The 120,368-nt window shown below is 37.1% G+C and overlaps 1 protein-coding gene across 4 annotated transcripts; it reads right to left on the bottom strand.

Annotated features, from left to right (window-relative positions):
- Window positions 1-28,956: 28,956 nt before the first annotated feature.
- Window positions 28,957-117,593, bottom strand: SLC25A12 (solute carrier family 25 member 12). Of its 4 annotated transcripts, none has more exons than XM_057744761.1 (18): window positions 117,467-117,593; window positions 116,476-116,529; window positions 97,253-97,395; window positions 88,288-88,403; window positions 80,098-80,237; window positions 70,204-70,350; window positions 67,910-68,048; window positions 67,134-67,227; window positions 65,419-65,503; window positions 54,937-55,018; window positions 53,503-53,661; window positions 50,423-50,475; window positions 50,097-50,177; window positions 36,182-36,322; window positions 34,221-34,359; window positions 31,523-31,681; window positions 31,323-31,413; window positions 28,957-30,067 (listed from the first exon to the last, which is right to left on the bottom strand). In XM_057744761.1, exons 1-18 carry the CDS (start codon window positions 117,476-117,478, stop codon window positions 29,869-29,871), a joined length of 2,034 nt encoding a protein of 677 aa, XP_057600744.1. In that variant the 5' UTR covers window positions 117,479-117,593; the 3' UTR covers window positions 28,957-29,868. The 4 variants fall into 4 exon arrangements, with proteins under 4 accessions (XP_057600744.1, XP_057600745.1, XP_057600746.1 ...); XM_057744762.1 differs by lacking the exon at window positions 117,467-117,593 and adding an exon at window positions 116,608-116,626; XM_057744763.1 differs by lacking the exon at window positions 97,253-97,395 and having other exon boundaries at window positions 117,467-117,481.
- Window positions 117,594-120,368: the final 2,775 nt, after the last annotated feature.

Genomic DNA, 120,368 nt, shown 5'->3' with positions numbered 1-120,368 from the left:
CTTTTTGTCCTTCTAAAGTTTAACTGTCATTTATTCAACAGCATGAACTAGGAAGGCAGAATAGATATCAGATTTTGAACATTTTTGTTTGGCTTGATTTTCTTAATCTAACAAAGATCTGTTGGGAAGTAAATTTTCAAGTAATTTATTCTGAACTATGAGTATTATATAGTGTGAGGAGTAACTGACCTGGAATATTAGACCCAAACGCTGATTCTAGCTCTGGCACTCAAGAGAAGTGTGATTTTTAGCCAGCCAAGTCTTTCCATCTGACTTTGTACCTAGGAATTAAATTAGGATTAAATGATTTCTAAATTTCCTTCCAGCTCTAAAATTATTGATTGTAATTACTTCAGACAGTTCTCTATTTTTATATATCAAGTTTTCATAAGTTGACACTCCATAATTGCCTATTATATACCAAAGATTTTTTTTCATATTAGCAGGCAGATAAATAAGTTATCTCGTGGTAGTGATGTCTGTGAGTCAAAAATTCAATTTGAGCAGGGTCACACGGTCTTAGTATAGAATTCATGTAATCACTAAAACTTATTGTATTCTTGCCCTCCATTTGTATAAATGACTAGAAAAAGAGAAAACATAATTATGATTAAGGTTGGAAATCACGAGATATGGCAAATCCAGCTGCTCATTGGACTCAGGGTAATGTATCCAGTTGTGAAAGAATAACATTGGTAAGTGTTTGTAAAATACTTCTCACCAAAGTTTTTGCCTTTTGGAAGTAACTTTGCTTCCCCTCCCCCAAAATGCAGTGTGGACCCTTATCTTTGCCCATTTAACTTTAGCCAACATTTTTAGGAACACGTGAATTTAATGTGAGGAATTGCATTTTAAAAGTTGACTGTGTAATAGCAAAAAAGAAAGTACTGAGGCTATCAATATTGATATGAAATCTTTTTTTTTTTTTTTAAGATTTATTTTATTTTTGGCCATGTCGGGTCTTAGTTGTGGTGTGTGAACTCTTTGTTGCAGTGTGCGGGCTTCTCTCTAGTTGTGACATGCAGGTTTTCTCTTCTCTAGTTGTGGCACATGGGTTCCAGAGTGCGTGAACTCTGTAGTTTGCAGCATGCAGACTCTTTAGTTGAGGCGCACAAGCTCAGTAGTTGTGGCACCCAGGCTTAGTTGCCCTGTGGCACGTGGAATCAGAGTTCCCTGACCAGGGATCAAACCCGACTACCCTGCATTGTAAGGCAGATTATTTATTTATTTATTTATTTATTTATTTATTGGCCGTGTTGGGTCTTCGTTGTTGCACACGGGCTTTCTCTAGGTGCAGAGTGTGGGGGCTGCTCTTCATTGTGGTGCACAGGCTTCTCACTGTGATGGCTTCTCTTATTGCAGAGCACAGACTCTAGGTGTGCGGGCTTCAGTAGTTGTGGCATGTGGACTCAATAGTTGTTGCTCGTGGGCTGTAGAGTGCAGGCTCAATAGTTGTGGCACACAGGCTTAGTTGCTCCGCAGCATGTGGGATCTTCCTGGCCCAGGGCTCAAACCCATGCCCCCTGCACTGGCAGGCAGATTCTTAACCACTGCGCCACCAGGGCAGTCCGTGTAAGGCAGATTCTTTACCACTGGACCACCAAGGAAGTCCCAACATGAAATCTTCTGACAGATTAAGCTGACTAGAAAAGTGTCACAGCCCTTCACTCTTTTAGAAATGAAAACCTTATAATTTAAAAAAAATCCACTTATGGAAATTGTACCTTATTTGTTACCAGTTATACTTTTTTTCTGAGTAGGAAACAAGCCATACCTTTCTAGCTAATTTCTTATTTTGTGTTTATTGTTTGGTTATTTTCTTTTTGAATGAGAAAAAGATTATTGGTTACCCTTGTTTGTGTAGAGGAGGAACACTCAGTTTTGCGGACAATAATTAACTTGCAGTAAACCTCAGAAATAATCACTTTTTGGCATCATTTAAACCAAAAATATAGAAATTCATTGGTAGGAGCCATCTTCCAGGTTATAGATCCAGTTCCCTACAAAGTTTAGAAGATCTCTAGATATAAAATATTGTGACAGTGATGCTGAGATATTGCATGTTGAAGGAATGGATGACTTAAAATTGAGGAGGAGGAACTAAAGGAAAGTAGTGTTAGGAATGATCCTAGTCTTCCAGTATTGTAAGAATGTTGATTCATTCTGTTTGGTACTAGTACTGACAGACTGTAACCTCTTCCACTTAAACCACATGGAAAGGAAGGGGCTTGAATGAGTGAATGAAAATCTGGTGTGAAGCATACGATTTTTCATTCTGCCGGGCAATGCTTATTAAATGTCTTTCCCACAATCCTGGTATTTCAGCATTGACCTTGTGATATTTTATAATTAGAAAAAGCTGTACAATTAAGTACATTGAAGAGAATGGAGCTCCAATTACAGCTCCAGCTGCTCAGTGACTGTGAGAACCAAGTTGTTTCAAACCTGACATAGCACCCAAGGTGGTGGTATTATAGCCTGAATCTTGGGTATATGTCTAGGTAAAAAGCCATAGGCTTTGCCTCATTTGATGGTTTAGTGATGGGATTTCCGTTGAGATTATTCCCCCACCCCACAAGATAGAGGCAAGAAACGGGTTCTTGCTTTCCTGCTATTATTTTGCTGGTTGCTAGGCAACTAGGGACCCTTACAGGTTTGGGAAAAATACCTGGGAATCTTTTTTTTTTTTTTTTAATATTTATTTATTTGGTTGCACCGGGTCTTAGTTGTGGCAGGTAGGCTCCTTAGTTATGGCATGTGAATTCTTAGTTGCGGCATGCATGTGGGATCTAGTTCCCTGACCAGGGATCGAGCCTGGGCCCTCAGCATTGGGAGCACCGTCTTAACCACTGTGCCACCAGGGAAGTCAAAATAAGATTCCCAGGGGAATCTTATTTTTGACTCATTAAAAAATGCTAGGAAATTATTAGAGATCTGGTTTACAGACTCTGGGGGCCTCTAGTGCTACCAAAGAACAGGAAAGTTGCCCCAAAGGCAAGAAGAAAAGAACAGCCACGTTCATTATTTCTTTTGAAGTAGAGGATTAACATTAACATTCTTTTAACCAATCAGTTTTAATGCCCTAAGAAGGTAATGATTTGCTTGCACTTAATATAATTTTTAAATTCTTCTCACATATAAGAAACATATTTTAGAGAAAGATCCTACAATCCTAACCAGAATGCCAACTGGAAGACTTTGAATAGTTATCACATTGTGATGCTTTTCTTAGTAGGCTGGTGCTCTCAGACCTTTTGTTGGAATTTAGATGTACAGGTTCTTTTTCTGCCTGCCATGGTCACAATCTCCAAACTTTGTAAAGTTCAGATGGATTTCTGGTATTTAAGTTTTCGGTATGTAGCTTCCAGCCACTGATAGTTTGAACATAGCCAATCAGCAATCTTTTACAAACTTTTCTAAAATTACAGAATTTTGTGTTGTTAGTTTCATAGCAGGAATCTCAGTTTTGGCTTCTTAATATTCCATTACCAGTTCCCAGTCAGAGGATGGAACAGCTTGCACTCAGGTAAGCTTTCAGAAAGGTCTGTTTCACTTTGTGAGGTCATTTATTCAGGTCTGTGGTAATGTGTTATGCTGCCTCTCTTGTCATGTACTTGATTTGGTTGGAAAGCTGTGGGGCAGTGATTGTGTAGGGTGTAGAACACACCTATGTGGTGCTGAACATGCCGAGACCTGACTCTGTAATTCTGGAAATCAGTGTACCACCAAGGCTTTGATGGCAAGTAATGTTATCTTTTGTGAATTTTTGTACTAGATTTTTTTTTAAACTTTTTTCTGAACAAATAGAAATGCTTTGGAACAAAATCTCTTACACTTAAAGGTGGCTTGGTATATGAAAGTAAAGAATACTGGGCTCAAAAGTCCTAAGTTCTATTTCTGATACTCTCCATTACCAGCAATATCACCTGGGACAAGGATCAGTATTCTCATCTGTTAAGTGATGAAAATATTTGCTTTCTGTGAAGGTTACATGAGATATTATATATGTGAAGCTTGTAAATTATGAAGTACCACACAAACAAGGGATTCTTTTTTTTTTTTTTTTAAGAATATAAGAATGGAGAGAGACCATTTTATGTAGCCATCTGTGTAATGTAACAAGAGCTGATCTTCTAAGGATTAGGTACCTGGCTTGGTGTTCAAGAAAAAAAAATTTTTAATTCTAAGTAATCACAATTTGAACCCTGAGATGTTTAGGAGTAGCAGTGGACTAAGGGAGAAATATTAATTGTCCTTAATGATACTTTTCCTAGGAGTACTTTCTCTTATTGCATTCTATAGTAGAATTGCAAATTATGCTAGTAGGAAAAAATGACCCACTCAGTTTCCAGCCCATACTCAGCTCTTGGTCTTATGTTACATACATGGACTGCAATATCTGAAGCCTTAGAAAAGAGGAGGTGGAACCCCTTTTTCAAATCAATGAGAAAACAAACTTGATCCATCTACAGAGTAGCAGAACTGGAATCAGTCACACAGAAATCTGGGGAACAATATTTATGCAACTGTTACAACTTATGAAGTACCTGTCAGTCTTCCCTAGGGTCAGTCCCCTTGGAATAACATGGGCTCATTGTAGGAAGATGGTCACTAGAAAGAGGAGCTTCAGTCCTTGAGGACCTTGTGTGTGGCTTCCAGGCTTAGAGGAAGCCCTAAAATTAGTCCTACAGGAATAGCTTTTATCTAACTCATATCTAGATTAGCATATCTCTGCTTATCTCATTGTATCCAAAATATGATTTCCAGAAATAAGTCAAAACCTGACTTGTTAATGAATACTAGTTGAGCAAGAAACTTGGTAAAATGCCTAGGCGCTTCTTAATGGGCCTCATTTCCAATAATGTTTGATACAGTCGTGAATTTGTCAGTACATTGAGGGTCATTAGATGGATGTGGAGGACCCTTCATCTTCCACAGGCAAAAGAAATGGCCTTAGCCTTTCTGAAACTCAGGAGCTTAAGTAGAATTTGTATCAATTGAGAAAAAGGACTTTTGTATTTTGTGCTGAAAATCAGATGAGTACACTGTGATTCATAAAAGACTACCCCTGAGTTTTTCTGCTCCTTATTTTAGGCAAGTCCTTCATTTCTCTAGACCTTCATCCTTCATCCTGTAATATCAGTGTTACATGAGAATAACTAGAATAATTCATCCACATAGATCAAAAGTCTTAAAAGGCTAATTGAATATCAAGATATTGTGCTTTAGTTGGAATTATATCAACCGAGAGGAAACAACTGACTACTAAGTCCTAATGTTTGGTTGACAGATAAACCCCTTCAAAACATGGGATCCTGAGATTTGTATTTCTAGTTCAAAGTATCTTAGCGTCAATGTGTTGAAACTCAGTTAACTGTACCTTTGAGCAAATGGCTTCATCTCTGTAAGCTTATTTCCACATCTGTCACTTCACAGGGCTGTTACGAAAATAACCCAGAGTATATGTGAAGATGAAGCACTGTACAAATACAAGGCATTGCTGTAATGGGAGGTGATGATAACTTTGAACAGGTTCGCTAACTGCTCTTCCATAGCTCCTCCATGTTTATAGGCTCTGTCTCTTGGCTGTTAGAGGTTAAAAACAAGCTTTTACAAATTCAGAGATCTCTGCTGACACTTCTGCTTTACCACAAAAGGCTTGACCAGGGAGGATTAATCTTAGCTCTGCTCCCCCCGCCGCCCCCACTTCCCCTACTGAGAAAGACCACAAAACCAGTAGGAAATAAGTTTCAAAGAAATAGAATTGGGACAATCTACTCAAAGATTTTGTACCAACACTTTATACTTAACGGAAGTGTATGTCTCTTGTTTCCAAAGTTAGTTTCCTCTGCCTTATAAACTCTGGCCTTAGTACGTTCTGCCCATGTATTAATAACATTTATTAAGCATTTTCTACATGATTCACACACACACACACACACACACACACACACACACACACACACACTCTCATCCTAACTCCCCTATAATGTGGGATTAATAACTTAAAAGACAGAAACTAATTTGAACCAATTTCTGTGATGTAAATACTTCCACCATGGCCAATACCAGACTACCAATGTGATGTCACTGAACATGGAGTTGGGAAGATAAACATATAATGGGCTCTCACTGAGCTGGTGCAAGCCAGGTGCAGCACATTGTCACTGTACTTAGGGACATTAACTGACTCACAATCTAGGAACTAAACCCAGGCAGTCTGAGTTGTGTTCTTAATCACTATACTACAATGCCTTTTATGATCTTAGTCAACAAGTCAGTTTTTGACTCAGATAAACCTACATAGAGTGCCACAGGCATAAAAGACCATTAAGTATTGTAACTCTGTAAGAAAGAGAGGAATTAGGATTAGTCTTCTGGCTTCCAGGACCCTACAAAGTGATTCTAGCACTTTCTATTATTGTTCTGGTTGACTCAAATTTCAAGAAGAAACAGATTAGATATGGGAATGTAAGTGTTCACAGGCTAAAGAAGATGGTGGTAGCTGTCACTTACCTACAACTAATCAGGACTCCCTTGTGACATCTCTATTAATAAGGACTCTGCCTGAAACCCACTTAGCAATCACTACCTTTCTCCTTCCTCGGTCCTCCCCTAACAATTGCAGGCCCTGAGGTGATAGGTCAAAATATTTTAATGTTATAAAATCAAGCTAACAAGTTTTTATGTTCACAACAACATGCACAGACAGCTTGGATTTTAGAATTTTCAGACTTCTCAGAGTTCCATGTGAGAAGGCGGCAGCCAGAAGAAAGCCAGCCCACAGCCCATTCCTCCCCTTCTCTTCCACCCCTCCATCTCTTGCCAGCCACTAAGGAACATTTGTAGATTCTTCAGCCTACGTGCCTAAGTTTTGTCCCCCTGCAAATAGCCACCTATTGGCCACCCTTAGATATAAGGGTGCATTTGGGGGGAAATGGGCCTGGTTGAAGAGGCTTATGCAGGCCCTGTAAGCTGAGCTGTTCAGCAGGAAATTTGAGTCCCAGGTGCCTTGAGCATGACCTAGAATGGAACTAAATGGGCTCCAGGTGGTCATATCCTATTGGCCCTGTAGATGGGGACACAGCTACAGGAGGACCTAGGCATAGAATTCTTGATTAGGAAAAGGCAGTGCTGGGCCTTTTCCTAAAGTCAACAAAGTAGGTTTTTAAAATTTTGTTTTTATTGTGGTATAATTAACATATAATGTGTAAGTTTAAGGTATACAATGTGTTGATTTGATATGTTTATATATTGCAGTATATAAATAGGTGTAGCATGATAGAGGTGTAGCATTAGCTACATGTTGTCACAAATGGCAAGATTTCCTTGTTTCTCATGGCTGAATAATACTGCATTGTGTGTGTATAAAACTATATATATATATATATATATGTTATCCATTCATCTGTTGATGAACATTTATGTTGTTTCCATATCTTGGCTATTGTGAATGGTGCAGTAAACATAGGAGCATATATGTCTCTTCAATATCCTATTTTCCTTTCTCTGGATATATACCCAGAAGTGGAATTGCTAGGTTGTATGGTAGTTCTATTTTTATTTTTTTGAGGAATTGTTATTCTGTTTTCTATAGTGGCTGTACCAATTTACATTCCCATCAACAGCATACAAGGGTTCCTTTGTCCTCACATGCTCACAACACTTTTGTCTTCTTGATGATACCCATTCTAACAGGTATGAGGTTTTGATTTGCAATTCCCTGATGATTAGTGATGCTGAGCATCTTGTTAGGTACCTGCCGGCTGTCTGAATGTCTTTTTTGGAAAAATGTGTATTTGGTTCTTACATCCACCTTTTAATCAGATTCTTTGAGTTTTTGTTATTAAGTTGTATGATTTCTTTATATATTTTGGATATTAATCTCTGATATATGGTTTGCAAATATTGTCTCCCATTCCATGTTGTCTTTTTTTTTTTTTTTTTTTTGATTAGTTATTTTGCTGTTCAGAAGCTTTTTAGTTTGTAGTCTCAGGTGTTGATTTTTCTTTCAGTGCCGCATCCAAAATATCATTGCACAGATCAGTATCAAGAAGCTTCTTCTGTATGTTTTTTGTAGGAGTTTCATGGAATCAGGTCTTATACTTAAGTCTTTAATCCATTTCAAGTTAATTTTTGTGAGTTGTGTAAGATAGGGGTCCAATTTCATTTTTCTCTATGTGGTTATCCAGTTTTCCCAACACCATTTGTTGAAGAGACTGTCCTTTCCCCATTGAATGTTCTTGGCTCCCTTGTCAAATATTAGTTGACTGTTTATGCAGGGGCTTATTTCTGGGCTGTCTATTCTGTTCCATTAGTCTATGTGTCTGTTTTTATGCCAGTACCGTACTGTTTTAATTACTATAGCTTTGTAGTATAGTTTGAAATCAGGAAGTGAAATGCTTCTGGCTTTTTTCTTTCTTGGGATTGCTTTGGCTATCTGGGGTCTTTCTGATCCCATGTGAATATTAGGATTATTTTTTTCTATTTCTGTGAAAAATGCCATGGGAATTTTGATAGGGATTATGTTGAATCTATAGATGGCTTTGGGTAATATGGACATTTTAACTATGCTTCCAATTTGCGAACACAGGATATTTTTCCATTTGTGACTTCTTCAGTTTCTTTCATCAAAGTCTTGTAGTTTTCATTGTACAGATCTTTCACTTCCTTTGTTAAATTTATTCCTAAATGTTTTATTGTTTTTGATGCTGTTATAAATGGGATAATTTTCTTTATTTCTTTTCAGCTGTTTTGTTATTGGTATATATAAATGTGGCTGATTCTGTATGTTGATTTTATATACATATATCCTGCAACTTTGAGCCTGTGTGTCCTTTAAGCTGAAGTGAGTCTCTTGTAGGCAGCATATAGTTGATCTTTTTTTTCAATCTATCTAGCTACTTTATACCTCTTCACTGGTGAATTCAATCCACTTATATTTAGAGTTATTGATATGTAAAGGCTTACCAATGCCATTTTATTCATTGCTTTCTGGTTGTTTTGTATGTCCACTAATAGCTTAATGGGCATTCCTTTGTAGGTTACAATCTTTTTTTCCTGGCTGCTTTTAGAATTCTCTGATTTTTTTTTGACAGGTTCATTATAATATGTCTTTAAGAAGGTCTTTTTGCATTGAGATCATAGGGTAACCTTTTATCTTCATGAACTTGGATATCCAAATCTATCCCCAGGTTTCTGCTCAACTATTATTTCTTTAAATAAATTTTCTCTCTTCTCTCTCTCTACTCCTTCTAGAACACTGATTATTCATATATTTGTTCTTTTGATGGAATCCTAAAGATATCATTGGCTTTCTTTACACTTTTTCATTCATTTTTCTTTGTTCTGCTCTCCAGGTCACCTATCCTGTCTTCCATTTGCTTCACTCTGCTGCAGATGCTCTCTTCTGCATTTTTCATTTCTTTCATTGAATTTCTCCAGCTCCAGAATTTAATTTTTTTATAATATCTATACCTTGGATAAATATGTCAACTTGTTCATGTACTTCCTTCCCTGTTTCGTTGAATTGTCTGAGTTTTCTTGTAATTGAATGTCTTCAGAACAGCTATTTTAAATTCTTTATCAGCCAGATCACAAAAGTCCATACCTTTGAGCTCAGTAATTATTCTTTTGGTGATATGTTTTCTTAATTTTTCATGTTCCTTATTTGGCATTGCTGCTTTCACATCTGAAGTAGCTGACATCTTAATTCTTTACTGATTAGCTTCAGATGGGGTATACTGTTCTTTGGGGCTGTTATATCTGGACATTTCTTTGCCTCTGTATAGGAATACCTGCTGCTCTTTTCTTGCACTCTCTTGTGGCAGAATTCTTAAGCTTTTGTGTCTTCTCTGGTTCTTACCACTCACCAGACTGGCTACAGGAAATCTCTTTTGTTTTCCGGAAGGTGGCACTATAGCTCAAGTTTGTGGTTTCTCCCTTGCCCACCTATCTTGGTCTTTTTTTCTGATAGTGTTCACTGGACTTGCTCTTGCAACTGCACCCCAAGAGTGCATAAGGAGCTGGCCTTAGAATGGGTGAGGTATGAGTTTAGCACCTGGGGTATTGGGGATGCCTGTGGATCCAGTAGGGTGATCCTTGGGTGAGGCATTCCCAAGGGCTTGTGGGTAGACTTCCTGCTAAAGTCCTGAATGCTGCCAGCAGAAACTGCATTCCTTTAATGCCTTTTGACATTCTTATCTATTTCCTGATAACCCCCTAGTCATAGAGGTCCTGCCTTAGTACTTTGGGTACTGCTGGAGAGAAATGGGTTTCTCCAGCTGTGTCTTACATCACTGGGATAGCTGGGCACTCACTCACTTCTCCCCTTTTTCCCAGCAGAGGTTGCCACTACTGGATAGTTCAGCCCCCTGCAGTGTTGCCTTGGAGGTGGGGGACAGCAGTGGGAAAGTTCCTCTTATTGTCAACCAAATGTGGGAGGGGGACGGGGGTGGATATTTTCCTTCTCTGATGGTGGGCTGAAATCTCCTCTTGGGAAGTCTGGATTTCTGCAGATTTTCTCCTGACCATGTGTATCTGCCAAGGTCAGTGCTCTCCAGGGTTTTTTTTTCTGACTGGGACAAGATAGATTTTTTCTGGTTTGGGACAGTTTTGCTTATTCCACAGCCCGTTACTGGATTAACAGGTTGGTGAGACTCCTTCAGGGTCCCCTGAAATATGGTGCTTGTTCCCACAACAGTGCTTACGGTTATGGATGGACGTCTAATTCATTGTTCAAAATGGAGGGACAGAAAGGAGGACTGTCTTACCCCGCCATGATGCTGACCAACTGAGTAGTTTTTAAGATAGTTCTGTTGTCTCTAATCTTTCAATGCAAATAAAATTGGTTATTACTGAATACTATTTTATGACCCCTGAGACTATTCACTGCTAGGATTTGCTTTTGAGTGTTAATAGGTTCATCACAAAATTGTGCATACTATAAAAGGCAGAGAAAACAGCTGATATTTCAGTAATTCCTTGTAAATAATACTTTCCATAAATGGCTAGTAGTACAGCACATTTTATATATAACTGTAAGAACAGTCCAGGAGCCACTGCGGCAATAGTTCTTCAAGAAAATTAACTGGAACAGGACTTCCTAGGTGGTGCAGTGGGTAAGAATCCACCTGCCGGTGCAGGGGACACGGGTTTGATCCCTGCCCCAGGAAGATACCACATGCCGCAGAGCAACTAAGCCTGTGCACCACAACTGTTGAGCCCATGTGCCGCAACTACTGAAGCCCATGCGCCTAGAGCCCGTGCTCTGCAATGAGTGGCCACCACAATGAGAAGCCTGCGCACCACAACAAAGAGTAGCCCCTGCTTGCCGCAACTAGAGAAAGCCTGTGTGCAGCAACAAAGACCCAACACAGCCAATAAAGTAAATAAATAAATAACTTTAAAAAATTAACTGGAACAAAAAGAAGACTACAAAAGTTTGTTCTGTTGCTTAACATGGTAATAGTGAGATTGGATCAAGATGGCAGGTGGAAACAGAAGCATTTACTGTCTCTCGCAATCCTAAATTCCATAAGGTGCTAGAGTAAAAGAAAAATAAGAAAATCTGCTGCAGTGCTGAAAAATGAGAGGGCTAGCAATGGAATTGAAATTTTGAGAAATGGCAAAAAAAGAATAGATGGGATCAAAGCTATAGGCAAATAACATGAGAGACAATCACAACACAAAACAGGGAGACTACTGTAAAGGGAGGAACGTGCTAGAACCCAGAATCAGCAGAGGCAAGCATCCAGGTGCCCATGGATGCTGGGCAGGGTGATTCATGAGGGAGCTGACTGAGAATAGCTAGGCAAGTCCCATCCCCCAATCATGGGCCAAGTTGGGGGCTGATGGGGTGTCTATACACAGCCCATAACATAACAGTGGTTGAAGCCACTGGAGCTGGAGAAGTAGGGCAGTGCCCCCCAGGTACTTGCTTACCCTCAAGAGGAAAAAAGCCTATAGCCAGAATCAAAATACAGCTATGTCCTTACTTGGCAGCACAGCCTACCTCTCCCATCACCGGCTTTGATAAGCAGAACAACATCTACAAAGAGAGGCTCTCAAATACAAAAATCAGCAACTAAATAAGCAACAAAACAAATTACAAGTATGAATCACCAAGATACTTCAAGAAATTCCCAAAGAAAAACTTCAAAAAAACAAAAATCCACAGAAGAAAGAAGACAATAAATAAGTGTATTTGATATCCCCAGGGCACAGAAGATATCATAGCCATTAAATAAAAACAAAAATAAAACAGGCTGAACAGCAGAGGGATATAGCTTAAGAGCAAAGCTGTGAGCAGGATGATCATAAAGGCAAGACTCTCGTTACTCAACCTAGAAGTACAGATGGAGAAAGTATCAAGGGAAGCTGAAAGATACAGGGATAGGTCCAAATATTCCAATATATAACTAAACAGAAAGGAGATAAAAGAATGTAGAGAGAGAGAGAGCAGAATGGATTTTTTTTGGGGGGGGGGGTCTGGAAAGTCTTAGGATTAAAAGGGTTCATCTCCATACAGCACAGAACCAGATGAATTTTTTAAAGGCAAAATTTCAAAATAACAATGATTAATAAATCCTAAAAGCTGCCAGGCACCAACAGGTTATGTACACTATTGTCATCAGGCCTCTCTGATAATAATGTATGATAACAAAACAAATTACTTTGAACCAAGAATTCCAGACTGCCAGTTTCCAGTCCTGCAGGTAAGAAGCTTATACATTGCCAGTGCATCATAACAGCAAGCATAAAGCTAACAAACTTGAAAACAACTCCTCCTAGATCTGTAAGGTAAGGTCACAGGGCAAAGCACTGTCTCCAAAATTGGAGAGACCGACAGGCATATACAGAAAATCACAACATACTGGAGCAGTAACCTCTTTGGGAACCAGTGCAAGGGTAGGGAAACTTGAACCATTATTGACAAGTTGCTGGAGGTGCAGTGTGGACAACTCTGAGTTTAAAACTCCAGGGTAACTCAGTCAGGCAGGGAGTAGGGTGGGGACACTATTGTTTGTGAGTTTTACATCCTGAGTCTCTAACCAGTTTCTCACAGTGAATGTATGAGAATAATTCCGTTGTGTTTCAGGAGGAAGAGAAACGAACCATTGTGAGATACACCAGAGCATTCTACTTTATTTAATGTCTATCCTGAGGAGAAGCTATTTGAACAGAGCCAAACTGACCTGGGGGGAGAGAAGTAGCCAACTCCCACTCTAGCCATCCTGTCCCACCTAAGGGGGGTGGGTTGCAGGACTGAGAAACACGTGTAATTCACATTCCAGAGGCATAGGCTCACTGAAAGACTGAGATCTAATCATAGGGATATAGAACACTTCTCCCAGACCTCACCACCACATTACCAAAGGCCTATTTACATTAATTCTTTTTACCTGGTTCATCATGCCCATTTGTCAGGAAAAAATTACAGGCACACTAAAAGTCAAGGCACAGGGAAGACATAGCAAACATCAAAATTATGTATTATGGCACACATATCATATGGCAGATGTGGCAGGGATGTTGGAATTTATCAGACTGAGAATGTAAAACTGATATGTTAAGGGCTCTATTGAGACAGCATGGAAGAACAAATGGTTGACAGCAAAGAGAAAGTCTAAGAAATAAATGCTAGAGCTAAAAACACTATAACAAATGAATAATGCCTTTGATGGACTTAGAAGTAGACTGGACATGGCTGAGGAAAGAATTTATGATCTTGAGGGTATCTCATTAGAAATCGCCAAGACTGAAAAGCAAAAAGAAAAAAGACTGAAAACAACAACAACAAAACCTAAGAACTGTGGGACAACTGCAAAAGGTGTAATGTGTATAATGGGAATACCAGAAGGAGAAGAAAGAAGGTAACAAAACAAATATTTGAAACAATGAATGAGAATTTTCCTCAAATTCATATCAGACACCAAACCACAAATCCAGTAAGCTTAGAGAACATCAAGTAGGATAAATGTTAAGCAAACAAACAAAAAAACACCCCACACCTAGGCATATAGTATTAAAACTACAGATCAAAGATAGGAAAAACCCTGAAAGAAGCCAGAGGAAATAAAATTCATAAATTCAATAAATTCAATTCATTTATCCTCAGAAACCATGAAAGCAAGAGGAGAGAGGAGTGAAATATTTAAAGTGTTGACAGGAAAAACACACTAACCTAGAATTTGATAGCCTGTGAAATTACCCTTCAAAAGTGAAGGGAGGAGGAGTTTCAAAATGTTGGAGTAGGAACACCCTGAGCTCACCTCCTCTCATGGACACACTAAAATTACAACTATTTACAGAACAACTATCAATGAAAAAGAACAGAACCTACCAGAAAAGATCTTCTACAACTAAAGATATAAAGAAGGAAACACAAGAGAGGAAGGGTGGAGTCATGGTAGTCAAGACACATACTCCCGGGTGGGTGACCCAGAAACAGGAGAATAATTATAACTGCAGAGGTTCTCCATCAGCAAGGCTCTGAGCCCCACATGAGCTCCCCCAGCCCAGGGGTTCCGCACCAGAAAGCTGAAACCCCAGAACATTTGGCTTTGAAGGCTAGTGGGGCTTTACTTTCAGGAGACCCAGAAGGCTGTGTGAAATAGAGACTCCATTCTTAAAGGGCACACACACAATCACACACACTTCAGAACCCCGGGCAGAAGCAGTCATTTGAAAGAAGCCTGGTTCAGACCTACCCATTGATCTTGGAGAGGAAGGTGGCAGTCTTCCTCTATGTCATCCTGGGGACATAGATCAAGGGATCAATCCAAGAAGAACATAAAACAATTGTAAATATATATGTACCCAAAATAGCATCACCTAAATACATAAAGCAAATATTAACAGACAAAGGGAGAAATTTATAGTAACACAATAATGGTAGGGAACTTTAACACTCTACTTACATCAATGGACAGATCATCCAGACAGAAATCAATATAGAAACACTGGCCTTAAATGCCACATTAGACTAGATGGACTTAATAGATATATAGAACATTCCATCTAAAAGCAACAGAATACACATTCAAGCGCACATGGAACATTCTCCAGGACAGATTGATTCCATGCTAGGCCGCAAAACAAGCCTCAGTAAGTTTTAGACAATTGAAATCATATCAAGCATCTTTTCCAACCACAATGCTATGAGACTAGAAATCAATTATGAGGGAAAAACAAAACTAAAAACAAACGTGGAGGCTAGACAATGTGCAACTAAACAACCAATGGATCACTGAAGAAATCAAAGAAGAAATAAAAATATACCTGAAGACAAGTGAAAACGAAAAAATACAATGATCCAAAACCTGTGGGACACGAGAAAAACAGTTCTAAGGAAAGTTTATAGTGATACAAACTTACCTCAAATAACTTAACCTTATACCTAAAGGAACTAGAAAAAAGGAGAACAAAACCCAAAATTAATGGAAGGAAATCATAAAGGCCAGGACAGATATAAATGAAATAGATATTTAAAAGTTAAAAAAGATCAATGAAACTAAGAGCTGATTCTTTGAAAAGATAAACAAAATGGATAAACCTTTAGCCACATTAAATAAAAAAAGAGGGGGAGAGGAGGAGCAAACCAATAAAATCAGAAATGAAAAAGAAGTTACAACCAACACCACATAATACAAAGAATCATAAGAGATTACTATGAGCAATTATATGCCAAAAAAATGGACAACCTAGAAGGGATGGACAAATTCCTAGAAGTGTATAACCTCCCAAGACCAAACCAGGAAGAAATAGAAAATATGAAGAGAGCAATTACAGTAATGAAATTGAATCAGTAATTAAAAACAAACAAACAGGGACTTCCCAGGTGCTCCAGCAGTAAACAATCCACATTGCAATGCAGGGGACACAGGTTCGATCCCTGGTTGCGGAACTAATATCACACATGCTGTGGTGCAATCCAAGCCTGTGCGCCACAACTAATGAGCTTGTGCACCTCAACTAGAGAGCCTGTGTGCCTCAACCTACAGAGCCCATGTGCTCTGGAACCTGGTGCACCACAACTAGAGAGAAGCCTGTGTGCAACAACAAAAGATCCCTCATGCCTCAACAAAAATCTTGCTTGCCACAACTGAGACCTGACGCAGCCAAAAATATGTTCTCAAACTATGCCCAAAAAATTGTAAAGGAAGGAACACTTAGGAATTCATTCTATGAGGCCAGCATCACCCTAATACCAAAACCAGATAAAAAATACACCAAAAAAGAAAAAAGAAAATTACAGGCCAATATAACTGATGAATATAGATGCAAAAATCCTCAACAAAATATTAGCAAATGGAATCCAACAATACATTAAAAGGATCAGATCCCATGATCAAGTGGGGTCTAACCCAGGGATGCAAAGACAGTTCAATATCTGCAAACCAATATGATACACCACATCAACAAACTGAAGAATAAAAACCATATGATCATCTCAATAGATGCATAAAAAGCTTTTGACAAAATTCAACTTCCCTTTATAATATAAACTCCAGAAAGTGGGTATAGAGGTAACATACCTCAACATTACATAAAGGACGTATATGACAGGCCCACAGATAACATCATACTCAATGGTGAAAAGCTGAAAGCATTCCCTCTAAGATCAGGAGCAAGACAGGGATGCCCACGCTCACCATTCTTACTCAACATGGTAATGGAAGTCCTAGCCACAGCAACTGGACAAGGAAAAGAAATAAAGGAAATGCAATCGGAAAGGGAAACGTAGAACTGACACTCTTTGCAGATGACATGGTATTACACATAGAAAATCCTGAAGACACTGCCAAAAAACTATTAGAGCTCATCAATGAATTCAGTAAAGTTGTAGGATATAAAATTAATATACAGAAATCTGTTGCATTTCTATACACTAACAACAAACTATCAGAAAGAGAAATTAAGGAAACAATCCCATAACAACAAAAAGAATAAAATACCTAGCAATAAAACTACATAAGGAGGTAAGAGACCTGTAGAAAACAGTAAGACACTGATGAAAGAAATTGAAGATGACACAAATAGAAAGATAAACCATGTTCTTGGAAGAATTAATATTGTGAAAATGACCATACTACCCAAGGCAATCTGCAGATTCAGTGCAATCCATGTCAAAATACTAATGGCATTGTTCACAGAACTAGAAAAAATAATCTTAAAATTTGTATAGAAACAGAAAAAAGACCCTGAGTAGACAAAACAATTTTGAGAAAGAAGAACAAAGCTGGAGGAATCATGCTTCCTGACTTCAGACTATACTACAAAACTACAGTAATCAAAACAGTATGATACTGGCACAAAAACAGACACATAGATCAATGGAACAGAATAGAGCGCTCAGAAATAAACCCATGCACTTATCGTCAATTAATCAACAACAAAGGAGGCAAAAATATACAATGGGGAAAAGACAGCCTCTTCAATAAGTGCTACTGGGAAAACTGGACAGCTACATGTAAAAGAATGAAATGGAACATTTTCTTACATCATACACAAAAATAAACTCAAAAGGGATTAAAGACCTAATCATAAGACCCAAACCCATAAAACTGCTAGAAGACATAGGCAAAACATACTTTGACATAAATCATAGCAATATTTTTTTGGATCTGTCTCCTAAGGCAAAGGAAACAAAAGCAAAAATAAACCAAATGGGTCTTAATTAAACAACACATATTGACTGGAGACATATTAATACGTCTTTTGTTACTCAAACGTTATTGACCAGAAACATACTGATACGTTTGTAGAGAGTGATACAGCTAACATCACTGTGCGAAGTTGTTAGAGCTTAAAATTCATCAAGACTTCACTATTGCCATTTGTAACAACATGGATGGACCTGGAGGGTATTAATGCTTATTGAAATAAGTTAGAGAAAGAAAATACTGTATGTTATCAGTCATATGCAGAACCTAAAAAATAAACTATTTAATATAACAGAAAAGAAGCAGACTCACAGATATACAGAGAACAAACTAGTGGTAACCAGTGGGAAGGGGAAGAAAGGGGTAGGGGATTAAGAGGCACAAACTAATAAGCTACAAGGACATATGCTACAGCACAAGGAATATAGCCAATATTTTATAAGTATAAATGGTGTTTAGTCTATACAAGTTTTGAATCATATATCTGAAACTAATATAATATTGTAAATCAACTATACCTCAATAAAATTTTTCAAATAGTGTGCTAAAAAAAGTGAAGGAAAAATAAAGTTTTTCTCACACACACAAAAATTGAGGTAATTTGTTGTCAGTAGAATGCTTTGCCAAAGAAGTTTTAAAAGTTCTCTAGAGAGAAAAAAAAAAGTGATATATGTCAAACTGATCTACAGAAAGAAAGTACATCTGAGAAAGAAGTGAAAAATCTTTATTTTTCTTATTTATTTTTTTCTATTTATTCTTAATTGATCTAATAGATAAGTTTGTTCAAAATAATAATGGCAACACTATTCAGGTTATGTATATATAACAAACACATAGATATACATGCTATGCATGCTTATGTACAAGTGAAATGAATGACAGCAATGATACCAGGAACAAGAGGGAGGAATTAGGATTATTTATCATAAAATACTCTCACTAGACTAGCTGTAAATTCATATTGCAAACTCTAGGGCAACAACTAAAAAAGTTTAAAAAAAAAGTTTTTTTTTAAAGAAAGAAAAAGAAGTATAACTGAAATTCTAAGAAAGGAGAGAAAATGGAATCATACAAAATACTCAAGTAAAGCCAAAAAAAAAAAGGCAGAAAAAAGAGTGGATGGAGAATGAAAATAGGAATAAAAAGAGCAAGAATTAGAAAACAGTAACAAATATGGTAGATATTAATCCAAGTAAATCAATACTCACTTCAAGCATCAGTGGTCTAAATGCACCAATGAAAAGAAAGTTTGTCACAGTGGATCAAAAAATAAAACCCAACTATATGAAAACTACTTTAATATAAAATAAGAAGAAAGAACCCCACTTTAAATATTAAGATATGTATGGATTAAAAGTAAATGGGTGGAGGGGATTCCCTGGCAGTCCAGTGGTTAGTATTCTGCACTTTCACTGCCAAGGGCACAGTTCAATCTCTGGTCAGGGAACTAACATCCTGCAAGATGCACGGTGCAGCCAAAAAAAAAAAAAAAAAAGTGAGTGGAGAGAAATATACCATACTAACACTAATCAAAAGAAAGCAGCTATTTATTAATTTCAAACAGAGCAGACTTCAAAGCAAGGAAAGTTAGGGATCGAGAAGTGTATTACATAATGATAAAGGGGTCAATTCTCCAAAAAGACATAATAATCATGAATATGTATGCATCTAATAATAGAGCATCAAACTATGTGAGGCAAAACCTGATAGAACTGCAAGGAGAAAAGATGAATCAATCATCATAGTTGGAAACTTCAACACCCCTCAGAAGTGGACAGATCCAGCAGGCAGAAAACCAGTGAGGATACAGTTAAACTCAACAGCACTGTCAATCAACTGGATATAATCAACATCTATAAACTGCTTCATCCAACAGAAACAGAATACACATTGTTCTCAAGCTCACATTGAACATTCACCAAGATAGACCACACTCTGGGCTATAACACATATGTTAACAAATTTTAATGAATAGAAATCACATAATGCCTGCCCTCAAATCATGATATAATTGGGACTTCCCTGGTGGTCCAGTGGTAAGAATCCATCCTGCAATGAAGGGGACACGGGTTCGATCCCTGGTCAGGGAACTAAGATCCCACACACTATGGGGCATCTAAGCCTGCTTGCTACAACTACTGAGCCCGCACGCACCTCAATTAGAGAGCCCGAGTGCTGCAAACTACTACAGAGCCCACACACCCTGGAGCCCTCATGCCACAACTAGAGAAGAGAAAACCCATACACCACAACTAGGGAGAACCCCGTGTGCCACAACTACAGAGAAACCCACACGCTGCAACAAAAGATCCCATATGCTACAGCAAAGATCCTGTGTGCTGCAACTAAGACTTGACACAGCCAAAAATAATAATTAATTAATTAAATACTTTTAAAAAATGATGTAACTGAACTAGAAATTGATAACAGAAAGCCAAATGGAAAATCCCATAACTCATGGAAATTAAACAACATAATTCAAGTGACACATGAGCCAAAGAAGAAGTCTCAAGAGAAATTTTTTAATATTTTGAATTAAAACACAACTTATCAAAATTTGTGGGATGCAGCAAAGCAGTGTTCAGAGGGAAATTTATAGCAGAGTGAATATATTAGAAAGGAAGAAAGCTCTAAAATTAATCATCTAAGTTTCTACCTTAGAAAATTAGAAAAACAAAAGCAAATTAAATTCAAAGTAAGCATCGGAAAAGAATAAAAAGTAGAGCAGAAATTAAAAGCAGGAAATTAGTAGGGGAAAAAAAAATCAATGAAGCCAAAAGCTGTTTCTTGAAAAAGATCAATAAAATTGGCAAGTTTCTAGCCAGGCTAAGAAAGAAAGAAAAATTATTAATTACTAATAATAGAGATGAAAGAAGGAACATCACTACAGATCCCAAGGACATTAAAAGGACAATAAAGGAATACTGTGAACAACTCTGTGCCCACATACTTGATGATGGCCCCTAGATGAAACAGACTAATTCCTTGAGAGACACAATTTGCCAAAACTCACAAAAAAAGAAATAAGATCATTTGAATGGGGTTATAGCAAAGAAATTGAATCAATAATTAATAACCCTCCAAAAAAGAAAGCACCAGGCCTGAAAGGGTTCACTTGCAAATTCTATCAAACATTTAAGGAAGAAATTATACTAATTCTCTACAATCTCTTTCAGAAGAAGGAATATTTCCTACCTCATTCTATGAGGACAGCATTACTCTAATAACAAAGCCAGACAAAGACATTACATGAAAACTATAGACCAACATCTCTTTTAAATATAGATGCAAAAATCCTCAATAAAAAATTAGGAAGTGAAATTTAACAATATATAAAAAGAATTATACACCACAACAAACTGGAATTTATCCAAGGCAAAACTGGTTCAACATCTGAAAATCAATGTAATCCATCACATCAACAAGCTAAAAAAGAAAAATCACATGATCACATCAATAGATACAGAAAAAGCATTTGAAAAGAATCTAAGATTCATGGTAAAAATTCAATAAACTAGGAAGAGAGGGGAACTTCCTCACCTTGATTAAAAAAAAATCTACAAAAAACCTACACTAACATTTGAAATAAAAAACACAATACCATTTATATTAGCACTCCAAAATGAAATATTTAGGCATAAATCTAAGAAAATATGTATAAGATCTACATAAGGAAAACTACAAAACTGCTGAACAAAATCAAAGAACTAAATAAATAGATATCCCACATTCATGGATAAGAAGACTCTGTTATCAAGATGTCAATTCTTCTCACCTTGATTGATAGATTCAATGCAATCCCAATCAAAATCCCAGTAAGTTATTTTGTGGACACTGTGAAACTGATTCTAAAGTTTATATGGAAAGGCAGAAGAATAACAGCCAACACAGTACTGAAGAAGAACAAAGTCAGAGGACTGACATTACCTGACTTCAAGACTTACTATAAAGTTATAGTAATCAAGACTGTGTGGTATTGGCAAAAGAACAAACAGGTCAATGGAAAAGAATACACAGCCCAGAAACAGACCCACATAAGTATAGTCAATTAGATCTTTGACAAAGGAGCAAAAGCAATGGAGCAAAGATAGTCTTTTTAACAAATGGTGCTGCAACAATTGAAGATCCACATGCAAAAAAATGAATCTAGGCAGAGACCTTATAGTCTTCACAAAAATGAACTCAAAATAGATCATAGACCTAAACATAAAACACACAACTATAAAACTCCTAGAAGGTAACACAGGAGAAAACCTAGGTGACCTTAGGTAAGGTGGTGACTTTTTAGATATACCACCAGAAACACAATCCATGAAAGAAACAATTGAGGACTTCCCTGGTGGCACAGTGGTTGAGAATCCACCCACCAATGCAGGAGACATGGGTTCAACCCCTGGTCTAGGAAGATCCCACATGCCTTGGAGCTAAGCCTGTGTGCCACAACTACTGAGCCTGTGCTCTAGAGCCCATGAGCCACAACAACTGCGCCTGCGTGCCACAACAACTGCGCCTGCGTGCCACAACAACTGAACCCCGTGTGCCTAGAGCCTGTGCTCCACAAGAGAAGCCATCACGTTGCAACAAAGAGTATCCTCCACTCGCCACAACTAGAGAAAGCCTGTGCGCAGCAATGAAGACCCAACACAGCAAAAAAAAAAAAAAAAAAAAAAGGAAATAATTGATGTTAGTAAATTAGACTTTATTAAAATTAAAAACTTCTGCTCTCTGAAAGGGAATGTCAAGAGAAAGAGAAGACAAGCCACAGAATGGGAAAAGATATTTGCAGAAGCCACAGCTGACAAAGGACTATTATCCAAAATATACAAAGAACTCTTAAAACTCAATAAGAAAACAATCCTATTAAAAATTGGGCCAAAGACCTCAATAAACACCTCACCAAAGAAGATATACAGATGGCAAATAAGCATATGAAAAGATGTTCCACACCACGTGTCATCAGGAGAATGCAAATTAAAACAACGAGATACTACTACATACCTATTAGAATGGCCAAAATCTGGAACACTGACAACACCAAATACTGATGAGAGTGTGGGGCAAAAATAATTCTCATTCATTACTGGTAGGAATACAAAATGGTACAGCCACTTTGGAAGACAGTTTAGTGTACAAAACTAAACATACTCTGGTTACCATTTGATCCAGCAATAATGCTCCTTGGTATTTACTCAAAGGAGCTGAAAACTTATGTCCATACAAAAACCTACACATGGATGTTTATAGCAGCTTAATTCATAATTGCCAAAACTTGAAGGTGACCAAGATGTCCTTTAGAAAGTGAAGGGATCAATAAATTGTGGTATATCCAGACAGTGAAATATTATTCAGTGCCCCCCCCCCCCAAAAGAGTGCTCAAGCCACAAAAAGACAGGGAGAAACCTTAATTGCATATTACTAAGTGAATGAAGCCAATCTGACACACCATATGATTCCAACTATTTGACATTCTGGAAAAGGCAAAACTATGGAAACAAAAACATCAGGTATTGAGGGGAGGGACATATGAATAGGTGGAGCAAAAAGGTCTTTTAGGGCAATGAAAATAACCTGTATGGTACCATAATGGTAGATGCATGTCATTATATACATTTGTCCAAACTCAAGAATGTACATCAAGAGTGAAACCTAACATAAACTATGGACTTTGGGTGATAAAGACGTGTCAATGTAGGTTCACATCAAGTGTAACAAAGGTACCACTCTGGTGGGGGATGCTGATAATGTGGGAGGATGTGCATGTGTGGGAACGGGGGGTACATGGGAAATCTCTATACCCCCTCTTAATTTTGCTGTGAATCTAAAACTGCTCTCGGAAAAAAAATGTTTTTTAAAAGCTGTAAAAAATGAAGAAAGGAATTAAAATGGCAAACTACAACATATCTATTTTACACAAAAGAAAGCAGTAAAGGAGGAAGACAGGAAACACGGCAACAAAAAGAACTGAGATATAGGAAACAAAACCCGACTATCAAAACTAATAAGTGAGGTTCAGCCAGGTTGTAGGATATAAGATCAATAGAGAAAAATCAGTTATATTTCTATATACTAACAGTGAACAATTTGAAAATAAACTTAAGAAAACAATTCCATTCATTAAAACATAAACAATAAAATCCTTAGGAATACATTTAACAAAAGAAGTACCAGACCTGTTTACTGAAAACTATAAAACATGGCTGAAATTTTAAAAGATCTAAATAAGCAGAGGTAGATTCCAAGTTTATGAATTGAAAGACAAGATTGTTAAGAGGGCAATTCACCCCAAACTGATTTATAGATTCAACAAAATCCATATCAGAATACCAACTGGCTTTTCTGAAGAAAACTGATAAGCTAATCTAAAATTTATATGGAAGTGCAAAAGATCCAGCCAAAACAATTCTGAAAAATAAAAAAAGCTGAAGCATTTACATTTTCCTATTTTAAAATTTAATATGAAGCTATAGTAATCAAGGCAGTGTGGTGCTGGCATAAGCACAGTCATATAGATGAAAGGAACAGAACTGAGAATCTAGAAATAAACTCTTATATGTATGGTCAATTCATTTTTGACAAAAGCATCAAAGCAATTCATTGGGGAAAGGAAAGTCTTTCCAACAAGTGGTGCTGAGACAATTAGACAGCTTCATGCAAAAAGATAAATTTAGACCGTTCACACTATACACAAAAATTAGCTCAAAATAGATCACAGATCTAAATGTAAGAGCTGAAGATAAAATTTTCAAAGAAAACATAGGAGAAAATCTTGATGACTTTGGGTTTAGACAGAGTTTTTAGATGATACCAAAAGCATGATCCATAAAAGTTAAAAACTGATAAGTTAGACTTCATCAAAACAAAAATTCTGTGTTTCAAAAGACACCGTTAACAAAATAGACCGGGAGAAAATACTTGCAAATCTGACACAGGACTCCTATTCAGAGTGTATAAAGAACCCTTAAAACTCAAAAGGACAAATCCCAATTTAAAAATAGGTTAAAGACTTAAACACAAATATCTACAAGCACATGAAAAGATACCCAACATCTTCGGTCACTGGGGAAATGCAAATTAAAACCAAAATGTAGTATCACTTTATACCCATTGAATAACTATAAGATAGACAATAAAGTGTTGGTGAGATGTGGAAAAACTGTAAATTCATAATTATTGGAATATATAAAGTAGAAATATAAACTGATATATTTTACTTCGGGGGAGGTGATGGAAATATATTAAAATTGGATTATGGTGGTGGTTACACAGCTGTGTAAAGAATACCTCAGCAGAGCTGTTAAAAAGAAAAATCAACTTTACCACTCACTTCCCGTTTACAGTATTGGAACAAGTTAGAGAATACCACAGGGAAACAATCAGATGTAAAATGTGTGACATTATGTAAGACAAACGACTTACAATGTTAAGGACAAACAAGCAGCAGATTATTTCAGAATTAAAGACTAAAGGGACACAGCAACCAAGAATAACGCATCAATCTTAGAATCTGCATTGGAAAAATAAAGACATTTCTGGAGTCACTGGGGAAGTTTGAATTTTGACTGAATATTAGATGATACTATGAAAGTATTGTTGAATTTTTATGTGTGATAATGGTATTTGGTTGCAGTATGTCCTCGTTCTTAGGCAATATATGCTGAAATATTTCGGGATGAAGTACCATGATGTCTGCAACATACTTTCAAATGGTTCAGCAAAAATAAATGTGTATTTATAAGGACAAAGCAAATATGGAAAAATGTAAATAAGTGAACCTAGATGAAAGGTATTTGAAAAGTTCATTTTACCTCTTCAAACTTTTCTGTAGGTTAAAAATTTTTTTTAATAAAAAGTGGAAAAAACCTCTCTTCATGCATACTTGGAATGACATTTTAAAAATATGTGTGTATATACATGTATACATGTATGTATATATAATAGCATCTAAATATATGACACATAGGAATGAATATATATATATATTTACACACACAATGTACATGATCTCTTTGGTGATTATAAAATTTTATTAAGACATTAAAAAGACTAAATAAGAGATTCAACATGTTCATGGATCAGAAGGCCCAATAAAATGACATTAATTCTCTCCAAAAGGCCTATAGAATCATGGCAACTTCAATCAAAATCTCAACGTGTTTGGTTTGTTTTTTCAGTTTTGGGGAGGAAGCTGACATGCTGTTTCTAAAATGGACGTGGAAGAACAAAGCACCAAGAAGAGCCACAAGCTCTTGAAGAACAAGGTGAAAGGACTTGCTATACTATACATCAAAACCTTTTTGAAAGATGAAGAGAGTGAAGAGTAATGAAGAGAGTGTATACGGCATAGGAAAGGAACAATAAAACAGAATTAAAAGTCCATAAATACGGGGATATGTGTATAAAAACGGTTGATTGAACTTGGTGTACCCCCCAAAAAATAATAAATAAATAAATAAAATTTAAAAAAAAAGTCCATAAATAAATCTTTGCATATATCAACCCTTAATATATAACAGAGAAGGCTGACAGTAGGAAAACAGTAGGAAAAGGAAGGTTTTTTCAACAAACGGTGTTGGGACAACAGACTAACCTTCAAAGAAGCAAAAACAAAAACCAAACAAAAAATTACCTCACACCACATGCCAAAGACAGTTCCAAGTAGGATGAAACCTCAGTAAGATAGGCAAAACTATAAAGCATTTAAGAAGAAAATATCAGCCATATTCATAACCTAGAGAGAGAATAAATTTTAAAGTGAAATATAAAACATGCTACCTATAAGGGAAATGATGTATTTGAACATATTAAAATTTAAATGTTACTCAAAATGTTGTGAAAAGATAAGCCACAAACTAGGAAAAGATTTTGCAACATGACTCATAAAGAAGTAGTATCCAGAATACATAAAGAATCCCCTGCAAATTATTAAGAAAAATGGATAACAGACTTCCACACATATTTCACTCACCAAAGACGAAATCCAAAGATCCAATAAACTTATAGGCACTCTCACATGCTATCAGTTGGAAAGTAAATTAGTAAAATCTTTTTGAAGAACAATGTGGTGATATATATGAACATATGAAAGGTGTCCAGCGTCAACTGCTATAAGGAAAATGCTAATTAAAACCACAAGATAACATTATGCACTCAACAGATTGGTAAAAATTAAAGAGCCAATACACTCTTGAAGGAATGTAAATCAGTATGAGCATCTCTGAGAAACAGTTTGGCATGATCTAGCTGAGTTAAATCTAATAAACCCTGTGCCTCTGTAGTTCTGCTCTTAGGTATATATCCTTTAAATGCATACTCCAAAACACACAAAGAGCAGCACTGTGTGCAATATCCCCAAACTGGAAATAACCCAGATGTCCACAGTAAAATGGCAAAATATAATATATTCATACAATGGAATAAGCAAATCATAACTTATACATTGGATTGGCCAAAAAGTTCGTTTGGGTTTTTCCATAAGATGTTACAGAAAAACCCAAACAAATTTTTTGGCCAACCCAACAGCAAATTATGGGGATGAATCTTACAATGTTTACAAAAGGAAACAAGTCTCAAAAGTATACAGTATAATTTGATTCACATAAATTTCAAAAACAGGAACTAAATAGGGTGTTTAGGAATGTATATGTGGGATGTGGGCGGTAAAACTATAAAGAAAAGCAAAGAAATGAAGAGCCGGGATGGTGTTAAAGAGGACAGCAAGGGTTGTGATGCGAGGATCCTATGGGGGAACTTCTGAGGTCTTAGAAATATTCTCTTTCTTGACCTGGATAGTTACATGGGCGTTCACTTTATGACTATCTGTTTAAAAAACATCTGTATGTGTGTGTGTGTGTGTGTGTGTGTACACAGACACACATAGATGTTTCATGTACTTTCTGTATATCCCATAAGATTACACAAATAGTTAATAAATATGAAGACATTTGACCTCACTAGTAATTAGTAAAATGAAAGCTAAACCACCTATCATGATTTGCCTAAAATGTAAAAGATTGACAATATCCATTTCTGCTGAGGTTGCAAAGAAATAGGCGTTCTGCATATGCTGTCAGAAGGAAAGTAAATTAGTAAAGCCTTTTTGAAGAACAATGTGACAATATATATAAAAATGTAAAACATATATCTTATGAAGTACCAATTCCAATTTTAAATATCCATCCTAATGAAATACTAGCACATGTACTCAAAATACATGTACAAAGATATTTACTGTTCACTACAGCATTGCTTGCAATAGTGAAAAAAATGAATAAATGTCAATAAGGGAGTATTTGTGAAAAATATTATAACCCATACACTGGAATACTACACAGCTATTAAAAATTCAGATAAATCTTTAAGAACTGATATGGAAAGATCTTAAAGACTTTAAGTGAACAAAAGTCACAGAATAACACATACATAGCATAATCCTGTTTTTAAAACATAAATATGTACATATATTTATACATATATATATATGTATGAATGAAAAACAGACTACAAATTTATACTCTAACCTGTTAGCAGTGATTACCTCTGGGGCAGGGAGGGTGAAGAGGGCACTTCCACATCTTACTCTCTCTATATGTATTTATTTTTTTCCTGACTCTTTGATAAGAACATATCCATGAACTTCTTGCTTATTTTTAACAGGTGGTAACAGTAAAACAACTGTATTGCTATTTATTCCATTCCAATGAGAACAACTGAATACATTTGGAAATAACTTGCTTTCAAAGCTAATTCTTTTGTTCCTGGAGGGCCTCGAGAGAGCCTATAGCATGTTACAGGGCTGTCAGCCATCAACTGATGAACCATGTGTAGGATATTAAGTGACTTGGTCCCTCTCCAGACTCACCCTTTGAAAATATTTGCATACATTCTCATATCCCGGCTCACTGGCAATAGCAATAATGTTTTCCCAAAGCACTCTGCTAAAGTAAATAAATTCTGATGCTACACATCAAATCACAACCAGAGCAAAGTGTAGATGTAGCTGTCAAGATGCATGTTTAGATCTAAATTAGTAATCACACACTTGGTGAGTGACTTTTGGAATAAGCAGTTTGTATCTGGATTCATAAGGAAGAGCCTAGACCCCACTAAATCACGAGATAGAGCTTTTCTCTTTCTTCACCCCTCTCACTCCACCATAGTCCTTTCCAAATCAAACAATTTCCTACAAAAGTGGGAAAGGGGGAAACCTAATTATTAGTTATTGAGAATACATAGTGAATCAAAATAAAAAGCACCATCAGTACATTTATGAAGGAAAATCCAACTCCATGCATACATTTTGGTGTGCATTTTATTTTTGATTGGAATCATATCCATATGAATGAAAATTGCCAAAGTTATTCTTTTACTCTTTTGAAAGCTAGGCCCTTGCCTTGCTGTGTCAGAGGAAGGCAAAACTAAGCTGGTAATGCTGGAGACATCCCTGTTTCCATATGCACACTGACAGGAGAGAAGCTGTCTCCTTTAGGAAATGCCTTTTGATTGATGAATAGAGGAGAATCTATACACACGTGAAATACAAATGGAAACACATCAGCACACGCAAGTCATTAGCCTGGTCCTCCGGCATCCACTGGCATGCATCTGTTCCAAAGGGTCTCTTATTCAACGGTGTCAGCATTTGCTCTCGTAATGCCTCTTATCAGCAAATACCTTTTTATTCCAGAATGGAAAACAAGCCAGGAATTAAATACATCCAATATTGATGCTTTATTTCCATAAGTCACCAATAAGAGAATGAATTTAATTTTAATACATTTATTTTCGTGTGATTCTTAATAAAACACTTTCAAAACATTCTGTACATTTCAAGCCACTCAGAACTGCATTACATTCTACAAATGTGATTTGTTGGGATGAAGTGCCAAGATGTCTCTGTACAAAGATGTACAATATGTACAGTCACTGTAAGTGCAAGCTGTGCAAAGCGGTCTAGAACACTAACTCATGCCAAGGCTTAGAAAACATTGCAACACATAAAACTAAAGCTTCCAACTGCATTGTATTCTTTTTTTCCTGGGCAAATGACTAATTTATAAACAAATATATGTATATGTCATATAGAAAGAAGAGTTTGACTCCCCAACTCAGTCAGCACCATGCAGCTGACTGGATACATTATGGGGCTGCTCTCCTAGGCCTTGCCCTCTAGGGCACCATCTTGCCACACTCAATGGTTGTCTCATCACTGAGCTGCTGCCGCCACCTTTGGCTGAACCACAGCAACACTAGGAGGTTTAAATTTGGGGAGATAAAGGCCAAATTTGTTTTCAATGCCAGCAAAAGTAGCTGTGGCGAGTCTGTATCCACCGATGTGATCAGGATTGGCAGGAGGAAGGTCTGCGATGCGTGACTTAGGTGTTGGTTCTGAGCCAGAGGGTTTGCTGTTGATAGGAAAAGCCAACAGTTAGCGTGCTGAAGACTGATGAAGATGGCGCACAACTGAACACTTTCAGGCTGGCCCAACGTGCCACGAAACGTCTGTCCAGCTAGTTCCTTGTCATTTATGCTGCATTAGTCATGATTTATCGCTGCTTTGAAAGCAACACGTTCATAATTTGATTCAGAAGAAAAATGGCCTCAATTTCATATATATAAATAGATCTACAGAATAGAGGCCAGAAAAAAATACACTTAAATATTATCACTCTGGGAAGTAGGATTATGGATAATTTTTTCTATTTTTCTGTTTTCCCAATTTTTTACACTAAGCATAAATTAATCATAGAAAATTTACATCTCTTATTTTGACATAATTTTAAAAGCTCACTTTTTTGGTAACATTATTTAAAGAGAAATAGATATAATTCTTAATTTTCCAGAATGTAAAAGTATAGAAAAGCCTGAAATTATGAGATTGCTGTCCTTACTTTCTTTGTGTAAGTCGCTCTACTTCTTGGTTCAACAGCTAATTCCCTACTTGGCTTCTGAGCAGGAAAGGGGTTCATAGGTTTATGAGGTAAAGACTCAGATGCAGAATTTGATCTTCTGCTGAAAAGCTGGTAGTTTCTTGCTTCGCGTACAACCTTCCCCTCCCAGCAAATTCAACTTATTCCTCTTGTCCGCAACATAAGCTTCAAGTACCAAGCTTCAAAAGGCCCAATTTCTGGCCTAAATCTTACTAGTGATTATGTTCATGGGCATAACCTCTCTTTGAAACTTTTTATTTTATACAATAAATTAGCTCTAAGAACGTCTATACCTATCTAATGATAAATTATGGTGAATAATGAAATCTTGGAGGTGTGAAAGGGCTTGACTGAGTCTTAGAAAGTTTACAAAAGTGTAACTAATACAAATTGATATTACTTCTGGTGAAAAGGTCATATATAATAAAATCCAAATAAGGACCTAAACCTATGAAGCTCAGTATCTGCTTACACTAAAAAGAAAATCTTTCTCATTACACTTGTATTTGCTGCCTCCCTAAACCTTCCCCAGGTAGCTGCTTAATACTGTGTACGATGCTACCCTGTCAAGGTCTTACTCCTCTAACACTGAAGCTTCTTAAGCCCATTGTTTTCTGCAGGATCCTCTGTCCTGTCAGTTTCTGTTCCAAAAATGCCTTTGTAGGCTGAACAAAGACCTGTTTTGGGTTTTGGTGCTTTCTTTATAAGAGAGTTGAAAAGCTGCACTTACAGGCCTCCAAAATCAATGTAAAACCACCGCTGGAGAAGTTCATAGGTGACCAAAGTGACACCAAACTGGGGAGAGGATCGAAACACTCGAGCTGAAAGAGAGGGGGGCAGTTAACAGCAGAGTGACCGTGGCAAAGACGACTCACGAGTAATGGGAGCAGGACCCCAGTGCCAGCCTTTCCGCATGGCCCCAGCCCCTACCTGCAGTCCCTTTCCAAAATGCTGAGGGCCCTTCTTCCCGGAGTATCTTCCTGAAACAGTCGATGACGCCACTGTATGTCGTTTGGCCAGCGCGGGCGGCCACCTGCAGTCTTGTCTTGATGACATCAGCAGGGGTCACCAGAGAAGCGGCAGGCACACCTTTCAGGAGGAAGGCACATTTAATTCATGCAAAGTACCCTACAAAGGACAGAAATACTGCTAACAACTAACAGTACCATTAGCAACTTTAACTGCTTTAACTCAAAGCTTCTTAAATAGATACCTGGGCACTAACGGAAAAAGGATATATAAGCCTATTAGCTGCTTCAGTGGGGCCAGGGCAAAACTCCTTTTTTCTTTCTGAATTAGGAAAATCACTCTATATTGCATGATCCCAAAGAACTGTGAGAGGAAAAATTACAGCAATGTTACTAGGACAATCCCCAAGTGCTCTCCTTTAGGTTTCAATTATTTTACCTCCCTTCTTTAATAAGATACAGTATTTTCACGTATAATAAAAAAAATGAGGATAGTGTCAACTTAATGAGCTGTTAAATATATCTGACACCAAACTGAGTGTTTTTTTTTGCTGATTCCTGTCACTTTACTGTGCAAGGTGAATATCAATGCTCATATCCACTCACCCGTTTGAGGGGCTAACTTGAGAGTTGACTACGACTCCTTTCAGACGCGCTTACATGACAGAAGTCATTACAACTGAAGCAGAGGAGGCCAGGCAACCAGTTAAGGAACAGTAGGGGAACTGATCATCAAAAGGCCTTGTCATCCATCCCCTGTGCCCCAGCTCCCTGGGGCCATGTTGAGATTGATCAGCAGCAGGACACACAAGATGGATTTCACAACCACACCTTTCACTTATAAAACAAAACAGGGAACAAAGGAGCAAGATAGTCTTCCTCAGGGGGAAGAAATTCAATTTGGCCTGAATACCACGGAATCATCACTAGGCAGATGGAGCTGGCGGACTCTGGGGGGTGGGGGGTTCCGTTAGAGACGATGCAAACATCCTCCCCCAATAGCCCTATACCTTATTCAGATGAAACGAGGTAAACTGCCGCCTTTGGAATGTTCTGAATCCTGAATGTTCTCAGTGCCTGCCAGCAAAGCTTTACAGGTAAAAATTAGAAAAATTCATCTCTCATTCTGAAAACTGACATCAAATGTCTGTGGACAAGAAGCTGGTGCTGATAGTTCCATGAAAATATTTACTTGGTTCCATCAACCACTGGCAAAATGCCTGTCCATGATTAGACTATTCTTTGCTGCTGACTGGATAGCAGAGAGAAAAAACTGGAGGGAAAATTTGCTGGCCGTCACTTAAAATGGGGAGGCTTTGGTGAGCACCTGAAAGGAGTTGGATGAATACTCTGTGCCAAGACTGAGCAGGTAGCTTTACTAGCTTTCAAATTATAACTGCAATTGACTGCCCCAAATGAGGGCTCAGTGCTCCCTGGGAGAGTTTCTTAATCATCCTAAGTCATTCCCTATCATCATACAGGAGAAGAATAACATGTCTACCCAACACCCCTGGAACCAAGGGTTCCTGCCACACACCACACTCCAGGGAGTGCTCAGGCTGTCCTGCTGTGCTTAGCCAGCGAACCAGAGGACAGGCACCCAGAGAGAGCCACACAGCAGTGCCAGGAGCCCAGGTGATAAGAGCCACCCTGAGCGCCTGGGGACAGCACTGGGTTTGTGTTCGTTCACCTTGCCCGTTTCTCTCCCTGACCCGCTGTAATGAGGAGCAAACACGCGCCCTTTCCTTCTCTGTCACGTCTGAGGGCTGGTGCAGTGACGGATGCCTGGTCCTCCCCTTCTATCCCAAGTCAGCCCCCGCACAACTCAAGAGGAAGGCTGGAGCGTGAGATCAGGAGGAAGCGTCTTAGTACCTTCCCGCATTTGTTAGGCTCCTCTTTCAGATGGGATCTCTTCTGTGCCTAATTTGTAATCTTAGACCAGATGCAGGTTTTCATTTGTTCTGTTGACATTTATTATTACTATGCTGGACATGTAGGGAATGAAATCCCTGCCCTCAAGGAGCTCCCAGCCCAGTACAGAGGCTAAAATTTACGCAAACAATCATCAATAAAAGACAAAAGGTGTTAAGGGATGGAGAAGAGACGCCAACAGAATGCAGGGTGGTGTGCTGGGGAAGTATGGCTTACTTTGGTCTGATGAGGACGATGGTAGAAGGAACAGGAAGAGCTTCCTGAAGCAAATTCAATTTTGAGCCAAATCGTGTTGATTCCAATATACAGAATTAGAAAGTGAGGGCATGCTAGACCTGTGTGTCAGGATGAGGTACAACAAAGCAACTGATCTGATGAAGAACTTTTCCACCTTAATGCTTAGCTTGGCTGCACCCAAGGTTTCAGAGGCAGAGGAGGCTAAGAAACACGTTACTGATGAAAGCCCAATTGAGATGGGCAGAGCTAATTTGGCTCCGAGTTGCTAAGCTGCATTAAGCTGTTTATCCACATTATGCAAATGTAATTAACTCTCATCAGAATTATAGCACACCCCGCGAAGGAGAAAAAGCGATCATATTTAAACTAAGTCAGATGCAAACAATAACCTTTCCAGAAATAAAGGGGGAAAGCACCTAGAGATTGTGTATTTCTTAAAGAAAATGGGGGGGGGGGGATTCTTTTGGTTTAAAAAAAAAAATTGTAGTTACCTGCCATGGCTCCAGCTGCAAGGAGATTTATACCTCCCACATGTCCGTTTTCATCAGCCAGAAGTAGTTTGCAGTGAGCATAAACAGGAAAATAGATTGCAGAGAAGGGAATGTCTCGGAGGAAACATGCTTTGGCACCCTGTCACACAGTGAGGAAATAGTGCAAAACAGTTGTGTAAACAAGGTGTGAATGCCCTCAAGGGATCCAGGGTGACAAGCCTGAGATATGTCCCTCAAACAGCATTGGGACTGATGTGGAAGGGAAACGGGAGAACCAGCTGGACACAGGGAAATAGACACATGACTCAAAGTCTGAGAAAGGCTGGTGGACCCGTGAGTCCTAGAGTTAGTTAACTGGGTAACGATGGTATTCTGACAGCTAAGAATTTCCTGGCATTTCCAGTACAGATTCAGATTTGAAGGTTAATAAAAATTCAGTGCTCAAACCTCTAGGCTGCTTGTTCTGTTTGGCTTTGGAGAGTGCCAGGGGAGGGAGTGTGGGTGGGGAGAGACTTAGAAACCCAGCATTAACAGCTGATTTCAAAGCAACCAGCAAAGGCAGCCCCCAAAACTAACGTTACCAATTCAACCCACCTCTGCTTAGAGTCCCTGAAATACCAGGTAAGAAGCTATGGACAAGAGCAGTGCAAAACGAAGGTGACTATTCTAGGGAAGGGAAAAAAGAAACCACCAATCTTCCCTCCTCATTCCTCATGTCCTAAATAGCAGAGGACGGGGGAAATCCAGACAAAATATTTTAGCAGGAAATTTCCCTGGGAGTAGAAATCCAGCCAGGGACAGCTTGTCTCAGTGACTGAAGGTGCAATGAACACCTTCCTCAGCCTACACTATACTACTGCCCAGGCTTTAGCTAGCCAGGCAAAAACTCCATCTTTGATATTTGCTTCCCTGATGGCTGTGTTTTTAAAAGACAAACTCAAAAATAAAAAAAAAAAATTCTTGGGACCCTCCGAAGGATGATACAGAGAGAAACAATTTTAATAAAATCAGCTTTCAAAGGGAATTCCAAAAAGGATGGAAGCTGGGGACGGAAGGGAGAGAAAACGTACAAAACTCTCTCAGGATAAGCATCATTGGTTTACTGTCGCCTAAAAGCCTTGTAGCTGTGTGATTCTAATCTAGAGAATTTCTAATTTCCAATTTGCAGCTACAGAAGCCAATTTACACATTTCTACAGTGATGGATCTATAAATAAATCAGATGCTGTGGAAACACAGTCGTCTATTAAAGGTAAATTTATGTATTCCCCCCTTACACTAGGCAAAAGAATAGAAAGAAATACTCTTCCTTGTTTAAGAAAAATAATAGCTTCTGCTCCATTACATCTGATCTGCAATGATGGGAGTAAGTATACCTGCAGGGAAGGAATCTGTTGACTGGCATTTTGCTAAAGTACAGTACACTCTGGTTTGGTTTGGTTTGGTTTGGTTTTTTAAATGGAATTCATTATTGACAAATCCCACCACTTAACTTCTTAAAGACCTGCATCCTACCGAACTCGACTACTGTTTCACTGTGGTCAAATTATTAAGACAAAGAGAAGCTCCTACTGGGAAGATAACAATAGAGATGACTCAGACTCGAAATAAACATGAGACTATTTTGAAGTCCTAAACCAGCCCAAAAAGAACACCGAAGAAACTTTTCCCAAACCCACCGTCAAATAGAAGGCTGTGAGCCTGAAGCCAGCGGGTCTGCAGTGCTGGCCTCCCTGCTGGCAGCTTCATAAAAGCCTGAAGACGACAACAGCAGAGCGTGTTTGTATATCCCACTGCCTCTAATAGAAGTGTCCTGGTTTTTTCTTTCTGTTTGATTTTCTACTCCAGGGACTACCCTGCTGGACAAGATTGCTTTTCCATTTGTGGGGGTGAAGTCTGGTTTCCACATTTTTTTCACATTTCTATCGAGTACATTACAACCTCTCTACTGAGATAACCCACCTTGTATAGACCAAAGAGTCCCAGGTCCCGGAGCACATTCAGGGCACTGACCCTGGGTCCTGTGGTGATCTCTCCAGCTACCTGCAGGCGAATCTTTACTATCTCCAGAGGGTTAGTAAAGATGACCTGAGAGCCGCCAGCCTGCAGGCAAGAAAGGAGAGACAAAGCAGATTTCCAAATCAGAGCCTGACCAGCATCACAGCCAAGAAAAATCTGGAGACGCCTCCACACTGTACCACTTTACACCTCCCTCTTTACAGGGGAATGAGGGTCTGCTGCTTTGGCCAATGCTGGAAGGGCTCACAGGGATGGCCCCAAATTCTGTCTCAAGCCAATCTATGTCTAGCTTTGTTTCTATTTGAAATGTCAAGAGTGTTTCCCAGACCAGTCTTTCCAGGGTCAACCCAGCCATATCCAAGCAAAACTAATACACTCATTTGGAAAACACAAGTGAGGCCAGATGTGGCAGCAGGAGCGCCAACGAAAGGGAAAGAGATGGTAGAAGACTGATTGGTATCTTTTACCAAGCTGGGGCTACAATTCAGATCTACAATAGTTTCTTTCCCCTTCTTAGCAAGCATTCCCCTTAGCTCAGCCACCTGCTTCTGCTTCCTTGGACTGCAGAGCAATTAACACAGAGATGTTTTTGCCCCACAGAGGTGCCTTAAGTCAAAGGGGAAAAGTCTCCTCTAGTTCAAATTCTAAAATGTATTATTCGGAACAAAACTCTGAGACAGCTCTACAATTACACCCACACAAAAGAAGATAAATTGGAAGGACAACTGCAGTATCATTTTAAGACCAAACCAGAAACACTGTTCAAAGACAGAGCAGGGAAATGGAACAGCTAGTTACCATGAGCACAAGAGAGGGCAAATCAAAGCCACAGTCCACACTCTCTAGTGGTGGGTGACTGAAAGAGATACTTGAATTTGGATAATGAAAGTGTATTTGCATCTGAAATCTGTTAACTAGTAGAGGGGGGAAAATGCTTAACAAAACTGCTATTAACTCTTTTTTTGGTTTATGTGAGAAAGAAAAAAATGTGTTTGTGTGTGTGTATGTACATATGGATATATAAAAATAAATAAAAATTTAAAAATATAAATATATATACAGCTCCATTCATGAAGTGAAAAAAATCTCATTTGCACATCTTCATCTCAAGTGTAGCTGTTTACATTATATAATCAGAACCACATTTGTATAATCATAATTACATTATATAATCATAACTTCACTGTAATAGCATGTCACATGTGAAAAACATAACTCCTTGGGCAGTGTAATTCCACAGGTACGGAAGGACTGCAAACAACACCCATAAAACTCACGAGCAACATTCAATGTCACTTCAATACTCTACCTTCACCCATATTCCTATTCACTTTTCTAAAACCCACAGCCCTCCCAGACCCCCTTTCCAAGGGGCAGCAATAAGTCCCAGCCCATTCTCCTAACTGGCCAGGGAACATATACCAACTAAATATTCTTGTTCCAATCCTGATCCTTTATTCCTATCAACATCCACAACTGCCAACAGCGACACAAGATTCCTTTTCTCTTTGTGGGAAGCTTATTGTCCTGGATTCCTCAGGGCCCTAATCCTCTTTTTGTCCACCAAGCACTGAGGGTGCAGCAATTTGCTGTCTCTCTCTGGATTTCCCACAACTCCCAACTTGACACAATCCAGACCACTGGCACACAGGTCTCTGAACGAAGACTGACCCAATTTTACATGTTGGTTTGCCTGTGTTTCTCTCTCTTTTAATCTGTTGCTCTGCAGGCAGGAAGAAGGATTTCAGTGTTTCAATCTAAGCAAACAATACTTTCAAAAGGATTGCTGGGTGAAAAATTATGTTAAAATGATAATCCAGGTAACTGCTCCCGTAGCTAGCATTAAAGACCAAACCAACTGAAAAAGTTTACTACTTCCTTGAAATCTCTTGTTTAAATAATGGTTGCAAAGACTGTCTTTGGGAAAATGCGCTTTACATTCTAAAGTAAAGCAGATTAAATTAAAAAAGAACAAGTTTTTGTTATAATCCCTCAAATCTGCCACCACCAGACGATGTCAACCCCTGGGTGCTCCTCGTTAAACATGGAAATTCTGTTTAAATAAATACAAAGTTCTTTCATGCTTTTAATCATTAGTAAATTACCCTACAGAGCACAAATATTCCAACTAGCTCCCACCCACAACTCCCTCCTCCTCCTCCCACTCTCATGGACCCTTCTGGAAATAACTGCCAGTTTACTGAGGTTTGTATTTCTTTAACAACTCCTCAAATTCCTTTCTATATGTACATGTAATAGGCTTTCAATTAAAACAGTACAACTAAAAGAAGGAAACACAAACACATTAACCATTGTATGCTTTGAAGGTCTGTTACCCACCAATGCATTGGACACAACCCCAAAACTAAACATACATATGTGAATTACGACAAGTGAGTGTGTAAACAATGAAACAATGACACCATGAGCAAGGCACACACCTATGAGTTTGTTTCACACCTATGTGTGTACTCTACTATAACTGAAGGAGAAAATGTCTACCAATTTCATTGTCTGTATATGCTTTACAAATTAATAATCATTTTAAGAACTTTATGATAGACCTAGGAATATGGAGAGAAATAATATCCAGATGAAATGCAACAAGACCCTGTGGGGCCCTCCTGGGCACAAGTCCTCTCTGTGTCCCCTGTTTCTAGTTTGTAGGAAATAGGCTTCATTCAGCCTCCTGGACCTTCCCTGAGTTCCAAAGGGCAGATTCAAACAGTTGCTTTTCAGGGAAGGGAAGGAATGCAGAAACAAATTCGGAGCAGTCAAGAAACCATAGTGCAGACATGGGGCAGGGTCCTGGTTCCTCCTGAAGGGATATATGTCACAAAATACTTTGAGTTCTTCTGCAGCAACTAAGGCCCCCACCCAGCCGGAGGATGGTAACCTCAGGTTGAGCACAAGATTCCTGGAGCACCACCTGGTTACCTATCACCAACCAATCAGAAGCAAGTCTGCACAAAGTGGAAGATAAGGAAGACTGCGACCCCCTCCCCAAATGAGTCTCCCTTTTAAAACGTTCACGGTTGAGCAGAATCCTTGACGTTGGTTTTTGGACACGAGACCACCTTCTGCCCAGACTGACAGTCTCCTGAATAAAGCAACATTTCCTTTTCCAACCAACACTTGCCTCCCAAGTACTGGCTTTCAAGAGGCAAGCAGCCAAAACTGAGTCTGGTAACACAGAAACACTGAATAATAAAGACTGCTATCTAATTTGTCTAAAATTTTGGATAGTTTATAACACTTAAAGGAAAACATACAAGTCTAACATGCACGGTCCTTTTTTAAACTCTGAGGTTAACCACCCTCACACATATTAAACTGGGAACAAGGGGAAGATCTGCAATTAATTCAATCACTCTGGTAAGAAATTTAGTGACGAAGAACAAGGATTATGATGTTATCCCATCCTTAACTGTTTCCGCTCTGAGAAACAAACACACCAGGAAAATATCATTTCTCCTCTATTTTAAGACTCCACTGATTATAAGCGATATCATGAATTTAATAATGGCTTTTCACAGGGAAAAAACACTACTTACAGTAAATATAATCATTGAATATACAGAATTTCAGAAGTGTTAAACTGTGAAATAAAAATACAGTAACTTTTCAATAAAAAAGTATCTGTATTTTTACAAACATGCTACTGTTTGCTATTTTAAAGAGCAACAAAATTAAACAGAAAAAAAAAACCTTAAATGCCCAATAAGTAAATAGTTAAGTAGAAATAATTATATGCTCTTAATCAGGCAATAAGATTAGGTAATAAAATCATGCCAAGTGCCATAAACAGAACATAAAGTATTTGATACCCATTGATCACAAATATGTCAAGGGACTTCCCTAGTGGCACAGTGGTTAAGAATCCACCTGCCAATGCAGGGGACATGGGTTCAATCCCTGGTCCAGGAAGATCCCACATGCCATGAAGCAACTAAGCCCATGCACCACAACTACTGAGCCTACACTCTAGAGCCCACGAGCCACAATTACTGAATCCGCGCACCACAACTACTGAAGCCCGAGCACCTAGAGCCCATGCTCTGCAACAAGAGAAGCCACCACACTGAGAAGCCTGCACACAGCAATGAAGAGTAGGTCCTGCTCTCTGTGTGCAGCAACTAAGGCCCAATGCAGCCAAAAACAAATAAAATTTAAAAATAAATAAATAGTCTATGAATTAAGAATAAAATCCCAGTGGGAAAAAAAATTGAAAATTTATGTTAGTTTATCAAAACTAGAATAGCTTAGAGATGAAAACATTGGTTGCTCCCCTGAAAGGAGAAATAAATAGCTTGGAGAAAGAAATCTGCAAAGCATGCCATTATATCTTTCTTTCTTTTTTTTTTTTTAATAAATTTATTTATTTATTTATTTTATTTATTTATTGGCTGTGTTGGGTCTTCGTTGCTGCACACGGGCTTTCTCTAGTTGCTGCGAGCAGGGGCTGCTCTTCATTGTGGTGTGCAGGCTTCTCATTGCGGTGGCTTCTCTTGTTGTGGAGCACAGGCCCTAGGCGCGTGAGCTTCAATAGTTGCAGCACATGTGCTCAATAGCTGTGGCTCACGGGCTCTAGAGCACAGGCTCAACAGTTGTGGCGCACGGGCTTAGTTGCTCCATGGCATGTGGAATCTTCCCAGAGCAGGGCTCGAACCCGTGTCCCCTGTATTGGCAGGTGGATTCTTAACCACTGCGACACCTAGGAAGTCCACCATTATGTCTTTCAAATTCTGAATCATATGAATGGATTAACTACTCAAAAACAGAGAAACAACCTCCCCACTACCACCACAAATAAGAAACAGAACTGGTCTTAGAAACAATGGCTCCTTTTATAGACTAGGTCCTCTCTCACACATTCTTCCCATGGTAAACTTGGTAATTCATACACTTTAACTGCATTTTTTAAAACTAGTTAGCACTAGCTATCTTGGATCCAAAACTTTTAAAAGGCTTATCAACATACCCATATATGAACATCAAAAAAATCTAACCAATTAAAGCTAGTGCTTTGAAATAATAGACACCAAGATAAATAAAATTTCAGGTTAAACCATGATGATACATAGCTATGTGGTCTTAAATGAACAGTCTAATTTGACATCTTGCCTCTTGTACTTATGTTAGCTAGCATACCATTCCATACAAAACCTTTGGTGAATTTTTTCACTCACCAAATCACCAAAATTAACTCCTAGCCTCCAATTACTAAATTTCCCTCTTTAAACTTGAACTTGTTGCTTATTTTTTTAAAGAGATGTAAGCACTAATATTAAAACTGACTTAGATGCTTCCATTTTTCAGTATTAAGTTGTCATTTCTTTGTCCCAGAACTGAATTACAAATGACACAATAAGAGGGAACAAATCTCATTTTGAATGAGGCTTACCTACATACAACAGAAAATAGAAAGAATGGAAAAATCTCCATATAATCTTGTGTCGAATAATTTTTTTTTTATGAGAAAATAAGCCAACTAAAGCTGACAGCTTAAGTTAGGAGAAAAGGACGTAATATTGAGATGTCACTACACTTTTGATGTGCCTGAGGCCAAGGGGCTGCACACAGGATTGGGCCTGTTCATTCTCCTGCCCACACAATCCTACCCAGGGGCAAAGTCCACAAAGAGGCTGGGGACCTAGCCCTGCTTGTGCCAAGTCCTCTGTTTCCTTACCTCTTTGATCTACTATCTCTTATAGTTTAAAACTATTTCCCTCCAACCACAAAATGTCCAACCTGAACAATTCATTATAAAGTCTTCCCTTCCAAAGACCGATGAAAATCTAACTTCAATTTAAGGCCACACCAGCTCCCTCAACAGATGTACAAAATACGCGCATTTAAAATAACCAGAAAATAAAAGTCACAGAATTAGTTGTCACTAGGACTCAAGCGGAATGGGAAGAGACAGAGGCTCTGTCTCACAATACCATCAACCAAACATTCTTATTTTGCAAAGCAATGGGGAAAGCTATGGCCCTTTGTAAAATAGTCTAGGACAGTGATAGTTTAAAAGGAAGAAAATGTAATTTGCTCATTGCTGAGTGAAGATATATGCCAGGGTGTTCGGATATGAAGAGATTAAATTACACATACCTCTACCTAGGATAAAGGAAGAATCAAAATCTCTGTGTACCCACCACTTTGACATAAATATATATGGATGTTTCATGTGTGTGCATATGTATGTGCATTCATGCAAGCATGCAAGCACAGAGTTGAGACCACGCTGGTTCCTGGGGACAGGAGGTGGAGAAACTATTTCCAAACAGCTCTTTACAGAGACGTGCAAGCTTAGCTTGCCAAGAAAGACATGGCTTAGAGAGCTGGCTAGCTACCAACTGCAGCTCCAGGATTAGTAAATGCTCCAGCTAAGAAATGGACCTCTTTCTGCACCTATGTGGGCATGGATACGGGGGGCTGTGTGTGCCCATATGCACACATGGACCAAAGGGAGGAAGACAGAAGAGTAGTAAGATTCCAAGTTTGGAAGGCTGTTGACCTATATGGTCGTTAACTTTGTAACCTTAGATAGGTCATAACCTTTCCATTCCTTGGTTTTCTAATATGACAACAGAGATTCCAACAACTGTCCTATCTACCTCACAGAGTTCTTGTGCACTCACTAAGGTGAGAGCGCTATGCAGACTGAAAGCAAGATACCAAGGGAAGGGATGTGTTCTCCAGAAGGTATGTTCATACAGGGCTACGCAAACACCTGCAGCATAACGGGGTTACACCAGTCCTTTGTTGAGCAATAAATACACTATGAGTTTATGACTTGTATCCGTTCAGCAGTATCTACTCTCGGAAAGAGGTAATGGGATCAGTCAGGTAAGTGCTCTGGCTGGAGCCTAACAACATAAAAACAGATATTTACCAGAGAGATGATTAGAAAAGACATATAAGTCAGTCCCTTTAGACTTTTAAACTTTCTGCTTTGTTGACTCAGAAAGACGTTAAATTTTTTCCCACTTAGGTTAATGAATGTGTCTAAGAAATTCTACATAATCTTTTTCTTTTATAAAACCTCCACAGAGACCATTAAGATAATTAATAGGCCAGTCACAGAGTGGGAAAAATATTCATAACACATATGTCTGACAAAGGACTGTATCCATGATGTATAAAGAACTCCTACAAATCAATAATAAAATATGAATAACGCAATAAAAATAGGCAGAAGACTGGAACAGATACTTCACCAAAAAAGATATATGAATAGCCAATAAACACATGAAAGGATGCTCAGTATCGTTAGGCATCAGGGAAATGCAAATTAAAACCACAACAAGATATCATTTCACACCAAGCGGAATGACTAAAACAAAAAGACTAAAAATATCAAACGTTGTTGAGGATGTGGAGTAACTGGAATATTTGTACACTGCTGATGAGACTGAAAATGGTCCATCCATTTCAAAGAACCGATTGGCAGTTTCTTTTAAACTGAACGTACATCTACCCTAGTCTACTCTTAGTCACCCAAGAAAAATGAAAACATATGTCAACAAAAATATCTGTACAAGAATGTTTATATCAACCTTATTTATAACAGATAAAAACTGGAAACAACCCAAATGTCCATCAATAGAAGAATGGACAAATTGTAGTTAATACATACCATGGAATAATACTCAGTAAAATTAAAAACAAAAAACAAACAAAAATGATACTGATATCTACACAATAACAAGGATGACTCTTGAAAACATATTGTTAAGCAAAAGAGCCCAACCATAAAAGACTGCATTTTGTACAAGTCTGTTGATATGAAATCCAAGAAGAAACAAAAACTGTTGACAGGAATCGGATCTTTGGCTGCCTGGGGCAGGGGAGGAATGACTGACTGGAGAGAGGCATGAAGTAATTAGCTGGGGTGAAATATTCTTTATCTCACTCTTGAGTGGTGATTCCATGGGTGTATACAATTGTTAAAACTCATTAACATCTAAGATCTTTTTTATACATTAATTATACCTAAATAACACACATACGTATATATATTCAGATATATGCTAAATTTTTATTATATATATCCATATAATATTTTTAAAAAAAGAAACAAAAGCCACTACAAAGTTGAATGGACTCATCTAGACTTATTTTGCCACATGGAGAAGGCCTTGATTTGATTCCCTAAGAGAGCAATATAGAACAAAAGGACTTGATCTTAAAATCAAAATGCTTGGGCATACATGAAAACTGCAGCACGTATGAGATGTGTGATTTGGGGTGAGAGTTAGCCTTTCTGAGCTTCTGTTCCTCATCTACCCATTTTATAGGAGGTGATAACAGTGCATATTAAAATACTCTGAAAAATTCTAAGTTGACATTAAAGTAACATTCCTGCACACAACAGATACCATAATTAAACACAATTATATTTATGTCTGATATAGACATGTAATATATGCATGTATACATATATGTATATATTTATACATATATAAAGAGAGACTTTCTAATAGAAAAATAAAAACATATGGCCTGACAATAATGGCTTACTTGTGAGAACAATGAGAAAAATTATTTGAAACCTGTTGTTACATATACATTACTCACATTCATCCACAATGGATATTCACTGAGTAACTGTATACACATGCATACACTCTTACCCCATCCCCACCTAAAGAAGGGTGGAGAAATTGTTAAATCTAAAGTTCAAGTTACACAAAGGGAGTCCAACTCGAGGATGGAAGATGCCTTAGAGGACTGGGGCAGGGAGGGTGGGGGGGACTCGAGGGGGGGGCGTCAAGGAAGGGAGGGAATACGGGGATATGTGTATAAATACAGTTGATTGAACCTGGTGTACCCCCCAAAAAAAAAAATTAAATTAAATTAAAAAAAAAATAAATCTAATACATTCTTCTTCCAAGGAAAAAAAAAAAAAAAAAAAGTTACAGATACACCACCAAAAAACCTTATGCTACCACATCTGAATCATAAACTCTGAACTAGTAAGTCTTTTTTGAGAAGACTTTAATATACATATAAAACAGGTTTGGTTCATGTTCACAACGAAGATTTAAAACTTGAAAATGCACATTCTGTTTATAATTATATTTCCGAAGCTCCACTGGGATTTTCTGCTGCCCTCAGAACGTGAGAGCTGCTTGCATTTCCAATCAGGAAGTCAGTCAACAAAACTTCCATCTGGTTTAAAAAATAATGTGTGTGCATGCATGTGTGTGTGTGTGTGTGTGTGTGTGTGTGTACATGCACACAAACATGTCTATAAAAGCACTGGGAGGAAATATACCGAAATGTTGACAATGAAAAATAAAACTTTCATTTGGTAATATCTCTGCTCAAAGCAAAACACTGGAAAAAATTAAGGTTAAAAATTTGCGTGAAAGATCAAAGACCTAAATGTAAGATCTAAAACTATAAGACCCTTGGAAGAAAATAGAGGTATAAATCTTCATGATCTCGGACTAGGCAATGAGTTCTTAGATATGACACGAAAAGCACAAACAACAAAAGAAAATTATAGATAAGTTGGACTTCATTAAAATCAAAGTCCAATTCTTCAAAGGACAGTCAAGAAAGTGAAAAATATTTGCAAATCATGTACCTGATAAGGTACAATAAATATACAAAGAATTCTTATAATTCAATAATAAAAGACAAACAACCCAACTAAAAATTGGCAAATATTCTGAATATTGTTCTCCAAAGACATACAAATGCCAGTACATTTATGAAAAGATGCTCAACTCTGTGAGTCCTTAGATCACAGTAAGATACCACTTCATACCCACTAGCTTGGCTATAATGAATGTGGAGAAATCAGAACCCTCATACATTGCTCACAAGATTGTAAAATGGTGAGGTCACTTTGGAAAACAGGCTGGCAGTACCTCAAAACACTAATCAGAGTTACCATATGACCCACCAATTCCACTCTTAGGTATATACACAAGAGAAATAAAAACATACGGCCACAAAACTTTTTACATGAATGTTCAGAGCAGCATTATTCATAATAGCCAAAAGGTGGAAACAACCCATATGTTCAACAACTGATGAAATGATAAACAAAATGTGGTATTATGTGTATAATGAAATATTATTCAGCAATAAAAAGGCCTGAAATACTGATATATACTACAACACGAATGAACCTCGAACACATTCTGCTAAGTGAAAGAAGCCAGACATTAAAAGGCCACATAGTGTCTGATTCCATTTAAATGAAATGTCCAGAAATGGTGAGTCTCTAGAGACAGAAAGTTTACTAGTAGTTGCCTAAGGCTACACGGGGAGACGGCAGGAAAATTGGAAGGCAACAGCTAAAGGGTACTAGGTTTCTTTTAGGGATAAGACTGTTCTAAAACTGACTATGGTGATAGTTGCACAGCTCTGTGGATATACTAAAAACTGCTGAATTGTACACTTGAAGTGTGGGGAATTGTATCGTATGTGAATTCTATCTCAATAAAGCTGTTATTTTATTTTTTATTTTTTTTCATTTTATTTATTTATTTATTATATTTTTGGGGGGTACACCAAGTTCAATCATCTGTTTTTATACACATATCCCCGTATTAAGCTGTTATTTAAAAATTTTTTATTTTAAAATTTTGTTATGCTTGAAACATAGCAAGCATTCAATGAATGAAAGAATGAATGAAAGACTGAATGAAGGGAAACATAAACCAAATATGAAAAAAAATAGATTTAGAGACAGAAATGGTTTGAATCTCAATTTTTGCATTTACTAACTGTTTGATTTCACTGAGCTTTTAGTTTCTTCAACTCTAGCTGGGAATAATGAGATAATGCCTATAAAGTGTTCAGTCCAGTGCAAGAGGCTCAAGCAATGGTAGCTATTAAAACGAATTATAATCATAAGCACGTATTTTCTTTGGTGACATGTAGAAATGAAACAAATCACAATAAGGAATTCTACTTTCAAATTACCATAGTGGAATATGATTAGATTTAAGACTAAGTCTTATCTGGTCAGAACTACCCTTTTTCTATGAGACATAAACATATCCTAAGTCTGGTTCCTTGCGCAGGAAGAAACTAAATCCTTCTCAGCCTTGACAGCTTATTGGATGAGAAAAAATAAACAGAAGAAAGAATGAATGAAACATACCAAATATGAGTTAATAGAGATCTGGAGATAAAAGTGGTTTGACTCTCAACTCTGCCATTCACTGAGTGTTAGATCTCTCTCAGGTTTTATTTTCTTCAGCTCCAATTGTGAATAATAATGAGAGAATGCCTACAAAATGTTCAGCCCAGTAAGAAAAGTCCCTAGCACTCATTAGCATTCTAGCAGATTAGAGTTACAGTAAAAGCAAAAATTAGCATCAACTGCACGCTTTCAGTGCCGACGCTGCCAGCGCGGCACAGCCAAAAAATAAATTAAATTAAATTAAATTTGGGGGTTTTACTGCTAAAGAAAAAATCAGCATCACTGATAATAGTAATATTTCAGTTAAGTTGAGTGGTAGGTTCATGGATGCTCATTTTATTATAACTTTTTATCTATATAATGTGTTCTCTGTATATATCTAATATTGCATACTTTTAGAAACAGATCACAAAACACAAACAAACAACAGAAAAACATGTTATGCTTAAGGACCGGATATTTTCATTTCATTTCAAGGTCACCTCCTGACCTAGTTAGTGCACATCATTCTTCCTAAAGGACAGCACAGTCATTTTTAGAGCAGTAGAATTTCCCTCCCATATGTAGGGAACTCAAGGCCCTGGTCCTAGCCGATCCTTCTGCTAGGGAAAAAACCTACAAAGTCAATACTAACTGTTCAGTTTGAGCCATTTCTTCTGAATTAAGCTGCATTAGGTTAACACATTAGGTACATCTTTAAAACTGAGTGACGTCTGGAAGAACAGCTGCACTCCTCTCATCTGGTGGCACTGACAGCATTCAGCCAAACACCCGTGGGCCGCTCCACATTCTAGGACTGCCCGCACCTGGGACCCTGAGGCTTCTCGGGATCAGGCTCACAGGCAGGCCCTCTTCCTAGCGTTCATCTGCTGGCTGCTTACCATGTTTCATTCAGCAAAAAGAATATTCCTGTATTTCACAGTGCCTCATATTCTATCAATAGAGACTCATCCTTTTTGTTTAAGGCTTTTATTCTCTATTGAAATATGCAGACTTTTGGCAGAAGTAGCAGATTGTGCTTGAACAATCATTTATACTGTAGTGTGATCGAATTCATCAGTAGAAACTGGATCATCGTACGTTTTGTTTCCTCCCTGAAACGAAGAGATTTGGAGGGAAGAGGGCAGCAGAAAGTGTTTGCGGTGAAGAACTGCAGACAACCTAATCATTCTCCTAGAGCCCAACCTGACTATTTTTCATGCTGCCAATTTCCAGGTAGACAAATCCATCAAAGCTTCCAGAAATGAGTCATGATTAAGAAAGAGATTTAGACTGTCAGCACAACCCTCAAGGCACCCCAGACTTCAAGAGAAATTCCCAAAGTTCAAACCTAGAAACAGGGTCAATACCCAGGAAGAACAAAGGAACCAAATACCTGATTATAATTTAACCACGTAGGTCACATGTCAGACAAGGGAACAAGTCAGTTTCATGGGCAAAAACCTCTGGCTATCACACATGGAAACATAACGAGCTACACGGAACACAGAGAGCATGACGGGAGATTTCTGACAAATGTATACATGCGTTGTGGCAAAGCTGAATTAGGAAATTTCTTAACCAAATTAAAACTGAAACCACTGAGAAAAAGAATATTTCTGATTTGCAATGGTTCTTTCATTAGAAGAAAAACAATTACAGCATCTAATTAGGATAAAGGAAGAGGAGAAACAGTAAGAACTAAGCGGAGATCTTAGTCTATGTCCATTATTTGTTCCCCATGAAAAAAGGAGAGTTAGCCAAAGACATGAGTTTTCTTCCTGAGAATGCACTTGGGCGTGTGTGCAGGTATAGAGCAAATGCACATAAATACACACGCACGCACACACACGGGAGTGCACCCAAGCTACCTCTTCTGTAAGAACTTCGGTTGCAGAAAGGTGAGGACCCAGGTATGTGCCAGGCTGACAAATATCACGAAGGAGAATCCAGAGCAGCTTCTCTCTCTGACCCTCAGGGAATCTTCTCTGAATTAAAAGCTGCAAAGGTCACTGACCTCATCACCTCAGGTTCCACAAGCAACTGAGGAGGGTTTAGCCAAGAGTGTCAGCCAAGTCAACTGGAAGTCATTAAGGGGTTCAGGGACAAAATGGACTAAACAAATCTTTAAAAAATCATGTCCTATCAAATGTGAAAGGAAACACCACAAATAAAGTTAGTTGAGCTGCAAACTTAGATTTGAGAATTGGTCTAAATCCAATGTCATGCTCACACTTTAAAGACAGAATCTCTGTTCAGAATTTTTAACAGCTTCAACATAGTTATGGTTGTTTGCTCTGGTCCCTAAAAGAAGGAAAATTACAATTATACCACAATGGCTTACTCAGTCTTATATCTAAAATATAAGGGCCCAATTAATCAGTCATCTCACGCTTAAAGTTCCAGTCAATATATAGTAATTCTACCCACTACTCTGTTTTCTGTGATATTTAAAAAGAAGCAGAAGAAGTGTAAAAGGTAATGCTTTAGGAGCTTCTAAGAGACTGAGCTGACAAAAATACTACTTCTTTTCTGCCTTAAAACCAGTGAGATTATGCAATGAAATTCTAAAAATCATTCCATATGATCACTGAAAAAAATCTGCTTAGAATCCCTTGCATTCAGGGAAGCTGTCACTCAGATAGTATAACCAGTATGCACAAATGCTAAGGAACATATTTGCCATGAGAAATTAGCAGTATTAATACTTACACAACCTCCAGCAAGGATTTCTGCTAAAAGTGGAATGGAGCCATCTCTCCTGGTAAATTTGTCCCGGACAAAATCATTGACCTAATGAGAACGACAACATCAATTAAGCAGAATTCCCAATCATTGCCTTTAGTGGTACATTATTGATTTTCCAAATCAGCAAACTATTTGTGTCATATAAAATTTGAAATTAGCAAATATCTACATATAAATTTAAAATCTTACAAATGCCTTGACAGTGTGCTAGTCTTAACAGCATCAGTTTTAATTTTTGGCTTAATGATAATCTAAACAGATGACATAAATTCAGTGAGAAAGAAACTTACAGTCAGTTTGATGGCTTTTTCTGGAGCAACCCCTATAAGCTGTGGTATCAGACCTAGGTAAACAGAGAGAATTGTTAGTGGTATAGATGTACTAGACATGAGTACACAAGCCCAACAAGGTGCTTTTCCCCATACTATTTACCCATCAAACATTTTAGGGTTTTCATTAAAATGGGAAAAATAGGTTAGCCTAAAAACTATGCATATGTATATAATAATTATTTATGTCAAATAAAATGTATACTTTCCTGAGGCTATAAATCCTTTTCTTAAGCATGCTTCCTTTAAAGCCTAGTTATCTAACACCTCCCAAAAAGTATGAGGAAGGAATGGAACCCATAGATCTTTATTCCCAGAACACTGCCAATAGCAAAGAAACCAGATTCCCTCCCTTTACAACCAACAACGTACTAACATTCACAGATGCTTTAGAGAAACCAATGTTGTATGCTTGGAAAAGCTCTGCAAAGTGTCCTGTTAAGTAGATCCAGATTTTGCCACAAATGATGCTACCTATGTAATAGCACACAGTGGCTTGGCTATTACAGAAAACCAACTCCCATAATTTTCTCTTTAGAGAAACCCAGAATTCAGTACTCATTTATTTAAAAGAGAGCCAAAACTGCAAAGAAACATGCAGCTTTAAGGACCATGTAATGGGCATCTTCTACAAGCAAGAACAGCCCATTGTTAGCCTATTTACTAATACATGTCAAACTTAAGACCGTTCAAAAGAATTCTCCTAAAACAAAGGAAATCATTATTCTTAGAAAGTTAAATTTTCCGGGCTGGCTGAAAAAGAAAAAATACATAAACAATTCAACATCTGTAGCTATTCATAGGGCTTAACTTTCTAAAGCACACAGATTATCCAAATCGTTAAAATACATTTTTTACATACATTTTTCAAAGATGCTAACAATAAACATATTATATCCTTTAAATCACCCAGCCTAGGGGAAGTTATGTACACGTCTGCATGCTCACTGCTGATCTTAAGCCCACTTTGAGGCACTGCTGAGTGATTTTCTACGAGCTGAGAGCCAGCAAGTAATCGTACATACAGGCTACTGTCAGTCAGACTGAATCATCAGTGACAAACACAAACCTGCACACACGTTTAATGGTCAGCAGACTGACTTAAAAGAATAAATCAGCAGATGGCAGTCTTAACTTTCTAACTCTCGTGATTATCAGGCCCTATTACTTTTAATCTGACGCACATACAAACATGTCAGCATGTGTATTTGTTTTACTACTTGCCTCAATAAGGCTCATGGAATTTTAATAAAGTACTGATTTATGTCATTTTATCATTGTTGCCTATAAAGAAATTTAGGCTAATCTGTCAACAATTTTGTCAATCATCTGACAAAATAATGGACCACTTCGAAGCAATATATGACAATCTCAGCAATCACAGTGTTCATATACAGGACTCCTAGAATCTCCCCCCAATACAAGTCTCTCATTTACAGGACTGATTTTATCAGCTCACATCCTCAACCCCTCCACCCCCAACCCCCAACTTGCTATACTGAACCCATTTAATTAACCTGACATCTCTCCCAAATGAAATCTTCTGTAAGCATCCATCCATTGAGAAGGCTAAACTGTGCAGTGTATATCTAGGCTCCTTCCTTTTAAAGTATACCAAGGAGGAAGAAAGAGTCTTACTCAGCAAAGAAAGATCAGAGACGTCAAAGAAGAAAACCACCTTAGCGCCACTTAACCCTCAGATTCCCTATTAAATAAAACCTAGATATCAGTGTTTACTATAGTCTAAAACAAGCACTCCCATGCACAGATCTGCATCCTAAACAATGCATACCTCTTCCCATGGACTAAATGTTGTGCAGCTAGAATTTAGACAGGCTAGAGTTCTGAATATCTGAATAACATTTATCACATTCTTTCTCAGGAGCAGGGTATGCAGCCTACTTTGATTCCAGAACCACTCTCTTCTCCTGTTCTACACACAATGCCAAAAATGAACATCCTCATGACCCTCTCCAAGTGTATTAAAACTACATTTTCACTTGAGTTTCTGCACAGAACGGCACTCAGAGGTGTTTTTCCTCCTGTCCATGAGTATAAAGCTTTGTTCAGGCCTAGTCTTCTTTTTTTCTGAGGAAGAGGTTCTAAGCCAAACAGTTCAACAGAGCTCAGAATGAGCTCAGTATTAATGAGACTGTGTGTGCAAACAAACAAGTACAGTAAATTACATAAATGCCCTGGACGCGAGCATGTAGAGAGTTTTTCAAAGAATTCCAAGTGGCGCCCAAATGGATTAAAAAATTAATCTCCCTCCCAAAGGAAACTCTAAATTCTAATATGAAAACATGTACATGAAAGTCTCCCTCTCCTAAGAGAACAAGTTCCTACAAAGCCGACGGGGGTGGGGAGAATTCTGCACGGGGCTTGCTGCCTCTGACGCCAACAGCACTGCAGCTTAGAGTTGGCGGTAACATTCCCTGCAAAAGAAAATCTCTCTGCTTCCACGCAGTGCCTCTGAGCTACAGGGAGAAAAGGAGCAAGAGTGAGACTTGGAGCAAAAAGGTTTTCTTTTCTTTTTTTTAAATTTCAGATGACTCACTGGAAAAGACTTACGAATGGTCTTCTTGGAAGAGACAAAAACATGCGATATTTCTTTCAGCTGAAACAAGTGGATAGAGGGTAAACTCAGCTTCGAGTGGCAGCCTGGCTTCTATTTCACAGAGGAGAGATGTACTTCTCCTCTCTAATTCTTTGAAAAAAGCTCTCTCTTTCTTAGCTGTCATCCTTGTATTCCACCTACAGACATGTGCCTTAGTTTGTAAGAGCACGGTGACCAGAGACCCATGTTGGGACAAACGCAGGCTTTGGATTGCAGGAAGAAGAAATAAAGACCTTATTTGCAGACTAATATTGCTTGTTACCAGCAAGAATGTAAAAAGGGAAATGAGCAAGGCTAAAATAAGAGAAAAACAGCCCTAGTCTAACTGAACAGGCTACACACTGATTTTCATAATGAATGAGTCCAAATCTGCTGCTGGTAAGATATACTCACTAACTTCAGCAGCTGAGATTTGCTTACTCACCCCGGTAGAGACCAAAGAAGCCCTCATAACGCAAGACTTTCTTAAAACAGTCGAAGCTGTTTTTGTACATCAGCTCCCCCACAACAGAGCCGCTGCCACGCTGATTCTGCATGCGGGTCTTCACCAGATCTATAGGATATACTGCAGTGGCTCCCACAGCTACAAATAAAACAATTTTTAGGCTTAAAAGACAGCACAATTAAATGGAGAATCTGTAAGGACAACAAATCTCATCTCAAAGGACTAGAAAATAGAACACAGTATATATGTTCACAAAAGAGATTTTATGTCATTTTTCTTTCTCCCATACACGGCTGAAGGCTCACAGGCTAGCAACCACTGGGGTCCATAAATACAGCCGCTTCAGAGGACAACTGTAGTGGATTTTCAAGTCATCACCAACCTTAGATAATCAACACTCAATTTTATAGAACAACATTAAGCTATTATGTGTAACATTTCTTTCTATTTTCCATTAAGCGGCTACATATGATATCGGTTACCTCTTAACATATATATCTACACATAGGTGGCTGCAATTTTAAAATTTAGTTTACTACAGCAGTTTAGTAAATTAACCTTAGTTACAATTGTGATATTGGAACCAAATCTCAACAGGGCCCTCTCGCTACTGACAGAATTCAGTTTATTTAAAAAAGCCCAGGCTTTAGAATTTCCCAGGGACTGAAAAATTTATAAAATAAATTAGAGTATTTTCAACTGCTGAAAACCAAAACATGCTTTGCAACTTCTAAAACTGAGACTGAAAAGAAAAAATAATAGTTTCATCAGTTCAGGCTTGTTTTGAAAAATCATATGTATTTTAATCACACCACTAGGTTCTTCTCCATAAAGCAATTTCAGATTTTACACATTTTCTGTGGAGAGATTTAAGCAAAAAAAAACCCTCTCAAATTTTGCCCAGGAGCAGGGAAGAGAGAGATTCATTGTAGCAAATAACCTACAAGTCTAGATATTCTTCAACCAGTAAAAGATGAGAGAGAAGGGGGAAAAAAAAAAGACAGAAAAGCAAAAGCAATCACTTGGAGAGGTTATTTTATTTTATAAGGTTCTGGGATTTGTACCCCAAATCTTGATTGTCTACCTGCTCTCACTCCTAACACTAGAAACACAGTCTTCTTCTCTGTTTGTTCGTACTGGCTTTAACCAGCATCACTGAGGGGAGTGCAGCACACATCCAAGACTTTCACATGATCACAGAGGTTTTGTCCTGAAGACAGACTGGAGCCAGAGGGGCCATGGCCATGCTATGACACGTCCTCTGATCATAGGTGAAAACAGAGAACACTTCAGAAAGCCCTGCAGTCATGACCCTGGGGAACAATGAACTGCACCTCTGCCGATCTGCCCCCATCTAGTGAGATAATATTACACGAACACAAGCTTGAAACAACATAGAGACGTGTCACTCACCTCCAGCAACTGAGCCCAGAGTGAATCTGTAAGCAGACTCGGCAATCTGGAGCCAGACTGGCCTGCCTAAACCGTGAGATTGCTGTGGGGAAGAAGAAAACATGTAAAAAATTTTGGAAACGCGTACAGCAAATGAAAAAAGCTATAATTTGGCTATGTTAAGATTTTGAAATAGATACTTCTATTATTAGCATTTTAAAAATGTATCTGGCCAAATAAACACAGTAGTCTTTCCCCCTCATTTTTCACAAGCCTATTAATGCCTCATTTATCTGCCTCTATTAGGGAATACACTATCATTCTACAGAAGTGAATCTTTCAGGTAAGTAAATATTTCAGGTATAAAATCTTTTCGCCCTTCTTTACTTTAACTAACTTCAAATTTTAAAATCTTGCTAAAATGTGCAAAAACTATCTTGATTCCTAAATCAGAGAATACTGATCATAATTTACCACCTCTAATGACTAAAGGTCAATATATTCATATGTCCATCAATTGCTGCATCGAGATCTAACAGCTGTTTGTGATATCTTCCCATGCTTGACAACTATTACTTCTTTTACCAACAGCCTCCTAGTTTGATTTTGCCACTTCTCATCTATCAGGGCTGGAAAAATCACATAACTAGAATTGTTAGGATTATATGTAAAAGCAAGGTCAAGGACTTCTCTTTTGGGCTAAAGTGAAAAACTTTAATAGCTGCTATTTCAAGGGTTCAGAGACTTTGCCCCCTTGTTTCTGGCTTTGAAGCTCAACCACTGAGGTAATCAATAGATAAGTATAGTATTTCTCACCTATGCTACTAAGCATTTGCTCTCTTAGACCTACGTATTCCTCAACTCTGCCTATGCAAAGGAAACACCTGAGGGACCTTAAAAGAATATATTCCTGAGGCCTGGGGCTTATAAATTTTTAAAAGGCTTCAAATCATTCTGCTATGTAGTTAGGTTGAGAACCACTGTCCTAAACACATTTGTAGTTCTAACATAAAATCTGTGTTGAAAATAAAGCAAATGGGAGAATCCTATTGTGATTCAGAATGTTATTTCACTGGTATCCCCCAGCGTGAAGGACCGGAAGTAATTTGTCTGTTTTAGTGTGTCAGTCTTGTTCTCTAATATTTTCATTATGAAAATATCAGTTACATGTATAAATGGTCTGAAATGAAGGAACAAAATACTACTTTATCATAAGGAAACTTGAAAAATATCAATTTGAATGAGCTTTTAAAACACAGCATAATAAAAAAGTTTAGATACTTTCACTAGAATAATTTTAGAATAATTTAATGGAGAGGGACTCCAGGCCTAAAATTTAAAGGAAAGAAAAAGTAAGCTAGTCTACTCTTATTTGCTTTCATTTGTACAATCTCCTCAAAGTTCAATTCAACAAGCTAAATATGGCAAAACCAGATATTTATAAACAATCTGGGAAGCAGCCTATAGAAAGATTTTATCTGTCTTCTTGTTTTGTAAATTTTGCACCACAGTAAGCATCATTTCTGTTTTCACAAAAGCATCTGATGTCTAAATATTTAATGTTTGACTGTGATCTCTGTAGGCAGAGATCTTTGAAAGCTTGTTACGCTTGCCATAATGTTGTGGTTCAATAAATTTTATAGTAAGAAGGAAATAAGTAATGTTTGATGAAAAGTCAATATGAAACCCCTGGAAAATCTGGCAATTAGACAAACACCGTTATTTCAAATAAAATATTTTATAAATGTCAACTGTCCCAATATACCAACTTTATTATAATGCAATTAGGTGAAAGCGTACATCTACTACATCCAAAACTGAATTTAATACATGGAAGAAACCATCATAAAAAAGGTGAGGGACTTCCCTAGTGGCCCGGTGGATAAGACTCCATGCTCCCAATGCAGGGGGCCCAGGTTCGATCCCTGGTGGGGGAACTAGATCCCACATGCATGCCAAAACTGAGAGTTCGCATGTCACAACTAACGAGCTGGTGAGCCGCAACGAAGGAGCCCACCTGCTACAACCAAATAAATAAATATTTTTTAAAAAAAGGTGAAAAATTGCACATAGGACATAATCATAATTTTGCAGAGGATACATTTTTCCTAGCAAGTTAGCCCAAGCAACTGCATAGCTATATACAGATAAATCCATTATGCATATAACTATATGCATATAAATCCATTATGTTTGATTTTATATGCCATAACAAAAGTAACAATTTTTTAAAAAATTTTATTTATTTATTATTTGGGGGGGGGGGTACACCAAGTTCAATCAACTGTTTTTATACACATATCCCCGTATTCCCTCCCTTCCTTGACTCCCCCCCACAAAAGTAACAATTTAATATTGATATTTTATTTGAAATTTAATAAGGGAAAGAGTAGAATATTTTAACAGAACCTTGAGTATAAGCCTAATTTTGATTCATTCACAGAGCAAAAAATATGCCATTCAAAAAGCTAATTATTTTTTGTTTCATTTATTACTATAATACTAATTTTAGACTATTCAGAGATTTGCTGTCCTCCAAAAGGTGAAAGTACTTTACCGAGCACTCAGGACTGGTGCCCTAATGCAGCCCTCAGGGGTCCAATGTTTTTCAATCTTCTGTAAATAAGTTCCCTTGTGAGACCATCAGAAGGATGCTTACTCTCAGCAACTTCTATCCACAGTGAGACCACACTGTACTATTTTGTCGGTCAGTCTACTATATGTACAAAGGTAGGATGGCCACGCTATGGACAGGACAGGTGACCTGACAAAGGTCTTGCTGTGGAATGGGGAATAAGCAGAGCAATGGCCCTTGTCACTCCCCTGCATTCTCCATCATTCCTTAAGTCAATAGTTTCCAACAACTGTTTATGATTGAACACTCCTTCCAGGCAAAGATTTTAAGCACTTAACCCCAATACATGATCTCATTTTTAAATTATATGTGTTTTACTGTACTAATTATATATATAAAAATCTAATATATATTATTAAATTACACATAATATACCTCTAAAGATACAAAAACAGAAATTATAAAAAATGAGATGAAACAAAATGATTTTTAAAATTTTATTTTTCATTTATTAACGCAAAACCCTTCTCAGTATCACTTTAAAGTATTATATTAACTGAATACGCTTCAGTGAGTTTTTCAAATATTGACTGAACACAATGAGGCTAACCAGTTAATTCTAATATTCTGTTTCAAAGACAATTCAGTTGAAAACAAACACAATCTGTATCTTTGAGGTAAAGATGATATTCGACATCACATATTTTAAAGAAATTCAAGTTAAGGCATTTTAGCTTAGATTTTAAAATCTTTCATAACCAGTGTGGCTATTATACTACCTATATAGCATATATGTTTTTAACTTCTAAAAATGCACACATAAAACCTTTTTCCCAAACTGGAGCTTCTCAGTCACAAAACTGGGTGAAAATAAATCTCGATTCTCATAGATTATGAATTATTTTCAATCATGACTCCTTGCAAAGTAATATATTAAATTTAAAACTCATTGACTAAAAAGGGCCATGATCCCAAATATGCATCAAGTATTGGGGAGGGGCAAGATACGGGTATGGGCCATATGATATCACTGATATGTGGAGTCCAAAATAACGACACAGGGACTTCCCTGGTGGTCCGGTGGCTCAGACTCTGCACTTCCACTGCGTGGGGCATGGGTTCAATCCCCAGTCGGGGAAATAAGAGTCCGCAGGCCACGTGCCATAGCAAAAAAACAAAAAACAAAAAAACAAAAACCTGACACAAATGAACATTATTACAAAACAAAAACACACTCAACAGATATAGAGAACAGACTTGTGGTTGCAAAGGGAGGCGGGGGGAGGCGGGGGGTAGGATTGGGAGTTTTGGATTAGCAGATGCAAACTATTATATATAGGATGTATAAACGACGAGGTCCTACTGTATAGCACAGGGAACTATATCCAATATCCTGTGATAAACCATAATGGAAAAGAATATGAAAAAGTATATATATATGTATAACTGAGTCACTTTATTGTACAGCAGAAATTAAACACAGCATTGTAAATCAACTATGTCAATAAAATTTTTTAAAAACATAAAAAAAAAGGAGGTAAGTGATTAACAGACACAAACTACTATGTATAAAATAAATAAGCAACAAGGATATATTGTACAGCACAGGGAAATAGTCATTATTTTATAATAATTTTAAATGGAGTATAATCTATAAAAATACTGAATCACTGTTATACACCTGAAATTAATGTAATATTGTAAATCACCTATACCTCAATTAAAGAAAGAATCAAGTAACCACTAATTCCCTTATTCAAATAAAAGGTTTCTCCTGTGTTCAATCACATATATTCTTTGTATGCTCTTCCTTTAAAGAATGTTTATAAGCCCTACAAAATCCTATGAAAACTGTAGGATTATGCTGTCTTTAATTCGTAGCTAAAAACATCTCTAAATACCCAAATGTCTTTTGAAAGAAATGTCGCCTCTGCCCTTATTAAATAGTATTTATTTAAAAAAAAATACAATATACGGTTACTAATTCTTTTTTAGGCTTAGCTATAAGTTATGGTTCACTTATATTCAGGTATGTAAATTAATGTAATTAATGCTATGGCTTTCGCTTCATGAATATTCATAAGTAGAATGCTACTGTAGCTGTCATCTCTATTAATGACTGTGTACGGAATTTTATAGCATTTAGGCTGAAAGAAAATCTGAGCACTAAGAAGATCGCTGACCGTGAGCAAATGGGCCAAAGGAAAAGGCACTCTTTTCCTTAAGGTTATGACTATGATCATGAAGGTGATAGTTAACAAGATTAATTAAATGTTTTTCAAAGCAGAGCTGAGAATCTTAAATGATTTAAGCCTGCTCCCTAAGCGTATGTGTGCGACAGGAAAGGAGAAAACGGCTTGAGATCTCATTTGGAGAGGAGAAAGTTCTTTTACTTTGCTGTTGAATGCACCTCATCCTATCAATGAGCATTAGATGAGGCAAGACCATGTTAGTTAACAAGTCAAGCACCCTGCCCAAAGCAAGCTGCTTGAGAACTGCCTCTTCCAAATGGCACACTATGGACAGACAGAAGAAAAGGAAGGAAAAGCTGAAGTCTTTTATACTGAGCATGGATTGTTGGGGGAGAGGGGAAGGCTAGACTTTACATCAACTAAAATGTATGACTGTAACAGCAAAATAAGGTTACAGAAAACAAAATTCTTTTGTCTGCAAATCACGTCTAAGAATTTAATACGCCTGAATTTGAATTAAATACTCTTGGCCTCACAAAACAAGATTAAAATTCAAAGCTGTGACATCTACTTTTTTTTCAGTAAGAGGTGAGGTTAACCATTGTTACAAACTGTAACGTCTTTAATTCTAATACTTTACATGAGGTAAGTGACTAATAAATACATAAATAAAACTAGTATAGAAACACAATCTCCTCCTTTTTGAGAACAGACTCCCATTTATGGTAAAACTATCACAAGATGACAGAGGTTAAAAGTTTCAAGAAAGAAAAAGAAAGGAATTAGTAAGTGGACTGTAACGCTTTCTCTTTACTCATGAATCCAAAGTTCTAAAGAAGGTCCCTTAGATGCAAAATACACAAAGAAACAAACTCCTATGTCTAAGAAATGCTATACATGTAACAGAGAAAAATCATTCTAATGTTCTGATAGAACCCAAGCCAGCTTATATTCCAAAAGTTCTTTGTGTGAGTGGCCTGTAGCTTGAACATAATTTCCCATAGAAACAAAACTCATAAAAAAAAAGGTATGCATATGCCAAGCAGGTCCATCATAGATAATTTACCACATACAGCTGAAAAAGTAATTATGTGATATAGAGTAAAGAAAAAAAAGAAGTTGTCTACCCATTCTCACATTGGGCTGGAACTGGTCTTTAACCTCCAAAGCTTTTCATGTTCCAAAAATGTCACATCCTCTTCTCTCTGCAACCCACCTCCTTTTATTTACCTCATTTTACCCAAATGAAAATTTCCATTTTTCTCGTCGGTCATCTCTATACCACAACATATTTAACCATTCTACTATTGATACGTATCGCAAATAATGCTGCTATAAACACTGCTGCATGTTGCTTTTAATCAACATGCACGTACTTATTCCTGTTAGGGACTACACCCGGGAGAGGAACTGGCAGGTCACAGCATATGTGTCTCTTTAACTGCAGCTGATGTTCCCAAATAGGTTCCAAAGTTGTGATGATGCCAGAAGTTTATGACAGTTCTCATTCCTCCACCTCCTAAACAACACTTGCTATTGTCAGAATGTAGTTTTGGCCAATCTGGATAGTATAAAATAGCATCTAATTGTAGTTTTAATGTGTATTTTTTCTGTTTACTAATGATGCTGAACTAACTTACTTTCCTTCCCTCCTTCCTCCCTCCCTGCCTCCCTCCCTGCCTCCCTTCCTTTCCCTTCCCCATTTGGATATCTCTATCTCTTCCTTTTGTGTAGGCTCTCTTTTCACCCTTTCAGTGATATGTTTTAATGAACAAAAGTTCTTAAATTTAATGACGTTCAACTTACTGATTGTTTTCATCATGACAGGCATTTTGTGCCCTGTTTGTGAAATCTTTGCTAATCTCTTGATTATGAATATAATCTCTTATGTTATCTTCTCTGAGCTTTTATCTTTCAAGTTTAGAACATCCCAACTGGAATGGATTTTTGAGTACAGTATGGGGTGGGAACTTTTTTCTATATTATATCCATCAATCAAAATTAAAAAAAAAATACAGTGTAGAATTTCAGCCAGCACAAAAATTTAAAAAGTGAAACATTTCAGGCAATAAAGAAGAAAATACAGAAGATATAATTCTTCCTCACTTCCCATCCCCTTCCACCTAAGGAAAGGAGATGAGGGTGGATGTTGTGTCATATCTGTATTTGAGCCCAACCTGGAGTTTCCTCAGATAGCCTTCTCATATTTAACAACAACAATAACAGCAACAACAATAATAGCAGTTAACATTTATTGCATGCTCAGTAGCTGTAAGTGCATTATTTCATGTAATTCTCACAATAACCCTATGAGATGGATACTGTCTCTTCTTAATAAATGAGGAAACTGAGAAAGGAAAGATGTTACATAATCACTTCCCAAGTTCTTAACCTCTGCCTCTCTCATAACTATTTCTAAACTCACAGATTTTCCATCATGCACATGTGTTTTCATAACAACTTTCACAGGTTGAGATAACAATAAAACATGCCATCCTTCCTATTTTTTATCTAAGTTTCAAGTAAATTCCTATACGGGAACACTCTACATACAAAATGTAAATAATTATGTATTCCTAGTATGGTAGTACAGGAAAAATTACAAGAGGATCAAAAATGTCTTCTGGAAGTGACATGGAAATAATTATGGTTAGCAGTACTGTAATTCTGTGGCTTAGAGAATTTTAAAAAACGAGTCACTAAAATTGTAGTCTATATGGTTGCCTTAGAATGCCTCATAAATCTAAAATATGCTAACTGAAAAAACCTTTTTCTAGACTGAAAACTGCAGAAAGTTTATTACTTTGTTTGCTATAATAACTTAGGGATATTTTTATATTATTCTACTTGGGTCCTAGCCTATGTTCCTTACAAAGATTTTAATGCTACAAGGAAAAAGGAAGATACATTAAAATCTTTGAAAAAGAAAAAAATCTGTTGATTCACATAATTTTTACAGAATGCAAGAATTTAATGGATACGTAGAAATATCTGCAGGTACTAATTTTGCTAAAGGAGAAACTGAGGCCCACAGAAACCTGTACCACATGCCAAGGACAGTAAAAGTCAGAATTACAATGGATATAACTAGAGATATTAATTTGAATCCCTCTTAAATAATCTTCATAAATCTATTTCTATGCAATTAGAATTATTTATGACTTCTTTGAGTTTTATTTTCCCAAGTGTTGTTTTTACAATACTTTACAGGAAAAAAAACAGATTTAAAATCTTCATTTTTATTTCTCTATTCCTAACCCTCAGCAATAAGACTACCCAATCTAGCTGATATATGAAAGGAAAAATAATACGGGCTCTCAGCTTCCTCCTTTGAGACCAATGTAAGAACACCCAGGATCGCTACCTGCTCTCTGGAGACGGCATATCCCTGTGCCATCCTACTAGTTAGGGAAAAGGCAGAGAAGGCACTCTACCACCATCCTGGATGCCAATCAGAGACAGAGGGAAAGAAGAGACAGTGGTGGTTTTTATCACTGCCCATTTTCTAAGTATCCGAAAAGAGCTTTGAGGCCATCTATGCCAGCATAAAAGCATCAGCATTGCCACTGACGGCAGGCAAATCACCTTCCAATCTGTCTTCAAAAAAATTTCAGACAGTAGCAGAATTACATCACCTTCCTAAGGAATCAGAAATATGAGCAATGCAGACTTAGGGCGCCAAAGATTACAAAAGCAACTTTCATTTACGGCCTCCAGGAAAATCGCTAGGGGCAAGAAAGGTGGGTAAAACAAAAAAAGAGCAGCAGAAAGGCTGAGAAAGGAGGAAATGAGTTGTGTTTTTTAATTCATTACATAGTTTTTAATAAGCTAAATGCGATATTCCCCAGTTACAAATATTAAGGACACCCTAAGGAAAGTTCTATTAATAGACATGTAGGGACTTCCCTGGTGGCACAGTAGTTAAGAATCCGCCTGCCAGTGCAGGAGACACAGGTTTGATCCCCAGGCTGGGAAGACTCCCACAGGCTGCAGAGCAGCTAAGACCATGCACCACAACTACTGAGCTTGTGCTCTACAGCCCGCAAGCCACAACTACTGAAGCCCGTGCGCCTAGAGCCTGTGATCCTCAATAAGAGAAGCCACCACGAGAAGCCCACACACGGCAACGAAGAGTTGCCCCCACTTGCCACAACTAGAGAAAGCCTGTGCGCAGCAATGAAGACCCAATGTAGCCAATAAATAAATAAAATTGGAAATAAAAAATAGACACAAAACTAAGAACTATCTCCTTTTGAAATGCAACTTTTCAAACTTCAAGAACAAATAAATGTATATTCCAAAATACAAAAATTAAATTCAGTAAGAGTTCTTTAATTTAAATATTTCAATACATCTCAAATTTTAAATACTTTTATTAAATTTTATTATAAATCAATGAAATGGAATAAATCCATCTATTTTTTTAAAGGATCTGAGAACCGGTAATGAAAAGAAACTTTGATTGCAGCAGATAAAACTTTTTTGCTACTAAAGAAGCTAAACAGTGGGTTACAGGTATATTTTAACTTACAGGAAGCTTTATTACACACCAAGCAAAGCATTAACATAAAATGTAAATATAAAAGCAATTATTTTCCATTTTCAATTTACTTACCTGACTACAAAAGTTCTTGTTTATTATACAAAGTAAAACTGGAAAATTCTAATTAGTTTCAGAGGCAGAATCATCATTCCATGGAGCTCAAGTAGAAGAAAAATTTGCTACTGAAACTCCCCACAGTGAACCACACTTTTAGACCTAAATCATTTACTAGCACACCTGGCTATTCACCAATGTGGTAGCAGTAAAGAAAAAGCAGACTTGGGCTCTTTCCATGGCAGGCCCATGCAGCTTTTTTCTCTCTCTCCTTGTCTCCTGTCTTCATCCCCTTTCCCCATACCCTCCCCATGTCTCCTAGCCTCATAGGGCACCACAGTCTCCTAAAGAATCATGAGGGACACAGGCCTCATGTCTATTAGACAAAGACTAGCTCTCCTATAACCCTCATGACCAGCCCCCCAAAACTATGTGACCACTGCTACAACTGAGGCTTCCTCCAACTGCTCCAGAAGCAGGGCTTCAGTTTCAAAAAGATTTTTAAAAAACTGCTCCATTTCACTCTTCAAGGTAATATCACAGGGTTTATTTTCCTACCAAGACAGTATTTTTGAAACCAGAAATGAGTGCTTAACTTTACAGGACTCAGAGCTATTGTTTTTAATCACCCAAACAAAAAACTAATACTATCAAAAATGCAATAATAATCAAGGTTTTCTTTCTGGTTCATTAATTTTCCTGTGTTATCGCTGTAATCTACAAGACACAGTCTCAGTGAAAGATTTATTTCAGTAGAGGAGTGTTTTATATTTTAAAAACCCTATAAATATCAGTTTAATGATACAAAATGAACTCAACACTAATCTTTAAATGTCACTAGGTAAATGAAAGGAAAAAACTGCCACTCCAAGAGGGAGGGAAGCCAAGCCCATGTATGTCTGCACTCTTATTTCCCTCATCTTAATAAGCTAAAAGAAGAAAACCACAAACATAAATCTAGTTGCTCCATAAAATACTCCACGAGGGTGGGGGTAAATGTTCTATAAAGGTGATCTTTGAGCTAACTAAAGCCTTTCTGCAAAGCAGTTTTTAATTTTCATAGATTCAGAAGCTTGAGGCTGTCATGTACAAACGACTTCAGCATTTTTGAAGGTGATTCTGTTTGAGACTCCTCCTACCTGTCTCTGAAGTTCTGCCAGGTTGTAAGGTAAGGCCCCTTCAGCCAATGGGGCAATTCTCTCAATATCTGCCAAAGTCAAGCGCCTAAGGGCAAAAAAACGGCAAAGAACTCTTAGACACCAGCAAACTCATACTAAGATCATCTTTCTACAGAAAAAAAGAGGGTAAAAAAGAACTATGGTTTAAAAATAGTATTCCTCTATCCACAAAGATCCTTTTAGTGAGAAAAAAACCACCACCACCAACAACAAAAACTTCAGACCCTGCTTGCCACACAAAAAGCAAAAGACTCTAAAGAAATAATGCAGAGTACACAAATTTAATGACTCCAAAAATAGATAATAAAATTAAAGAAATAATTCTTGCCAGAAGCAAAGTATAAACAGTGACAGTTCATACACACTAAATATATTCCTTTAGCATACATACTTAATGCATAAGTGCCAAGTCTCTTGAGAAGGATAAAAACAAAAGCGATAAATACCGGCTGCCTTTAAGGGGAAAAGGGAGAAGGGCAGAAGGGAGATGTTTTTACAGCATGCTCTTTTAAACTCTTAGCATACTGAACCACGTGAGTGCACTACTATTTCCAAAAAATTTTACTTTAAAACGAGTACATTCCACGAACCGGCTAGTAGGTCACATTGGATCCGGTTTTGAGAAGCACTTTTTGAAAGCATTTATTATCAAGAACGAGGTTCAATACCTTTACTAAAAATGTGAATTCTAGATGGATGAGATACAGCCTGATACTTCATGTCAATCACCAAAGACGGGCTGGTTTATCCAGTATCATGGCCAGCTCAACAATTCATCATGTAACATGAAGACAATGAATCATCTGCATACACTCAACTCTATGAGTTTTCAGTTCTATGGTTAAAACCCATTTTTTCAGACATGGCTACACTTAAGTAACTACTAAAGGTGACTAATAAAATCTGATCACTTAGTAGATCATAAGTCCCCTATTCCACAGGTCCTACTAGGTGCCCACAGAAAAGGGTTTTTAATCTAGATTTGCATGAGACTTTGCAAATTAAATCCTCTCCATGTGCTTTGGGTTTTTTTCAATCTATAAAATAAAAGCACAAAACATCTGAGCTTAACTATGATGACAACCCTGATGATAATGTCACAGGCGTAACTCAAGAAAATGATACTCTCCAACACAAAATGGTATATACTGTTTAGTAAAACGCCCATTCACAATGAATCAAAAAGATTATAAGAGTCCTGAACATGTACTTCAATTTATTTTACAAATTTAGGCAAATGTTAACACATCTCTCAAAACTCCTAACACATCTCTCTAGAGAGTCCAGATTAAATCAATTTTTCTGTCCTCTTACTTCTCACTTCCCTCTCCCTCTCCTGTTATTTTTCTTCCTTTCCCATCTCCCTCTCTCACACCCTTCAGCTCCTTACTCCCTTTCTTTTTAGCTCTCTCTCCATTTCTCCCCTCCCTTTTTCCTCCCTTCCTTTCTCTCTTTTTCTCCTCTTGTCCTCTTTCTCTTTCCCTCCCTCCATCTGCCCCTACCTTTAGTCTGTCTTCATCTACCTCTCCCTCCTTCCCTGTTTCTCATATCTGCCTGCCTTTCTTGAAATTTATATACTGAATAAACTATTGTTTAAATGAACTGAAAGAACACCACTGCTTCATGTTAAAATAACTGTCCTGAAAAATGTCCTGAAGAATTATTGGAATAGTTACCCTGTAGCATTATATAAGTCTGAAAGCTGGTACAGGATATCAATTTCTAGGGGGGTGACTTGTCCATAGCGTATGGCACTCTGGGCAAATTCCTCTGGAAGAAAAAGAAAATATTTTAAAATCTTAAAAGATTCTTAACATCTAACAAACTTCGACCTTAACCAACTATTATCTGAAAGCTAAAAACATTTTAGTATTATTTTAAAAATCTAAAACTGAATTTCAATATCTAAGTTCAACTGTACAGAAATTAACTACAAAAGTATTAAAGCTGGCAAAAGATAAAATGTTAAGATGATGAAACAATAAAAGCAGATAGAGAAAAAGTAACTTCAGAGATAAAACAATCTCTTTAGGATCCTCTCTCGTGTCTTGTTTATTCGATTTGGTCTCCAGAGTTACAAGATAAAAGAATTGGCTCTTCTCCAGTCACCTAAAATACCCCACTACAATTCAGCAAAAGGAGTGGGCTTGCCCATCTTTCTGTGGCAACTCCTTCCTCATACAAACAAGCCGCTGCCACTGACCTGTTTGACAGACTGGGCCAAGGTTCTTTTCAAAACTGTCAAAGCCACTTTTCCATTCCTGACCTCAGCATCCCCTTAAATCCACCTGGATTTTTGGAGACCATTATGGCCCAAGTGAAGCATACAGATATGGTAACATACTTTCTAGATCTAGCTTCAGAGTAGTAAACTTAGATCAACCCCATTCCCTAGATAAAGAAAACTGAAAATGCTGAGATTCGAATCAATGTATATTTTAAAAAATCTTACCCTTTGTGACTTCAACATCTTTCCTTGTGCCAGCTAGAGTGCTATATATCTTATGAACAAGCTCCATGTTATTCAGTAAGGAGTTAAACGCATTGAAGTACGAGAAGCTAACCTGGTGTGAGATACTTCCTCCAGCTGCCTAGGAAATGACAACACAGAAAGTTAAACAAACAAAACCAAAAAAAAACATTTATGGACACTGAACTTTTCTCAAAGAAGATCCAAAGGAGTCTTCATTACTAAAATGATTAACAACCATTCCATAAATACAAGGAAGGTATTGTGCTGAAACACTGTCAGTGTATTTCATGCCCTCAGGCAAGTCTATGTATAAATTTAGGTGTTAGGGAAGAAAGCAACATCTGGAAGTTGGACTTCGTGGTTCATCTACCTATAAGGTCAGAAACAACAAATATAATTATCACAGATCAAAACCAATGATTATTTAAACAGGATTTTCAAGACCTTCAACTATGGAACTCCTGATAGTTCTGGATAATCCAAACCTCAACGTACAACATAAGGAGCATTTTTTTAAACTTGTTTTTTTTTCACACACATATACAAAAACCAGTGGTAACTTTAAATTTTAAGACTATTTCACTATATCAACTTTCCTAATCTTTTCTTTCTTAAGCTCATTGTTATAATTAAGATATAGAACAGTCTGTGCTAGGCTCTGAATCTATTCACAAAAGGTATAACTACCAAAAGCTCCAAAAGATGTAGAGAAAATCTAGGGATATAAATTATGTCTTTAGTAGAACAGCACCAAAGAGACTCTCTCATGCCTGGGGAAGGTGAGGGACAATATGGCCTTCATTACCTCTGCAGGGTGAGGAGGTAATTTCTCCCTCTATCCAACACTTGGACATAAACTCAAAAGCAAATCTTTTTCATAGTTTGCAAAAGCCTAATTTCTAAGCCAAGAGTCAGAGGAACCCAGATGATTAAAAACATTCTCTATTAAAAACTCAAAAGAAATACTTATGGAAATACCAGTATGACAATCTTCGTCATAAAGGTCTACATTAAGGACAGTATAGGTAATGACGGGCATATGTTCGCACCCTCAATATCCCTCACACACGTGCATTAACCCAAACATATATGATATTTGTATTAGCCTGAATTTGGATACCAGAGACCCAAAAGCCAGACTCAAATTATTTAACATATTCCTCCAGAAACTGAGATAGCATTTGGTAAACTGGCTATAACAGGTCTATCTAACCCAACTGGAAAAGATTAAATGGGGTCCCTCACCCCAAGGCACTGAGTCCTTCTCTCTAGGATTTTCTTTCCTTCTTCCCTTCTTCTCTCCCGTTCTTTTTCTTTCTTTCCTTCCTTCCTTCATTTTTTGGCTGGGGTACGAGGTGAGGGTAGGGGAGTGGGAGATGGGTGTCAAGGAGGTGAAATGTGTAGGGGAAAGTGACATGCTCCATGTTCAAATTCACTGAAGAAAAAGAACAGAAGTTGATCTTTCTACCCCTGGTCTAAATCATGGATAATGATCTTCAGCTGAAACAACAAAAGCACACATTGGCTTCCCTCCATTTAAAACAAGCAGCAGGCAAAAACTTATACATAAGTACAACCCATGAACAAGAAAACTGATAAGTGAGGACAGTTTCACCATTCTTTGTGAGGAAGTGGATGACATCAGTTTGCTATTGGTCCAGATGATTACTTTAGAGAGATTAGCAGTTTAGAGAACAAAAAACTGTCTGGTCCACGCAGACTGAATGCACAGGTGAAGGGGCAGAGAGAGGCGTGAGCCACAGAGGCTGACGCCCACATATTTCCTCCATACCTTCTGCCACAGCCAGGGTTATTAAAACAGTGTGGAGGCCAGTGATGATCCCTCTAGCAAACAGCACCCTGCAGGCAACAAAGGAAGGAGCCATCCTTATAGCAAGGCTTTGGGAGCCTGGTGGAATGGAAAGAGGCCAAACGTGAAGGCAGTAGTGTCTGACAGAAGTACTGCCCACTGGAAAAATTAATTGCACACCCTTGTCTACAAACTCCCTTGTTTTCTTTAGGTGGACTCTGTTAACGGAAATAAACAATTTGGGAATATATGAGAGCAAGATGGTGGCGTTGAGAAAAGCTATACTCTGGGGAAAGACGACTCACTATCGCCCCCCACCTCCCTTTACACACACGTTTACCTACTACCAACCAAGCATAAAGTTGGAAGAGATGAGAGTCAGATTGGCCCAGGGATGCAAGCCAGGGTAATGGTTTCAAAGGTTTAAGGGAACAGAAAGTTGAAGTGGTTGCTTTTTACTTACTGAAACTAAGTTCTCCTCCACGAAGGGAGTCAGCATGTGAGACCGAATGGTAACCATAATGTCACTGAAATCCAGACCAGAAATCATGCCACTTTTGCTTTTGTCTTTCAGTGCAAAGGCTTGTCTTGCATGTTCCAACTGTAGTTCCTGGAGGGAAAGTTAGAAATAAGGCCTTAGCTGACTACAGCACATCCCAAGTGCATGTTTTAGAAAGGAAGGATAGATATGCTTCCCCTACACGCATCTACTACAAAAATGAGCAATATGCAGCTGTGAACGTACAAACCTCTTCACTTCTCTTTTTTTTTTTTTTAGTTCAGAAAGTTTTTATTATATCCCCCTCCAGTTTTCCCTATTGTTACCATCTTGGGTTACTATGATACATTTCTTTTTTTTTTTTTTGGCTCTCTACTAAGCCATTTTTAGGGATTAAATTTTTTTTGGGGGGGGTACACCAAGTTCAATCATCTGTTTTTATACACTCTTCACTTCTTTTTAAAAAGCATGTTTTTCTGAAAATGTACTACATGTTACTCCTCAGGAAAAAAATGAATCACAGAATGTCAATAAAGAAAAGGGAGAGAAAAAAACCTTTGTTTACTTGAAAAGTTTTCATCACTGAAAACAGAGTACCTTTTCAGTGCTTTAAGTTCTACCTTTAAAATAAGTAACTCTGCTGCTTGAAGGCATTCCTGTCGTCCAAGAGAACTTTCTGAATTACAGTTGGCTCTCCATATCCGAGGGTTCCATATCCATGGATTCAACTAACCACAGCTTGAATTCTAACGTGGAAATTATGAATAACAAACTGCATAAATAGTGTTCAGCTATCACTCTGTGTGGCTCTGAGTGATACTCATAAACTGTAGAACAATCCAGAATATCTCTGAACTTTTAAATTATTGGGCAGCCAAATTCTGTAATAGCACTTAAAAAAAAAGAAAAGGTGCCAGTAACACCCTAAGGACTATATAAAAGTCAAAACTTAGAGCATTTCTACCCTGAGGACATATGACATAATCCAAATAAATCTGTTATCACAGCATAATAATGGTACTATTAGATGTCATTTCACACCATTTGCAACTCTGGAAATAATATTCCTATCTAAATATATAAATATTACTCACAGATAAAACTAAATATTGTAATTTGCATTACCATTCATTTATAAAAGCCTACAAATCAATGTTGCTTTACCCTTTTCTGACATTTAAAATAGCTTTTGATAGAAGTTTCACCATTTTACTAATTATATTTTTCTCTCTCTCAATAGTAATTCAAAGACATTAAAATTGCCTTAGTAGGTGTTTGTCTCATAATTCATTCAGTTATACATTTGTTTTATGTGGCTTTCTGTATTTGCATGATATTTAACAAAAAAAAAGCTTTTAAAATGTTTTTCTTAGCAGGTTGATAGTCTAGAGACAGGTACATCAAAACCTACTAAATCTTTCAATAATATTAACTTTTAAAAAATTTAATAACATTGTGGAAAACATCTAAACATTTTAACATCCATCATCACACACCTAAATACTTGAATTTGAAATATTTATAAATATTCATATACTCTGTTGGTCTTGAAAAGACCAATAAAAGTAGAGAAACTAAAAGTCAATGGGTAAAAATGTATGAAAGATAGAGTACGAAATAAACAACCAGCATTATTTGACAAAGTTTCCTTTTCCACCCCCTTCTACTTTTTGAAAATTCCAACTTAAGGTATAATTGACAAATAAAATTATAATACATTTAAAGTGTACAATGTGATGATTTGATATATGTATATATATTGTGCAAGGACTCCCACCACTGAGTTAATTAGCACATCCATCACCTCACATATTTATCTTTTTTTTTTCTTATGAGGACACTTAAGTTCTACTCTCTTAGCAAATTTCCATTATACAATACAGTATTATCGTCAGCATGTTAGACATTAGATCTTCAGGCCTTATTTAACTTATAACAAAGTCTGTACCCTTTTTCCAGCCTCTTCCTATTTCTCCCACCCCCTTGCCACTGGTAACCATTATTCTACTCAGTTTCTACGAGAACAACCTTTTTTTTTTTTTTTTTAATTCTACATATGAGTGATACCATGGAGTATTTGTCTTTCTGTGTCTGGCTTATTTCACTTAGCATAATGCCCTCCAAGATCATCCATGTTGTTGCAAATGACAGAATTTCCTTTTTTAAAGTTGAATGATATTCCATTGTATGAATGTGGGATAATATATGTATATACATACATATACACATACATACGCACACACACAATTTCTTTATCCATTCTTTTGTCAGTGGACACTTAGGTTGTTTCTATACCTTGGCTACTGTGATAATGCTGCAATAAACACAGGAGTACAGATAATTTCTTTGAAATGATGATTTTATTTCCTTTGGATATATACTCAGAAGTAGGACTGCTGTATCACAGTAGCTCTATTTTAACTTCTTGAGGAACTTCCATACTGTTTTCCACAGTGGCTGTACCAGTTTACTTTCCCATCAACAGTGTACATCGGTTCCCTTTCCTCCACATCCTTGACATTTGTTGCCCCTGGTCTTTTTTTTTTAATTAATTAATTAATTAACTTATTTATTTATTTTTGGCTGCATTGGGTCTTAGTTGCGGCTCGCAGGATCTTCATTGGGGTGCGCTGGCTTCTCTCTAGTTGTAGCGCACAGACTTAGTTGCCCCGTTGGCATGTGGGATCTTAGTTCCTTGACCAGGGATAGAACCCAAGTCCCCTGCACTGGAAGGTGGGTTTTTTAACCAATGGACCACCAGGGAAGTCCCGTCTCTGGTCTTTTTAATAACAGACATCCTAACAAATATGAGGCGATATTTCATTGCGGTTTTAATTTGCATTTCCCTGATGATTAGCAATGTTAAGCAACTTTTCATGTGCCTGTTGGCCATTTGTATGTCCTCTTTGGAAAAATGTCTATTCTGGTCCCTTGCCCATTTCTTAATTGCATTTTGGGGGGCAGTTTGTTTTGGTTTGCTACTGAGTTGAATGAGTTTCTTGTATATTTTAGATATTAACCCCTTATCAGATATGTAGTTTGCAAATATTTTCTCCTACTAAATGGCTTGCCTTTTCATTCTGTTGATGGTTTCTTCTGCTGTGCAGCTTTTCAGTTTGATGTAGTCCTGCTTGTTTATTTTTGCTTTTGTTTATTTTGTTTATTTTTTAATTTGGTGTCAAATTCAAAAAGTCATTGCCAAGATTGATGTCAAGGAGCTTACTCTCTCTGTTTTCTTCTAGGAGTTTAAAGTTTCAGGTCTTATGTTCAAAGTTTTTAAACCATTTTGAGTTGATTTTTGTGTATGGTTTAAGACAGAAGTCCAGTTTCATTCTTTTGCATGTAGCTGTCCAGTTTTCCTGAAACCATTTATTAAAGAGACTACCCTTTCTCCATTGTGTATTCTTGGCTCTTTTGTCAAAAATCAATTGACCATATATGCATGGGTGTAATTCTGGGCTCTCTATTCTGTTCCATTGATCTATGTGTCTGTGTTATGACAATATCATACCATTTTGAATACTATACCTTCGCAATATAGTTTGAATTCAGGAAGTGTGATGCCTCCAGCCCTGTTCTTTCTCAAGATTACTTTGGCTATTTGAGGTTTTTTTGTGGTTCCATACAAACTTGAGAATTGTTTTTTCTATTTCTGTGAAAAACGCCACTGGAAGTTTGACAGGGATTGCATTGAATCCACAGAATGCTTTGGGTAGTATGGACATTTTAACAGTATTAATTCTCCCAATCCATGAACATGAAATATCTTTCCATTTATTTATGTCTTCTTCAATTTCTTTCATCAATGTCTTATAGTTTTCAGTTCACAGATCTTTTACTTCCTTAAATTTATTCCTGTTTTCTTCTTTTTAATATTATTGTAAATGAGACTGTTTTCTTAATTTCTCTTTCCAATAGTTTGTCGTTAGTGTAATGAAATGCAACTCATTTTTGTATACTGACTTTATATCCAACAATTTTACTGAAGTCATTTATTACTTCTAACAGTATTTTGTGTAAGCGTAAAGTCTTTAAGGTTTTCATATATTATGTCCTCTACAAGCAAGGACAATTTAAATTTTTCTCTTTCCAACTTGGATGCCTTTTATTTCTTTTTCTTATCTAATTGCTCTGGCTAGGACTTCCATTACTTTTTTTTTTTTTTAATTTAATTGGCTGTGTTGGGTCTTTTTTGCTGTGTGCTGCTTTCTTTAGTTGCGGTGAGTGGGGGCTACTCTTCGTTGTGGTGCGCAGGCTTCTCATTGCTGTGGCTTCTCTTGTTGCAGAGCACGGGCTCTAGACACGTGGGCTTCAGTAGTTGCAGCACATGGGCTCAACAGTTGTGGCTCATGGGCTCTAAAGCGCAGGCTCAACAGTTGTGGCACACAGGCTTAGCTGCTCCACGGCATGTGGGATCTTCCTGGAGCAGAGATCGAACCCATGTGCCCTGCATTGGCAAGCGGATTCTCAACCACTGAACCACCTAGGAAGCCCTCCATTACTTTTTGAATAACAGTGGCAACAGTGGCCATCCTTGACTTGTTCCTGATCTTAGAGAAAAACCTTTCAGCTTTTCACTATTAAGTATGATGTTAGTTGTGGACTTGTCATCTACAGCCTTTATTATGCTGAGGTATATTCCATCTACTCCTAATTTAAGAGTTCTTTTTATCATGAAAGGATCTTGAATTTTGTCAAATGCTTTTTCTGCAGCTATATCTATTGAGATGTTCACGATTTTTATCCTTCATTTTGTTAATGTGGTGTATTAGCATATGTTGAGCCATCCTTACATCTCAGGAATTAAATCCCACTTGATTATGATATATGATCCTTTTGATGTACTATTGAATTCAGTTTGCTAATATTTTGTTGACAATATTTGCATCTATCTTCATCAGGGATACTGACCTGTAATTTTCTGGTAGTGCCCTTGTCTGGCTTTGGTATCAGGGTAATATTCATCTTGTACAATGAATGTGGAAGAAGTATACCCTCCAATTTTTTGGAAGAATTTGAGAAGGACTGGTATTAATTCCTCTTAAAATGTTTAGTAGTATCCATCAGTGAAGCCATCTGGTCCTGGACTTTTCTTTATTGAGAGGTTTTTGTTTACTAATTCAATCTCCTTGCTAATAACTCATTTCTTCAGATTTTCCATTTCTTCATGATTCAGTCTTGGTAGGTTGTATGTATCTAGGAGTTTATCCATTTCTTCTAGGTTATCTCATTTGTTGGTGTATAACTGTTTATAGTAGTTTCTTATGATCTTTATCAGTTCTAATGTCTCCTCTTTCATTTCTGATTTCATTTGAGTTTTTTCTTAATCTAGCTAAATGTCAGTTTTGTTTATTTTTTAAAAAAAACTCATTATTGGTTTCACTGATCTTTTCTACTGTCTTTCTAGTCTCTATTTCATTTATGTCTGCTTTGATCTTTGTTATTTCCTTCTACTGACTTTGGGCTTAGTTTATTCTCTTTCAAGTTCCTTGAGGTATAAAAGGTGGATTGTCTGAGATTTTTCTTTTTTCTTAATGTAGATGTTTATCACTATAACCTTCCCTTTAAGAATTGCTTTTGCTACATCCTGTAAGTTTTGGCATGTTGTGTTTCCATTTTCATTTGCCTCAAGATATTTTTTGATTTTCCTTTTGATTCTTTTTATGAACCATTGGTTATTTAGGAGCATGTTGTTCAATCTCAAATTTGTAAATTTTCTCCTCCTCTACTTTAGTCATTCTCCCTAACCCACTCCATCTTTCTATCACCTCAGCTCCAAACATATCACCCTTCACAAGAACTAGGAATTTTTTATCTTTATTTTAGCCTTAAACTATGGTTGAAAGTGTTCCCCAAGGAAAAGATATTCTTGAGCAGCACCAGAAGCAGACACAGGTTCACTCTATCTTACATAGGTTTTCTCTTCTTCACTCCTTGTTTTCCTATTTATGCCTTTGTTATGTCTTTGTCTTCTCCATGCACACGTCTTAGCCTCTCAGAAATATTCACTGGCAACCATGGGCACGATTAAGCCTTATTAATGACACTCAGTACTGAAGAAAATGTGCATCTTTAATTAAAGACAAAGCAGAATCCTCATTGCAAGAGTAATGCAAGAGTAATATTAGAAGAAAAGATCTTCTATTTTCTATTAGGTCAACAGTTGAAGGACTCTTTTGTATCTTTTAAAGATATATATTTGAAGTATCACATATGAAACTACAGAGTGTATAGGATTGGCTTCCAAATGCTCCAGTGGGGAGTATAGATTAAAAAAAAGACTGGCCAACATTTAATAATTGTTGAAGCTAGTTGATGGGTACATGGGGATTCATTATACTATTCTATTTTTTAATACATTTGAAGTCTTTCAAAATAAAAAGTTAAAAAAATTAAAATTAAGGACTTCAAAAAAGAAGCAACCATAGGGGAAAAAAGTTCTGCATATAAAGCTCTGTTTATGTAGTATAATCAAAACATCAGGGTAGAATGGATACTGTGATCACCTTAATGAAAAAAACAATACTCTGGACTCATAAAAGATAAAAATAAAGATATTCTAAAGAGAGAAAAATACTTTAATAAATAAAAGACAAAATAAAATAAATCTGCTTCTAGACTGAAAGGGTGCGAAGGGGAACTGAGGGAAAGGGTAAATAAAGGAAGTTATGCTAAAGCTAAAGACCTTGTGTTCTTGGAAATGCATCTCACCTAACTACGAGATGAAAACAGCAGAGCTTTAGAAATACTGTGGCTTTGGATGAGACTGAACTAGTACATTTAGCTCTGCTGTCTTTCAAAACTCTACTCTTCACTCAAAATCACAGTAAAGAATGAAAAACAAAACAAAACAGAAACTCAAGGACAAAGAGAATAGAAAAGAAGAAAGCAACTATTTTTTTAAGATTAAAGAGCAAAAGAGCAAATGACAACTGGCTTAGCAGGCCCAAGAAAACCAGAAGTGAGGAAAGCAAAAAAAAAAAAAACAATCCAAAGTACATGACAGAATCTGCCAGACTTGGTAATTGGCTGTACTAGTACCCCTAGCAGTGATGGTGAAGGTGGAGCTGAGAACATGAGGCTTAGATGGAAGCCTGTTTATAAAGCAGTTAGTAACCTGCCATACTCCACAACAGCCAGGCCTCTGGCCCTTTCCCAACCCTGGCAGACAACTAGGTGAGTTTAACAGAGGATATCTAGACTAAGGTAGACCAGGCACAGATGAAAAGAGGTAATTAAATGAAAGTCCATCTCCATACTGAATGTTGAGACCTCTAACCCCTTTTGTCTTACTCAGAACCAGTTTACCAAAAGCCAGATCTAATACTCAAGATGGGAGGCCAAATGATTATTCTGATTCCAAAATAAAAGACCTGAACATACAGACATTAGAGGGTTCCCAATAAAACAGCCCAGCCAGAGAACTTTACAGTAAGGTCCAGTTAATAAATCCTGCCATGAACCCAAAGCTCCCAATAAGCCTCAATCTTAATTTTAATATGAGCAGAGGACCAAGAACCATCAGACATAGGAGAAAAGCTATTAACATGAAAAAGAGAGACCTAAACAAAGAAACAGAAACTTGAAGGAAACAGACACTTTGCAGGGAAAAGAAAATTAAAAAACAAACAAACCCATCTCTAATATGTTTGAAGAACTGAGAGAAAATATTACATCCATGAAAGAACAGTATGTTATTTTTTTTTTCTGGCACACGGGCTTAGTTGCTCCGTGGCATGTGGGATCTTTCTGGAGCAGGGATCGAACCTGTGTCCCCTGCATTGGCAGGCGGATTCTTAACCACTGCGCCACCTAGGAAGCCCCAGTATGTTATTTTTAAAAGGTATATTTAGAAAACCAAAAAGAACTCCTGAAAATTAGAAATATAACAAAAATAAAAAAACAATAGAAGGTTCAGAAGGCAAACAGGAGAGAAAAGAAAACTAAAGGATCATACATTTATTATATTTACTAGTTCTAGACAGGAAAAAAATATAAGAAAAGTAATAAAAATATTTTCAAGAATTGAAGTACATAAGCTTTCAAATTAAAAGAGCCCCTGAATGCCCAGCACAAAGAATAAAAGTAAACTCACATCAAGGAATATCATGAAATTCCAAAACACTGAAAAGAAAAAAATCATAAAACCCTCCAGAAAAAAAAACTTTCAAAACAGAATCAAGAATTAGAATGGTATTGGTCTGCTCAGTGGCAACACTGGAAGCTAGAAAACAAAAGAGATATATTTTCAAATTAGGAGGAAAATAAATTCCTACCAAAATTCTATACCCAGCCAAACTAAAGGTAATGATAGAGCAGAGGTTTTCAGATATCAAAAGTGTCAAAAAAAATCTTTTACTTTGGGGCTTCCCAGGTGGCGCAGTGGTTGAGAATCCGCCTGCCAATGCAGAGGACACGGGTTCGATCCCCACTCCAGGAAGATCCCACATGCCACGGAGCAACTAAGCCCGTGCGCAAAAAAAAAAAAAAAATCTTTTACTTTCCTTAGGAACCCCCCACAGTAAGTATTCTACCAAAAAGAGGAAGCAAACTGTAATAAAGGAAGAGATGAAATCCAGAAGACGGGAGATTCAACATATCAGAGAAGCAAATGGACTCCCTAGGATGAAGGTGAAGGGAAATCACAAGCTGACAGCTATGTAATAAGCACAAAGTCCAGTATCAGAAAGTTCCAGGAAAATGGGGTAGGGGCTGTGGAAAACAGTCTGGCAGTTCCTCAAAAAGTTAAAATTACCATATGACCTAGTAATCTCACACCTTAGGGATATACTCAAAAGATTTGAAAACAGGTATTCAAACAAATACATGTACACCAATGTCCATAGCAGCACTATTCATAACAGCCAAAGGGCAACCCATCAGCTAATGAATGGATAGACAAAATATGATATATTCATACAATGGAACATTATTCAGCCATAAAAAAGGAATGAAGTACTAATGTATGCTACACACAGATAATCCTTGAAAACACTATGCTAAGAAAAAGCCAGACACAAAAATTCATATTGTATAATTCCATTGACATGAAATATCCAGAAAAGGTAAATCCACAGAGACAGAAAGTAAATTGGTGGTTTCAGGAGCTTAACTGCTTAATTGGTGCAGGGTTTTCTTTTGGGGAAATGAAAAAGTTTTGGAATTAGAGCTGGTGGTTGCACAACACTGTGAAGGTACTAAATGACACTACATTGTGCACTTCCACATGGTTAGTTTTGTGTGAAGTGAATTTTATCTCAAATTTTTAAAAAATAAAGCTCCTGGAGTGCTCCAAGAGGATGAAACCAACTGAACACCTACTCTGTCTTAAACATATTAAAATGAGATTTTAGTAACTGAGGCAAAGTTTGAGACTGAATTAGCATTAAGAGTGAAAAAATAAAAATTAGAATCTCTAAGAAAAGTCATCATTTGAGCCACTCACAGTGTTTACAAAATTGTTGTCAATCAAATATGATTACTGATCTAAGCAGAATCCTGACATAATTATATGGAGGGTGGAGACAGAAAATGTCCAAGTCTGTGATAGAGAGGGAAAAGGTGAAAGAGCTAGCTTCTAATCTTCCATAGTTAAAATTAAATTAAAAATACCTAAAAGTGAAAAATTAAAATGTAGAAATGCCAGCACATGTTTATTATTTAAATCTATGAAAGCAAACACTGAAAGAAAGAATTACAAAAATTTAAATAAGTTGCCTCTGGGAGTGGAAATGAAAAATGGGGGTGAAATGCCACAGAGGATTGCTATTTTTTGTAATAAACCTAATAAAGCTAAAAGGGAAAGAGGTGGAGGAGGAATGGTATATATTTCCACTGGTTATGAAAAACTAAGCTCACCTGAAGAAACTGTGTGAATTCTGTGTAGTTAAGATGCTTCTTCCGATTATGCCCAAAATGCAGCCGGATAAACTCACAGTCCCAGTTAAAAGGGATATGATGATGAATAGTAGTCTGTCCAAAAATTTCTTTGACATTTTCTTGAAAGGGAAAACAAAAATAAATAAGTTATATCTGGAATAAGTAGTTTAGTCCACTGCAATGTTCCTACAGAAAGAAATTAAGAGAAATTTTAAAAGTCAATATTATCTGCTTCTATTAAGATTAGCTGCAAAATTTTTTGTGCTCAGAAACCCATGCACAGGAACACAATTGATACAAAATATAATTTTACAGTTAAGATTGTGTACCATTACATATAAGGCCATGAGATTCTTAATTTCTCTTGATTTAATTTTAATTAGGAAGTGATTTATATCTTGCACTATAAATGGCTGCTACTTTACATTCCAGTATAAAATCAATAGTGTTTTCCCGGTTCCTCAACGAGTCGAATTAAGCCCTTTATCAGAAGCATGAATACCTAAATTACAGTATAATGCAATATTTGTCATACTAAGTATGGCTTGATTGAGGCTTGATTATTACATTCACACTAGCCTGAATATGTCTATTGAAGATAGGTATAAGAAATACTACCCAAAGCATATCATTAGCTCAGCAGCAAGCACCTTATTAAAAGCTTCTGATATTGTCAAAAATATGGTCTTGACACAAAGCTTCAAAATCCCCATAAAAACCATGATTATTAGTCTCAGCTATTAAAATATTTTAAGATAAGTGAAATTAGTGATTCACTTTTAAATAAAGGACTAAACACAGTATACTAACTTTTAGATAGGAACCAGTCACACTGTGTAATATACAACCAAAACCCTCTGACAGCCTGTCTTCATGCACTAACAATGTCATTCACTTTCTTACACAGCTCTACACTTACTATAAAAGTCAATTCACAAATGACTGGTACTTTAACAAACACAGACTGGATAGACTAATTTAGAAGCTCATGCCAAAAAAAAAAAAATTCATTAACAAAGAAAGCAGGAAGCCTGTTTTACTGATGTCTTAAGAACAAAATTATTTTCAAATTTAAGCCAATTATATTAGTGAAAGGATTTTACTATCTATAACTATCAATTATACTAAAGAATTAGTAAATACAAGCTTAATGTTTTATAATCTCCAACTATGCTATTTTATCTAATTTCTGCAAGTTCTTTGAATAAGATATAAATCTCATATTGTAAATGGTTTAATGGATTCCCTTTAGTTTTAATATACTTTTTCTTTGTTTGTTTGTTTTGATAAAAGCATTGCTCTGTTAGGAGAGTGGGAGGAAGTGTAAGAATCCTGAACTGGAAATCCTACCATTCTGGGCTCAACGTGACAGCTCTGAACAGGTCACAATGATCAGTCAGTTGGAAGGTGGCATTGGATGTCACTGGGGAGATGGGATTCTCATCTTTTCTTTCAAATGGAATGTAGCGTTTACTTCTGGCCTAAATAGCAACAGTATTTCAGAGTTTTCAAATCATGTCAATTATTTTCATCTTCCATAGACACAAATAAAATATATGAGTTTTTGTTTCTGAAACCAAAGACTCAATGCAGTAGCAAGTCACGGGATCCTAATCAACACCAAGGATTACCCTTAAATCTATATGAAGCTTCAACAAGTTGTAAAATGTTAAAGTTTACAAAATAAATAAAATAATAAGGATGGCAAAAAACTATTTAGAGTTAAAAATATCATGACCGTTTAGCAAAGATTTTTTAGTATCTTCCTAATTTAATTAATTAGCTGCTTCTCTTTCCAAATTAATTAATTTGATTTTTTATTTTAAGTGTTAAACTAAGGGAATATGAAGAAATTAATGGAAAGCATATTAGGATAATTTAAATTACTACATATATTTAAGTAACATTAAGATAAATTATTAAAGGGAATAAGTTATTTTAAAATCTTTATTTTGAAGGTCACAACTCCCAAAACTCAACTATTTGGTAAGAAATATATGTACTGCTACCTAAATATGTTTTATATAATGGTGGAATAAAACTGAATTCCCTTTGTATGACTGGAAAATATCAGAATCTCAAATGTGAAACTATATCAAATAAAGCCAAAGATCCAAAAGCCTTCAAACTTATGAAAATTTAATGAACCATGAAAATTGTTTTCTCCTATCACAAAAAGTATATTTATAAACCAAAATTAAGTGATTTGTATTCAGAAAAATAGCTCTAAAACAAAAACTTTTAACTAAAATCCTGTTTTGTAAACTACTTAGCAACCTTTAAATAAAATCTTACAATACCTTTGAAACAATTAAAATGATGGTTTAAATACTTATAATAATTTCCCCAAATACAGATGTGTCATTTTTCATGAATATTTGTTTAAACATTTCCCACTTTTCCCAAAGTGGTCAGTTAACAGCTTTGTATATGGTTTTAATGACCATATTATGTGTTGTGGTTTACTAACTACCCTCAGACCCTTTTAATTATTTTAGCCATGTCATAGGCTACAAAATTTCAAACCTACTTTGGCACCTCTTGATGTATCCCACTTCCCTTCTGTTATTATTTCCACTACCAACTGCCTAAGGCTAAATCAGGAATCTTACAGAAATAATTTGTACAACTATTGTTTTGAAGTCAAATTCATAATTACCACTTTACTTTTACAAGGATATGCTTACAAAACAAAATAAAAGTTATACAAAAGCTCCAGAACTGGAGAGCTTATACTCGTGTGAGGCAATAGCCCAAAGCGCTTGACGATCTTCTTATCTCACTCAGTTTTATCAGGTACTGCATGACATGAAGGGGAGCACCAATAATCTCAAATACACAATATATCTAACTGAAACTACATAGCAAGTTTCCCCCCCAGAGAGAATCCCGTCTTTCCAGTGGCAAACAAGGGTCTTTAGCTCTTCAAGGAGTGCTGTTTCAGTGGCCACAGTTCTGGCTTGGATCAAAGGGATATGATTAGTCATCTTATTGGCAACAAGATCATGATTGAGTATTTTATACTAGGTTGGCGCTGCTAAGGGAAATAAGAATCCATTTGTTTTCTGACATATAGAAAACAAAAGACAACTTTTTCACTTCCTGCAGAGCATGGGCTTATGAAAGAGATGGTTTATAATTCCTTTGAAAAGGGAATTAGGGCCAGATACAAAAGTAGCTTGTCATTTTGTTCTCTTTGCTTAAAGGAGAGGAGCAGAATGATTTCTCAGGAGGGCAGGTAACGGTGACAACTGTGATTAAGTTAAAATGTTCACAGACGGATAACATTAGTCAGTTTAGCTGTATCAGTCACTTATGACTAGATGAAATACATCGAAGCATATATATTATGTAAATACGTCTTAACAGAGGTTTTAATTTCCCCAGCAGCCCACACTGTGTCTCCCCATCTTGTCCACCCGCATCCCTCCCCTGGTCCTTATGGGAGCTTCCTACTGGTCTTGTTCACCTTTCTGCAATACAAAATTACCTCTGACCGGGGCTGGCACTCTTCTCCAAGACTGCCGCCATGCCTGTTCCATGAATGAGCCTGGAAGGAGCTGCTGTACCAACGGTGTGGCCAGAGAACTCCTCCTGTAGGTATACAAGCCATCAGCCCTGTGACACAGCCCACCTACCATTAGCCCAACGACATCCTGATTCCAAGGATTCCAGCCCAGCAGGAGCCACTGCTTCCAACTTATAGGCTTGAGACCAAACATTTTATTGTCAGGGGAAAAAAAAGTCCTCGATAGCTGAGTTTCACCTGCACAGTTCTTAAAGTGAAGTCAGAGAGGCTTTTAGAAGGACTCCCACCATGAACAATGAATATCCTTGTGTATAACTAAACAAAAACAATGGCAAGACTTGCGCAAGTAAAGAGTTTCTCAGAGAAGGAAAACTTGCAGGGAAAGAAGAGGAACAACTAAGAGACTTAAAAAAAGAAAAAAAAAAGGAAAACAAACAACAACAAAAAGATGGACAACAGGAGTTTGGAGAAGTCCCAGCCAATACAGCATGTCAGGCCAGACTTCTAGGTTCTATTTTCAGGTGGCTCATTAGTTTCCAGAGCGACCTCCTCTGTTTTACTGAGGGAAAAGTATTTCTATTAACCCTTTACCTACCTCCAAAAGGGACTACTGTACAGTCAGTCAACAGAGTAGTCCTACTGCCAAATATATATAAAGGTCCATTTCTCAGGAAAAATGAGTTTACATTTGAAGAGCATCTATTACCATAGAAGCTAGATGCGTCAACAACCTATCATCAAATGGCTTAAAAACAAGTAACACCATGTCCTCTTTTTACCTCAAACTCTAAGCTGCTCTAATAGCCTTGAGTATTAATGTGACCTTCTCTATGATAACTGAAAGGAGTCTCAAAAATTCTTCCTGATTTAATTTGAACACTCAAGTGAAGCTCTCATTCTTACCAAGTTAAACTAGCCATTTATTACTATTAGAATTTCATATTATACCATGCCTATAGCTTTGTTTCCACTGAGAGAGGATATGACATTTTTCATATCCAGACATGCATCTCCTAAATCTTTTAACAATAGCAGTGGTAATGCCTAAAACACCCCAATCTGATTATTATTCCTTTTAGGGAAAAAGAGCCTATTTTAGAGGCACAAATGAAACACATTTTTAATTGTTATACATATTGATGGTCAAACACAGTACAAAATCAAAAGGAATCCCTACTTTTAGAGGGTTCTACAGTCAGGGGGTAAACACGTGCCCCTGGAAAAGTTTCTTTCAGAGAGTTCCCATTCCTAGGCAAACACTTTGGAACACAATGTGGATGAGATTTTTAATAGAAAATGTAGAATCTATAACATGTTTTATATTTATTAGTTATAGTTAAGTGTTGTTGGGTCTTTTTTAGAATGATTACAACCTTGTTAAAGCAATACTTTTTTTTTTTTTAAACTTGGGACAAATGCATGGCAACTATTGACAACACAATGTAGGATAGCTGGTTATCTAGGTTACCTCAATCTAATTCTATTGAGCAGAAAATCCATTACACTAGTGGATAGCAGTGAGACCAAGGCAAGTTTACACTATATCTAGCACACACCAGTCATGCAATGGCCCCTATAAGGCTCATGCCACCAGGCAGAAACAGATATACAGCCATTAAGTAGTCATCCACAGCATCATTAAAAAGTTTTACTAAAAGAACACCAAAGAAGAAACAACTAATGATTTTATTCACTCTTTTAAAAACTCCAGAACCCTCTTTCGAGCTTGTACATTCCGAAATGGATTATCAAGGTCTAAATGTAAGTCCTCTCCCCCAGAGCAGAGGCATCTCTAATAAAGAAAAAAAACTTGTCCAGCATTCAAGTAAACGTTGTTCAATACTGTTATACATATAAATATTTGCAAAGATGCACACAATTTAAGTACACAATTTGATGTGTATAAATTGCATATCTAAAAAATCAAAAGCATAGATGAGAACAATATGTACAAGTACACAGATAACATCATCATCATGGTCCGTGAGATACACTGATGGCATGATAGTCTTTCCCCACTGCATAACACCTTGCATCCAACAGTCTCTCCCACCTTTCTCTCCTGATGTGCAAAAGAAAAAACTATACTTTAAATAAGCTCCAAACTAGAAAATATAAGGCCATCTGGTGAAAAGGATTTAGAGTTAGAATGGACCTAAATTTTCCTTTTACCTTAATATATGTCTATAAATACATAAGCACGATTCATTTTATTAAGTGGGTACAAACATGAAAATTGACCTTTATCACAGATCCAAAATCCTATTAAAATAAACTCCAAGTTAATTATTTCTTTATGCTGAAATTCTGTAGTCTTGAATACAGCCTGAAATTAGTGGGCCCTAGAGCTTGTTAAATGGCATTTGTAACAGTTTCATTCTTCTTTTCTTAACAATATAAAAATAAACTTTTTCTCCATTATGATTCTTTTCCCTTTAGTTAACAAAGTTTGTCTAAAAATGAATCCTCAAAATTAGAGATGTAGGGCAGGGAGGGGAAATGGTCAAGGTCCCCAGGACATAGGTGAGCACCGTTAAGAGAACCATCCAGTTGACCAGAAACCACTGGAAAAATGTCTAAAGGGAGTTCGGCTTGATCTTATTCTGTAAGAAACTTCCTAACTCTAGATTATGGAGCAGCAGAATGAAGGATTCTGGAGGGTTTACATGTTCTTCAGTTCAAACCAGGTGCTATAAAAATTAAATCTGATTTGTTCTTCTTTTAGTCCTAATTACATTTTCTTGAAATCTTAACTCATAAATCATAGTCTGAGGGAAAAACAAAAGATCTATAAAATGCTCAAGCTGGAACCTAATAACTACAAGCTTTCATTTGCATGAAATAATAAGGTTTGTATAAACCACTCAGCTACTTCCTACACATTTTAATCTTCTAATCAACAATGGCATGAATCTCTATTGTTACTCTGCTGAATAAACTGACTTGAGTGACTTATTTTTTAAAATTGAAATTGGAAAAAGCAATCAAACGGAGGAGACACAAAGAATCATGATACCAAGGTAAAGGGGATAAAATAAATTAGAATTTGGTTTTGGGAAATCTAATTCTTAAGCAATGGACACATGACAGAAGCACACGTATCTTGTCAGATATTTACATCCAGTTATTTCCCAAACATTTGTGCACCACATTTGGAAATAAGGCATATGAGCATGTGTGATACCTACTGAAAATAGAAAATGCAGCATTCTTAGTAGTACAGGGTTAATGCTGAATGATGAAATGATAAAGGCTTTATGCTTTAAAGTATAAAATCTACGTGTTTCTGAAGGAAGGCAACATTCCTTAGGAGGCAGAATGGCCAGAGCTTGCTCCAAAGCAGAGAGCATGCCAAGATATACACAGATTCCTGTAGAGTTCTGCAAAGGTATTTATTTGGGAAAATCACCTGAGACACAAGACAACCAGGTCAGTGGGCAGAAGGAAGGAAACAACGCCAAGCTAGAACATGTGCCCACTAAGATGACAGCAAAGGCACCACTGGTCCTTTCAAATACTTGTACTTTTTCATCATTCTTACCATAGCAGTGATACTTCTTCCTTTGGGTTTAACTAGAGGATATTTGTTTTATAACAAACACTACAGTGAATAAATACTTAGCACTGTGGCTCAGGGGAAGCCTGATTTTCAAGAGTTTCTCTACCACATATTGATGCCAATCCACACCACTAAATGGGCTCAAGTTTAGTTTTACAAGATGAAAAAGTTCTGGAGATCTGTTTCATGACAACGTGAACATAACACTACTCAACTGTACACTTACAAACAGTGGAGATGCTAAGGTTTGTGTTAGATGTTGTTTTACTACAATAAAAAAAATCCAAATATTAAAAGAAAAAAGAGTGCTCTAAGTCCTTGAAAACACTATATTATTTTCATTGAAAAGGCAATTGCAGAAAAAATTAGCTGATCCTCTTACTAAACACATACTGATCTCTGCAAGTAAGCCTCTTTAAAAAACTAATACATAGCTATAGATAGAAATCCTAGTTTGTGCGCTTTGAGACACCCACAATGTGCTAGATTATGTGCCTACCAAAGGATCTATATGGATTTCGACATCCAATTCAGATGGTAGCTTTAATATTCTAGCCCTGTTTCCTAAAACCAAAAAATCTAAAATGGGGGTTCAGAGAATGCTAACTATTCTTGCCTTAACTTCCTGCTGCAGTTCCACTCTTGGGTGTTAAAATGACACAGTAGCAATTTTCCAACGATTCTCCAGAGAAGCTCTGAATTCTCTACCCCAAAATCCCTTAAAGAACGAGATGATTACTCCATGCTGTTCAGTCTGTTTCATAAAAAATGTTGCCCAGGCTCGCCCAGAGCAAGATCATTTTACACCACCTACTTCAGGAATGTTGAAAGTGTCAGAGAGTCAATGAGTTGAAGCAACAACATTCCTAGATTCCTTAATTTTTTTGCAGTAGTCTAATGCTTTGAAGAAAATACAACCATTTTAATTTTATCTGTGTAAATCCTTTTAGGAAATTAATACTTCACTTTTGACTAGCTCTTAAATAAGTAGCAATCTATACATAGTTACTAAATTTAGCAATTAAAGACTGAACCAGCCTCACTAACTTCGCTTAACTATATAATCTTTTTTTTTTCTTACCAAATGTCACCTCTCCATTTCCACTCTTGTCAAACAATTGGAAAGCCACTATGAACATGGAATCGGGAGCACATAAAACAGATTCAAATGCCAGAAACTCTTGATAGGAGATCAACCTGGAATAAAATACAGACTATTATCGTCTGGTAACCTCCCTTTATAATACGTACTACAGCTCAGGGTAACCGCATAACTGATGAAGGGAAGTTTCTCTTTATAGTGGTGTTCCAGATAAGAAAGAAAGAAGAAATGATAGAATGTTACCCTTTTATAAACCCTTAAGGTACTGGGCAATAACCAACAGTCCCTAACATCACAAGAGGAAAGAGACTAGGCCAAAAATAACTGAACCTGAATCTGATCAAGTCTCTAAAGCAGAATTTCTAAACCTTGGCACTCAACAGGGCCATTTGAAGCTGGATAATTCTTTGCTGTGGGGGCCTCCTGTGCATTATATCATGTTTAGCAGCATCACTGGCCTCTACCCACTAGATGCCAATAGCACCCACCACATTGAGAACCACTGCTTTAGATGTAATCAACAATTTACAGAAAAATTCAAAGGACAAAGGAACATGTTAAATAAAGCATTACCACAGAAACACAATCAGGAAAAATGCAGGCTGTGGAAAACTACAGAGTGAACATTCTGTAGCTCCAAAAAAAAAAAGAATTTTTAAAGAACATACAGAGGAGAACCTCATTAAAGACCTAAAAGATATAGCAATTAATTACAAAGATAAAGATCTTATTTGGATTCTGATTAAAGCAAGGTAAAAAAGTTTTTTTAGTTTATAAGAAAGTTAGGAAATGGAAATACTGTTATAGCACAAATGCTTGATGATATGAAGACACCAATACTTTTGAGGAGGTTTTGTTTCGCTTTTGGTAATTCTTCTTATCTTTTAGAAATACACACTGAGATATTTACAGATGAAGCATGTCATCTGGAATTTGCTTCAAAATAATCCAGGGGGTGGAGAAATGGGTGGAGGTATAAGTGAAACAAATTTAACAATTATCTTAGTAATTATTAAAAGTGGGTGTGTTCACTTTATTAAAGTGAACCCTAAGATGAACTGGGGACCTTGGTGATACATCAGTGCAGTTCATCCTTGGTTAAAAAAAAAAAAAAGTCTTAAAAAAGAATTAACACTCAGTGTAGACATTTTTGGCAAAACTTCTGTTTTACTTTTATATATGTATACATATTATAATATGTGTGTGTGTTTGTTGAACTGTGATGTAAAATGTACTTTTTACACCAAAAAGTTTGCAGGCCACTGTTGTTAAATTATACTGGCAAATGAAAATACAAATTAATCTCAAAAAAAAGTGGAAGATGAGTATATTGAATTCTTTACACTGCTCTTTGTTTTACATACGTTTGAAATGTCAATAATAAAATTTTTAAAGGAAAATTCAAAACAAAAAGGAGGAAAACTAAAACTCAGTTCATCCTATAATACTCAAGGTTGTGAAATTAGCCACTGGCTAAAACTACAATGAAATTGCCTTCAATGATCTCATGGAGCAGGCTTATGCTAGTTTAAAGTCATCTTCCACAACAAATCTTGCTGCAAATATTTCGTACTATGTTGCTGCTACTGATAGTGACTAGTATCCAAGTGACAGTATTGTATCCAAGTAATACAAATAACAGTATATATCCAAGTAATTACACACACACACACACACACACACACACACACAGTAGTACTGCCACACTTTATTCCCAAATGGGCTGATTTGCACAATACAAGTATAGTCACCCTATCCAAAGGAACAGACCTAATTCGTCATGTAGCTTCTAGGCCCACAGGCTCTGACTTCTGCATACCTCTTCCTCGCCCTCTGCACTCCAGGCCACTCATTTTAAGCTCCTAAAACAATCTATGCTCCTTCCACTCAGGGCCATCACTCAATAATTCATTTTCCTTGGAATGATCCCACCACCTCCAAACTTTTTTCCCTTTAATTTCCACCCAATCTTTACATAGTTCATCTCAAATATCATTTCCTCAAGAGAATCATCTTAAAGTCCCCAGATGACTTCACATCCCCTTCACACCCTTACTGTACTCTTTCAGTGTGGCTCACAAAATTCTTGTTATAGTAATTATGTAACTCATTGTTTGAAGTCTAATTTCCCACCAGAACGTAGGCTTGTCAGAGCACAGGCTTGATTCAGGGTAGGAACTCATACATATTCTTGAATAAACTCAATTTAGAATATATATGGCTTTTTAGAGACACATGTTTTCCAAAACAGTATTAAGAAAATGACTACATTTTACATTTCATTTTATGCCCTCATTCATCTAAGACATCGTTCACATTCGAAGTTACATTTTTCTATTACTTAAAACGCTCTGAAGTATGTTTAAATTACACAGATTACATTATGTCCAAAGCAATAATGGACACTATGCCTTTGCCCTTTATTGACGGAAAGAAAAGCTTTGTGGTGGTAAATATCCAGGGCACTGAAGACTATGCCCTCCCTGTGCCCATGCTGAGGAATACTTGGTGAAAGCAGGAGCTTGACTGCCTAAGGGAATCCTTGAAGGAACAATCCAATAATCGAAACTGTTTATCAGGCCATGTGTCATAACACCTTATGCGTTACTAAAAAATACAGTAAAACTCAAAAGTATGATTACCAGTACACAAATTTTAGGGTAGTAAAAAAACAATGACGTAACACTATATCAGGTATCATCACGGCTATCCACACACTCCTAAAAAGCAATGAGCAATATGTGGTTTTCAGCTCTGAACAAAACGAAACATCAAGGAGAATGTATAACACGAATACAATACTGATCTAGGCAACAAGTTAGACTTTTACTTTCTGCATGATGTAACTCAGAAACATGTGAAATTTTTACATATATAATGAAGAATTAGCATTATTTCTTCTGCTCATAACTAATTTTAAAGACAAAAAGTATCCAGGCTGATTACAGGGGGGAAGAACAATGCATAGCATCTTGGTTTTACCAAAACAAGTCTCAGGAATTCGACATCAAAAATACAATTATCCTGAAATACAGAATATGTAGCTTTAAAGCATATTTCATGTTCAGCAGTAAAACTTTCTGTATGTATGAGCAGAGGTCAAAGACTTTTTCCTTAACTAGCAAAGGTCACATGTGGTTGGCTGGCAGACTGAATTTGGCCCACACATGTTTTCTTCAGCATGCAAAGCATTATTTTTTAGTCAGGTTAGTTGCCAACATTAGGAAATCCTAAGATTTCACGTAAATATCTGGTTTTCTGGTTTCTCTTGATAAATTATGAGCTTGGGCAAAAGGTTTCTGGTTCCAAGTAGCACCAGCTTCCTGGAGCCCAGCAGAAGCTGCTTTCTTCAGAGAAACCAGGATTTCTCAGTTATCTACACCTGCCCCTGCGGATCTGAGACTTGTTGCATAGGTTTCCAGCTAAGTAGCACTTTGTTTAAAAGATAAATTCTATGGACTTTATTAAATATCTACATTTTAATCTACAAGTATATTCAAAAAGGCAAATCATATATTCATGCAATGTAGAGTCAAAAGGACCCTCAGAAAGTCCAAAGAAGTCAAAAATGAACTGTTCAAAGACATTCAGCAACTCAATGGGCCAGGTTGAAGACTCAACTTCTGCCTTCACTCCAGTGTATACTATCCTGCACCTCAACGCCAAATTTAAAGTTATAGTTGAAAAAAAGAAAGGGTATCTGGTATCTATAGCAAGTAGAACATTATTATAAGAAGACATTGGGGGACTACTCAGCCAACCCTCAATACTCAGAGTTACCTTTGTTACAGTGATTTATTTAAAGGAAGAAAAGTCAACTAAGAAACACAAAAGCATCAGCAACTTAAAAATAAGTCACTTTATATTATTCAGCCTTAAAAAGGAATGAAATTCTCATACATCCTGCAACATGAATGAATCTTTAAAACATCATGCTAAGTGAAATAAGCCAGATGCAAAAGGGCAAATATTGTACTGTTTTACTGATATGAATGAAGTACCTAGAACAAATTCATAGAGTCAGAAAGTAGAATAGTGGTTAGCAGGAACTGGATGTTGGGAGAGAATGGGGACTTGTTTAATGGGTATGGAGTCAGCATGGGAAGATTAAAAAGTACTAGAGATGAAGAGTGGTGATGATAGTCCAACAATGTGAATGTATTTAATGCCACTGAACTGTACACATAAAAATGGATGGGGTTTCCCAGGTGTGCACATTTGTCAAAACTCAGCAAACGTACCTTTAAGATTTATATTTTTCACTGTGTGTAAATTTTACATCTAAAGAAAAAAACTCAAAACAAATATTGAAATCTAGTTAATAACATGCATGCTGAAATATTTAAGGAGAAGTGTATCAATGTCTGCAATTTACTTTGAAATGTGTTTAAAAAATATGATGGATTGATGGAAAGACACATACATGAAAAGAAGCAGAGAAAGATGTTAATGGTAGAATATTGGTGGTATGTGGCGTGCTCACTGTAAAATTCTTTCAACTTTCCTGAATGCTTAAAAATTTTCATAATAAAATATCGGGAGGAAATGGGGAGTGTGGATAGGCCACTTATTCTCTCTGATATGCTCCTTATCTATTTTTAGCCCACAGGCATTTTATACCACATTGCAATGTAACAATATCTTTCAGAAAGCAAGAAATAGTCTGCTTACCTGGCAACATAAAGCAAACATGTTCCAGAATAATTTTTTTTAAGATGGTGGTCTTTTGTTTTTGTTTGTTTGTTTATTTTGGCTGTGTTGGTTCTTCGTTGCTGTGCGAGGGCCTTCTCTAGTTGTGGCGAGCGGGGGCTACTCTTAGTTGAAGTGCTCGGGCTTCTCAGTTTGGTGGCTTCTCTTGCTGAGGAGCAAAGGCTCTAGGCACACGGGCTTCAGTAGTTGTGGCCCACGGGCTTAGGTGCTCCAAGACATGTGGGATCTTCCTGGCCCAGGAATGGAACCCGTGTCCCTGCGTTGGCAGGCGGATTCTCAACCACTGCGCCCCCAGGGAAGTCCTGTTTGACTCTTTACAAAGAACATGTATGCATTTTACAACTTTGAAATAATATATTTTATGAATTTGATGGGGTTTTTTAAATTTATTTATTTATTTATTTTTGGCTGTGTTGGGTCTTCACTGTTGCGCATGGGCTCTCTCTAGTTGCGGCGAGCAGGGGCTACTCTTATTTGCAGTGTGCAGACTTCTCAATACGGTGGCTTCTCTTGTTGCGAAGCACAGGCTCTAGGCATGCGGGCTTCAGTAGCTGTGGCATGCAGGCTCAGTAGTTGTGGCTTGCAGGTTCTAGACCACAGGCTCAGTAGTTGTGGCACACGGGCTTAGTTGCTCCGTGGCATGTGAGATCTTCCTGGACCAGGGCTCGAACCCGTGTCCCCAGCTAGGCAGGCAGATTCTTAACCACTGTGCCATCAGGGAAGTCCCAAATTTGATGTTTTTAAATTTTGCTAAAAAGTACCTTTTTTAATTTACTGAATCGAAACTAATAAAATTTCAAAATATTAATGTTAATTTTGTAATTTTTAAGACAACCAAGATTTCTTTATTAACGATTTTTCTATATGCATGTAGAATATTAAAGGAAAACACTTGTGAAAAAGTAAGAAAGGAAAACTATAGTTTTCCACATGATAGGAGAATAGGGCCTCCTGATGAAATTCTGACTAGAGCTAAATACAGAAATTACTGTTCTAGAAGTTACAGTTTCAAACAAGCAAGTGTCTAAATACTTTAGATTAAATCACACAATAACAGTCCCTGAGATCTGCATTTAAAGCACAAAATCATTTTGCTTTTCATTATACAACCAGAACTTCAAAGTTTAAGCCAAGCCACAATCTCACAAATAATGCTTGGCTAACGGCTCTTACTTTTAGACAACCCATCATGCTATTTATACTATACAATGCTGTTTCTACATGGCTCTCCATAGCAAGCCACCTGTATCAAAATACTCCTGCTTATTTTGCTACCTATTGGAGGGAAGGGAACAGGGAAGAAGAGTAAGAGGGCAGTTTACACGCTAAGAAAACATAGGGGGGTTAAGGGCAGAGCACAAAAGGGGCATGGTATTGACCACTCCTAAACCTGCTTTTCCCATACACTTAACGAAACCACTCAGACTTGTTTATGCTAGTTCTATTAATTCAGATTCAGTCTTGGGTAATTATAAACATATATATATTATGTGATTTTATTTCTATAGGACTCACTGTCAAAAAAACTATAATAGAATCAAGAAATACCTCTTGGAGCTGGAAAAAAATGGACCCACTGAACTATTCTAACTTTTCATCATTGCCCTGGGTAAAGGAGTGGGAAACAGAACAATGGAGAAAAGATAGTTTTTTTAATGATTACAAGAAAAATGAACCAAAAATTAAGAGGTCTAATCTTGTGCTACTGGGCAAGTCAATCACCTTCTCTGGAGCTCATTTTCCTTAAATGTTAAATGAGGAAGGTTTGGCTATTTGGAATAAGTTAAACATTATCAAAACCTTGGATTTTCTTGGATTAATTAATTAATTAATTTTTACTGGCTGTGTTGAGTCTTCATTGTTGCGCACGGGCTTTCTCTAGCTGTGGCAAGTGGGGGCTACTCTTCTTTGCAGTGTGCGGGCTTCTCATTGCGATGGCTTCTCTTGTTGAGGAACACGGGCTCTAGGCACATGGGCTTCAGTAATTGTGGCTCACAGGCTCTAGAGCGCAGGCTCAGTAGTTGTGGTGCACGGGCTTAGTTGCTCTGCAGCATATGGGATCTTCCCGGACCAGGGCTCAAATCTGAGTCCCCTGCATTGGCAGGCGGATTCTTAATCACTGTGCCACCAGGGAAGCCCCGCCTTGGAATTTCTTAAATTAAAAATATTAAAGAAACTTTAACAATGATATTTAACTTTTTTTAAGTCATAGCCCCTTTTGAAAAACCTGTGATTTCTCCCCAGGAAAATGCAGATACAAATTCACTCATTTTGCATTATGTTTCAGCAAGTTCAGGAAACTCTGAAGATCATCGAAGAACGGGAGGTTAAGAATCACTGTGCTTCTAGAAAATTTCACCTTTCTCTGCTTTTAGAAATAATCTATATGCTTCAGAAACATTTATTTACCACATATTTATAATTTTTATGACCTAACTCTATGAATCAGATTTCCTTCCTAATCTCAATCTGATTTATTCCAAAGAGAGAGGGGAAAAGGGAAGCTTAAGCTTTTAGAATTTGAAATAGAACAGATTTACCTTTTCAAAAGAGAAACAGTTTTTCGTTTGTTTTAAGTAAACACTGAATACTTAAAGACTTAAAACTAGTTTTGCCTAGTTTTTCAAAGTTTTTCATACAAGCACCTCTACAGGTAGGATAAAGAAACTGGGCCCTTGGAGGCCTGGGGCTATAGCTTGGAATTCACAAAGCAAGGCATACAAATATTCCACTCCCTCCATAATATAGTCATACTTATTTTAATATAAAAATACTCTTTCCCCTTGATTTGAGTAAACTGACACTCTAGTAAGACACACCTTGTAATTTCTGTGACTGCACATATGCATACGTTGCCAGGCTAAAAATACCTCCAAGTCTGCGAGTCACAAGCCTGCAAGATACAGTCAAAGCTTAGCACACAAGGTCCCCAGCAGCACTCCAATCGCTACTCAGACAACAACAAAGTGATGCCACAGCCACACGAAAGTACCCCACTGTGTATGCAACACAGACATGCAGGGTGCCCTTGATGTTTCATGCTACTGTTGTTCCCTTTCCTGGAATTCTTCCCCCTCTTTGTCCAACCGTAAGTAAGCTCCTTTTTGTCTTGCCAGATTTCACTCAAGCATCACTTCTTCTAAGATGCTTTCCTGACCACCCAAAACAGTTAACCATGCTTTCTCGGGTGTCCTTTGTTGTTTCATATGGTTCTATTATATCACCTTATTCCCAAAGTATTACATTTTTCTTTGTTTATTCATCCTCTTTCTCACTAAGCCATGAGCTGCTTCTTAAGGTCAGGAACCTCATTTTATTTGTTTGTATTTCTGATGTCCAACAGTGCCTGGCAAAGGGTGGTCGTTCAATAAATATTTGTCAGGTAAATGAGTAGACAGATAAATGAATAAATACCACTCTCTAAATTCTTCCCTGATTTATTTTTCTTCATAGCACCTGACGTTATAATCTAGTTTTAAATTCTGTCTATTGGTTTTCTGTGATTTTATTCACTGGTGGAATTCTAGTACATAGAACAGTGCCTAAAATATGGTAGGTACTCAATATTTTCTGAATGAATAAATGAATGAATGAAAGACAGTTATCTGAAAACCATTCTGCTCAGATTATGCAATATAAAATATGGGGCTTCCCTAGTAGCACAATGGTTAAGAATCTGCCTGCCAATGCAGGGGACACGGGTTGGATCCCTGGTCTGGGAAGATCCCACATGCCTCACAGCAACTAAGCCCACGCACCACAACTAATGAGCCCACACTCCGCAACGACTGAAGCCCACGCACCTAGAGCCCGTGCTCTGCAACAAGAGAAACCACCGCAATGAGAAGCCCACGCACTGCAACGAGGAGTAGCCCCTGCTCGCCACAACTAGGAAAAGCCTGTGCACAGCAACAAAGACCCAATGTGGCCAATAAAAATAAGTAAATAAATTTATAAAACACATATATATAAAAAATATGACCTTTGCATGTAATTTTTCTCAGAAAAGAATAAAAAAGAAAGAAATGCTAGCATACTTGATAATGGCAGTAAGTAAGTTTTTATAAACTTCTAAGAAAAGATATGGTTTATTAATATTATATTAATATTATTATATTATTTAGTATTATTAATATTAAAATTCCAGAGGATCATGGGTAAATTTATGGTTTTCCTATTTTTTAATATGATATTGAAGAACACTAGTTTTTAAAAAATGCATAAAGATTCTTACCCATCCTTGGTTTGATCAGCTACTCCTGCCAAGAGCTGCACAATCTTTGGATTGCTATTTGGATCATTATACAGTCCAAGATAGCGCTGGACAAAGTCTTCCGGGGTCATGTAATGTTCTCCATCAACCTCAGTACTGGCATACTAAAAAATAAATAATGTATATTTAAAATTAAAATTACTAAATGTCATTTTGTAGCCAACAAATGTTTTGTAAAAACTAAGCTAAAGGCCAGCATCACAATCAAAATAATAACAATAAATGCAGAATTTTTCTCTGGATAGTCAAAAAACAAACACCCAGAGCCTGAGTTAAGAACATTAGTAAAGTACTGATACGTGCTACAGTATGGATGAACCTTGAAAACATTCTAAGTTAAAGAAACCACACAGAAGGCCACATACCACAAGACCCCATTTATATGAAATGTTCACAATAGGCAAATTTATAGTGTCAGAAAGTAGAAGAGTAGTTGCCAGGAACGGGGAGGAGGGGGGAATGGAGAGTAACCACTTTACGTAGGGGGTTTTTCTTTGGGATGATAAAAATGTTCTGGAATTAGATAGTGGTGATAGTCACACAACATTGTGAATAAACTAAAAAAACACTGACTTGTATACTTTAAAATGGTGAATTTTATGTTACACAACTTTTATCTCAGTTGTGTGTGTGTGTGTGTGTGTGTATGAAGAAATATAAGAAAGACTAAGAAAGGTGAAAGGGTAGCCAAGGTGAGCAAGACAGAAAGTGAGAAGATAACATCTGGAGGCTTCCTGCCTACACGAGTCAGGGATGGGGGTGGGGACACAGCCAGCCAAGCCTTAAAAGTGAAATAAATGACAACAGCATAACAAAAAAGACCTTCCATCTTAGGTATTCATTCTAAGCTCTGGGAGCTGGAAAAAAGAAACAAAAAAATTCTGCCTTTTACGTGAATCATTTTAGAGAACAAATAATAATAATACCTGCCTATCAAATAAATGCCTCATTATATATTAAGGGTTTTATGTACTATGGTGTGTCCAAACACAAACAACCAAAGACTTCCTCTTTGGGTTCCAGTTGATCAACTTGGCTATTTCAGTCAACTATCAAAGTAGTAACAACAGAAAAATTTCCAGAATTTAGGAATACGAGGGCCCACCAACTGCCAAGCCCAATAAATTAAACAAAACAAAAACCCACACCAGGGCCTGACCCATCATCATAAAATTACAGAACATCAGAATAAAGAGAAAAATCTTTAAAGTTTTCAGAGAGAAAAAATAGGTCATGTATAAAGAATTATGAATCATGGGTCTCAATGTTTCCCAAGAGAAACAGTAGAAGCTTGAAGGCAATGCAGTAAGTCATTGAAAATTCTAAGAGAAATGATTTCTAACCTAGAATTCCAAACTGAGCTAAACTTTCAATCAATTGTAAGGGTAGGTTAAAATTACTTTGAGATACCCATGTTCTCAGTATTTTTTTTTTCTCCCTTTATGTACCCTTTCTCAGGAAGCTGCAGGATAACTCATTCCATCAAAAAGAGCATGGACCAAGTAAGAAAAAGACAGAGGATCCAGGAAACAGATGATCCAACCCAGTAAAGTGGCCAAGGGAAATCCCGGGACATTTGTGCTGCAGGTCTCTGGAGTACCAGTGCTGGCTGGGGCAGACAGCGGGCTCCAAGAGGGCAAGCCACGAGGGAAATTTGAACGTCAGGTTACCAGAGGCATTTGGCTAGGTGGAAACTAACATTGGGAGAAGCTTAAATCTTTATGCAAATGTCATTTTCTCAATGAGACCTACTCTTTATCACCCTATTTAGCATTACCACCCATGCCTGTATTTATATTCCCAATTCCCCTATGGTGCTCTGCATTTTTTCCCCTTGGAACCTATCACCTTCTAACATACTATGTATTTTACTTCTTTATTATGTTTATTGTCTACCTCCCAACTAGAATGTAAATATCACAAAAGAAGGAATTTTTGTCTAGTTTGTTCATTGATGTATCCAAGCACCAAAAATAATGTCTGGCACATGGTAGGCACTCAGCAAATTTTTGTTAACGAATTAGTAATAGGTACACAAATCACGAAGAAAATGAGTTACTTTTTTAACTTTACAAAAAAGTAAATTATGAACAAGTATTTTTGTTGAATAAAAACAGAAAATATTATAATACATGACTTGGCTGAAAATAAACAGAATTTATAGTCATAATGTAGATACCAAATATTAATTTAATAGCAATTATAAATATAAGAATGGAAGGAGAATGGAGGAGGAGTAGTATAAAGAAGCTAAGTCCTCAACTGCTATAAAAGAAAGTTAATACTGTCTGGAAACATGAAAGACATCAAAGACAACACAAACAGATGGAAAGATATACCATGCTCCTAGATTGGAAGAATCAACATTTTGAAAATGACTATACTACCCAAAGCAATGTACATATTCAATGCAATCCCTATAAAATTACCAATGGCATTTTTTACAGAACTAGAATAAAAAATCCTAAAATTTGTATGGAGACACAGAAGACCCCGAATAGCCAAAGCAATCTTAAAGAAAAAAATGGAGCTGGAAGAATCAGACTCCCTGACTTCAGACTACACTACAAAGCTACAGTAATCAAGACAATATGGTACTGGCACAAAACCAGAAATATAGATCAATGGAACAGGACAGAAAGCCCAGAGGCAAACTATGGTCAACTAATCTATGACAAAGGAGGCAAGGATATATAATGGAGAAAATGCAGCCTCTTCAATAAGTGGTTCTGGGAAAACTGGACAGCTACCTGTAAAAGAATGAAATTAGAACACTCCCTAACACCATACACAAAAATAAACTCAAAATGGATTAAAGACCTCAATGTAAGGCCAGACACTATTCAACTCCTAGAGGAAAACACAGAAAGAACACTCTTTGACATAAATCACAGCAAGATCTTTTTTGACCCAAGAGTAATGGAAATAAAAACAAAATAGAGTTTTGGAAATAAAAACACCTCCTAGAGTAATGGAAATAAAAACAAAAATAAATAAGTGGGACCTAATGAAACTTCAAAGCTTCTACACAGCAAAGGAAACTCTAAGCAAGACGAAAAGACAACCCTCAGAATGGGAAAAAATATTTGCAAACGAATCAATAGACAAAGGATTAATCTCCAAAATATATAAATAGTTCAACCAGTTCAATGTCAAAAAAAAAAAAAAAAACACCAATCAAAAAATGGGCAGAACACCTAAATAGGCATTTCTCCAAAGAAGACATACAGATGGCCAAGAGGCACATGAAAAGCTGCTCAACAGCACTAATTATTAGAGAAATGCAAATCAAAACTACAATGAGGTATCACCTCACACCAGTCCGAATGGGCATCATCAGAAAATCTACAAACAGTAAATGCTGGAGAGGGTGTGGAGAAAAGGGAACGCTCTTGCACTGTTGGTGGGAATGTAAATTGATACAGACACTATGGAGAACAGTATGGAGGTTCCTTGCAAAACTAAAAATAGAATTACCATATGACCCAGCAATCCCACTACTGGGCATATACCCAGAGAACACCATAATTCAAAAAGACACATGCACTCCAGTGCTCACAATAGCCAGGACATGGAAGTAACCGAAATGTCCATCAACAGATGAATGGATAAAGAAGATATGGCACATATATACAATGGAATGTTACCCAGCTGTAAAAAGCAATGAAACTGGGACATTTGTAGAGACATGGATGGACCTAGAGACTGTCACACAGAGTAAAGTGAGTCAGAAAGAGAAAAAAATATCATATATTAACACATATATGTGGAATATAAAAAAATGGTATAAATCAACTGGTTTGCAAGGCAGAAATACAGACACAGATATAAAGGACAAACACAGGGACACCAAGTGGGGAAAGTGGGGGGGTTGGGGAGGAATGAATTGGGAGATTGGGATTGCCATACACACATTACTAATAAGAAAAAAAAATCAAATTGTACACTTTAAATATATGTTTATTGTATGTCAACTGTATCAATAAAATTTCTTAAAGAAAAAATATAGTGTCTAGAAACAGCAGTATAGAAATATAAAGGGAAATAAAATGAACAGTTAGAAAAGTTACAAGGGACTTCCCTGGTGGCACAGTGGTTAAGAATCTGCCTGACAACACAGGGGACACGGGTTCAAGCCCTGGGCTGGGAAAATCCCACATGCTGCAGAGCAACTAAGCCCAGGTGCCACAACTACTAAGCCCAGGTGCCACAACTACTGAGCCCGCATGCTTCAACTACTGAAGCCTGTGCACCGCAAAAAGAGAAGCCACCGCACTGAGAAGCCCATACACTGCAACAAAGAGTAGGCCCCACTCGCCACAACTAGAGAAAGCCCAAGAGCAGCAACAAAGACCCAAGGCAGCCAAAAAAATTTTTTAATTAAAAAAAAAAAAAAGAAAAAAGAAATGTTATAAGTGGTTGCTTCTGGAAAACAAGACATGGATGGGAAGGATCAGAGCAAAGGACTGTTGATTTGCTTTTGGTTAAGCATTTCAAATGTCCTCATTTGTGAATCTGACTAAATCAAGCCACTAGCTCTTTCAATAAGGAGAGAATTAAATTTTTAATTGTTTCCTTTGTTGTATTCTGAAAAACACCACAGAGGCTATCACAGCAAATGCCCTATCAGCCTGCACAAGAAGTAGCCCAAAGGTGGACACATTTTTACTAGCTGGTACTAGCAAAAGCACCTAACTAATATCACTCCAAAATAAAGTCAAGTTCTCTCTACATGCTATAAAAGTCATTCCTGAAAGGGCCCTGGGTTTATATCCTGGCTCTACCACTAACTCATTGTGAGTCCTTCACACAGTGCCATTCTCTTCCCAGGCCTCTAGATATATCATGCATCTATAAAATGAAAACTAAATAATCTTTGACATTTCAAATCAATAGGTATGCAAACATAGGATAAAGAAAAAATAAACTGTATGGCATTGATACTGATAGTGAATGGATTCTATTACTTCTAATCAACTGCTTCTTCTCCTCCCTGAAGTTCTTCAATGTATAATACAATCTGACATGTTTACCAAGATATGAAAGCCACCAGAGTTAAGGACAGGCAGGAGTGGGGAGAGACACAATGTCAGGAAGACTACTGCAACTGGAAAGAGGGATCAATACAAGGAAGTCTAAAAACAGAATTTAAAGAGACTGACAAGTCAGCAACTAACTAGAATGAGTGCCAAAGGTATGAGAAACATACAACGGGAACCAAAAAAAAATGATTCATTTCGAGGATAGGTGGGAAGGGGTTGGCGGGAAGAAAAAGAAAATGTTCAGAATAGGCCTTGAAAGTAAAATTTAATTTCAACTGCAAATGGAGAGAAAGGGTATTTCAGGCTTAAAAAAAAAAAGTGAACAAATACAGAAATTTTAAAAATATATTTATTTCTTCTTTGGGGGGGGAGGAGGAGCTAGTTGTAGAAAGAAATGGTAACAAAGACGGTATACAAAGATATGTAGAAGAAAGTGAAGCTAAAAAGGCAGTTTGAGACCAGACAGTGGAAGACTTGGAATGCTAAACTGAATAGTCTGAACTTTATCCTATGCGCCAAGGGATACCACTGAAAATTTTAGGAGAGGAAAGAGACGTGATCTGACCTGTGCTCTCTCTGGTGGCAATGTGAAAGATGAATTGGAGAAGACAGAAACTGACAGAGAGCAGGGAGACCAAGGAGTGGCTACTGCAAGATCCAGGTAAAAGAGATTGAGGCCTAAACCACAGCAATGGGAGTGAAAATGAAAAAACAATGGGGACCTTCACCCATTGCTAGTGGTTTTTTATTTTATTTTATGATTTTAATATTGTCAATTCATACCATTCAAAATTCAAAGGGATACACAGTGAAAGGTCTTCCTTCCACCTCTGCCCCCAGTCACTCAATTCCTCACTCCAGAGACAATCAATTTCTCATATATGCTTCCAGAGATGTTTTATGCATAAACAAGTAAATTTTATATATAAGATATATATATATGCCAATATATATATACATACAAATATGTATGTATAAATATTCTCATCCATTTCTTTTTTACACAAATGATAACATACTATTTACACTGTTCCGTACATCTTGCTTTTTCAAATTCAGTCCTTTTAAAAAGTGATTAAGCAATACACATGTACATGCACACATAAAAATGCTCATATTCTTTGACAAAGAATTCTATAAGAAATTTAAGACTTAAAAACTAAATATAAAACAAGAAAATACAAGAGACGGGTTATGGTGGTCTCTGTTCTTTCACTTCACAATTGTTTGGGTGTTGCTTTCTTTAATTAGCAGATGTCAACTGTCAAAAGAAACAATATGAAAACATTTCAGAGTTAGTATTAACATAGTACAGCAACTAACTGTCCATTTCTTTTCGTCACAGAGGTGTCTAATATGTAATACTAACACCTGAACTTGATTGCCAGGACTATCGCCACTATATACACAGAATATATACACACACACACACAGAAAGTATATTGTACTTACTGAATCACCAGGATTTCACAACATTCTTGACTTTAAAACTATCAGGAAATAGAGCAGCCTTAGCACAAACCACCAAGGACAGAGTAGCCAACAAGGAAAACAAATGCTTTTGTTGACATGTACTTAGAACAGGCTTTGCCAATATCTTAAGTTATAAATGATGCCAGAGAATCACCTGCCCTGAGGTACTGTGCTAGTGTTTTCCCCAACTCTCCTAGTCTATTTTAACTTGATTTTAACTGAAAGATAAAGTGCATAGCTCAGAGGGAAAAAAAAAACACAAGTCTTCTCATCCACAAGGAGTCAGGACTTGACTTCTGCAGGAGACAGTTAACTAATTAACTCATTAAATTAGAGACAATTACTTGGCAATGTCAGTGAGCCTGCTGCCTGAACAGACAAAACACAAGAGCGAATTTAGAAGTGAAACCAGAATCTACCCACAGTCACTCAAGAGACTAAAACATTTTAGGTATTATGTTAACAAAGAAAAGCTGTACCTCAAAAAACAGGTGATACATTTAAACCAAAAGTATTTTTTAAAATAAGAATGACCTATTTATTTTAAGATAGTCGGTGGGAAGTTGTTGTATAACAAAGGGAGTTCAACTCGAGGATGGAAGATGCCTTAGAGGACTGGGGCGGGGAGGGTGGGGGGGACTCGGGGGGTGGGGGGGAGTCAAGGAAGGGAGGGAATATGGGGATATGTGTATAAAAACAGATGATTGAACTAGGTGTACCCCCAAAAAATAATAAATAAATAAATAAAATTTAAAAAAAAAGTTTAAAAAAAATTTGTTTGTGGGAAGATAAGAGATGAAAGGTAATGTGTAAAATTATATAACAATATTTGTTAATGCTGTAGAGACAAAATGATATAAAACTCTTCTGGGACTTCCTAGGTGGCACAGTGGGTAGAAGTCCGCCTGCCAATGCAGGGGATGTGGGTTCCATTTCTGCCCCAGGAAGATACCACATGCCGCGGAGCAACTGGAGCCCATGAGCCACAACTATTGAGCCCATGTGCTGCAACTACTGAATCCCATGCACCTAGAGCCTGTGCTCTGCAATAAGAGAGGCCATTGCAATGAGAAGCCTGCGCACTACAAGGCAGAGTAGCCCCCACTTGCCACAACTGGAGAAAGTCTGTGTGCAGCAGCAAGGATCCAACACAGCCAATAAAATTAATTAATTAATTAATTAATTTAAAATTTAAAAAAACCTCTTCTGTAGGAACGGAAAATTCTAAATCAGGAATGAGTAGCCTCTATTGAGAAGGGGATCTGTTTTGCTTAAAAGAAACTAATAAAATAAATTGTGGCATTATTAAAACATGTAAAATATTAAGTTCTATGTTGAAATAATGAAACATGTATAGTTTAATATTCCAAAGTAGACTAAAGAATAAACCAAATGTCCAGTTAAAAAAAAATTAAAAAAAAAAAGAATGACCTATTTATTTTAAATAACTTCATTGTTTTCAATGCTTATTTTAATTGACTGGATAATACTGTTTAAACAGCCAAAAAAAGAAAAGAAAAAAAAAAAAAAAGAAACATGGCCTAAAGTAACACATACAGCTAGAAAGAAGAAAAGGTTAAGTGGCCTTTATTGAGATCTTCTCTTTCTGCCAACCAAAATGACTTGCATGTTTACACTAAAAACGATAAAAAGCAACTTAAAACAAAGTTTTAAAGCTAACACTTATGCTAAAAACTTATTATGTTAAAGTAATTTAGTACTTTCACAGTATCATTTCTATTTTGTTCCTATCATTTCAAAGACTGAACTAAAATGACTTTAAATGAAATTAACCAAATATTATATCCATACTCCAAATAACTTTAGAGTTAATCATTTGCCATTTCAAAGATGTTTCTTAAGCAGTCATAAATCTCTCTTGGGCAAGAAGTCAAGGACACATGAAAGACATAGACAAGAAATAGCTGACAGTATCTGAACAAAAATAGGTGGTCTATTTTCTCAATTAAACTTTTTCCAAAACTAACACAAGTATTTTAATGTAAAAGTGCACATAGCTTTGACATTTCCAGAAATACCTGAATTTACTTGGAGTATAGTTCATATGTATTTGAAAAAGCCTTGACATTCTGAAGCTTGAGAAAGAAAACAGATCTTAATGAAAGATTCGAATCTTTATACATTTAATCAAAATCATTGCCAATAAAAGATAGTAGGGTTTCATATACAGATTTATGTTGTACTTGCACTGAACTACCTCTAGCTCCAAGTGAAATCATGTTACCTAGAAATGTTTTGCTTATCAAGCCAACAGATCAACACATCAAGACCTCACCTGATGGTAGTAAATTGGATAGTAGCAACTCCCTTGCAATTTAACAATTTTAACCTTAAGTAACCTTTAGAACCTATGCAATGTATGCAATAGACATCGTACAGGTTAACTATAGACTTACAAAAAGAGTTTATACACAATCCTAAATGTCCACTGAGTAAAGGGGAAAAAAAAGTTAACTCAAAATTCAATGACATGAATGAGTAAATAAACCCAAATAGTCTAAATGATATAAATTACCTGCTTAAATGGTTTAAGTTCAAAAACAGATATTTTTTTCTGATGTTTTATATTTCCAAAAGATTATCCAGAGATTATATAGCAAAGTTCTGATAGGCTGTGACTAGAAAGTTGGTTACTTTTTAAAAACTATATACAGTGTGTCAAGATCAAGGAGTTTCTTTTTCAGCATGCCCAGGGAAAGCAAGGTAATACATCTAGAAGTACTACTTATGCAGCCGAAAATCTGCTTAAATAAAACCTTTCAGGTTACTTTGTATCCACTTTTAAAACATCTATCAAGCACCAACTTTGGGCTAGGCACTAGGTCTAATACTAAGGATGTAGAGATCAAAAAAACATAGCTCTGCCCTCAAGTTGCTCAGAGACGATGCACGATGGACACTGAAACTAAGGTCAGAGAACAGGTTCTAATTCCATGTTGTTAACTAGAAGAGATTTCTTCAGCAAACACATAGCTTCTCAGAGTCTCTTTAACAAGAAGCTACAGAAAGATCTTTTTGCAAGGGAAAAATGAGATCTTTAACACCAAAGTACTTGGAAATTGTAAAGCTAATGCATATTGACACAGTTATTCTAAAATGCTTAGAAACACAGAAAAGCAGAGGATCCCAGTTTCCCTCCTTGTGTATTGAATTTTTCTGCTTCTGCTCAAACATGAAGGAGTTACTAGTCTAACTCCTCACCTTTATCCAAACCAAGGTTTCCTTGGGGTTGGCCTCCACTAGTCTCAGATTTACCAGAAAATCAGTCCTGACTGGTCTAGGCAGCTTCAGCTCTGCTTATCCAACATGTAATATGAGTCAAAACAAACTGTTCCTCCAAGACTTTGTTCCAATTGAGATAAACTGCCATTTTCAGATCTTGACATCCTTGGGATTTCAGTAACTCAAACGACAATGTCACAAAGTTCGGTAACTACAAGTATCACAGAGCATTTCCCATACAGAAAAATGAACTACATGAACAATGGAAGAGAAAGACATGTACCAAGGCAAGAGCTGAGCATATGAAGCTAAGCCTCTTGCTATCCTTCACTCTTACTGCTCTTACTCCTAATGGAAGCCAAATTTAGTCAGGAATGCATGCCCTTTCACTACACAAGCACTCTATGTAACAAGCAAAGACCACGACAGATCCAACATCACAAATCCTGTTACAATAGCACAATGTGGAATTCATCTATCATAAATAATAATTCAATGAGAAAAAATAATTTTTAACACATATGGTCGCATCAATTTTAACAACTACTGAGCCACATTAATTTTTTTAAAACAGAGATTTTTAATTAGTGACACAAAAGTTTTCTTATCTGTACTAAAATCTACATGTGCATTAGGAAAAGGCAGTTTTATACATCTAATTAGCACTCTCAATTGCATATTTCACAATACTAGAAACAAAAACCTTCTACTTAATTTTGCAAAGAAAATTCTCCAGAAGTCTGCCTTTCTCACTCAGATTGCTTCATGAAATATTTTCTTTTTGCTTTAATATATGTATTTTTACTGTCCATTATAGCAAGTCCTACTGTCAGCTACTAAACAATGCAATTTCTAACAGAATGAGGAAGTACAAGACACTCATTAATCACTGAAATCAACTGAAGCTACCATAATAAACTAAGCTTATTAAAACAATTTAACCCCTAAAAATGGCCAAAAACCTTGGAAATAAAATAATGACCCCAAAGAACTCAATAACTGGAACTAGAATGATTCTCAGGGCAGATTAAGTTGAATAATTAATTTGCATTGTTCTTAAAATAAATACTTCAATCTCTTCATCTAAGTAACCATGGGAACACGCAAGGAGCATATATACTTATAAGCCTGGGCAAATCATGTGTTTGACAATCAAGGTGCAGCTCCTAGGAGTAGAGAATGCTTTACTGTTGGTAAGCCTTAATTAAATAGCAAGATTTTTGCCGTAGAGAAAGAAGGCCCTTTATCCTGGTGGGCAGCAGAGACAGATCAACAAAATCCAATGTAGGAACCTGGCTTGGATCCTGATTTAAATAAAGCAACTTTTAAAAAATGAAACAAGCATGGCAATTTCAACACTGAATGGAAATCTATGTTGCTAAGGAAAAACTTTAGGTGTGATAACATATTTTGGCTTTTCAGAGTCATCATCTTTTAGAGATAGACGCTAAAGTATTTATGGATGCAGTGATAGGATATCTGGGAATTGCTTCAGAATAATCCAATGCAGCTGCAATACAGAGGAAGCAAAATTAGCCGTGATAGTTGGTGAAGATCAGTGATGGGTATACAGCAATTCATTATGTTATTTTCCTTAAATTCATATATGTTTGAAATTTTCCATAATAAAAAAGGCTTTTTAAAAGGCTATCAAAAAACAATGAGATGATTCTATATGTACTACCATACCTATATCGCCACACAATATTAAGTAAAAAAGGCAAGTTATACTAACATACATAAAGCAAGTCTCCTCCATTTACTATGTAACCTTGAACAGGTGGCTTAATGTTCTGGGGCTCAGATTTCTCATCTATAAAATGGGAATATTAATGGCACCTACTTTATAGAGTTGTTCTGAGGATTATATGATTTGTATAAAACACTTAAAATGGTGCCTAAAACATAACAGTAAGCAAACAATAGCACAGTTCTAGAAGCCCAATACTGGCCATAGCACTGGTTTCAGTGAGCAACGTTTCAGAAATTTCAGCAGTACTAAGTAAAGAGAGCTGGACAGAACAAGGAGATGATGATTTTTTTTTAATTCCACACAAAAAGAATGAATTACAAGTCTCTCTTTCAGATCTGTGTCTCGGTATTTCTTGGTTGGACTATTTTTCCTCCTCCAACTCAGACAATCAATTGATGGTTCAAAAGAAAACTCTGCACATATCTTCCGCAGTCTCCCAGTCTTAGACCATGGCTCTACCCCTTCTCAGAACCTACAGACTGGAGAGAAATTACCTCTTACAGTGGTATTGCTGAATGTGGGGATTTGTGAAGATCTTCAGATGTGTATTTCAAGAATGTGAGTAATTAGCTGATTACATGTACGTAATCATAAACACTTACGAGCATCTTAGTCACTTTATAAGTCCAGCACAATTACCTGGGGAACACAAGGGACTGAGATCCTTTTCAGGAAAGAAAAGTCCTCATCTCAGAAGAAAAGGAAGGGGACAAAGAACTAAGTTTCAATAGGTTCTCCATGTGTCAGGCACTAGTTACACATTACCTTGTTTATAACACTTGCAACTAAGTGGAAGTGTAGTTACCCTTTCTAAGAAGGAAACTACATCTTTCTAACTACATCTAACATGTAGTTACCCTTTCTTAGACAGATGAGGAAACAGACTCCAAAACATATAGCAAAAAGGGATCAAATAAGGATTCAAGTTCTGGTTAGACTATAAAGACTGTGTAGGTTCCAGCTACACTGTTGCCTCCTGGATGAAAAGGAGTCAACCCAGGCCCAGTTCAAGATATTTTACGAATGCTGTGGACAGGAGGAAATTAAATTGAAAGAATCACAGTCTACTCAGCACAGTCATCCATGAGAAAACATAGAAATATATGAGAAAGCTTACATTTCAACATGATCTATTTAAATACGATGTATTTAAAATATAAATTGAATCATTCCACTTCCAAGGTGAAAGACCTTCAGCAGTTTCCAAGACACTCTGCATAAAAAGAATCCAAACTCTTCATGGCGTACAAACATGGCCCTGCTTGGTGTGGCTCCTTCAGCCTCATCTCTTACCGGCCATTCATCCCCTCACTCACTGATGTTTCAGGCACACTGGTCTCACTTTTGTTTGTTGAACATACCAAACCCTATCAACATCTAGGCCTTTGCACTGCATAATTCTCTCTACCTACCCTTCAGTTCTCAGCCCTAATTATCACTTCCTCAGGAGCCTTCACTGGCCACCTGCTTAAAAAACAATCACCTTTTCCATCAGTCTATTTATTGGACTTGTCACAATCTGTAGTTGGTTTTTGTTTGTTTGTTTTTGTTTGTTTTTTAATGTGTGGGCTTTCTTACTGTCTGTCTCACCCCTACCTAGAATGTGAGGTCCTTCCTACCTTCACTAAACTCCTCTATCTTGTCCACAAAGGTAGAACCTTGCATATGCCTAGCCTATCACACAGAAGACAATGAAAAATATATTGATTGGTAGTAGAATATAGATGGCATTTAATAATACTAATTTTTTCTTTTCAATTATTTTTTAATTTGTCTAGTTGATTCAAGGATAAAATCTTCACTATGTTGCTAGTATGCCCTTAATGCCCAACACTTTTTTTTTTTTAATGAAAACTCTATATAGTTAATGGCAAATACTTTATAAACTAAAAATAAAGGTTATCATCTTCAATTCCTATAGTCTGAAAAACTGGTCAAAACCCTTAATCAGTGTGGCTAAGAAAACTGCAGATCCCCTTCTGTGTGTCTCTTACTGGGTTCTTCAACCCAATTTATGTTGGGAAGTCCTCTTTTAACTTTAGGTTCTGAATTACTAAGTTCTCAGTTTTTAAATTATTCGCTTGCTCAAAATTTAATACATATACACTGAGACTTTGCTTTTATTTCCTCCAAATTCTTTCCCCAACCAAGTTAACATTATCTATCCTTCCATACCTTTCTTAATGCCCACTGAATCATACCAAACACATATATAGTTAAATATACATACAACATATATGAAGTAATTTATAGAAAAGTAGAATCATTCTACATAAACTTTTTTACATCCTTCTTTCCTCATTTGTAGTACATTGGAAATCCCTCGAAATCAGCTGGAATAAGCCTAATGCATTCTTTTTAGTATCTGCGTAATTTTCCACATCATGGTTATTTCATAATTTTTCTACCACTCCCCTTTGATAGCATTTATTTTGTTCCTCCTCCCCGTTTTTTCTGTTTTTGAGGAACAATTGAGTGCTGCCACTAACAACCTTGTACATATATATTCTTATGAGTATTTTTATTTCTCTGGGATAAATATCCCAAAAGTAGGGTTGTTTAAGTGGTCTCTTTTTATTTTAAACCACTGTCAACTGCTTTGCAAAGAGGCTTTGTTTCCACAAATGCAGTATGAGCATCTCTTTTATTCACATTTGGCCTCAGTAGATGTTATCTTTCAATACTTGACAATCTTATTATAACTGTAATATTGTGGTACACATTCTACACTTTGGAAAACAGCCTTAACTCAAATTTCAACAAAATAGAAAAGTCTCCTGCTAAAAGCCCTGCTCGATTCCCTTCTCAGCCGCAGGTTACTGCCGAAAATAAATAAATACATACTACGTAAATGAATATTTACTGAGTAAAAGACATTTCTTTCAATCAATAATTTATGTTATCATTAAAACCCTAAGGAAGAATCACTCTTTGCTCTACGTTAGTAGCAGCATCTTCTACTTACTTTCTAATGTAAAATAAACGAGATAGAAAAATGCATTTTCATAATTTTATATGGGATGTGGTCTTCACTGTTCCATTGGTAATAATGAAAAAAAGAACAGGATCAAAATAATCCTTGATTTCTACACTGCCATACATTTCTGATCTAGCATATCTGACGATACAGTCTCAACATGGACTTCTTTTATCATAGAATACATCGGTAAATGAACAACAGGAAATCTATCGACAGAAAAAAGAGATCCATCTTGAAAAACCATTCAGATAAAACAGTTTTTGTTTTTTTTTTTTGGTCCCACCAGGCAGCTTGTGGGATCTTAGTTCTAGACCAGGGATTGAACCCAAGGCCACAGCAGTGAAAGCATCAAGTCCAAACCACTGGACAGCCAGGGAAGACCCTTAAAACAGTTTTCTGATAAACCTACTTTGCCACAAAGCACAGACCAAACCAGATTAACTCCTCATTTTGAAATCTGTCAGGCTTATAACAAACAACCTGTGACATTCCTGTTGTCCTCACCTCACCTCCCTCTTCACTGCTTCTATTGTCTCCTTTTGTTACTGTATACCTCTGATGCAGCAAATTTGGGTCAATGATAGTGTGCAGGTGAGAGAGGTAAAAGAAGACATAAATCAAGAAATGACAGTTTTAAGGGTGGTAACAGTAAAATATTAGCTTGACAGCTGTTTGTAAAATTACAGAGGTCTAACACATAAGAATTCATTAGTTGTGCTCCAATTTTATGAAATTGGGGGGCAGGAAAAAGCAGAATCCTAGTGAATATTACTTTTTTTTTAATTAACAGAAAACACAGCTCATCAAAATTTGAGAAACAATGAACACAGAAAAATAAACTTTTTTCTCTATACTCAGAACCATAATGCTTTACTCTCATAAACTTGCACACATCGTTCCACAGATAACATAAATATAAATACAGATGTAACAGCACTTTCAAACAGGAGTATTTTGCTGTTTACAAAAACAAATGACTTTTTGAGCCACACCGACTATTTGTGGATTTAGACAGTTAATGACATAGATCTAACTTTTACAAAAGAGAGCTTTCAATTGCATTCTAAAATTCAAAATTAAATCTTCTCTTTAAGTAGCTCAAATGGCCCTGAACTCAAGTGACCCCCAAATCCTACCAAAACCAAATTATATTAATAACAGAACAATCTAGACTTTAGTCTTTGACTATACCCTTTTTGTGAAACTGTAAACTCCCATGGGATCATTCTTCCTAGTTCTCCTTCTCCTCCTTCCACTCCGCTTGAGGATATCACTTATAAATCAGTCCCTTATTCCCTGTCTTGTTTATTTTATAATTAATCCCCCAACCCAACGATTCATCTACCACCTGTACAAATTTGTATCTAACTTTAACTTATTGCAACACATTTATTTAGCAACCAAACTTCAACAGCTCCCCTCAAATACCCAAAATAGATGCCTTATAAATTAACATCTATCCTAAAAATGCCAGATTCACTACTTCTTCCTTTACTTTCATATTTAATACCAAATTCAATTGATTCACCGCTTTCAAAGTCCTTGGTATTGTCCTTCCATTCCACTTCCTCAGCCATCAGCCATTCCAGGTCATTATCTCCCACATGAATTATTTCAATAGCCTCTCAACTGATCTCCCTACCTACTTCCAACCTCTCCACACTTCATCCAACGTACACAAAGAGCTGACAGAATTCACCACTTCAATTTGCCCACTCAGAAACCCACAGTGCCTTCCTACTGTTTCAATCCAAACTCCTTGGCCAAATGTTCTAGGTAGCCATAGTGTAAAGGTACTTTTTTTAATCACCTAAGTAACCAGATTTTTTTTAAATTTAACTTCTTAACAAACACAGCTGCTGTCAGACCCTTACATACCTCTAGCTTTCAAAAGCCATCCCATTTCAAGATCCCATAAGTGGTATAGTATGAGGGTTAAGAATATGGATTGTATAATTTGATTTGAATCCAATCTCTACCACTTATAAGTGACATTAACCAAGTCAACTAATTTCATCTTTTTAACAGGGACAATAATGCCATCTCCTAAGGTTGTTATGAAAATTAATAAAATACCTGAAATATAGATACCCTTATCTGACATGTAAATCAACTACATGTCAATTAAAAATTTTAAAAAGAAAATTAATATAATACCCTTAAAGGACTATGTCAATGCCCAGCATACTGCAGAATGATCAGTAAATGATAGCCAGTCATTATTTTTCCATGACCACAATGATCTAGACAAACCAATTTGATTGTCGCACCAGAGGCTATGCACTTGTCTTCATTATATTCTTGACTCACTCAACCACAAACTGTGGGAGATGGAACGGGTCTCAAAGAGGAGCTAGTCACATGTCCATTACCACTCAAGTCTGGATCAATCCTCCCCTGTAATTACTCAATACCTTAGTGTCTACTACTAAACTAAACACAAGTGCATACAAGGCACACAGCAAATAATCCTCAGTAAATATCTGTTGGGTAAATACGTTAAGTTGCTAAGTAAATGCATAGTTAGTATGTATTTTTTCCTGCTATTATCTCTAAAATATTAATAAACCATATGCATCTAAAACAAAACTGTTTCTAAATAATGCCCTACAGCTTCAAGTAACTATAGTTTGAAGTATTTAAGACAGAAATTTAAAAATCTATGTTACTTGCCAACTGCCCTCAAACTGATTCAACTAACTATATTCTATCTTTCCAGCTGCTTCAGCTACCTGAAGGTAAGTATCCATGCTTTGTCTCTTATCAATAACTCTTGGGTCAATGCTTTATAGTTAGTACTAAACATGCAGTTATGAATTCCACAAATTTTCAGGACAAAAAATAAGGGCATCAGTAAAAAGCTAAGATTGAAAAGTTTTCAAAAAGCTAGGCATAGTCCCAGCTCTCTCTTTGTATTTCCATCCTCCCCTCTCCCCAAAAACCAAATCCACACAGAATCACAGATTTTTTCTATAGGATTTTTAAGGCTGAAAGGATTTCAATTCCCATTCCCTTATGGTCCATGGAGTCCCACATGAGAAGATGAAGCCCAGGAAGGCCAGATAATTACCTTACAGTTACAACAACCAGATAGAGGCAGGACTGGCAATTGAACCCAGTGTTCCTGACACCTGGGTCAGTGCTCTGTTTATTACCTCATGCAGCTTTTCAACTGATTTCTTCCATGCCTACTTAATTTTAAAAATAAAATTAACTATATCACATGGCCTCCTCATAAAACAATTGAGTACATGGTGTGAGTAACACTGACATATTTTTGGTTATTTTCAAGAACAGTTGTGAGGAATAAAGGTTTCAAACCATAAATAGAGCCTTTCTATTACAGTTACTTTTGTCCTGGAAATGATGCTTCCCTTCATTAGATTTTAGAACATTTAAGATTCTCATTTTCACTAATTGGTCATCTATGCAGCATGCTCCCCAACAACAGCTTAAGCAATCCACGTCTCAGATAAAAATGTCATCTACTCCAGGCTGATCTGTATATGTTAGAATGTTCCTAATATAGACTCATAGACTTTTGGAATTGGAAGGAACCTTGGAGATCACCTCTCATTTTACAAAGGAAACCCAGCAGGAACCTGCCCAAGGTCAAAGATTCTATACGAGAACTGGTTCCAGAATAGAAAGCTCTCAAAAGAAGATTTCAGAGAAAAACACAATATTTGGTAGAACACCTTAGCTTGCCTCCCTTTATATGTACTTACGTACAATTTCCTGCATGCAGAACTTTTGAAATTTAAGAAAAGAAAGCAAAACAAAACACTAAACCAATTTTTTAAAAGTCTACAGCCAAGACATTCATCCTGAAAACTTAGCAGAAGTGAAGGTGGATCCTTGGAAGAATCACAAACAGTAACATTTTGTAACACAACCCCCAAAGCCCATGGACATAATATAAATAAACAGAGGGAGAAAAGACACACAAATTAAGAATAGCTATAATATTCTTATCTCTGTAACAAATTACACTGTTGCTTAGAAGCAGGAAAATTTTATAAACACAACTTTCAAGGAAGAAAGAATTTTAATCATCATACCTATCAACTGCACAAGAGTGTTAATAAGTTTTGAAATTTTATTTTGGTCACAACGCTTCAAGGAAGCTGGAAATTCTTTTTAGTGTTTTTTTACATGTCTTAAGTCATGTTAAAACAAACACTAATTTAAGGGAAATCTTTTCATAAAAACTTAATAACAGATTTATAACCTATATTATCTATGGTTATGTTCTTAAGAATACATGAAAATAGGGGCTTCCCTGGTGGTGCAGTGGTTAAGAATCCGCCTGCCAATGCAGGAGATATGGGTTCGATCCCTGGACGGGGAAGAACACACATGCCTCGGAGCAACTAAGCCCGTGCGCCACAACTACTGAGCCCATGTGCTGCAGCTACTGAAGGCCGAGAGCCTAGAGCCTGTGTTCTGCAACAAGAGAAGCCACTACAAGGAAGAGTAGCCCTCGCTTGCCGCAACTAAAGAAAAAGCCAGCATGCAGCAATGAAGACCCAATACAGCCAAAAATAAAAAAATAATGAAATAAAATCTAAAAAAAAAAATACATGAAAACAAAACATTCCTGAAAGTTAAGGCCTCAAAAGTACTAGACTTACACCATCCCCCCTGCCCCCACGCCCCACCAAGGAAAAGCATGGCACACAAGCTAATTTACCTGTAGGAATATGTTTCTTAACTCCTGAGGATCACCTCGCTTGGTTGTCTGCACCTGTAAGAAAAAAAAAGCCAGCTAATGCTTCACTAGAGATCACGTAATCTCTTCAGATTAGAGTTCACAGATACTCACAATCAATACTCTTATCTTTTATAAGGGTACTTAGTTTAAAACAAAACAAAAGCACTAACACTGATAACAACTGTCAAATTGGAGCTCTATGACCTCAAGGTGTAAAGACAGGTGTGAAGAGCCTAAGATATAGCACATCTACCAGACAGATTTCCCCTGGACTGAAAAGGGAAGGCCATGAGGATCAATCCCCTACTTCACTCCACATCCACTAGCAACACAGCAACCACCCACTTTCAAACCAAGAGGCCAGCAAGAGTAGAAACAGGAAAGTTGAAACACCCAAATTAATCGCATGGCCTACTGGCCTTTCTTCCTGATGGAAAGCAATCCAGAATATAATCATCTCCACGCCCCTCTCTTTCACCACCCAATCTAAAATAATGAAAGCTGCTAGAACGTTTTTAAATACTTTAGACATCCTGCCACCTGCAGCTCAAGTGCCAACCACGGCCCCCGGCTCTAGAGGCCCCCAAATACTCAATTACTCACCCCCTCCCCCACCGCAATACACAGATGCCTTAGGTACCCCCGGCTACACATGCCACTTCCTCCCACCCCCCTTCTAATGCCCTCCAACTCCTGGCTCACAACCCCATGTACCTAGGGCAGGATACTACTCTTCTTTGACCGACCTGTGGTCCTTACAAGCCCCTCCAACTCACAATCCTGCCTCCTTCCCCTCCCCCAGCCGGGCATCCTCTCCCTTCGGTCCGAGCCCCGCACAGCTTTCCCTGCAGCCCCAGGACACGCTATGTAACAATCAGGCAGAGAAGTAAATGGGAAGAGGTGAGGGGCTGCAGGCAGGGTCCCCGGAATGTCTCTTATGAAATAAAGGCAGCAGCAGAGTTAGAGTCACCTTGACCGCCATGCTGTGCTCGGAAGCCGGGGACGAGCGAGTGAGCGAGCAGGGCCGAGCTGTCAGGGCGCGCGCGCGCGCCGCCTCCCCGACCGCGCCCGCCCTCCCGCTCGCCGGCGCCGCGCGCGTCCCTATGCAAATGAGCCCGGAGCGGGCGGGGCGGCAAGAAGGCCCCGCGTCCCGGCCCGAGAGGGCTGGCTCGCTTCGCGGAGCCGGGGGCCGCGCCTCCCCCGGGAAGGCTGGAGTGCCAAGCCGTGGGATTCCGACGCGCCGCGTGGTTGCCGGCAGCTGTGTAGCCGCCAGGAAAGCCCCAGGTCTCTTAAGGCCTCTTAGTGGGTGTGGCTTTGGGCGCCGACTTCAGCCAAAGTCGTTTTCCCCTGAGACTTTAAAGGAACACTTGGGGCCTAGGTTGACCAAGATTTCGAAGGATTAGAGAACATGTCTCATTAATAATAACAACAATAATAATAAGTGAATTGATGACAACTAAAGGGAAATACTGACAATAAAAACAAGATTGGGAACCATTCGCTCTGGGGAAAACCTAAGTAAATGTAACTTGAGAAATATGCCCTTAAATTGGCATGGGATAAACACGCTTAACATCCTTGTGCTTCGTGTACCGTTACAAAGCTTTACTAGTAGACTCCATAGTCCTAATCACCCAGATCCTTTGTGCATGAGGTGGGGCACAAATGCCTAGGGGGAAAAATCCATTTGACAGGGCTGGCACTGAATTCAGGCCCAATTTGCCTCTATATAAACATTTCCAGCCCCATCTGAGAAATAATAACTCTACTTTGAACCAAAACAATGTCTCTCAAACTGAGTCTTGCCATTATGACTATATTGAGCCGGATATTGAGTCACTCAACAAACGTTTGCTGGGCATCTATTATATCCCAGATCCAGTCCTGCTTATAAAGAATACTAAGATTAATAACATAGAAGTCCTTACTGTCTGGGAGTTTACAGATGGTCAATACTTCCCTGCAACCCCAACCCTAAGTGTATTTTTGTTTGTGTCTTTAAACCAAGCAAGTTCCCTGTTTAAAAAAAAAAAGTCTAACAACTCCAAGATTTAGCTTATCTCATTTAGCAGTATAATCCCTCTCCACCCTCTTTTACATTTCCAGTGTTGAATCTCACAGGAAGACTCCCTTTTCTCCAATCTCACTAATCATAACATTTGTGTTAAGTATCCCAGTTTATATAGCAGAAATGAGGAAGGTGGACTGGCAAATGGAAATTGTTGATAAGGAATAATATTACTAGTACTCTTCAGGTGAGCTTTTATGCTGCAGTTGATTTAACTGCCTGCCACCATCACATCTCTTTCTTCAGTCCGTTCAAAATTCTTTTAACAATGTAATTGGACATAAAGATTTATAAATTCATATTTTGTTTTAGTAGCACCTTATGTCCCTGATACTCTGCTCTCTTATTTTCTGAAGTTTCTCTAGGCAGGAATCTCAGGATGTTTATTTTATTTTTCAAGGGAAGGAGGTCTGTTTGTAGCCCAAAGTCCCTCGGTTTGAATAAAAGTACTTAAGGGAAAAGAAGGCATTTATTTAAAATGAAGGGATTATTTTCTATTGGAACACATTATTGTTGACCAAATCCATACTGTTGGAGTGAAATTTAGGGTCAGACTGGCCACTCGTAGAGAGGAAGACAACACTACATTTAGACAGAACTCACCACAATAATTCATAGGTCTAGGCACCAGGCCACAATAACTATTTTCTTGAATAAAAAATAGCTGATCTTTGAGCAAGCTCAAGGGTTTCACTGGTACCAGTCTAGTTGCAGTGCAGATGATATAATTATTTAAAACTAAGGCTGCCAGCTACCCTAAATAAAGATTAATTTGGGGACTTCCCTGGTGGTCCAGTGCTTAAGAATCTGCCTTCTAATGCAGCAGATGCGGGTTTGATCCCTGGTCAGGGAACCAAGATCCCACATGCCACAGGGCAACTAAGCCAGTGCACTGAAACTATTGAGCTTGTGAGTTCTGAAGCCTGTGCGCCACAACTAGAGTAGCCCACACCGCAACGAAGACCCAGTGCAGCGAAAAAAAAAAGTTAATTTTCCTATATTTTTCATCTAAATTTAACAAACAATAAGTTGGACTAAGGTATTAAAAGTATGTACTGTGGGGTGAACTAAGTATTGAAAGGAATACCAAAGCATATGAATTAGAGCTTCTGCCCTGAAAAACTTTGCAATCTGTCATTCTGTTGTCTGTTATGATGATTGGCTAATAGTATTATTAAATGTTAAAACAAATTAAAACCCACTTTTTTCTCAATTGCAGATGATCAGCAGTGAGGGAAAACTTAGTTCATGGGATATCAAAAGACAAATCTGTCAAGATTCACAATATATTTGGGAAAAGGAGGTAAAAATAATTCAAAACTTTTTACAGTTTTTAAAAATAGAATGCCAATATAGTAATTCATAACTTTTTCTTTAGATTGCAGATGATATTTGTAAATAAGAAGTAATTTTAAAACTGTGGCACAACAACTGTAAATTGAAAACTTGATAACTGAGTCTAAAAAGAAAGACATTTCAGGAAGCGAAATTGGAAGTTAAAAGCTGAGACTAGCTGCAAATGTATTGTCATTAATAGTCACTTTTTAGAGTTGGTTTTATAAAATATTTAATATGTAGCTTGACCGAGCTGGACTTTTAAATCTGCTTGTGAAGTCCTTGCCCATAAAAATAATATATTACCCCAGATGCAAAAGTGAAGTATGGGCTTACTAGACAAATCCACAGAAATACATCTCCAACTCCCAGGCAGCTTACATTGTATTAACTTTGTGGGTGAAAGTTAGAATTATACTAATGCCTAGTGCCCTAATAAACTAAAATGTAGTTATTAAAACAAGAGGCA

Source organism: Hippopotamus amphibius, chromosome 8 (genome assembly GCF_030028045.1).
Source record: "Hippopotamus amphibius kiboko isolate mHipAmp2 chromosome 8, mHipAmp2.hap2, whole genome shotgun sequence".
Taxonomy (NCBI): domain Eukaryota; kingdom Metazoa; phylum Chordata; class Mammalia; order Artiodactyla; family Hippopotamidae; genus Hippopotamus; species Hippopotamus amphibius.
Note: the sequence above shows the minus strand (reverse complement) of the source record. Positions and strands in the feature narration are given on the sequence as shown.

Coding starts and splice junctions, on each gene's coding strand:
- SLC25A12 (XM_057744761.1), bottom strand. Junction 53,662..54,936: donor TCTGGGCTCAGTTGCTGGAG/GTGAGTGACACG, acceptor TTTTATTTGTAG/CTGTGGGAGCCACTGCAGTA. Junction 50,178..50,422: donor AAAAAGCCATCAAACTGACT/GTAAGTTTCTTT, acceptor CGTTCTCATTAG/GTCAATGATTTTGTCCGGGA.